Here is a 121,896-nt window from a genome sequence, read left to right as displayed (position 1 = left end):
ACATTTTGCATCCTCAAAAATGAAGGCCAATCATTTTTTGCGCTGACATTGCAATTCATACTGTCATTTGGTGAAAGAAGTGGCCTCTCATGCTTGCGTTTTAGGTTCGTAGCACCCCAATAGCGGCAGTTACCATTAAGGTGATAATGAGATTTATCCAAATATGTATGTTGTTTACAAAATCAAGGCTCCAGCCCGAGAAAAGCTCCATATCGACAGAATTTTCAAGTAGCCAGACTATTCTGTATTCTTTATTGTACACACAGCTAAGACAATAATTGCGAAAGGTCATAAAATTTGCAGTAGGCAGCGGCTTGGTTCTGCCCCTGGCATTGCTGAAGTCCATGGGCGACGGTAACCCCTCACCATCAGGTGGGCCGTATGCTCGTCTGCCTACAAGGGCAATAAAAAAAATGGCGAGCTTAACTCAACAATTGAGTTATCTACCAGCTAACCGTTCTTAAAGAGGGAGAGCTTTACATAAGTGGGACTACATACAAGTATGCCTCCGCGCCTCCCAGATTCGATGCGTTGATGCAGTGAGCTAAACCATTTCATTTTGAGACCCTTTGTATTATTACCCTACTCAGGGCACAATATATAATTTAAGCTAACGTTAACTGATGGTAATGAAAATTAACTACTCCACATGGTCTTTTGTTTCAGTATCTATAAATATCCAACCTCACATAACGTCCGGTTTATATGTGACGTAAACTGAAGTGAAATGGATCACCCTTCGCCTAATAAATTCGTAACTGCGAAATAAAACCGTTTGGAGTTTTGTTACCACGTTTTACGTGTTTCTAGATTGTAGCTAGGTCTGCGAATGCGGCTGTCATTACATTGTTGATTATTCATTGTTATTTGTTAGAAATTTAAGATTCTTTTACCTCAATCAATGAACGAATTCTCTTCGATACGTCAATGTATAGACTGATTTATACTTAGATTAACCTTGACTAAAATCGTGGAGAAGTTAATCCTTTGCGTTCTCCAAGATAAGAATGAAAAGGGTATGCTTATCTAAATACTAAGGATCAGAGAGAGATATGTAGAGAATTTATTCACTTTATTATAGTTACTTTTACCAAAAGACTAAGACTTAAAATTTTAAATTGCTTTTTAATTTTGGGCCGCATTTTACGTAAGTACAGTCGCAAGTTATATAATTATTATTATGTTCATTGTTTTATGACCAAGCTACTTTCTGATGTCAATCGGCTTTGGTAATTGTAGATTTGGGATGTGTTAATGCGCTTAAGTTTTTTTTCTTTAGCATGGACAAACTATCTGGTGGTAGGATCTCTTGTGAGTCCGCAGGTACCACCGGTCCGGTTTCGGTTTGAAGGGTGGGGTAGCCGTTGTAACTATACTAAGATCTTAGAACTTATTTCTCAAGGTGGGTGGCGCATTTACGTTGTAGATGTCCATGGGCTCTAGTAACCACTTAACATCAGGTGGGTTGTGAGCTCGTCCACCCATCTAAGCAATAAAAAAAATATATCCCACGGCCCTCCTGGTGTTGACTGGAACTAATATACATCAACAACATAAATACTACCACCGCCCGTCTTGAGAGGTGAGTTCTAAGTCTGTTCTATTGTACAACGGCCGCCCAAACCTTCAAACCCGTATCTATCCGTGCGCGCTTGTAAGATGCCCCCTGTCCACCAGCAAATTAATTAGCACGTGAAATAAGTTAAGTATGTATTTCATTAGAATAATTTGCAACTGCCTGTTTGATTCGAACACCAGCACAGTTTATCGCTCGATACACCTTCGTACCGGGCTTTGTGTCGTTTAGGGTAAGTGGTAAATAAGAGAAGGACAGTATTACTAATACATTGGAAAATAGCACTGAATATTAATTAAATCTCAAATACTCTTACTGAGCATATTGTGAGATAATTTCATATTAAATATACACTAGATAATGACTTTGAAAATACTGAGCTTTGGTGGTTTTTTTTTTGATAAATTTTTTTTTTAGAATGTATATTTAAATACGAATTACATATTGATATTATATTATATTATTTTCTCTCAATAAAAAAAAAGTTTATGTTGATTATCGATAAAGTTGATTATTGAAAACACGAATAAAACAACATTTTCTGAAAATAAATCGTTCCTAGATCGATTTATCGCCCCCGAAATCCCCTGTATACTAAATTTTATGAAAATTGTTGGAGCCGTTTCCGAGATTCAGATTCTATTATATATATTTACAAGAATCGGTCGTTTAAAGTTATAAGGTATTAAATAAAACAACAATTTTGGGAAACTTTTATTCATATTTTTTTCCATGATACGATACAATATAAAACTGGGGTTATCTTTTTTTAAATCCATAACAGTAAATTTGTAAGTAAATTATTAAATGATCAAATTAAATTAGCCATAACAATATTTATAGTGAACGCGTAAAATAAAATTGTAAATGATGCTGATTAATTATTTATTTGTTTCTAAGATTCTCGCTACAAACTTTTTTAAAGAAAAAAATGTCTCAAATAGACACAAAATAGGTACTTGACTCCGTGACGGTCGTCAAAGAAAAATATAACTTAAATTTTAGCAAAATAAATTTGAAGTGAGAATTTTTAAGGCTCTTAAGTCTAGTGACGGGTTCTTTGATAAGCCATTAAAATTTTCCGTCGAACATTGAAATGCTAAATGCTTTCCAATTACGAAGGGAAGAAAAATATAACGCAAAAGATTTTTTTTAATATGATTTTTTTTATTAGTTCAGTATGCGTTAAGCTTAAGGATTAACATAAAGCATGACAGTGTATTTAAAATTAAATAAACATGAAATTAGACTAGGTATTTTAAAATATTGCTACACAGTGAAATCAAAGTATGTACATCACAAAGTAAATAAAAGGCTTTATGGCAGAAGAAACGCTTTTTCTTAAATGTTTTTCGGACCGAAAAGAAATCTAATAAATGTGAAAAAGTCTGATTCAAATTTAAATCAAATCAAGATTGTCCTTGCTTGAAAACCGGCGACGACGTTTTAAGTAGACGTGATCCGAAACCTTACGACATAAAAATTGTCATTGATCAATAGGATATCGAATGTCGGGTGTAATAGAGCGACATCGGCGGTCTATCAGACATTCACACTAGTCGCGAATTTGACGCTCTGACACTACCACTCGGCTCGCATCTGTCAATCCGATCATTCCGATGTTATTGATGCATTTCAATTTTTATTCGTGAATAAAGGTTTTTTTATCTACCCACCTGGTATATGTTGGGTTTTTCGAAAATAGGTTGTAGAGGACGAGTATTGGCTTAAATTTGGTATTTTGGTAATTGGTAAAAAATAACACAAGAAGTCCATAACAATGGACAATAAAATTGAAAAAAAATATTGCTTATAAAGACTCTGTAACAATTTTACTGTGGTACCAATTGCAGTATGTTTAATAATTATAGCCATCCAGTTTTCGGTTGACGTTTAATGGTTTTGACTTCTTCAATCTTCTTGACTGGACGGAGTGGCTCCGGTGATGCCGGTGGTATGAGTTGCTCGGTGCTTGATGTTGATGTTAGGCGATTCGGTGGTGAAGGCGGGGTCGGTGGTCGCTGTATTAAATAAATTAAACGTAGAAAATATTATTATATCATTTAGGGACTTTTAAAATGTTTTCGCGCGTAATTTGAGCCTTATTTCTTCTAATGTAGTGACATTTAGCAATTTGATTGAAGTTAATGAATCGATACTGTGTGTGGTTGAGCTTTCAATTAAACGCAGTAAATTTTAAAACTCTAAGCATTCTGTAAATTATCTATTATCCTATATATATAAAAATGAATTGGTGTTCGTTAGTCTCGCTAAAACTCGAGAAAGGCTGGACCGATTTGGCTAATTTTGGTCCTGAATTATTTGTGGAAGTCCAGAGCAGGTTTAAAAGATAGATAAATATGAAAATGCTCGGAATTAAATAAAAATAACAATTTTGTTTTTCCTTTGATGTGTCCCCCGTCGGACGGATTACTATTGTTTGTTTTAAGTTTATTTTCTACAAAAGTTTAGGTCTTTTATTTATCGATTGAAGCAATACGAAATCTGCCGGGTTATTAATAAATTTAATGTATGTTGTGATTATTGAATGAATAACGAATTATTGAAAGAATAAATTGAAACTTAATACTGTTATAATTTGGTTAGAAAATAATAATACAGATACAATACAGATTTTAGTGGCATACCGTGGATGTGGAAGTCGATGGCTGTGGGGAAGTGGCTCGCTTTGGAGTAACAGCTTTCGGTGGAGAAGGAGGTTTGGAATCAGTCACTGGAGCTGGGGCGTGTGTTGGAGGAGTACATGGTGTCACTTCCATGCTTGGAGCTAACGGCGCCTGTGAACATTTGTAATTGTTTACTCGCTATGTTTACTAACTATTACGAATCACCGGTCTTTCTATAGATTCGGCACATCAGTCGTTTCCAGTATTCAATATAGGACAGTTGTTATTTAAAAATACTGCTGTTGATAGATCGTGTTTGAAGCAGGTTCATCGCGTGGTCATGTACCAACCAAAAATCAAATACCAACAACCAAAAATAACTTCTTTCTGTGAAGCGATCATGTTTTCTGGTTTGGAGAGCGGTGCGGCCGTCTTACACTGTGAACAAGACTTCGAAGTCGTGTTTTAAGGATTTACTGCTTATCAGGTGGGACGCTACCTGGACCTTAGGGCCTGGTAATACAGCGTCCGGCTATTCATTAGGGTAGATGTAAACACGACCTCATTCACCTTTAGCGTCTACTACATTCATCTAGTTCATTCTAGTATCAGTGTTATTTACTGATTTGCCTTTTACTTTCTGAATTATTTCTTCACTGCCCGTAATGTACCATTGCTAGTAATGGTGGCCGGGCGTTAATGTGAAAGAAAGATAGTACACAGATAGTAACATAATACAATTAAAACTTCTATCTTCTCATCATGATCATTCTCCTGCTCTTCTCCCAGTCACCTGGCGTCGGCGCAACATGTTTTCTCCTTCCATACTCCTCTATCATAAACCATTTCTTCGCTCACGCCCCTCTTACACATATTGTCTTTCACGCAATCCATCCATATCTTCTTAGGTCTACCTCTTCCTCTATGTCCTTCCACATTCATAGTTAAAACTTCTATCTTCTGAGCCCAAATATGTTGACTAAGTTTTGGAAAAATCTAAAACAGAAAAGGTGTTGTTCCTTACCTTTGGTTTGCTTGGCGGCGGTGGAGGAGGCGGTATGGCACCTTCAGTAGGCTTGATCTCCGGGGCTACTGGTCTCGCGACGGCTATATCCTCTGGCGTCTTACCGTCATCTGCAGTTGTTTCTGACGCCTGCTGATATGCAAACTGCTTTGTAAAGGCCACTATCTAATTTGTTTTTGATATTTTAAAGCTGTTTGATTAAGCCGATCATCATCTGAATTTGCGCTCACTTGACCTGACCTGACTTATAGTTTTTACGTAATTTTATAAAACACAAACTGAGAAACGTTTTTTTATTTGAATACCGTTAAAATACTAGGGAAAACCGGATCACCGCTTTGTCTGTTCATATTTTACCATCGCAGCGCAAAATGTCGTATACCTAAATCCAATGAGATCTAGCCGCAAATATTTAAGATTATAAACTTTTTACAAAACACTTTTATTTTATTACCCATATATAATACCTAATTACTTTTACTGGTGGTAGGAGGTCTTATGAGTCCGCACGGGTAGGTACTCTACCTATTTCTGCTGTAAAGCAGTAATGCGTTTCGATCTGAAGGCCGGAGCAGTCGTTACATTGTCAAAACTGGGACTTAAAGCTCATGTCTCAAGGCGGGTGGCGGTATTTACGTTGTAGATGTCTATGGGCTCCAGTAACCACGTAACACCAGGTTTGCCGTGAGTTCGTCCACACATCGAAGCAATAAAAAATATAAAATTACATATATGTCAAGTTACATTAAAGCATATTTCTTCATGTCATACCTGGTGGTCACCTTGTGACGGGGGTCCTGGAGTTTTCCTTTTGATAACCTTCGGAGGTGATTCGCCGGTAACACGTTTTGCCTTCAGTGGGCTTGGTTCTACGAAAGAAACGAACTCGACATAAAATACGCTTGGAAATCATAAGATTTATAAGTATTTTTTGTGGTGGAAGACATCAATTTAACTAAATAGCTAATTTTATTTGAACTTGTACATATGCATATGTGATTGTTTTTGCAAATCGTTCATCAAGCATCAGGGATCGCCTTTTTATTTGGTTTGTAAGTGTAAGTTTTAAAGTGTAAAATGAATGTACCAGGTTGTGGAGAAGTTGCTCCCTCAGGAGTGGGGCTGCTCAGTTTTGGCACCGGACTTGATGACTCGGGTACCGGACTGACTACCTTAGGCACCGGGCTAGGTCCCCGTGATGATGGATCAGGCGAGGCCGCTTTCGCCAGTGGCTGTTAACAATATTCAGTTACAAAGGTTTATTTTTCAACTTTATTTATAATAAAATAACTTCTTTTTACATGTACATTTATCGACATTTTTGCAAAATTTTCAGGAGAGCCATTTAAAGCTTAAAATTTGGACAAAAGATAATTTACTTTAAAAAATATAATCTTCTTCAGCTATTGCAATAGAGTGAACTCAATCGAAGTTCAATTCGAACTGTTCATGCTAATACCAAATGAAACGCACCAACCACCAGGGTTTAAGCAAAATGTCGATTAAACCGCCTTTTGCCCCTAGATATAAAATTGTTGAAAACATCCAAATTTCGCGAGTCACACGAAAAAAATCGAGAAAGGTGATCAATTGATTTAAATACTTGTAATTGTTTTTTTTTTAAAAAATATCGTACCTTGGGAGGCACAGGACTTGGAGTACGTGGCTTGGGAGTGATAGGTCGACTTGCTCCACCAGCAGACAGTAGGAGTCCAGCTGCACCTTCTCCTAAATCAAGTATATCGTATCTTCAACCTCAGTCATGTTTGTATCGCAACTTCTACAAAAGTAAACACTGGGCGAGTAAGTTGACAATCAACTTAATTCTAGGCAATCTCTGAAGTCTGTTACATCTCCCGGAAATAAAAGTCTTATTTATGTTTATTTAGAGGGGCGTTGATTTAGAACAATGCAAAATTGTATTAAAAAGTTATTAGATAAATGTATGAAAATTAAATAATGTCTGATACATTGCTAATGTGAGATGAAAATTTTAAATAATCAACATTGGCCTTTCGGTATGTATACCGTTAAGGTTAATATTGATGATTACGTATCGTCCATGTCAAAAGCTCCACATCTAAATCTTATCTATATTATTAATTTGGAAAGATAACATTGAATCAAAATTGCCTTTTCTTGGGCCGTTAACGAGGTGGATCTGGCTTATAATACCACACCATCACTAAACACCACATACTATATAAGACAATAAAACAAAATATCACCTGAAGGTTTCATAGGGGATTTAGTGGCAGGAGAATTAATGTCGACTGGCTCTCCTACTTCAGTTGAGATATCTTTTATCAGCTCCAGCAGGGTGTGTCCGGGAGTCACTGGCATTTCTATAGGAGTACCGGCGCGAGAACCTGTACAAAATAAAATATAGATAACACGCAGAGTAACTTGTACAATTGTAAATCCTATACTATAGTGTAGTAATCACATCTGTCGCAATTTCGAATCACTAAAAATTCTGTCCACTTTCATATAGTTTGTTAAATTCCTAAGCTTTCTCGTACGAGACCAAATAAGAATAATTTCTATAGTTTACCTCACTTGATTTATACACACGAAACCGCGACATAGTCACGTAATCTTTGATGCTATTGATTATATCATAGCTTCTGTATTGGTTCAGTTCCAGAGACATCTAAAATCTAACTCTCTGTCTATCTTTCAGCCCACAGACATCTGCTACAGGACATAGGCCTCCCCCAAGTCCCATTGATCGGTCCTGCGCTGTTTGCATCCAGCGGATTCCAGCATGGCTTACATCATGATGGGGATCCGCCAGATGTAAACAAATGAAATCCCTCCCCTACCCAATATAGCTTACATCTAAAATGTACAACCCCAAATAAGAAAGAAAGAAAAAACATGTACCTGGTAGGGGAGACCGTAAGACAAGTTTTCTGGCCTCTTCCATAGCGCGCTGTAGATTCTGTTGATTCTTGAAGGATTCCCGACTCCGACAACGTCCAATTTGAGATCTGTTGACAACAAAATTCCTTAAATACCATGGTTGATCTAAAAGTGACTGTAGTGCTAACTATATAGTAGTTGTTTTCTTCGTGTTTTTATTGCTTAGATGTGTGGACGAACTCACGGCCTACTGGCTGTTTACTGGTTATCGGAGCCTATAGAAATCTACTTAAATGCCGCCACCCACCTTCAGATATGAGTTCTAAGGTCTCAGTATAGTTACAACGATTGCCCCAACCTTCAAACCGAAACGCATTACTACTTCACGGCGGAAATAGACAGGTATACAGAGGTTTTCACCACCAGTACAAAAGCGAGTCGATCCTGAACTATTAACTAAATATTTGAAATATTTTACAATAATATAAAAATCACTACATAGTATAAAACAAAGTCGCTTTCTCTGTCCCTATATCTGTCTGTCCCTATGTATGCTTAAATGTTTAAAACTACGCAACGGATTTTGATGCGGTTTTTTAGAGTGATTGAAGAGGAAGGTTTATATGTATAATAACATTCATTAAATAGTGGAGAAATCAATAATAAATTACAGTTTCCGAAACGAAGCGAGGGCGGGTCACTAGTAGAGATATAAGACAGATTAATAGATTTTGTGTATGATTAATTGTAGATTAATTACAAAAATGTATAAGAAACATAGAAGAGACTCAGAACTCGTGTATTAAGATGAATGGCGAGGTTAACGTGTGTCGTTAACTCGTGTCTTAAGATGGATGGCGAGCTTAACGTTGTTGATGTCTAGGGACTCTGGTGATCACGGAGCACCAGATGGACCGTGAGTTCATCCATCCATCTATGCAATTAAAAAAATAGTCAAGATTAGTAATTTATTCTTATACTATAGAGTAACGCCACAAAATTTAGCAATACACATAGACATTTCTGTATTGCATGTTGACTTACGAAATACCCGTTCCCGCCAGGGTCTGGTCCCATTTAGCGTTGGTAGTATTTGCGATCGCCATCTTGGCAATCCTGCGGAACCTAGAGAGTCCGTCTTCATTTGCAGGCTTCTCCTCTTCGACTCCCGCCACGGCAATTTGGAAGTCTTTCATCAGACGTCGCTCCCAAACTTTTTGCTTGCTGCCGAGAACAGCTGTGAAGTAATAAGAATGATATTCAGAAATTCAGATAATCTTTGCTACGTTGAACCTTACTATAATTGAGGCCGTCAGCGCAAAAGTGGCCTAACCCACAATTTTTCATATTCATGCTTATATATTGCAATTTATTTAAAATATAACAAATTTTGATGGAAAACCGGCCTATCCATAGTTTCACCCAGAGATAGCAGATGGCTTTGTAAACATTATTTTTGCGCATATTATTATTGCTTCCGAAGCAGTGTAAAAGTAAATTCAAACCTCATTATCTCCATAGTAGAAATATAATAAGCTTAGGCCGCTTTTGCGCGGACGGCCTCAATTATTATAGTGGCATCAGATAATAATTAAACTATTTACCCCAGCCCAATGTTATTAAAACTGTAAGGTACTACATACTTACTCTTTTCTTTTTTGTCAGTGAAGGATACATCCATTCCGTTCCTATCGAACACTTCGAGGAGTTCATATCGCAACGCTGACACGTCTCCTTTCAGCTCGTTGATATCGTCTTCTGTCACTGGCTCATCATCCATCTTCCTGTGCATGGCGGAGACGTATCGCCAGACCAGCGCACGCATCACTGCCGTGTAACGGACATCGTGTTCTTTTTCTTTTTGTTCCTGGTAGAAGCGATGATAAATGGTTTAAAATTAACATTATTACTGGTGGTAGGACCTCTTGTGAGTCCACGCTTGTAGGTACCACCACCCTGCCTATTTCTACCGTGAAGCAGTAATGCGTTTCGGTTTGAAGAGTGGGGCAGCCGTTTTAACTATACTTGGGACTTTAGAACTTATATCTCAAGGTGGGCGGCGCATTTACGTTGTAGATGTCTATGGGCTCCAGTAACCACTTAACACCAGGCGGGCTGTGAGCTCGTCCACCCATCTAAGCAATAAAAATAAAAAAACGGTTGAAAAAATTTCGCTTTTCTGGATCAAGATAATTTAATTTGATTCGATACGCTCCCGTTTGGTAATCGATGTATTATCATTGTTGACCATTGTCATTTACGCGTTAGATGGATAGCGTATTATGATCCTAAGTGGGAATGTACCCTACATATTATGTACATTTCTCATTAGACCGTAGCAGCTATTGGAATTGTAAGAGAACGTCCATCTTCATCGCCCGCGAGAGAGAGAGAGAGATAGAGAAACGAGCTGTGCCGACAAATACAATATAATATGCTATACACCCGGGTAATCAAATACATCTGCAGCCAGTATAAAAAAAAATTGAAGGATTAGCTGTGTTATCTTAGTTTCCAAAGTTTTATTTAAATTTGTGTGTGTTCCAACTTTATGGTTTTGTTTCAAAATACTTTGTTTCTTTGGTATTAAAGTGTAAAAATAACGATCACAAAATTTTAATGTATTTTGAAAATACCTTTAATTTCATCTTTCTTAATTTATCCTTCTTTCGGAGTCCAAGCACCTTTAGGAACAGTTTCGGAGTTGGCATGATATTAAATGGTGGTGGTAGAGTAGCACTCTCCTCGAAGTAGCTCATCCAAAGGCGGGTCCTGGCAAATTTCCATTCAACATCCGAGTGCTCCTACGGATCCAACACCATGGATTACAAATTTGTAATTGACGGAAGTGGTGTAGCTGTTACCTAGCATTCCTGATATCCAGGGATAGCCGTGGCCACTTTCTATCAAGAGTCAAAAGCTGTTTTACCACTTGAATCTATTAAAAAAAAAAAACTTTAAAAGGGATAATAGGGTTGTTAAATCACCTTTTTTAATTCTTCGTCAGAATTCCAATTCAGAGAGTAAAGTTTACAATTAAAATAGTGATTGCATTTTATTCATGAGTTGAAGCAAATAATAATAGATTTTCATTACGATTGTAGTTATCGTGACCGATACGAATATGCTGTGCCCAAATCACGCTGGCACATACCAATTTTTGTGAAGAGAAATCTACCTAACACGTGTTCAAAGCCGATTGTCATCTATACATATAAATAAAATTAGAGTGTCTGTTTGTAATATTGAAATAACCGCTTTTTAATACATGCATATGAATATATATACGGTACATACACCAAAATAGCATTTTATTACTATTTTTTTGTCTGTCTATCTGTCTGTTTGTTCCGGCTAAGCTCTGGAACGGCTGAACCGATTTTGACGAGACTTTCACTAATAGGTAGCTGATGATATAAGGAGTAACTTAGGCTTACTTTTTTTAGACTAGGTTCGCCTCGCGGTATAACATCGCGTGACTCAGCTATCAATAATAAAATTTAATGTATCCGAAGCGAAGCGAGGGCGGGTCACTAGTGCTTTAATACAGTTTTAATGTCGCCTAGCAAAATTAAACCCATTAAATACAATATTCTTACTGGTACTAGGCCACGGGGTAAGTTTGCAGGCATAAGTACAACCACCAGTTTGGAGAGTCAAATAGCCGTTATATTAAAAAAATAAGGAAATTTAAACCACATTCATTTCACAAAATGAGTGGCGGTATTCAGGATAATCAGTTAATACCAGATGAAAAGTCGTTCACGCATCTAGAACATTCAGGAAAATCTCCACATAACAAAGATAATTTTTCTCTCACTAAGAACAGGTGCAGACAACGAAGCCAGGAAACTGCGTTGTTTCTTATTTCGTTTTAATATTATCAGAAATAATGTTATTACGTGTTGCATTACGCTGTGTTGCAATTTTAAAAGGAGATACAACAATAAATAGAAATTATTGTATTGACCTACGTATCTAGAAAACTATATACACATGTAGGTATGTATGTCGGAGTACAAACGAAGACCATAATGAAGTTTTAATATCTGTTATTCAGGATCTAAGTGTGCCTGTTTGTGGAGCGTGTTTTTTTTCTGGTAACGTTAATTATAGGGAAAAAAAATCCTATATTAGAATGAACGTTCCATTCGTTAGCAAATGTAAATTAAATACATAGCTTTAATCTAAAATAGTCATTGAATGTATATTGAGTTTTATAGCAAACCAACCGGTACGTCACTCCGTATGCCCGCTCGCTATACATAGTATCTATGCCCATCTTTTTAACAGTGTATTATCTATGTTCCGGGCGCTTACGTTTTGAGTGTGAATAGCGTGCGCCCGCGTCTGAATGTAATTATCGTTTAAAATTGAAAATTGTTTGTGTTAAAGAAAGATTAGAATTCGAAATTCGATACTGGTGACTAACCCATAGCTTTAAATACCCCTGAGATCTACCCCTCACTATAGTTTAAATTTATTTGTGGCACCCTGTTTTAGGTATCTTTTGCACACGCGTAGTTCTTTCTTGGAGCGTCAACAGATGGCGTGGATGATGGATTGAGGAAGGAATAAGGAAAAGGAAGTTCCAAATGAATTTATTTCTACATGTATAGTATCATTTGAAATTATTTCTTAGTTCTAATTGGCTTATGCTTATCGGTACAGAATTTCCAGGTAGCAAAGCGTAATTCCACACGACTACCACCGTCGTGCCTAATTCTATCGCGAAACATTTTTGTGCGTTCGAGTTTTAATGAAATATACGTTAAACTGAGATTTCGACTTCACGTCTTCAGGTGGGTGGGTAGGCGGCATTGATATTCTGATATCTATACATATAAATAAAATTAGAGTGTCTGTTTGTAATATTGAAATAACCGCTTTTTACTACATGCATATGAATATACCTAGTCAGGTCATAAGTATTGTCACACAGTAAAAACTTTTCTTTTAGAATGCTGGCCACAAAAAAGTTTATTAAATTCGAATTTCGAATTGTTCATGAAAATAAAAATGTATACTTTTAGAATTTTTACTCATTTTTAAATATGGAGTGGACGTTTAAAGAAGACCGTGTTGCAGTTATTGCATTGCATCGTTGCGGTTACGCGCCAATTCAAATTTTTAACATACTGAAAAATTTCAATATAACCAAAAGATTCGTTTATCGTACCATCAAACGATACTATGAAGACTCTAGTGTAGATGACAGGTCAAGAAGTGGTCTCCCTCGGTCTGTTAGGACTCCAGCAGTGATAAAAGCTGTGAAGGCGCGAATTCAAAGAAATCCCAAACGTAAGCAGAAACTGTTGGCCCTTCAGATGGGGTTAAGCAGAACCACGGTGAAAAGGGTGTTAAATGAAGACTTAGGGCTTCGGGCATATCGAAGAAAAACAGGACATCGTTTGAATGCTCGTCTAATGGACCTGAGACTGAAGAGATGCCGCGCTTTGTTGAAGCGGTACGGGGGAAAAAAATATCGGGAAATTCTTTTTTCGGATGAAAAAATTTTTATCGTAGAAGAGAGCTACAACAAACAAAATGATAAGGTGTACGCACACAGTAGTGAAGAAGCGAGCAACCGTATTCCGCGTGTCCAACAAGGTCATTTTCCATCCTCGCTCATGGTATGGTTGAGAGTTTCTTATTGGGGCTTACCAGAGGTACATTTTTGTGAGAAAGGTGTAAAAACGAATGCAGTTGTGTATCAAAATACAGTCCTGACGAACCTTGTGGAACCTGTTTCTCATACCATGTTCAATAACAGGCACTGGGTATTCCAACAAGATTCGGCGCCAGCTCATAGAGCGAAGAGCACACAAGACTGGCTGGCGGCGCGTGAAATCGACTTCATCCGGCACGAAGACTGGCCCTCCTCCAGTCCAGATTTGAATCCGTTAGATTACAAGATATGGCAACAATTGGAGGAAAAAGCGTGCTTAAAGCCTCATCCCAATTTGGAGTCACTCAAGACATCCTTGATTAAGGCAGCCGCCGATATTGACATGGACCTCGTTCGTGCTGCGATAGACGACTGGCCGCGCAGATTGAAGGCCTGTATTCAAAATCACGGAGATCATTTTGAATAAACTTTAGTGTCATAAAAATCTATGTTTTGTTAAGTTCATTTTGGTATATGAATGGTTACATAATGAATAAACTTGTTTCAATTATTTTACATTAAACATGTGACAGAATTTACGACCTGACTAGGTATATACGGTACATACACCAAAATATTTTTTTTACAGTTTTTGTCTGTCTGTCTGTCTGTTTGTTCCGGCTAATCTCTGGAACGGCTGGACCGATTTTGACGGGAATTTCACTGATAGGTAGCTGATGATATAAGGAGTAACTTAGGCTTACTTTTTTTTAGACAATAACCGCGGGTATCATCGCGGGACTCAACTATCAATAATAAAATTTAATGTTTCCGAAGCGAAGCGAGGGCGAGTCGCTAGTCTTATATATAATGCTATATCATGAGAGGGTTTCATCACCCGCCTCCCGGGTTCTTTATAAAGACAGGTCAATATTACTATATTAATTATCAATGTATTATTGAAATTTATATATCAGTTAAAAGCGGATTAAAAATGAGATTTTATTTAAAGTTGCCTTGTATTTATTGTATTATATTTAGAATACATATATAGATAATAGTCATGTATAATGCGGAGTGTCCTAGGTTTTGTTAAGCACGCTTATATCGTCCAAAATTAATAGAAACTACAAACAAAGCTTCTCTGATAAATTAATTCTGCCATTGCCGGTCCGCAAAAGCAATTTTCAAGGAAAAAGATAAAAACAATCCCATTTCGCAAGTTCATGTTAATAAGCGAATACAAAATGTTATTTAGTGTCAAAATCACTCGTTCATTTCAAGCCAGCAAAGGAGCCTTTTGTACGTAATTAATTTCGCTATTTCCAAGTTCTGACCCGTGAAATGTCTTTAGTATAAAGCAGCTTCTGACTCTATTTACCTTGCATTCAAGGCGGGATCTGCAATTTGTTAATATTTAAATACCTCGGTCTTTCAATGAAAATCAAACAGTTTTTTTATATTAATGTAGTTTGCTTTGAATGGCGTTCATACCATTCATTTTCAAGATTTTTTATTCACGTTCGCAATTAAAATTTTAATCTCGTTCGTTTTTTTCTATCATTGGTATCTATTGTTATATAAATATCAGGGGGCAAGTTAGAACTTTAAGAAGATAGTAAATTATTTTTAAATTCCCATATCAACTGAACCCTGCTCTTGCTAGGGTCAGTGTTAGCAAACTCTCCCAGGCTGAGCCATAGCTGGTCGCAGGCCATGGTTTGAATACCCCCTTAGTCTACCAACGAATAGGTAGGAACACAAACTTTGTTCTGAGCGGACTTAAAGTTAGAAAATATAAAAATGTAGTACTCACATCGATCATAGCATAAGAGTTAGACATCATAGCGATGAGCAGGTTCAATAGGACGATCACGTTGATCACGGAGTATGAACCAAACATCAGGAGACCCCAGAATCGGGTGTAGCTTTTGATGCCAGCTAGCTCGAAGTTCTCAAGCCCGACCATGCCGAAAGACGCCCAAAAAAGAGATTGTGACGCTTCGAAGACGCTGGTGCAAAGACGTACAGTTTATTGTTTAAATATTCCCAACCAGTAGAGGAAATTGTGTCAAAATTTGATGCTAAGAAGTTTTTAGGTTCAATTGAATTTCCTAAAATATTATTAATACAGTAATTAATATAGCTCTATTATTACTAGTATACAGCATTATTAATTGTCCTTCGTATATTATTTACTAACCTAGTTAAACGTTTGTTTGGAAATATGACTTTATTACCATTAAAAAAAGTATATATCAAACATAATAATTTGTGATATGAAAGTGCTTGTGAAAGTAGCCTTTACAAACATTAAAGAATAAAAAGTGATTTTGTGATAAATTTCCCGAGTTTCTTAATTTAATTTAATAAGCGTGGTAATCCATGGTTGCTCTCAGAGTCATGCAGTCCACTTCGTCGATTTTCAACGTGTTCATTTTAACATTTATGTCTTCTTCAAGCTGTATCTGGGTTTGCAGCAAATAGCGTAGAGAAGCCGTTGCTTCCTGCAGCATTTGTTGGAGCTGTTCTGCACTGTGACGCAGCATTTCACATTCATAGTACAAAGCTTGACCGGGTGGATCCCTCACTAACTCAGCTCCTACTCTTTGAGCCCTTTTCCCTAATCTAGTGTGAGCTAAAGCCGTGTTTCCTTCTTTATCAGATAACGCCTTTTGCAATTGAAGTATATTGTTTTGCATTTCAACAATCTTTTGTGTTGTATCGCGGTGCATGTCCTCTAGCTTTGACTTAGTACGTTTTGTATCTTCAATTCTTTCATGAAATGCATGATTACATTTGTTATAAGCTGTCCAAAGATCGTCAATTACTTGTTTCAAGATCGTGTCAACGAACATGCGAATAGGTCTTGCACTTGTTACCTCTCTAGCGGCCATTTGGATATTTTTAGCTGAATAAGCGTTATATTCATCTGCAGATATATTGGCAGGATCAAGATTGGTATACCCTTCATATACAGAAAGGCACAAGTCAGTCGGTTTCAGAGACAAGGAACCCTTATCGATATCGATAGCGGCCTGTTTGTATTGTAAGTCACGATCCAGCAAATATCTTGTAGCTCTGAGTCGACGCATTTGTTCGTTAAGTTGTTCTAATACACGTTTCAAAAGACTTTGACCTCCAACAATTGTAGTGATCTCTTGTTGCAAACATTGTTCAACCTCGTCAACCACTAAATCAATACCAATTCTTCCATCTCTCAGCATGAGACATTTTCGACAAATATTCAAAGCGTTGGCTTGTAAAGAAGCGAGACAATCTTGCAAACGAGTTTTATACACGCCTAGAGCTTCCAATTCGATACATATTTCTTTCCTTTGAATCTGCAATTCATTTTTGTTGAACTCAATATCTCCGATTCGTTCTTCGATTCGTCTATCGCTTGTGGCCTTCATGATTTCCGATCTTTCGCCAGTCTCCTCTCGGACTCTTTTACACTCGCCCAGGATCCTGTCGGCTAGTTGTTGCTGGTCTTCTGCATTTCTGCAGCGCAAATCGTTGCTCACTTTCCATTCGTGTATCGTAAATTTTGGTGCCCTTGGTGGGATACATACTAAAGCCTGCTCTGATAGTCTGGTTGTAGCGATTGGTGCTCCAATTACGTTACGTATGCCGAATTGTGCTTCGCCCATTTTAAATAGCTATTTTAATTGTAATTATGTTGTGGAAATTGGTTATTGTTTAATGAATCAATTCAACGGAATGTTTGTCAAAAATCAAATTGGCTTCAATCGATACAACAGTTAAACTATCACCATGGAAACGATTTGATGCGTTCTACATGATATTAATTTACCAATGCGTTCCATAAATACAACTACGTAAGTTATTTCATTATAGCTAAAATAAGCGATTTCTACAATGTTTTTTTTTAACAAGAAAAATACAGATGAAAACATTCAAAACCCTAATTTAAATGCTGTGTGTAAATTGATACTAATTCGAATAAGCATGACGGTTAATCAAATTAAAATGCTGTTTTTCTGGCTTTTAATTCGAAACACCCAAAAGTCCCTACTTTCCGAAACTTCGCCATTTCATGCAGGAGTCTCCGGCATTGTCCCAATCAGGAAGTCCTCCGGGTAGGACGTAGCATTTTTTTTTCTCCAGATCCGCGAAGTACCAGAGCAGTTGATTTAAACCTGAGTTTCAATTACCAAAGTAATTAAGAGACCTAGACGATTTTCATTTTATGAAAGAACTAAAAGATAATGCTATTAGTGAAAATTATTATCACATAAATGATTTTCTTAGGCACGACATTGAAAATAAATGGATTTCTTAATTATTACTTGAATTATGGATGAATGAATGGTAAATTATATAATATCATAATATCTTGCACTTCACTAAAATTCGCATGTCAAATAATGACGAAGCATACACGCTGCTTTCAACTCACCTATTTTCACTATGCTTAGGGAATAAAAGATTTCATTCTTCTTCTTTATTTTAAAAAGTTTATAAATTTAAAAAAATAAATATGTTCATTAAGTCGCTGACGGGCGTAAATAATATTCGTTTAGTTTGTCAATAATGCTAACTGTGACGCGTGTGAGTACTGCATTAAGCAGTGTGTCATGTGTCAAATCTATATATTAATACGTGAAGCAAAAACTTTGTATCTCTTTTTACGAAAATTGCGCAGACGGACTATGAAATTTTCCACACTTATAGAGAATATAGAGAAGAAGTGCACAATGCTAATTTTTCTTTTAAATAATGCATAAAAGATACATTAAATCAATAAAGAAAATATTACATTCACTACATACCATGTATTTGACGCACACACGCATGCATATTGTCAAACTTTTGTTCTTGACGTCTGTTGTCAAATTGAGAATAAATTAAATATTGTTTGTCTTTGTTAAGATTTTTTATAATGTAGTCTTGGCGAAATTTGTGATTATAGAAGTATAAAATACAATCATAATAGTGTACAAACTTACAATTCCAATTAATTATAGTCGAATTTTGACTACTGCGGGACCTCGAGTCTGTTTTAAATGCTCAGTTCAATTTGTACTCACCGCAAGCAAAAGCGAACAGCACTAAGCTGTAAATGAAGAAGAATTTTACGATGTCTATGACCATTCTACCAAGAGAAATCTGCAGCGGCCCGAGGTGAGGGTTGATAGAGAATAAGTGGACCAGTTTCAGAGCACTGTGGATTAAATTTTGACATATTTAAATTATCTTACATCTACTTTTGTCGTCTTATTAATATTGATGTTTTTAATAAATTACTTGCTAACTTTGACTCCAAGCTTGACAATTGTGAATATAACTAACATGTGACATCACGCGGTAAAACTATTTTTAACCCACATCATTCTTGTTAAACGGAAAAATGCATTAGTGATATTCATAACACAGTGTAAGCAACAACATTGTGAGTCCGCCCGGGTAGGTACCACCACCCTGCCTATTTCTGCCGTGAAGCAGTAATGCGTTTCGGTTTGAAGGGTGGGGTAGCCGTTGTAACTATACTGAGACCTTAGAACTTAAACTTACAAGGTGGGCGGCGCATATACGTTGTAGATGGGCTCCAGTAACCACTTAGCACCAGGTGGGGTGTGAGCTCGTCCACCCACCTAAGCAAAAAAAAATATGTATTATTATAACTGTTCAAACGTTTTAAGTTCATACAAATCATATACCAGGTTAAGGAAAAAATCGTGTTACTTATTACTTTCCCGTATATGTGTGTCCTAACTATGATAATGTCACTTATTAATTCAACACTGTGTCAATGTGTTGCGTTTTCATAAATCTGTCCATAATTTATTTATTTAGTTGCACCAGCATAGTGATCAACAATACAAAACACCCTTCAAACCGAAACGCATTACTGCTTCGCGGCAGAAATAAGCAGGGCGGTGGTACCCACCCGCGCGGACTCACAAGAGGTCCTACCACCAGTAATTACGCAAATTATAATTTTGCGGGTTTGATTTTTATTACACGATGTTATTCCTTCACCGTGGAAGTCAATCGTGAACACTTGTTAAGTACGTATTTCATTAGAAAAATTGGTACTCGCCTCTGGTGTTCGAACACCGGTACATCGCACGATACGAATGCACCGGACGTCTTATCCTTTAGGCCACGACGACTTATTATATTATAATAGTTAATATTTTAAATCGTTTTAACGTACTATATGGAGACTTAAGGTAAATAAATAAAGTGTTCCCGTAAAATTTTACCTGAAGATGTTGGCTGCCGCAAACAAGCCCTCGGCGATAAGTTGCGGGTCGAACGCGTCCCAACTTTCTCTCGGTATGAACTTCGTTTGCTGATCCCTACGTATCTCAGCGGCCTGCTGGAGGTACGCCGCGAAACGCAGCAAAGCCACCGCCACGTATAACGAGTTCCGAGTGAAATCAATAAAGTTCCACATATTACGGAGATATGAACGGATGCCTTCGATGTATATCTCCTGAGTTTCCTCCCAGATGAAGCCTGAAAGGAACGGCTGTTGAAACCGGGAGATTCAAGACGACCTTCTCTTACTTATTAGAAACTAGCGACCCGCCCTCGCTTCGCTTCGGAAACTGTAATTTATTATTGGTTTCTCCACTATTTAATGGATGTAATTATACATATTATTATAAAGCTTCCTCTTCAATCACTCTATCTACTAAAAAAAACCGCATCAAAATCCGTTGCGTAGTTTTAAAGATTTAAGCATACATAAGGACAGACAGATATAGGGACAGAGAAAGCGACTTTGTTTTATACTATGTAGTGATGGCATATAGGTCATTTTACTGGTGGTAGGACCTCTTGTGAGTCCGCACGGGTACGTACCACCACCCTGCCTGTTTTTGCCGGAAGCAGTAATGCGTTTCGGTTTGAAGGGTGGGGCAGCCGTTGTAACTATACGGAGACCTTAGAACTTATATCTCAAGGTGAGTAGCGCATTTACGTTGTAGATGTCTATAGGCTTCAGTAACCACTTAACACCAGGTGGGCTGTGAGCTCGTCCACCCACCTAAGCAATAAAAAAATTATGCGATGCCCGTTACTTTGGCCTATGAACGAGTTGGAGTTTTTATTAAAAAGCTGTGTGCATTTGATTTTCTAATATTTATTGTATTTGCTTCTCATTATAATTTTAAAAGATTTATGCCAGCTTCAGCGATTTAGATAGTACAACGAATATTGAAGAACATAGACGACAATAGAAGTCTAATCTCAGAAAGTAAATGAGTTTCCTAAAAGTGCAAAGACCTGTATGATCTCATCTATTATTAGGACTATTTAAAAATGTTCCGCTTATTATAACTTACCGAGTACATATACAACCACAACAAGTTCCAAGTATGTAGGTCCGTTTCCCCTTTGTTTCAGGAGTTCTTTTTCTAATTCTTTCACCATCCACTCCGGCCCGAAGAGCTGTATAGCTTGTACCTCTGCTCTTTGTGACACCAAGATCAATATTACTATGGAAAGTGTAAAATAGTGTTATTTTTTTGGTAGCGATATAATTAATGCTCTTTTTATTGATTTATTTGGGTGGACTAGCTCACGGCCCACCTGGTGTTAAATGTTAATCGGAGCCCATAGACATTAACAATGTACCACCACACATCTTCAGATATGAGTTCTCAAGTCTCTGTTTTTATACTATAGTACAACAGCTGACCCAACCATTACTGCTTCACGATAGAAACAGGCAGGGTGGTGTTACCTACCCGTGCGGACTTGCGTAATGCCCCATCACTTAATTCAAAGAAATATTTGAGTCATAAAATACAGACACGCAAATTTTAAATTTAGTATTTATTGGTAGTAGATTCTACTGTAAGCTCATACGGCTATCACCATCGTTATTAATTCTGCAAGGGAGCGTCCATGTCTGCTGGTGTGAGGAGTGAGACAACTTTTATATAATAACATTAAGAATTCAACCCCATATTTCAAAATGGGATACATTGATGATGCGAAGTCTCAGGTAACCACTTAACACCAGGTTGGTCTTGAGATAGTTCATCTATATACAGTGCGATAAAAAAGTTAATAGTTTTATTCCTTTGCGTCATGTTAATTTAAAACAAGAATAGACCAATAATTTTCAGGCCAAATTTTTAGTTAATGTATTTACAAATATAGACTTCACGAAGTTTTTAGAAAATTGCAAAAAATGTTGGATCCGTTATAATAACCCTTTGATAACAAAAGTCAGAAGAATTAATAATTAGCAGTGTTGAAAAATAAACATCGCTTTATTATGTATTTTGAAGATTAGTAGTAGTAGTAGATTAGTATGCCGCCAAAATGATGGTAAATAGTTACCACTGCCTATAGACATCAGCCATACTAGGTTGCTATTAACTGTAATCGAAATCTAATCAGGAAAATGAACAGTCTCATTTTAATATTTAGAACAGTTGCATTCTCCATATAATCAATTGGATGAAACTGGTGATTGGTAGCCCAGAGGCTGCAAGTACTAAAATTACTGCAATACTAAAAACTGCATGAAAGAACAAGCCAAATCTCAAATATAGGAGGCCTTTAGCTACTGCTTTGATTTGCAGTGTTATGTTATGACAATAGGACATTTTCTGCTTTTCTATAAACCTGAGTTTTCAATGGGTTTAATTCGAACTAATCAAATATTGACGTTTGTTGCTAATAAACTATTTTCTAGTTGACCTATTTTGCATCTGAAATACATTTAGTGTATTGGAGCAATTATCTTACGCGCTATATTTATTGTTTACTTACACAAAAAGAATAAGTAACTAGAAGCGTGAATTAAGAACTTCATGAAAGGTTTCCTCATTAGTTTTCCGGTGGCGCAGTTTGGAGCTATCATGTACAGAGTGCAGTAGAAAGGGAACAATAAAGCAACGCGGCATATGATCATGATCTTCTCCATTGTAGTCTTACGACGGAATCCAGGGACACCTTCGTACCAGATAGAGGCCAGCAATTGTTGGATGTTAGGGTGAGCTACGAACTGTTAAAATAATGAAACATATAAATTTATAAACGCACAGAAAACGACAACACATTGGTTCAAGAAATTCCCGTGTAAAGTCTATATTACTAAAACTCTTCCTGCAGACCCACGAGAGGAGTATTAGAATAGTAAAAAGTAAATGAAAACGGGAAAGATATAACTGTTAAAAATTCAATTGAAAGTACCGTCCCACAAATTGTATTGTATAGATAGATTTCAGAAAGAAAACAGCAGTGGCTGCAATTATTAAATAAAGTGTCATTGAGTCCTTTTAGAATAGATAATCCTTGTTAGTAGTATTCATTTTGGTATTTTAGTATAAAGTATTTCAGTGTTAAGTATTTTGTAAGAACGTTAAATGCAATTGCCGGGAAAAATCTTCAAGTACCTTTTTCTGCTTAAAATCAATGGCCAATTCCAAACGTGCTAATTTCATGTGCTCTCCGTCAACAAAGGCTGGTTCGTCAGGATCATGATTGAGAATGATGGCCAGCTCTTGGGAGCTTCGGGATTGATCGAGCAGATCTACTGCAAACAGTTGCGCCTGTCTACGTAGTTCTAGGTATTCCGCTTTACTTTCCTAAAAAACAAGTTTATTATTTGTCTACATCCAAGCCAAGAATAGCTCGGCTATAGATGTGATTTTTCACAAATAATTTTGCCTTAGATACCGTTTTTAGTAAAACAAATGCTGTACGTAATTTAATATTTTCATGGAAATCTGGCGAACTGACTGTCCATCTGATGGTGAGTGGTTACCGTCGCTTATGAAAACAGCAATGTCAAAATATAGCCAATATCCTGACTAAGGCGTGAAAATATGATATGAAAAGGCGAAGACACAAACCTGTTCAGCAAAGGCTAAATTCCTTAGTTCCCAAGACAACTCGAAGGCTGTTAATATAGGATCTGTCGAAGACAGAGCAATGAGCGACGGAGATGTCAAAGCTCGGTATTCATTGAGGCGTGCCAGTGAGTGTCGGAGAGAGTCCTCAGTAGATTGTCGGATACAGTCCTCGCAGCCACATCTAATCGAAAACTGTTTTTAATTAAATCAAAATTCATTACTTTTGTCTGTCCACATAAATCTGCCGTGAAGCAGTAATGCGTTTCGGTTTGAAGGGTGGGGCAGCCGTTGTAACTATACTCGAGACCTTTAGAACTTTTATCTCAAGGTGGGTGGCGCATTTAAGTTGTGGATGTCTATGGGCTCCAGTAACCACTGTGTGCTGGGTGCTGTCCCAGCTGGGTGGGAGCTCGTCCACCCATCTAAGCTATAAAAAAAATAAAAATAGAATTCATTTTTATCTAACTTATTTCATACACATAATCTTGAAAATTTGGGATTGATATAAAAGTACAGTTAACACGGTACACACAAAAGCTCGTAATATGGGAGACGAGATACTATTTACAGCAAAACATAAAGAAAATTAAATAGAGAGTAGTCAGAGATGTATATCAATCTTTACAGAACAGAAAGGATAGAAAATATAAAGAATATATAAATATACACTATCAGAGAGCAAAATAACAGATTTGATACATATTTTTCAGTCTTTTTACTTAATTGATACACACCCAGTTAAATCAGAATAGGTCTCGAGGCTACTGGTAAATAGGTAGCCAAAAGAAAAGGGATGACGATAAATTTACCTGACGTCATGAGGGTTAGGCAAAGTGGCACCACGATCTAGAAGTATCTTGATTATTTCATAGTTGTTCTTATGAGCCGCGAGCATCAGAGGTGTTATGTCCGGAGTGAACATTGCTGTGTTTGGATCAACTTTTTGCCAGCTCTATAAATGGATTGATAATGAGTACGTAATAAATGGTAATAATAAGAACCAGTGTTTCAGTGGACGTAGTGATTGCTAGAGCTGCGGTAGATTATGTTGATGATGCAGTACCGGCTTAGTGTGCAAATTAATATTCTACCAGTCAATGGTAAATTATTTCAAACATGAAATCTTTTACGGAGCGGGTGTTTTTGTTCGATAGACCGACTGTTTGTTTAGTTTTACTGAACATTCATATACCACTGGCTCTAGGCAGCGGCTTGGCTAGAGCCAGTGAATTTGCTGAAGTCCATGGGCGACGGTAACCACTCACCATCAGGTGGGCCGTTTGCTCATCTGCCTACAAGGGCAATAAAAAAAAAACCACCGTTTGAACGAGAGGATGACCGTAATTTCATACTGATTATTGTGTAGACACTTCGACCTTCTATTTCAATTTAGGCATGAATCATGTGGTGTTTGAATTCCGGGAATCACTTAAAACTAAATATCACAAATTATTTAAAGCCACGAGTTTTGTAAGCCAGCTCTATTTCAGTAACAACGCAAATGTCCAACTTAAGATACATAATATGTAAGATATTGCGATGACAGTTTCCCCAATTTTTTAGCCGACATTCTAGCTTTGTTGGATCATCAGGAGTTCTTATCACGTCCCTCTATTAGAAAATATTTCAATATTAGAAACTTTGATTGGCAAGATGTAGTTTCTGTTAAAATAATTAAAATTTATTTTGCAGTACTTGTAATTTTAAAAGCAGACTGATTGATTGATTACATATGTAATTTAGCTGTAGCAATTATAACTATGGAAATTTTAAATTTTATTTTTCAGTGCGGGTAACGAGCGACAAAAAAAATTTTTTTTTAAGAAATAATAAAATTCATATGTACAATATATCGGTCTTACGTATGGTTCACCATCTTTGTGAATTAACTCTTCATGCTCTAGTAACAATTCAACTGCTTCAACAAACTCTGCGTTGATTGCTTGCAGCAAAGCGTCTCTTGTTTCTACTCCCATGATGACGAGGAGTTCCACCATCTCTAAGTTCTCCCCGTCAATTGACAAGGTCAAAGCCCCTCGACCGAGAGAGTCTACGCAATTGATGTCGATGTGTTTTTTGCGGTGGCCTTTTTGGAGTAATCTGTGTAAAACAAAATCATTTTAAAGCAATCAAAATACATAATTATATAAAAAATATAATAGTTTGAAATTTATATGCATAATATAATATGTACAATAGAAATATATATGTAAATTAGACGATATCAACATAAAATCAAAAGGCCAGCTACACAGATAATTTTTTTTCTCCTACCTACGCCGAAAGTTCGGTTTTTTCCTCCCGCTGTACAGGGAATAAAGTGTTACTTTTTCTTCCTGGGTACAAGTGCGCATGCGCGTAAGTGTCTACGTCTGCTACGCATCTAAAATTCTCCTTCATTGTTGTGCTCGGGTAATTTGCAACATTGTGTTTAGTATAAAAGTGAAAAGGCAATAAAATTTAATAGTGAAGTATTAAACAAAGATGAGTTCATCGACAGTTCTTATTTAATTATTAGTAGTTTATTTAAAAATTTAAAAACAGTTAAATTGTTTTTTTATGAGTCGGGGGGCTCCGCCCCCCTACCCTTGGCAGGGCTTCGCCCCTGGACCCCGGCTCAGTACTCCACGAACTTTCGGCCTGATAGGAGAAAAAATAGTATGTGCACCAAGAGAGAAAAGTTGGACATTTCCTACCGCGTGTAAAATTGCGACTCGAGCCGAAGGCGAGGGTGGCAAACACGTGTTCATTTTAGGATTCACAGTTAAAAATATAGGCGTTAAAGAAAATACCATTAAAACTTAAGGCCAAAGACGTTTTCTCGAAATATTTTCGTAGAAGGACGATTTAATTAAAAAGAGATCGACGGTAATACACGATTGTTTATTTTTGTCTTTTGAAAGTAATTGAATGACGGTTTCAATCGGCAACGTAAGATTTTTTTTAGAAAATTGCTTTTGCTTTTCTGTTTTTTGTTTGTCCAAGGATTTACTGGCCAATAATAGGGTAGTAGGGTATCTCTTCACGTATACTGTAGAAGCTGAATGAAATCAAACTTATGAACATTTCGTAATATCTTTAGTTAAAATTGTTAGTAGTTAAATTAGTTTATCGATTTTTTTTAAATGGTGACAAAAATATGTCAGTTTCATATATCTCTCTCATCATAATTTAATTACTATGCTATTCAAATCCACTAAGTTTCGTGCCGGATCTTCGGCATGGGTCGCGATTCCGTTTCGCTGGTATATTCTGCGAAGCACTGCTCTTGATAGGGCTAGTGTTACAAATTCTTTCAGTTTGAGCCCGTGAGTTTAACTACTCGTTCGTGAGAAGCTGGAATAGCCCCTTAAGTTACCAGCGAATAGGTAAGAAAAAAAAATCAATTTTCAAAAGTCAACTTATAGTGATGACTTGTGGCTTGGTCGTGACTACGTTAACTGTTTGTTATGTATTCGATAGGTCGAAAATTATTAAATGACAAAAAAAAATACGAGATTAAGCCAACAAAATTAAAATTGTTTTACTTAAGTGTAAAGGTAAGCGAAAGTGTGTTTATTTTTTCTTCTTTCGCATTGAAAGAAGCAAGAGATTGATATGATTTCTAAAAGTGTTAGTTATAAGTCGCGTTAGTGACATAGGCTATTTTTATCCCGAAAAAAAAACATCTAACTCCTACGGGAATCTACACTAACATTTCCCTTGACTACTCGGACGAAACCGCGGGTAGCAGCCAGTTAAATTATATAGTTTCTAGATACACGTTGTTGTTGAACTTTGGCCTTAACATATTAGTTTGGACTAATTTTATTACATTTGATTCAAACAATTGGATTAAAATAATCAGTTAAATCTATTATAGGCTTATTTCTAGAAATAATTTACATTAGTGTTACATTAATTTACATTATTAATGTTAAAATAAAACCAATTTTTAGTGCTTTTGTTTTAGAACTTCTAATACGAGTACTTTTCGTTAATTGAAACAAATATTTGGTCTAAGTCGCATAAAGTAATCAAAACCATAAATGTCTCTCTATTACTACTGATTGAATGAACTAAACAAGTGATATATTGCGATGCGGATATTGTCTGAATAAGGTGACTGAGGTCTTGAAAGATCGCCAAGAAAATGACCACACGTACGTATTTATCAAGAACTACCTTTCTCGAAGATACGCTCCCGTGATTTGTGATTTATGTCGCACGGGTGAGATTCATATTGAACAAGAGAATCATAGGTAGCCTAAATATTCTTTCCCAGAATTATAGCTGTTTCCACACGGAGTTTCATTAAGATCACTTCAACGGTTTGGGCGTGAAAATGTAAAAGACAGGACTATACAATGTTAATATAGAATTTAGGGTTGTCAGAGATAAACAGCGATGGGAGTTTATTTATTTTAGTGTTTTATTTAGTGTAGTTTTAGTGTTCATTTTCTATTTCCAAGAGATTCGTTTCTTTGGGATTCTGATAAATAGTTTCTGAACTAAATAGTTACCACCACATTCAGAGCTGTCACCGTTGAAATGTATATAAAATTAAAACTAAAAATATTGCTTTGACCTAACCTTCTCACATTTGCCATATCTCCTCTCTCGACTGCCAGCAAATACTTCTTTTCTTCCAAAGTAAGTGGTTTAGGGAGCACCGGTAACGGCATTGGTTTCCGGACGCATTCCAATTCAGGGTCGCCCTATCACATATTTCATATTAAAAGCATATTAAGGCGCGTCTAGTTTATTACGGATTATTATAATCCACAACCCTAGTGATTTGAAGTAGAATGTTCTATAAAACTACGATCTCATGAAGTTTTTGGTTGACAATAATTTTTACAAGCCGAAGTCTATTGTTAACCAAAATAGGTACAATAAAAGGAAGGAAAATCGAACTTCATCATTCATCATCATTATCCTGCCCTTCTCCCAGTCACCTGGGGTCGGCGCAACATGTTTTTTCCTTCCATACTCTTCTATCATATATCATTTCTTCGTTCGCTCCCCTCTTACCCATGTCGTCTTTCACACAATCTATCCATTTCTTCTTAGGTCTACCTCTTCCTCTATATCCTTCCACATTCATAGTTAATACTCTTTTACCAACCTCATTTTCATTTTGTCTCATCACATGTCCATATCATCCCAAACGCGCACTCCTCAGCTTCTCTGTCACAGGTGCCACTTTCAGACTTCCTCTAACATATTCATTCCGTATTCTATCCATTCTCGTTACTCCACACATTCATCGCAACATTCGCATCTCTGCTGCATGCAATCGCCTTTCATCGAAATTCAAGGAAATCGAACTTCATGGTGCAGTATTGTTGATGGAGGCTTTTTATTGTTAGATAAACAAATAAGTTCACAGCCAACCTCTTATTAAAAGGTTCCCGGGTACCACAATGTAAAGACCGCATTGAATTGCGACCAACTCTCAATTGTATTGTACAATGTTTGCTTAACGCTTCAAATCGGAACGCATAATAGCTTCGCGGCAGAAATGGGCAGTATTAGCTCTTCTGTAATCAATTAAACTGTGTAAAGTTTGCCGGAACTTGTTCGTAAGCACATTCTAGATGAATATCTTGTTAGAAGAATTGGTATCTTTTTTTTTTATTGCCCTTGTAGGTAGACGAGCATACGACCCACCTGATGGTGAGTGGTTACCGTTGCCTATGGACTTCAGCAATGCCAGGGGCAGAGCTAAGCCGCTGCCTACCGCTTAATACTCTCCACAAGCCTCGTTTGAAGAAGGACATGTCATAGCGCTCGGGAAAACCGTGGAGGGGAGCTCATTCCATAGCCGGATGGTACGTGGCAAAAAAGACCTCTGGAAACGCACTGTGGATGACCGCAGTGGCTCCAGGTAGTACGGATGAACTCTACTCCGGTGGCGGGCGGTGCGATGGTAAAAACGAGATGCCGGTATCATCTCGAACAATTCCTCAGAGCACTCCCCATGGAACATACGGTACAAAATACAGAGGAAACCGAAGTCCCTCCGCAGACCCAGAGGTTCCAAACGATATCTACACAAGCATCGCTCGATAGGAGTACGTCGGGTGTTGTATTGGTTTAAAAAGATATTTGTTTTATTACTCACGGCTTCCAAATCCTTCTTCTCGGCCATCTTGATGGTTTACTTCGAGTGGTCGCCGAAGCAGCGTCCGTCCCCCAGGCGATCTGTCATGTATTTAAGTACTGTTAAATACTATCTCCTTTCTTTTTTATTAATTATTATATTATATTAATATAATATATTACTAGCAAGTACCTTGGACAAAGAATTAGTTTAGCTACTCAAAAGGGCAACGCTGTCAGTATCTTCGGAATCTTGCCTAAAAGAGAGTCCCTTTAGTAATATATTAAATTATTATTATTATTGTTATTTTGTAAGGTTTTTAGTTTTAAGTTCATTGTTAGAGTTGATTGCATATTTTTTTATATTTATTACATTGTATAATTCTTACATGAAATTGTAGAGGTGCGAATGTTGCGCGATTTACGTGTCGAATATAGCTATATATTATTATTAGAATACTAGCTATTATTATTATATATTATTATATAATGTTAAATGTTCAGGGTAGGGTCAACGGAAAAAGATCTCGTGATTAAACCCAATGCACTGGACTTATCAAGTGAAAATCCTTACCAAAACTCCACTTAACGAGTGCGTGCGCCAAGCCTAAACGCGAACTATGGAGAACGGCTGTGAGAAGACTTTAATAAACAAGAATTCCACATGACAACGACTGCTCTGCCAAGAGCAACTGACTATGATGATGATGAATTACTATTAAAGTTCCATACTGTTGGATAAAGGTCTATTAGTTTTCTAGAGGGAAGTGAGGGAAGAGGCATGTCTTATTTTTATTTCGTGGTCAACCAGCTCACGGCCGACCGGTGTTAAATGGTTAAATACCACACCGTGAATTTCACACCTCATTACGAGACATGAGGTTGATTTGTATAATAGCTGTCCCAGCCTTCAAACCCAAATGACTAATTCGCGGCAGAAAAAGATATGATTGTAGTACCTACTCATTTTGACATTTACTTTACCTGAAGTGTATTTTTCGTATTCCCGATGCAACTAATTATTTTTATCCTTCAAATACAACAGCCCTAGAAAGCTTACTTACTTATATTTAATTACAGAATAACCCTGATAAGGCATATAAAATCGTGATAATTACCTAATTGTCATTCTGACTTGGAATTTAAAACAATTTTGCTAGAAACCTACACAGGGAGGCCGTTCGTAAACTGAAGCCTCGCAAAGGCAATAATCCTTTATGACATGCCGATTACCTCACAGTCGTCAGCTTGTAATTTGATTAGGTTATCGAAACTGGTAGTACTAGATGTCTTTGCCCCAGTAATACCCAGTCGTCCTACTTACCTAGCAAACTTTTGCTCAGTGGTCGTTGGCGAGAACCAACTTTCATAGGCTTCAAGAAGAAGAGAAACGCGATTACGATAAAAAGCTAATATAAGGAAAGCCTCCGATTTCCCAATTTTTCATTTTTTCTCCAAACATGGAATTTTAACGTCGTTGAAAAGTAATTGACAAGCGATTTCCCGCTAAAATATTTAAATAGCGTGGAACATTCAATGTCTCCCATGTTTTAGCAAGTAAGATGAATTTTAAATTGAACTCGGTTGTTGAGTTAGCGGAGAATATCGCCGTACCGCGGAGACCGGCGTCGTTGGACGTCGACTATTGCCTCGACGACATGTCGGTCGGGCGTCCTCAGGGTGCCGCCGCGAGTCTGGTTCTAGTGTTGACAGTGGGAACCCCCCTACTCTGACCGGGTTCTGACCCCGGACGGAGATCGGACGTCGGTTGTAAGAGTGTAGGGGAGTCGTTTAGTGCGGTAGGGCCCTAAAATTCTTTGGGCCCGCGGTCTGCTCTCGCCACCTTGCAGATCGTCAAGTTCCACAAACCCCGCGCCCCCCCTAGGCGCGGGGACCTCATATGAGGTTAGGACCCCGGCCCGAAAAAAAAAGCAGAGAATATCAACTTAACACATAAATGCTATCACGAATAATATGCCCATGTTAATATACATAAAGAAATGAAATATTTGAAGTTCAAGGTCAAGGTCAAGAAAATTGATCTTTTATAATTGAAAATAATTCAAATAATGCCATTTTGTATTTTAACATTCTCTTTTTTTTCGCGTTTTATTTGAGTTCACGTTTTACATGAGAGTGAAGACTGACAGTGAAATGAAGCCGTCCTCCTTGAGAAATAAGGAGGAAAGTTTAGATTTTCACCCAGACATATGGAGTTTTACTGAAAGAGATGCATTAAGAGAAGAATCTATTATTAATATTCTCTTAAATAAACGCCACATAACAAAGTCACTAAAGTTTTAATTCAAAACTACCTAAAATCAATATTCATTCTATGTCACCCAACATCTTGTAAGTTTTTGCGTCTCTTCTTGGCTTACAACTTGTTATAATATTTGGATTCCGCAAGTCGTAGACATAATTAAAACTAATTTTCTGTTGAATACCGCAACCGGATATTCAATTAAATTGATTAATTATTTTTTTATCGAATATTCAAATGTCGACGATTAAATAACATCTTAGTCGTCCATGATGACGAAAAAATAAGCTATACCTACGAGTAATATTTAAAAACTAAAATAGTCGAAAAGCCGGATATAATACAATAAAAATAATAAACGCGAGATTAAACAAATAATAAGAATAATAACTTGTTTAAAAAATTGTTTTGATTATAGCATGGTTTAATATTTTATTAGAAAATTCAGCATAGATATTTGGTAAGCGCGGAACGTTCCGAAAAAATCAGATTGAGGAATAATAAAACACATAATATACGTGAAAAACAACAAGAATATATTATAAGAATCCGTAGGTACCACCAATGTTTCTGGCACAAGGTGATCGGTTGTATTCTTATTGTAGTGTATACGGAATACCAATCGCTAAACATCAGATGAGCTGGTAGTCTACATTCATTAAAAAACAACTACTAACTAGCTCAATCCGCCATCTTGCATTGTCTTGTTACTACTACTACTACTACTACTACTACTACTACTACTACTACTACTACTACTACTACTACTACTATACTCAAGCATGAATTTGGATTAAATTTCAGTGGTCAACCTCGGAAAGCAAAGTGTTTTAATGAATTTAACGATCATTCTAGTGCTTTTTACAGTAATCGATATGCTTCTGTTTTTATTTAAATTTAACAAATCGATTAACAGAAAAAAACTACATCATAATTATTTCAAAATACGCCGACACCATGACAATTTTAACAGAATGTAGTGCAATTGAATTTAAATCATTAAGTCTGTAAGCATATGCTCCGCATACATATGATAGCTATTTCATTATAATTACCAACACTATTCCGAAATTTAAACCATTTTTTGTGTTCGTTACGTGTGAAAATAAAAAGTTTTTACTCACAAAAACAATCGCTAAGGCTGACGAGACGCCACTCCTGCGCGATGCCGCCTCACCTCCTTTTTATACCTAGTTTGATCCAATTAAAGAAGGCGACACAAACAAACCCAGTTCATGCAGTTTGCTTGTATGTTGCAAAGTCAAATGCTGATAAAATACTTGTGGTATTTCTTTTAAATGGATTTTTGTTTGATCATGTATTTATTGTGTGAACTAACTATAATAATATTATTTGAATCAATGTTTTTAGGTAGTGACAGACAGATATAATTATTACGTTGAACATGATCTTGTATGCTTGTTTAGTTATTAAAATGTTACAAGTTTTCAATTGTTGATTTAAATCTTGAAATACTGGTATGTAATTAATGTATTTTCGATAGATCTGCAAACGAATCAATGGCTTATCAACATAATGGGTCAAAATATTCCCGTCAAACATTACTAATGCACAATGATGGAGCATTGTTTGAAAATATCCCACAGTTCAAAAGTTTGAATACTATTGTCACGTCTATCTATCTATCTGTCTTTCAGTTCACAAAAGTCCATTGCTAGACATATGCCTTCTCCAAGGTTCGCCACAACGTCCTGCGCTACCGTCATCCAGCGGTTTCCTGGGATTTTCAACAGGTCGTCAGCGTATGGGAGGTCTATCCACGCTGTCCTTCGGTAAGCGTTCGTCATTCGAGAACTTCTCGACTCAACGGCCATCTGTTTCACGAGCAATGTGTCCTGTCTACTACCACTTCAGTCTCAAAATCCTTTGGGCTATATTTAGGTTACCATGGCCTTCCGGCGAATCTGCTCATTCCTGATTTGATCTCGCAAGGTTTTATTTTTATTTTTTATTGCTTAGATGGGTGGACGAGATCACAGCCCATCTGGTGTTGTTAAGTGGTTACTGGAGCCCATAGACATCTACAACGTAAATGCGCCACCCACCTTGAGATATAAGTTCTAAGGTCTCAAGTATAGTTACAACGGCTGCCCCACCCTTCAAACCGAAACCTTCACGGCAGAATATATAGAATAGGCAGCAAGCATAATTACACAAATTATAATTTTGCGGGTTTGATTTTTATTACACGATGTTATTCCTTCACCGTGGAAGTCAATCGTGAGCATTTGTTAAGTACGTATTTCATTAGAAAAATTGGTACCCGCTTACGGGATTCGGACACCACTGCATCGCTACATACGAATGCACCGGACGTCTTAACCGTTAAGCCACGACGACGTCATAATCCTTCCTTCCTAAAAAAACAGATTTGTTGAGTACGTATTTCATTAGAAAAATTGATAGCCGCCTGAGATTCGAACATCGGTGTATCGCACAACACGAATGCACCGGACGTCTTATCCTTTAGGTCACGACGACTTCAATTTAATTCAAATTCCAAGCATAACTCTCTTCACTGCTCTAGGCGTGACCTTGAACCTTCTTATAGGGCATATTCTGAGCGACCACGTCTCAGTGGCTCTATGTATCTTGAGAAATTGTGCTATTGGTGATCAGAAGATTCTGTGTAGGTTTACAAATGCTACGCATCTGAGTTGGATTTGACGATTGACCTATTTTGATAAATTTGACTTACATATCTGGGCAGTTTACCCTAGTTAAATATACTCGTGAAGACAAATTTAGTTTTTTCCGTGTTCATATTAAGCCCACTCGGGTAGAAGCTATACTGAGATCATTGAAATCGGAAGAAAATCGGAGAAATAACATCACTCTGTTTCACGCCACGCAGTGGAAGAATGGATCCTGAAGTCCGGATCTGCCGAGGCCGAACCTCCTACAGGTGCCGTGTCTAGGGGGCGCGCGGGGTATGTGGGACTGGACGGTCCGTAGATGTTAGGAGCGGACCGCGGGCTTAATGGAATTTAGAGCACTACCCATTAAACGACTACTCTGCACTCTCGCTAAGGCGCCGATTTTCCCCGAGGTCAGATCTTGGGTGAGGTAAAGAGGCTACCGCGGTCTACAGTACAACCATATGTGCGGAGGACCATAAGGACACCCGGCTAACGGAACCTTCGAGGCAAATCGAAAGCTCTGGTCGGCCGTCTCGGTATCGCAGCCCATCAGGCCTTGGATACTCTACTGGGTCAGAACCAGGGTCCTGCAATCGGCCGGACATAGACTACATGGACATGGCCGGCCGGCCGGTCAACGACAACAACTTATGTACAAACACTTCAACTTGGAACCGTTGGAGAGACTGCATCACGATCCAGGAAAGGCTATCTCTCTCTCTTTCTCTCTCTGACTCTCTCCCTCTGTGTCTCTCACACATACATACTCACAGACATACACGTGGGCGCACATACATATAAGTATTCTTGTTCTATTCTTTTTGTTTTCATTAATTATTTTACTTGGAATAAAGCATAATATGTTTTTATCCTCATCATGTCTCTCTATGCTACAGATGTCGACTGCTCTACTGCACTACTGCAGTAGTGGGGCGGTGCGATGGTAAAACCGAGATGATGATATCATCTCAGATAATTTCTCAGAGCATTCCCCATACAACTTACGGTACAAAATACAGAGAGAACCGAAGTCCTTCCGCAGATCCAGTGGTTCCAAATGATCGGTGAGAATGGGATCTTCGACAATCCGAACGGCTTCCTTCTGTATGAAGTCAAATGGAAGTAGCTGGTATTTGGGAGCCCCGGCCCAGAGGTGGAAGCAGTGGTCCATGCGAGGCCGGAGTTGTGCTTTGTAAAGCTACTAGGCAGCGGCTTGGAATGGTAGGCAGCGGGGCTCTGCCCTTGGCATTATTGACGTCCATGAGCGACGATAACCGCTTACCATCAGCTGAGCCGTATGCTCGTCTGCTTGCCTGGCAATAAAAAAAAGTATTTATTCGGGTGTGAGTATCGCTTCGCTTTGTTTAGGACTCTCATTATTTTCAAAATGATTATCTATATTAATATTGTAAAGAAGAAAGATTTGTTTGTTTGTATTGAATAGGCTCCGAAACTACTGAACCAGTTTGAAAAATTCTTTTACTATTTGGAAGCTACACTATTCCCAAGTGACTTGGCTATATTCTTTTTTAACAATAATTAGGGATCCTTACTAAAACTCCAATAATGTAAACCAAAGTGTAAAAAAAATACCTAAAATATTCTTTACATCACGTGTGCTGCGAAAACTATTGATGATAGAATAAAATAATTTACTATGACTTTGTAGAATGCATTTTTTACAAAAGTGTCGCGACAACATATGTCTATTATAGTTATGCCACAGATGTTTTATATAAAAAAATAAAACAACGTCAAATATCGTTTATAGGGAAGCTCTGACTCAATAAACTCAATGGCTTTTGTTTTGCATGTATGACCTTTTTACGAAAATGAGGAAAAGAATAATATTCAAACTACATATCTTTTTAATTTTCTTTTTTTAGTAACCTGACGCAAATAGAAAGGTTGATATGCGTGTATTATAAGTTTTTATTTTGAAATTTTTGTTAAAGACCCGAGCGAAGCCGGAGCGGACTGCTAGTATGTTATATATCAACATAATATCCTGTTTGATAGAACCGATGTCATCGCTGATTGCCAGGCAAATTGCTCAAGGTTCTTGTGAAGTACTTACAGTACAGTGTAAAAGAAAACTCGCTTCGTATGTCTAAAGCAAACTTTATTTACTGTAAATATTATATAAATATAATTTTATGTGTAACAATGATAATTTGCTTCTTAAGGCACATGGGTTTCAGGTTTTCAATATGTCTCTTTGATATTTTATAAATACTGGTGTAATGCACTTAAAATATATTTGAAAAAGTAATTGACTAGGCTGTTCTACATTCTGCTGAGACAGATTCATTTGCATAGACAAACATTGGCAGAGTCAATTAATATAATTCTCATATTATAAAGTCTACTATTATGACAAAACTTCCAAATTAATATAATAATAAGGTAGGAGGACAATTCGTGTTCGATTTATATAAGACTAAAATTAAACAATATTTTTTAATTTCATGTTAAAACCATTTAAAGGAAAATGATCGCTGTCATAATATATCTAGTTATTGCTACATACATGTGTCGAGCAACATATCAGTAGCATCTCACTAATAAGTCAATAATTTAAAACTTTAATACCTGTGTCAGGTTTACCGGGCAAGGTAGTTAAAGAAATAAAATAAATACCCCTTTGAAAGTTAAAAAGAAGGTCTTATGTTTCAAATACTCTTTATTCGATTATCGTGAAACTGGTTAAAGCTAGGAAAGAGGTTCAATAGTTAACAAACTGTGTAAAACAATGTTTTAAAAAAAAAACTACATATTGTTTTACTTCAAAGCCACCCAGAAACTATTCGCCCAGTAGCTTTGGATTTTCCTTTACCCGCTGACATTATAGAAGGTGTTGGAGACGAAGGCACAACTCTGGGTGATCTCGGACTCAACGATTTGGGACTTGAAGTTTTAGAACTAGCTAATGATTTATCGGGAGATTTACTTTCGTTGCTCTGAGAAAATCTAGATGGAGCCATTTGTGACTGTAAAGAGGCTGAAACCAATTTAGAATCTTTTCTTGACAGCCTTGATGTGCTAGGTATTGCAGACTCTACATGTTTTGGAGCGTCATTCGTGTATTTCAAACATGATTTATATGGGAGTTTTTCAGTTCCCCCTTTAGTAATTGACGTTCGTGAAGAAGTTGCTTGTGTATATTGAGATTCTAAAGCAGAAGCTGATAATATTTGTTCATTTTGTTTGAAATTAGGAGATTTAGCTGTTGGGTCTTGTAAGTTACGTTCTTCTTCCTTCATATGTAAGAGGTTTTTGGTGGGTGTATCGGGTTCGATTTGTATTACATGATCTTGGGATTCTGGTGATGGGAAATGATGATAGTTTCCATCCATCGATGGCGTGTTCGGTTCTGTATGATCTCCAGAAGATATTTTCAAGGGCTTTGTCTGGATTGAGTCGGTATCTGAAACTAGGAAAAGTGCGTTTAGAAATGAATTGGTTACAGATTGTCTACTTCGACCGCTCTGTAGTCTTTATGGTCATTATATTAATAAAAAATATATTACGAGGATACGTTGTAAGGTTGATGGGGGGCATCATCGTTTACAAGGCTTCAGATTCTATAATCGACCAGCCTAATTTAAGCAAGTAAAAACAGATGGTTATCCTTAGAAATGCATCGTAGGGGTTTATATTGTAGTATCGTGTTAATAAGTGAGAAAGAGACAAAAAATACCAAAAATATGGTTCGCTTAGAATTTGAAACACAATTAAAACTGCTTACACGACTATGAAAACTGTATAGTACTCGAAGCATTGGAAATAATATAAAGACAACAAAAAAATGCGAGATGATATAGTACAATATACACATACGGATACACACACAAACACACACACACACATACACACACACACATATATATTCTTTTTTTATATCGGCAATCTTAAAATGATTAGAAAATAAAAGATGTTAAAATTGGATTGGCAATATACCTTGGTCTTCAACGTCGACTTCGATTGTAATTTCGTTTTCTCTCAGTCCTTCATCGTCTGACATTTCTGGTATGGGTGTTCGGCTACGAAACGATCGAACTGGCGACAAATACGTAGGTATTGAGAATCTATTTTAGATGTATAATATATTATATATATATATATATATATTTTTTTTTTTTTTTGTGTACCTGGTCGCTTTTGGTCATGTCTTTGTGGAGCTTCGAGGACTTCGTCATTGAAATCTTCCCCGTCGAGACTTGATTCATCAGATTTTCGCTTGTTTCGCTCTTTTTCACTAAAATCGGACCTAAGCTTGCTCCTCATAAACTTGGCATATGCCACTCTCGTAGTAGGTGTCAGCTCTGATAGTTTGGGATTGTATTCTGAAAACCAATATTTATATTATAGATATTTTTACTTAAGTATTGAAAGAGGTTTTTTTTATTTAAAATGTTTACATTTTTCAAAGGCCTTTGAATGATCAAAATGTAATTATCTTAGTTTTATTATAATTAATTTGTTCTTATGAAACACTTTCGAGTAAAAATAGCTTCTTCTAAAATAAAATAATAGATTTTCAGTTAAGATCGTTAGAAAGATATGACTCATTTAAATCAGCTATGCTCTTTGTTTTGAATCTAGCAATGGATATATTATGGTACATACGTAGGAGCTTCTGCGGGTCAATGGTACGACTTTGAACATTTTCTAAGATATGAGCTCTTAGGGATTGTCTACTTCTTCGTATTTCAGCTTCAGCGGCGGTACCGATAGGATCCCTGCGTACTGTATTAGTTCGAACCAGAGCGTTCCAATCACGTTTTTTGCTGTAATTTTAATTTGAAAAGTTTGAGCTTTTTGTTTATTTTCCATATAGGCAATTCAACGTGTTGTTTTTCCCATAGGTAATCCACGAAGACAGAGTCGTATGTGACTGAGAACCATCTTCCCACATGTCATGTCAATGTCAATTTAAATCCATAGTCAATAACCCGTGAGCACTCTGACACACACTGTCCGTTTTACATACAGTGGAATTGAAATTGAAAGCTTACAAGTGTGACCTTTCGTGATCATAATGACATCTGGTGTTTGTATTACATAGATAAATTAAATAAATATTTGATAATTGTACCTATCTGTGCTTGACCTTCTGACAATAGCTTTCGCTATCTGACTAAATACATCCTTAGGTTTATTCTCTTTGGATATTACATCTTTGATTATTCCTTCTACGATTCCAATTTGGAAGTCTTTCAGTATTCTTCTTTCCATTACTTTTCCCTTTTTACCCGATACTGTGAAAAAATAATTGATTTTTGATCTTAATTTTGATTAAGCTGAAGCTAAAAAATCAGCGGTAGGCGCATAGTTAATAAAGGCTTTCCATACTAATGGTCTAATCTGCCAATGCCGGTCGCAAGCCCGGATGATAAAGGAGGAGGATTGAGTTGGTGTTCGACCTTTCCACCGTAAAAGAGTCAATGCCAAATGTTGGGTGGCGTTTAATTAGCCGGACCCAAATAAGGCTTCAGCGATTACGAAGAACTAAACCTCTACCAAAAGCACTGCCGTGGAAGGACGCGGGACCCCACCATGTACTTTTTCCCAAAAAAGCCTCATGAGGCCACGACCCTCAGCATTGAGGATTATTGACGCAAGAAGGATGCCAATGGTCATAGCTAAAATCGTCGTGGCCTAAAGGATAAGTCTGGCGCATTCTTGACGCGTGATGCAACTGTGCCGGTGTTCGAATCCCTTTTTTTGTAATGCAATACCTACCCGACGCACGTCCACGAATGACTTGCACGATCAAGAAAGTAACAATACGTAATAAAAAACCCCAAAAATTACAATTTACGTAATTACTGGTGGTGGGGCGGCTTATGGGTCCACATGAGTAGGTAGCGCCACTCTGCTTATTTTTGCCGTGTAGCAAAGCGTTTCACTATGAAGAGTAGGGCTGCCGTTGTACTATAAAAAAATGAGACATAGAATTCAAGTCCCAAGGTGGCTAGTGACATTTGTCAGGTGGATTGTAAACTTAACCATCCAACTGAGTAAAATTAAGATTAGGACTTGTATATATACAATGTACAATAAAAAATAGTTTCATTGAATCTATGAGTCCTTAAAAAATCATCGGGTAGCGTAGATAGTTCAGAAATTTTAAAATCATAATGATTACCGGCGGTATCCTGTAAGCTGACTCTTGGTGTCTTCATTCCATTGTTATGCAATATATCAATGAGCTCATATCTGAGTGTGGATATATCTTGACGGATCTCCATAACGTCATCCTCCGTGACTCCTACTTCATCTCTAGCCCTTTGTTCTGCTGTCACGTATCTTCTGACTAATATCCTCATTACCGCTTCGTGCTCCTGCCTAGCTTTTTCACGAGATTTGTTCTGTGAAAATGTTGTTTTAAGGTTTCATAGATTATTTCACGGCTTCCACTTGGATACCTAATGGAAACGTCTTAAGCTATCTACAAGAGGTTTTCCATTTTTTTTTATCAAATAATTAAAGATGGCCTAGAAGCTTAGAAACTTGATAATTATAAACATTAATAAATAAATAAGAGAGAGAGAGATAGTATGCTTTATTGTACACAAAATAAATAAAAATGCAAAACATATAATACCAAAAAAAAAATTTTATGTACGGTCTTATCGCTAAGAGCGATCTCTTCCAGATAACCATCAGGTGGACAAGACACCACTTTAGGAAACAAATTACACGCGTTGTACCTAACGATTGAAATACACACACACACACACACACAAACACAAACAAACACACACATACACCTACAATATATGTATATATATATTTATCAATACATATATAAATATGAAAAATATGGTAATATTTATTTATTTATTTTATTAATATATAAGTAAGTTTATATAAGTCAAAACAAGTAAACTTAAAATCAAAACACGTGATGTTTTCTCGCCGTTCTGTATCGAAAGGCGGGAAACTAAAGAAAAATATAAAAAGTTTGAAAGTATGTAAATGTTAACAGTGTATTTTAGGTCGAAAAATTAAAAGTAATTACGAGTATTGAACGCCTTTCTCGTTTGTTAAAATAGCTTTTGATCCAGCAAAAGAAATGCTTTGGCGTCGGTATGATGTTGAAGGGCGGCGGGACGGTGTCGCCGTCTTCGAAGTAAGACATCCAAAGATTACTGCGGGCGAATTTCCATTCAGTATCAGCTCGTTCCTAAACAGAAATAACGAAGAGGTGAATTTTGGAAATTTTGGAATCAACCGGACACAATGAATAAGAGCAGTCCGTAATTACGCTATGAAATATGTATATTAATATGTGAAGCAAAAACTTTGTAGCACTTTTTACGAAAATTGCTCGAATGGAGTAGTATGAAATTTCCCACACTTATAGAGAATATAGAGATGGAGTGGAGAACGCTAATAGTTTTTTAAATTTTTTTTTATTGCCTTTGTAGGCAGACGAGCATACGGTCCACGTGATGGTAAGTTGTCACCGTCGCTCATGGACGTCAGCAATACCAGGGGCAGATCCAAGCCGCCGCCTACTATATGCATTAATAATATCTAATAATATATTAAATCAATAAAAAAAATTACACACTACCATGTATTTGACTCACACACACACATATACATATACTTTGTGTATTGTCAAATTTTTGTTATTGCTTAAAGTGTGGTCAAATTGAGAATAAGTTAATATTGTTCATCTTTAATATTATTTGTCTATAGTGTGGTCTTGCTGAAATCTGTCAATAAAAAAATATATTATAATAGTCTTTGACAATAGAACCTTAATAATGTTGAAACTTTTAATTTCAATTAATTATAGTCGAATTTCGACTACTACGGAACCACTAGTACTTTTAAATACACCAGTATATATAAAAAACTGTAATGAGAATCTTAGCTGTTTCCTTATACTTACGGAAATTATTTGATATGAGTTCGACATCATGGCAATCAGCATGTTGAGCAGGACTATTATGTTAATAACGGAATACGATCCAAAAGTCAGAAGAGCCCAAAATCTTGTAAAACTTTTGATACCGGTCAACTCGAACGTCGTCAAATCGACGAGCCCAAAAGAAGCCCAGAACAGCGACTGAGAGGTCTCGAACAAACTGTAAGAAGTAGTGCTATTACTATGACCGTAGTAATATCTTAACTACAAAGCGTTTGATTTATTAAAATAAATTAGATATTAATACTTTTGTGAATTAAAGACGGACTTTGGTTAAATACTATTTAGGTATACTAAAATAATAAGGTTGTTTTTTTTTCCTACATAAATACATGTACGGGAATCAGAGAGGTAATTGCTGTTTGTTATACATTTCATTCCGTGTTACTTTTCTATATTGGAGGCGCTCGGGTAGCTATTAGCAAATCCCGCCCCTTCTGGCTGAGCCCTTGCTCGCCCACGTGTCCTTGTGAAACTGGAAAGGCCTTCGGGCCACCAGTAAACCCGTAATTATAAAATAAAAAATAAAAAATTCTAAAATAAGTTCTAAAATAGTGAAGAGACGATCGAAAGAACACGAGATATTGTACTAACTTAGCATATCTTCTCCAAATTGAACAGGCTCTTTCTTGCCCATCGAAATCTGGCAACCCATTTGGAAGGTGGTAACATTTGTCTTTTTCTAGTTCAGCATAATACCACATTAGCTGATTGAGTCCTGCGAGGTGTACATATACTTTAGTATGGACAGAAATCATCTGAATTTCATAAATAAATGTTTACAAATTAGGTTAATTTACACAATTATAATTATTTGATTTTTTTTGATTATTTTGTTTTAGCAATTTCTTTTTAGAAACTTTGATCGATTACATACAGACTTTATTATTTTAATTAAACTCACCACATCCAAATGCGAATAACACAAGCATGTACACAAAGAAGAACTTTAATATATCCAGTATCATTCGTCCCAGAGATACTTGGAGTGGTCCCAGATAAGGATTTATTGAGAAGATGTGAACAAGCTTCAGAAATGAGAATATCATGCCGGCTGCAAACGCTCCTTCAGATAACAGCATCGGATCGTAGGAGTCCCAACGTTCTCGCGGGTACCAAGGATCCAAACCACTGTGGTGATCTCGCTGAAGAAAAAAACTTCAGTCCGTTACACGCTCACAATATTTCGAAGTTACTTTATAGAAACAATACAACATCTGTGTGCTTAGTGCGAGTTTTTTTTTACGCTCTCGACAGCGTAAATGTTAACTATAATTTCTATGCAATTGGAACAGCGCCCCTAGCGGCAAACGTAGGCGAACGTTCCAACTCCCTTCAAATTTGAGGTAACTTTTACGCTATCGAGAACGTTAAAAAACTCGCACTGAGCACACTGTTCAAATTAATATTTTAAATAAGATATTTATCAATTTTGAATAATATGAGAGACGCTTACTTGAACAATATACCAAGATGATATTCTCAACGAAATCCACGCGATATAGAACATGTTTGTAATGAAATCCACGATATTCCATAGATCGCTGATGTATTCCGTTAGACCTCCTGTCCACAGAGCCCTGATTTCCGCCCAAATCAAACCTAAAATTATTTAAATTTTCTAAGAAATTAATAATTAAGTATTTAATTAATATATTAATTAATTTTCTAAGAAATTTTAAATATAAAAACGAGTGATACATGGACTTAACAACTAATAAAGTACTTTTATAAGCTTTACCGCATTTTTTTAGGATAAGTGAAAGAGCTTACGGTCACTGGTTGTAGGACCTCTTGTGAGTCCGTATGGGTGGGCACCACCATCCTACCTATTTCTGCCGTGAAACAGTAATGCGTTTCGGTTTGAAGGGTGGGGCAGCCGTTGTAACTATACTGAGACCTTAGAACTTATATCTCAAGGTGGGTGGCGCATTTACTTTGTAGATGTTTATGGGCTCCAGCATCAGGTGGGCTTTGCGCTCGTCCAACCATCTAAGCAATTAAAAAAAAAAATTGTTGTGAAGTAGTTATCGGAGCCTATAGAGGTTAGCGATGAAATCCGACACCCACCTTGAGACATGAGGCTTACGTCACGGTTTTATATTACTGCGACTGGCCCACTCTTCAAACCGAAAAGCATTACTGTTTTACTGCAGAAATAGCCAATGTGGTAATACCTACCAAGTGAGCTCACAACTTATGAGGTAATTAATAACTACATAACATAACTTATGATATAAGACATCCTACCACATAGTAATGACGAAAATTATAATTATTGCGAATATAATTTTTTTATTACACGATTTTATTCCTTCATCGTGGAAGTAATTTGTGAACGTATATCGATAGAAAACTTGGTACTTGTATGAGGGATTGAAACACCGGCACAGTCGGTACGAATACACCAGGCATCTTATCATTTAGGCCACAACGACTTTTTTACAATGACTAAAATCAACAGAGACCGATGCATTCCGAGTTAATATTAACCTCTAAGGAATTAACCTGATGATGTTGTATAAGTCAGAGTTTTAATTTAAGAAGCAGACGCGTAAGATCAAGATTTACTATTCGAATAACATTGATATAAAAAGATTGCATGCCAACAAACTCAAATTTACTTGCTATGTAGATAATGACGGCGAACTCAATGACTCCAGGCAGAGATCCTCTTTCGTGGTCCTTCCAGTATCCCACTAATTCCTGTAGCCAGCTGACATTTGACCACTCTAGTACTACATATTCCGCTCTTTGGGATGCTAGTGAGAGCAACGCTGGAAAATATTGTTGATGAACGTTAATTAATCCTTTACGTTACTTAGTGAATAATGGGAAAAAAATTGTAAAAAGAGAAAGTAACATATAAGCCATTCGAAGATATTGATATAAAATAATGAAACAGTTCTAAAATAAATGTTCATCTAATGTAGCAATGAACAGAAACAATTTAGAGTTGAATGCAACTACATCGTTGATAAAATAAAAAGAAATATGCTTGAAATTCATTAAGCTACCTACATGTTTTAAAATAATATGTAATAGCCAATCCTATCATGGGAATAATTGATTGATTGATTTTATTAAGGAGAGAGAGAGAGAAAGAATATACTTTATTGCACACCAAAACATAAGTAACATCAGAAAACAGTCAACAAGCAGATACGTTTCTACAATAGGCGGTCTTATCGCTAAAAGCTATCTCTTCCAGATAACCGTTTAATTACCCGAAATTCTGGACAGATAAAGATATAGCAGGTATGTTGCGGTGTACTACTAAGGAGTTTTTTTTTTAATTTCTCAAATTATCCTAGGCTATTATTTATCAAGATTCCCGTTATTCGTACTATTTCAAAGAACTCACTCAAGAACAGCATGTAAGAAGAACTGTGACAAATAAACTTGACGAATGGCTTTTTCATGAATCTGCCGTACTCTGAGTTTGGGGCCAACATGTAGATTGTGCAGTAAACAGGAAACATCACCCCCAATTTTGCTACCTGAGAAGGAATCTCGAAATAGCAAAAATTAATCAAGTACAAATACAATATAAAATAAATGAAATATAGCTTGTAATTGAATTATTTTTCAGCATTAAAATAACGACTCGTCGATTGTAAATTCAAACTCATATTTAAGAGAGTTGTTCACTTATTAAGTGTTTTGATAATGAAACCAAATATATTTAAATGCAATTAAGCAATTGAATCTTGTACTTGTCTATACTAATATTATAAAGAGGAAAGATTTGTTTGTTTGTTTCGAATAGGCTCCGAAACTACTGGACCGATTTGAAAAATTATTTTTCCATTAGAAGCCGACATTGTCCCTGATGAACATAGGCTACTTTTTTTTGTTTTTTTTTTATTTTTATTTTTTTGTTTCATGTATGTTTTAATGTTTCCGAAGCGAAGCGAGGGCGGGTCGCTAGTACCAAATAAAAGTATATTTTTAAAACCAATCAAATTTAGTATATAGAGATAGTGTACCTGAACGCATTGACCGAAAATGTTTTTCCTTTTAAAGCCCGGCAGCCCTTCATACCAGATAGCTCCCAATAACTGCTGCACATTAGGATGTGCTACAAACTGAAATTAAAATTATATGTTCACTTTGTATCAGGCGTTTCGGTCAACAGTACATACAATCAACATCTATTTTCCATATTTGATATAGGAGTTTATAATCGAAGATAATGTTCGCCATAATGTCTTTACTGGTGGTAGGACGTCGTGTGAGTTCGCACGGGTAAGTACCACCACTCTGCCTATTTCTGACGTGAAGCATTAATGCGTTTCGGTTTTAAGGGTAGGGCAGCCTTTGTAACTATACTGAGTTATTCGAATTCATATCTCAAGGCGGGTGGCGAATTTACGTTGTAGATGTCTATAGGCTTCGGTAACGTAACGTCTACGTAAAATTTGATATAAAAAAAGCAAATTTCATATTAGTGCGCTTTCATCATCACCATCACCAGCCTATAGCAGTCCACTGCTGGACATACGCCTCTCCTCATCTCTCCAACTCATCCAGCTCTTGCCAGCTTGCTAAAGCACTTTAGTTACCGTATAACTTGTTTTAGGACCTTAATCCGTCCATCGCACCAAAATAATCTTTACAACAACTAGATATTACGTCTTGCAACGACCAAAAAACGTGTTGGATGTAAAAATGATCTTGAGAAAACTTTAACTTGTTAAGACGGATTCTTTGTCTTCAAAATTAACATAATACAAATCTGTATCGTAGTAATATATCGAAGGAGCGAAATAAAATATAAAATGAGTTCAGATTTGTTTGAGTATTCTCACTGACAGACCGACGCGTCGACGCCGGGCGGATTAAACGAAATCAATCGTAAACAGACCATTAATTCGAATGTTTGTTTATGAAGATTTAAATTGATCCAGAAGTGAGATCGAACTATTAAAAAATCTCAATAAACAAACACGTCGCTCCGCCGATTTTAGGTCATCGAAAGGAATCTACGAACGATTTTGTGCGTTCTCGATTTTTATATGACTTCATAAAATTGATTTATCTGTTAGCTATTCAATTTTAAGGTTCATTTTTGTCTATTATTAACAGCGATCCTTAAAACTTTTAACGACTGAATAATAATTATAAGATTCTCTATGTTTTTTTTTTATAAAAGAGTATTGAATATAGAATTCGACACGTCTTCCTATAAAAGTGACCATATACATTTTCAATCCCCATTTCTCTATTTTAGTATATTGACCGAGACAATTATTTATTTATTTAAGGATTACCAACACGGTTTACAGTAAGATATAAAATAACATTGACATGTATAGAACGATTGATAGCTGCAACTCTAATTAGAGGCAATCACAGCATGCATTACATTAAAATATCAACAGAGATATAGAGAGAGAGAGAATAATAAAAAAAAAAGACAACAAGGACAGTAATACCCGAGTACTCAGACCAAGGCCAAGGCTGAGGTTCAACAACAAATTTTATAATTTTGTTCCTGAATATTGGAAGGGTATCTATGATGTCACGTCATATCTTAATTTGGGTGGCGGCATTCCAATTGTGATGATTAATATAGGCTTTGGCACACACACACACACAAAGTGGTGCCTCAGTTCGTCCTCCTCCTCTTCGAGCGAATATCCGACCATTATCTGAGCGTTAGTCTTTTTAATACACTTTTATTAGCTTCATACGTATGTTACGTATGTAAAGGAATTTTTGATCATGATTTTGACCCCCTACAAAGCGTCGGATTAACTCGAAATTTAGCATACTCATTAAGGACCGATGACAATTCAATATTTTAAGCAGTTTGATCCGTTATCCTTACTAGGATAATCAGGGTTACTGATTTTTTGTTTTCCTGAGACCCGGAGTATCTGCATCAAGACCAAGAAGGGAAACTAACTACCAGGCACGCCGATCACCTATTTCTCGGATAAGTTACAGACTGATGATTCAGATGAAATTTTTGAAAAATTGAAAAAAAGATATTACCTAGTCAGGTCATAAGTATTGTCACACAGTAAAAACCTTTCTTTTAGAATGCTGGCCACAAAAAAGTTTATTGAATTCGAATTTCGAATTGTTCATGAATGTAAAAATGTATACTTTTAGAATTGTACTCATTTTTTAAATATGGAGTGGACGCTTAAAGAAGACCGTATTGCAGTTATTGCGTTGCATCGTTGCGGTTACGCGCCAATTCAAATTTTTAACATACTGAACATTTTGAATATAACCAAAAGATTCGTTTATCGTACCATCAAACGATACAATGAAGACTCTAGTGTAGATGACAGGTCAAGAAGTGGAAAAACAGGACATCGTTTGAATGCTCGTCTAATGGACCTGAGACTGAAGAGATGCCGCGCTTTGTTGAAGCGGTACGCGGGAAAAAAATATCGGGAAATTCTTTTTTCGGATGAAAAAATTTTTACCGTAGAAGAGAGCTACAACAAACAAAATGATAAGGTGTACGCACACAATAGTGAAGAAGCGAGCAACCGTATTCCGCGTGTCCAACGAGGTCATTTTCCATCCTCGCTCATGGTATGGTTGGGAGTTTCTTATTGGGGCTTAACAGAGGTACATTTTTGTGAGAAAGGTGTAAAAACGAATGCAGTTGTGAATCAAAATACAGTCCTGACGAACCTTGTTGAACCTGTTTCTCATACCATGTTCAATAACAGGCACTGGGTATTCCAACAAGATTCGGCGCCAGCTCATAGAGCGAAGAGCACACAAGACTGGCTGGCGGCGCGTGAAATCGACTTCATCCGGCACGAAGACTGGCCCTTTTCCAGTCCAGATTTGAATTCGTTAGATTACAAGATATGGCAACACTTGGAGGAAAAGGCGTGCTCAAAGCCTCATCCCAATTTGGAGTCACTCAGGACATCCTTGATTAAAGCAGCCGCCGATATTGACATGGACCTCGTTCGTGCTGCGATAGACGACTGGCCGCGCAGATTCAAGGCCTTTATTCAAAATCACGGAGGTCATTTTGAATAAACTTTAGTGTCATAAGAATCTATGTTTTGTTAAGTTCATTTTGGTGTATGAATGGTTACATAATGAATAAACTTGTTTCAATTATTTTACATTAAAGATGTGACAGAATTTATGACCTGACTAGGTATAATTGAAAATATTGAAATTCAACTAAAAAATGGAAAACGAATAATAGCTAAAAAAATACTTTTTTTAATAATAAAATCATTTTTGCTTACACTACTTTTAGTTAGAATTTATGAAGACTTTAAAAACGTTTACTGCTAATTTGCTTTTCATTAATTAACCTAATTTAGGTGTCTGGTTGTCAGGTGACAGTCTAATTAGGCGGGCCATGCCCTCGTCTGTCTATAATGGGAATCAAATGAATAAATATCACTGATTGATGCTTATTATGATTATTGCTATGATCTATTGATGCTGTATATGCTCATAAAACAATTGTGATTAAATTTGGTGTACTAGTCGACTACTAATCGACTACAGTTGATGAATATTTTTTGACTATTGATTAAAAATTCAGACCACGATGTAAATTTTTACTTTATGTCCAAATTGCAACGGGCTAGGTTCGTATTTGTTGTTTCTTGTCAAGAGCAAGTTAAAGCGCTCAAGTATCTGCGTGATGAAAATCAGGTGTAGATTTCAATGGTAATATAAAAATTATACATACTTTTAATTTGTAAAGTAATACCGAGACATCTAGTAAAACCAAGTCGTCGTGGCCTAAAGGATAAGACGTCCGGTGCATTCGTATGTAGCGATGCACCGATGTTCGAATCCCGCAGGCGAGTACCAATTTTTCTAATGAAATACGTACTCAACAAATGTTCACGATTGACTTCCACGGTGAAGGAATAACATCGTGTAATAAAAACCAAACCCGCAAAATTATAATTTGCGTAATCACTGGTGGTAGGACCTCTTGGGAGTCCGCACGGATATGTATCACCACCCTGCCTATTTCTGCCGTGAAGGAGTAATGCGTTTCGGTTCGAAGGGTGGGGTAGCCGTTGTAACTATACTGAGACCTTAGATCTCAAGGTGGGTGGCGCATTTTCGTTGTAGATGTCTATGGGCTCCAGTAACCACTTAACACCAGGTGGGCTGTGAGCTCGTCCATCCATCTAAGCAATAAAAAAATCAAACGAGAAACAAGGTACCCTCTTTTCAACACAAAACAAATTATAACGAGCAAAAGTTAAAGTATCCGCTTTGTTATTGGCTTGTAGCTTACAACTTTAAATAAGTACATTTTGATGCCATTTAAATATCTAGTAAAATATCATTTATATGATGTTTTCCACTTAAATTTGTTTAAAAGTATCAAGGACACCAAAAAAATTTAATGCAGAAATTGGCGTTATCAAAAAATTTACTTTACACAAATCACCATTCGATATGTTTCAGTTTTAATTGATTTACCATTTTCTGCTTGTATTTGATAGCCAATTTGAGACGTCCAAGTGTTTGCCTTTCCCCGGGCTCCCAGCAGTCCAAATCCCATGGGTTGTAGTTGAGCATAATCTCTAACTCCTTTGAGGTTCTGGTGTGATCTAATAGGGAGGTGGCGAATTCTTGGCATTGTTGACGTAAAGCCTGAATTAAAAATCAAAATATGATTCACAAATATTGTGAACGTAAACCCAAAAGCAAAGTAAAGAAACAAATGAATTGTTCCAAAAAATATCATTGCATTAATTCTAGTGGAACTTTAAAACAACTGGTGACAGGACCTCTTGTGAGTCCGCACGGGTAACACCACTCTGCCTATTTCTGCCGTCAAGCAGTAATGCGTTTCGGTTTGAAGGGTGGGGCAGCCGTTGTAACTATACTTGAGACCTTAGACTTTATATTTGAGTCGACTATTATCAAAGCCGGCAATGTGACTTTTGGACAATTATTGGTAAATCAGAAAAACGAATTATTGACTTTGTATTCCATTGGCAGTCACAAAACTCTTCTGAACGACATCTTAGATAAATAACAGGTTAAGTATTAACCTTTATTTAATGCAGGTTTTGAACCGTATTCTTTGAAGGAGACGATTATATTCAAATCAATCTGTATTGACATATCAATAAATTTTTTTTGTCCAAATGCACAGATTGCCACCTTTGATAATAGACGACTCATTTCAAGGTAGGTTTTTTATTGCCCTTGTATACATATACAGCCTACCTGATGGTGAGTGGTTACCGTCGCCCATGGACTTCAGTAATCCCAGGGGCAGAGCCAAACCACTGCCTACGGAATATGCGTGGCGCATTTACGTTGTATATGTCTATGGGATCCAATTACCACTTAACGCCAGGTGGGCTGTAAGCTCGTCCGCCCATCTAAGCAATAAAAAAATATATTTTAAAGATTTAAACAATCAGTAAAATATAATTTCAAACAGTACACATCATCATCATCATCATCATCATCAACAGCCCACAGTCGTCCACTGCTGGACATAGGCCTCTCCCAATCCACACCACTGAGCCCGGTCTGCGGCTCTCCTCATCCACTTCTTGCCGGCCACCGTGCGGAGGTCATCGCACCACCTAGCCAGGGGGCGTCCTACGTTACGTCTTCCGCTACGCGGTCTCCACTCGAGAACCCGTCTGCTCTAGCGATCGTCAGTCCTATGGCATATATGGCCAGCCTTGCTGACTCTTTGAGCTATGTCGATGACTTTAGTTCTCTTTCGAATAATCTCATTCCGGATTTTATCCTTCAGAGAAACTCCGAGCATGGCTCTTTCCATGGCTAGCATAACAGTACACATATGATTGTAATAAAAACTGTGTGAGGATATATTACCGTTATCTTGTAAAGTTGAGACTTAGAACCCATGTCTCAAGGTGGGTGGCGGCATTTGATTTTGTTGATGTCTATGGGCTTCAGTAACCACTTAGCATTAGGTGAACCGTAAGCTCGTCCACCCACCTAAGCAAAAATCGCGAGGCGGGAAAATCACAAAGAACCTATCATAGGCTTACCTTATATTCAACTCTAAACTCAGTTTCCATTCGACTCAGACGTCCCAACTCCCAAGACAGCTGGAAAGCCGTCAGCAGTGGGTCAGCTGACGATAACGCTATGAGTGAAGGCGAAGAAAGCGCGCGATATGCGTTAATCCGAGCTTGAGAATGCCGCAGAGAATCCTCTTGGGAGGACTTCACGCATTCGTCGCAACCGCATCTGATTGAATAGTTTTTAAAAGCTTTAATTAGAAAATCCAGATCACAAATATCCTTGGTTTGTTCAATGAAGTACCGATTGCGTTGAAACAGCAGCTGCATTAATGTATTAATTTTATATTTTATATATATTATATTTTTTTTTTTTTCGAATACATAACGGGACGGTGATGGTTCAAGCTTTTCATAGTCCACGGGAGCTCACAAACAGTCTTATTAAATTAGGGATTTACTTATTACCACCCATCACTCTAGAGCAAAGTTAATTTCTATTACCAAGAATCTATTAATTCGTAATGCTTTTGAAAAAATCATTTTTACCACGTGCAATCTTTTGGAGTTTGTACTCTCCCATCTACGTGCTTCTGAGCGCTTTTTAATGTTCTTAATCGACGAGGTTCGAAAAGGACTGAGTGGACAGCGGCAGTCCAGTAGCGGCGTCTGGTATCAATGATGTCTATGACCAACATTAGCCACTTCCTCCGTGCGTCGTGTTCCTCAGTGCTGAGCATCGTTACCTTTACGGAATACATGCGTAAAGGTTTTCTTGGGAAAATTGCAAGTGGTGGGTTCCCGTGTCCTTCCACAGCAGAATCTCAGAGGCGATTTAGTCCCTCTTACCTTCAGCCTTACGTGATAGGAAATAAGTATTTAACTGTTTTTTTTTTTAAATTACAAACATATTTGGTGATACAGTACGTAGATAGTGAAGGGCATTCGCGGTTGCTCAAGTATATGTGTATCTGGAGACTTAAAAACTAGTTTAACTTCTAGACTTTTTATCGTTGGAAGACGTGATTATTGACAGAAAGACCTGTACCTACTTGACGTCGTGTGGTACCGGCAGCGTCGCTCCTCTGTCTAATAAGATCTTAAGGATCTCGTAGTGGTTCCTGTGCGCTGCCAGTATCAGGGGCGTGATATCCGGAGTGAAGGTGGCACCGTCTGAATCCACTGATTCCCAACTCTATTTAATAAAATTAATACATTAATAGAGTTGTACAGTAATAATGATTGAATCAAGGCAAGCTTTGCCGTTAATATCCTAATATGAATTAGACTTGTTATTGAAAATGATTCGCACGATATAATAATACTATGGTACACTGATCGAAATTACTGATATCTTATTATTTAGGCAACAAATCGCAAAATGTCTTATTTAAAATAAAAAAACATGAGAATACATGAATCTTTATTGAATGGATTGAGATATTAATAGAAGTCATCATTTACAGTTTCCACCCACAAACCATAAATCTTTTGTAAATAGTTTATCTTAGAACAAGCATTGTAAGTAGACCTTGCTTTTAGTAAATCACCGATTTCTAAAATGTGTACGTGTATGTGTATGTATAAAATGTGTGTGTGTGTGTGTATTGCTGGCTTATTTATTGTATGTATTTATATTTTACTCTTTAGTAAATTTCAGTTATTATTCTTATTTTTATTTTATTATTTTTATATTCTTTATTATTAAATTTATGCTGTATTTTTTTTTATTGCTTAGATGGATGGACGAGCACACAGCCCAACTGGTGTTAAGTGGTTACTGGAGCCCATAGACATCTACAACGTAAATGCGCCACCCACCTTGAGATATAAGTTCTAAGATCTCAGTATAGTTACAACGGCTGCCCTACCCTTCAGACCGAAACGCATTACTGCTTCACGGCAGAAATAGGCAGGGCGGTGGTACCTACCCGCGCGGACTCACAAGAGGTCCTACCACCAGTAATATCATCTCTGCAATTATACTAACTCAGTCAAAGTGGTTTACTTTGTGAGACACACGGATATGTACCACCAAACGGCTTATTTAAGCAATAAAGCAGTAATGCGTTATAATTTGAAGGGTTGTAATTATAGAACTGAGACTTAGAAGCTAGAGCTCACTTATATTATAATAAAAAATACCTACTTTCGTAATATAATAGATTATGGTAATTTTGAACATCTTCGAGTTGGAGGAATCTATGTTTTGAGATATCTTTAAGTAAAACACTAATGATAGACATTTGCATTACATGTTTTTTTTAAAGAAATAGTATGTAAATAGTATCTTGCCTAGGCTATTTTGGTAGTTTGTTGTTGTGTGTTGGTAGCGTACTGTTAAAGGGGAACTTAAAAATCCCTTTTTAAAAAATATACATATTTATTTAACCTTAAATTGACACGAGATTTTATTAAGAGAAGGCAACCGCTCTCGACTGGGATGGGAAACAGACTAACTTCCTTAGATTGGAATCGAGTACATTAATCGGCAAGATTGCTGATTTCTCTTGACAGTCTTGCATAGAAGCATTATCCCTTCCTGTGAAGGGGTATAACAGTAAGTATATGTATAGGTACTTAGGGTACGGTACGGTAGGGTACGGTTATAGGTACTTAGGGTACCTAGGGTACTATAATAAGAAGTTATTAAGTTTTTATTTTTATTTTTTTATTGCTTAGATTGGTAGACGAGCTCACAGCCCACCTAGTGTTAAATGGTTACTAGAGCCCATGGACATCTACAACGTAAATGCGCCACCCACCTTGAGATATAAGTTCTACGATCTCAGTATAGTTACAACGGCTGATCCACCTTTCAAACCGAAACGCATTACTGCTTCACGGCAGAAATAGGCAGGGCGGTGGTACCTATCCGCGCGGACTCACAAGAGGTCCTACCACCAGTAAGTTATCGAAAACAGTTTTTTTATCTGATTAAAGCACCGGTTTCTTGTAAAAGTCCTAAGTAAACTCTGTAACCGTTTCCAAGAAGGTCTTACATAAATAAGTCTATGAATTTGTATTGTTTTATCAATGTGTTTTCTATATTAGTTTAATGATTACAATAGAACGAAAATTAATACTTTCATTGCCGTTGATAGATCAAGAAGTTAAAAAATCCGAAATAAGTCTGTATAAAAATCACAGTGCACGAGGTATTGTTTTGAAAATATTACCAAAGTATAGAATAATACATTGGTAATATTTTCATCAAATTAGGCATTTACTTATTACCATCATCAATAGTAGTCTGTATAAAAATCATAGTGCACGAGGAATTGTTTTGAAAATATTACTAATGTATTCTAGTCCAGTCAAGTAACGATTTTTCCATTTACAATTTAAGATAAACATTGTTTAATAAAACTATGATTATGACGACTTATTAATAGCGGTATAAATATAAAACAGCTAATGGATGACTTTCATTTAATTCTAGAAAATTCTCGGATTTAGGGAATACGTTTTTTTTTTTTTAAATATTGCTTAGATGGGTGGATGAGCTCACAGCCCACCTGTTGTTAAGTGGTTACTGGAGCCCATAGACATCTACAACGTAAATGCGCCACCCACCTTGAGATACAAGTTCTATGGTTTCAGTACAGTTAACGGCTGCCCCACCCTTCAAACCGAAACGCATTACTGCTTCACGGCAGATGTTGCAATGTAATGATTTATCTACTCACATAAGGTTCTCCAGGCTCGTAATGTTCCTCTTCCCATTGCAGCAGCAATTCTACAGCTTCCACATATTCTTCTTTGATAGCGTGGAGTAGAGCATCCTAGAATAATAAGAATGTGATAAGGTTGTTTAAGAAGTCATGAGTAAACAGTGAACCACATGTTCCTGTGGATTTTTACGTTATGCTACAATATATTGAAATGAAACTCATCAATTATACCATTAGCACGATATTGTTACTTCGACGATGAAGTTTTCTTTTACTTAATAAGGAATAAGGTATTTAATAAGGAATCAGAGACAGTCTCACTTGTTATTACGAGATACATCGGGCGTCCCAATAGGTCAAACTATTTTAAACTTGAAATAGTTCTTTGATTATTTTATACATTGAATAAAAGCGAATTGAAACAATTATTGAAACACAGCTCTTGATGAAATGTTAAGAAAAGTCTTTCAATATCAAACAATCACTAAATGTTGTGTGGTCGTTTAAAACTAAAGTTTCTCATTAAAATTGTTATTATTTCTTAAGCTACTTTGAGTCTGCGAATGCTTAAAAACTGCGAAGTCATAGATGAACTTTGATATTCAAAGTTTCTTAGATTTCGAATTATGAATGAAAGAACGCCAGTCCATTGTTGTCGTGGCTAGATCAGTTTAGTTGGGAATGTTTTTTCTTCTTATGAGGGCTTCAAATCATCTAATATGTATTTACAATTTAAAACGTTATATATTTTGATCGAAATAATATTGTAAGACATTCAATCATGTTTCTAGAAGGCAAAGCAACCACAGAAGTGTTGATCGCAGACAGGAATAAGTCATAGGGAATGCGAATGAGTTTTACAATATTTTATCAGATTCTATGAACCCGATTCCATGGTTTTGCGGCCGAAATAGGCATCTAAAGCGTTATAACTATCGTTTGAAATTTTATATAACCTTACTGATTTACATTTACGTTTCTATCAAATAGATATATTTTCAATTTAAAGACTTTAAAATTTCGTCAATCATACCATAATAAAAGCAAGATTATAATACAATATAATAAATATTTACTAACAATCACGCCACGTTAACTGGTCCCGTGATAAGTTCGTAAAGAACTTGTGTTACAGGTACCAGATAACGGAAATAAATGTAAAATTTTTATTATACACATATATATATATATATTTAATATACATCCATAACCCTGGAAAATACATTTATATTTATCATACAAATATCTTCCCTTGGAGGGATTCGAACCCGCGACCCCCTTGTGTAGTGACTATGTCACTTACCACTACACCAGACGGCCGTTAACCGTAAACCGTAACCGTTCAATCGAGCCGTGAAATCTCAACAAACAAACTCATTAACGTGTTTGTAATATGGATCTGTAGTATGGATTGTAATATCCAAAAACTTATGAAAAACAATGAAAAGTATTTTTCAAGCACAAGAAAATTGTTATTTGAATTTTGATTTCCACAAGAATTTCATTATAATTTTTTTTTTACAAATAATCGTAGGAAGTTTTCATGGAACTATTTTATGATTTAGTTCCGGCAATATTAGTATTTTACGATTTGCGAAACAGTGTACAGAATCCAATTTCCAACATTCGGATGAATTATGTGTTTTTCGCGGCTGATTGCGTGTATTTGATATTTTCTCTCCTTAATGAAAATTGTTTAACTGGAGAATATAGGTACGTTAATAGTCGGTGACATGAAATTTACAATTTTATTTTTGAATATGTCTTGTACGGTTTTTAAAATTGCTTACATAAAAAAGTAAGTTAAATAATTAAAATTACAATGACTAGCAGTAAATTACACTATTTTATATCAAACGCACTATTTGCTTGCAAAGTGTGTTTATACATATTTAAGTAGAAACGGAACGGAGTGATATGGAGGAATGACAGATATGGAGCATGACTGAGTGAGAAAGATAGATGTCGTGTTAGGAAGTAAGAAAGGAGGCGAATGAATGCGGAACATCTAGTTTATTGCGAAAGCAACACAGGGAGTAGTTTCCGGACGCGACGACACTCAGACGCATTGTAACCCGGAAGACGAAAGACGTAACTTAAGACGATATAATAAGACGAAATAAATAATCGAGTTTTTGTGAAGTGATCGAGCGTTTCACTGGCCCACCCCGAATTTAAAATCGATATCGAATAGTTTTGAAACTAATTATTTTCAAATGCGATGCTTTTATGGGCCATTTCGTAAGCTTTACGATTAGTTTAGACGTATTTATTATACGAAGAAAGTTTATTGTGAATCACAAAATATTCTTACAAATAATGATTTCTTTGAAAAGTTAAAATGTAGGAAAAAAAAATGTAAACTTCTAACTGGCTCAGTTTAGTCACTGGTCCTTAGATGTCTGGCCGGGCCTGGGCTACTGACTAAACCATCCACTTCGGGGAAAGTCTGGTCAATCTTGGCTAAAAGGCTACTAATTACGGAGCAACTGACAGTTACCAATTCTAGTTATAATTGGTTTCTCAGGGCTACGATACGTCATTTATCCTATCATATTAAAGTCGGCAAATGCTCCTTGAAAATATTAAACTCTCCTTCTCGTCAAATATTAAACTCTCAAGCTACAATCAATAGGAAAATTAATGTATTTTTCTTAAAAAATAGAGAACTGAATACATAAACAGTGTCGATGTAGATAGATACTGTTTAGGGTTTTAAATTCATAAGTCTGTCACAGTTTAATGTATGTATGCGTAAAATTTTAAAATAAACCTCAAACATAGGTCAAGAGGTTTCTTACGTTTCATCACTTTCATCGACTAATATGCACATTATCAGTAAAACTTGTAACTTGGTTAAAAGGTAAAAGGCGTGTTGACTATAATTAAAAAAAAAACATTTCAAAGTGTCTCTTATTAAATTTTAAATATTTAATGACATAGTTCAGATGATGACCAAGATTAAAGCGATAAGCGAAAGCGACACTTTTTTGTTGACAGTGAATTTATTTAGGTCTTAAGAATAATAAACTATCAACCGCTTTCATAATGAAATCGTAAAAATAAACATCACTAGCTCCGACACAAATTAACCTAAGGTGGTCCGCATATGTTGAAAATAAAATTAAAACCAGTCCCAGCTTCTCTCTAATCTGATTGTTGAAGGCGCTCAAATAAAAATTCTCTGTCGCCCACGTGTGAGAGAATAACGCCATAAAACGACCTGCGGAAAGGGTGATTTTAGAAATTAAATTCTATTGTATCTTTACCCCAGCTATTCGCTTATGGTAGCTTAAGAGGAAGCTTTGGAGAACTCATGAGCTCAGCCTAAGAGAATTTGCTAACACTAGCCCTAACAAGAGCAGTGCTTCTCAGATTTTACTAACAGATCTGAATCGCGAAAACGAACGATCAAAGATATGATGTTGTTTATTCAAGTCTTTATAGAGGTTATTATGTCATTATTATTTTTCCATTCAATATTATATTTTCGCTAATAAAAAGAATCAGCAAAAATCCTAGCTCCTATACTGATAATCCATGCTTCATAGTTCTCTGTGCTAAATATGAATAAATCTGAGTTACTGTATCGACATCTGTAGCCGTTTATGAAAATATACCGCAGATGTGATCATGCAAACTATCCGAGCAATGATTTCCCGCGGGACAAAGATCTCCGCGAATCGAATACTAAGAAATACGCCTTTTTTGAGACAAAACCGAATGGGCAACGGATTTATAAGTGCTACTTTGTTTGCATAAATATAGAAAAATATGTTTCTGCGTTTATTTTGTTTAACATAACCGACTTTCCCTTGCATATTGTCGAATTATTTTAACTAGAACCACTTTACAGGTTTAATTTCGCGATATTATTTTTTTTTTCATTTTATAACGAAGTTTTTTTTATTGCCCGAGCAGGCAGACGAGCATACGGCCCACCTGATGGTAAGTGGTTATCGTCGCTCATGGACGTCAGCAATGCCAAGAGCAGAGCCAAGCCGCTGCCTACCGCTTCAAGCACGTTTCAAGTTTCAAGCACTTTGCAATTTTCGTGATCACGTGTATGGCTGACCATCCGAAACCGTCATGATGCGCGTGAATGTAAATAGGAGAGCATTTTTAATGATTTTACGAGCCCTGAAATTTAAGGAATATTGAATGTACTTAAACTATTTCCATCATACTTCTAATGCGAAGGATACATTCGTGCCGGCTTGAAGATTGGGACGGGCCTTATACAAATCCATCGAAACCTCGATCTTAAGTCTTAGGATGGGCGAAGGCTTTTTTGTTGTTACATCTGTAACCACATAACATTAGACGGCTCATTAGCGCTCTCATCTACCTAGAGAAATTTAAAAAATTCCAAAATTAATTAACGATTTTCAAGCTAACAACATTTAAAATATTTTGTAATTAAGGACGCGGTGAGATGAAAATAAATTTCATTTAAGTCTATTTGTATGGGAGATTTAAACGTTTTTTTTTTCTGTAAATATTCGAGCAGCTATTTGGAATCTAATAACCAGTGTATAAGACCTTTATAAGCGGTCTCCCGACGGTCGTTAGGGCAGTTTGCTCTGTGTTGGTAGTAAAAGGAAAATTACAGAGTCCAATGAAAAGGGATTTGTTTAAGATATGTATGTGTTTTTTCTCTGTAAGGTTTTAACTCTTGTCTGAGGAGCTTTTTTTTTATTGCCCTTGTAGACAGACGAGCATACGGCCCACCTGTTGGTGAGTGGTTACCGTCGCTCATGGACTACAGCAATGTCAGGGGCAGATCCAAACCGCTGCCTACCGTTAAAAGCTAGTATTGAAATTCCAAATGTAGTTTGTCATCTCTTATGATATGGTTCAGTCAAATACGCCAACTTTGCCACGAGGGTAAACTTTGCCCAAAAAACACTTTCTGAGAAAATCAACTAATATCATAAAAAGTACCAAACTTACTACAGTGTTTATAACATTGGTAGAGAATCAAATATACCTGTGACATCATAGGATAGCGCGTGCGTTCCTAACTTGACACAGTTGCCTGTCGGCGCTTGTCAAAAAAGGGATGAGTTTTTGCGGGCCAATTACTGTGAACTTTTTGAAGTAAATTGTGCATTATAACGAAAACACCGGTAAGTTTAATAAATTATTTGTTATGTAAAACAATGTGCTTAGTATTTTGCTGATAGATTCGTTGCTGTAGCTCAAGTATAACAAAAGTTATGATGACGGGCAAAGTTACACAGAAATGTGCAGCCGCACCATTGTCACCATTGCCCACCGTCAAAAAACATCTAGGGTTGACGCTTTGGTTTTCTTTTACGCAACTGTTAAAAAAAGAGTGTTATATTTTCAGGGTTCATGTACGTATGTCTATAATGTTTATTGAGAATTGAGAATATTACTACTACTGTTGAGAATTTATGTATCCCTATGGATCTTTCAGCCCACAGACATCCACTGCTGGACATAAGCTTCCTCCAAGTCTCACCAAAACGATCGATCCTGCGCTGCTTACATCCAGTAGATCCCCGAGAATCTTATTGGATCGTTAGTGCATCTTGTGAGAGGCCTACCCATGTTACGTCTCCCGGTACGCAGTCGAACTCGAGAACTTTGCGGCCCCAACTACACTTAAAGTCGCAATCCTTTTGGCTATGTACCCCAACTTGAATAGAACAAAAACATCTATTGAAGAAAAAAAAAAAATAATTTATTCATTATTACCTATCATAATTCGCAATTTTGTATTTCAGAAGAAACAAACGTAAATCGCGTATTCGATAAAGAAGGTCGAGACGTGAATTTAGGTCCAGGCAGTACAAAACTTATCAGATTTTAAGTCTCCTGTTATAAAAATGAGTCTTTGATTTTAATTGATCGAAGTCTTTAGTAAACAACTGCACTTTAAAAATTGTTTATGTTACTCACCTATTGCGACACTCTGTGAAGATTACTCAAATGTGACAACCCTAGCACTTTTAAATCGCTACGTACCGTTTGTATGGGAAAGAGAAAAAATGTCAGGATAACATTGCCCTTTCATTTTAGTAAGAAAATATTTATGATATTAAGTAAACATTTTGGGCGATCGCTTATATTGCCAAAATGTTTTTATTGGTTCTTATGGCATTCATCTAAGTGTTATTGTTGTGCTAAAATTCAAGGTGGGCAATGTTGGCCAAAAGTCTAGATAACTTTACCCGCCTTGAAAATTGTTTATACTATCGAGAAAACCATGACTAATGTTAAATTTAAGTAAACACATGCATGCATATGAACTTATTGTTGCCATAGATAAGCAAATATGTATTGGGCTACATACAAAAATCTTGAAATATCTAGTGTTATTTAAAAAATGTGGGCAATGTTGGCTAGTTTGACGGTTATTGGTTTTTCTTAAAAATGTTATTGTGATACTTTTAAATGAACTCTAATTATTCTGATGCTAGTGTGCACATTGCTCCACCTATTTTTTTATCGCTTATATTTGTGGACGAGCTCACTCACGGCTCTGTTTTTTGTTACCGAAGCCCATATACATCAAAATCTGGCAACATTAGTTCTAACTCTCAGTTATTACAGTACAATAGCTGCCGCACCCTTCAAACCGAAACAATTTACTGTTTCGCGGCAGAAATAGGCGGGGTGGTGGTACCTACTACCCGCAGGTAGTACTAGTATTAGTAGGCAGTAGGGGGTCACAAGGCGCCCCCCCCCCCCACACAAGTGTCGGCGGAAGATCATTTGAAGGCTACCGATATTGATATGTTACTGTTTAACATTGCTAAGCCGGTAGACGTTTTCTGAGTCACGATTTTTTGTAGCTTCTAGGTTTTTCTATATATTTGGCATAAGGGTTTGGTATGTATTTTATCTATATTATTATTATACTTATATATTTTTATATATTTTTATACCTTAACTTTGATTCCCGATCCAAGAAGTAGTTTGATGAGTTCAATATTCTCGTTCTCAATTGCAGCGATGAGGGCCGACCTATTGAGTGGATCCACACAGTTGATGTCCAGTACCTCTGGTTTTCCAAGGTTCTGCTCAATCAACCTGCGGGAGAATGTTTTTTGCATAAAAATATCTCTCAGATCATATCAATTTTAAGGCATATTATGTTTTTTAGTGTTTTATATGGTAAAGAGCAAAATCACTACTAGGAGAGAAAGTCCCATTTTAGGTTTCAGAACAATCCGGCGTTTTAGTTTCAACTTTCTGTAAGTATCAAAATTACTTGGTAATTTTTTTTTTATTTTGCATTTATTTTTTCGGTGCACAAAAATAATAATATAATAATAATAATATTTATAAAACCTACGTAAATTAACATTTAACTCAAATATAAAAAATACACTATTAAATTTACCCTTTTTGGATGTAAACACACCATGCATGAGGTCGGTTGTGTTAAAAGTCTTTAGAGACTGATTTTTATTTATTAAATAATCATAAAAGAATATACTATGGCGCAAATAAGTCGCAACTAACTATGCTCTTAGTTACATATAACTGAAAATAAAAACTAACAAAAAGCACTCAACAATTTAAAAAAAAGAACGGAAATTATTTAAAAAAGGAATAATTCAATTTAAATCCGGGCGTTTTTCGCCTACTGAACGGCAATTAGTCTCCTTCGGATAGTCTGCGGACGTATATTTCTATTTTTACACCCTGCTAGGTAAACGTTTTCTAACATAAACACTGATGTCACTCACGAGCATTAGCCGGACTGACGATATTTTTATGGGACAGTTAAATTGATCTTCAATTGAAACATCTCGTTCTATCTATCGCTACCTAACGCGTTCTATACATCGATTACGCGATTTCAGTGGCGCATTCATGATTTGTGTAAGGGCGTCTCTGGAAGGTGAGATTTTTATATAGCGACTAGCCGACCCGGCAGAGTTCGTAGTGCCTAAATCGATAAACAAAAGACCTAAGCTTTTGTATCAAAATAAACTTAAAACAAACAAAAGGAATCCGTCCGGAAAATTGTTATTTTAATTTAATTCCGAGCATTTTCATATTTATCTACCTTTTAAACCTTCTCTGGACTTCCACAAACAATTCAAGACCACAATTAGCCAAATCGGTCCAGCCGTTCTCGAGTTTTAGCGAGATTAACGAACAGCAATTCATTTATATATATACATAGTCAGGTCATAAGTATTGTCACACAGTAAAAACTTTTCTTTTAGAATGCTGGCCACAAAAAAGTTTATTGATCATATTTCTGAATTTCGCAAAAAGCTCAAGTGGCTCCCAGTCCGTTTCCGCAGAAATACTAGAATTTTGTGCTTCCTATTTAATATCCTACATAATCCTAACTACCCACAATATTTACGTGATCGCTTTACCTATGCCCGTCCCTCCATTGCTCCTTGTAGAACCCACATTAAAACTCTCCTCAATTGCCCTGTTCATAAAACACATGCTTACGCAAAATCGTTTTCTGTACAAGCAGTTATACTTTGGAATTCCCTCCCTCCAAGCATACGAGCGTGCAAAACCATAGCAGCATTCAAGAAATCTGTTAAGGAACATTATTTATCCTTACCATCTTAAATAAATTATATATATTTGTATAATGTATTATAATATAAAGTAAGTATATGTGTGTATGTTATATATATGTATGTGTGTGTGTGTGTGTGTATTTGTATGTATATATATTGTTTTGTATCTTGTAATATGTATATATTATTATATGTAATGTTTACTGTATGCACTAGGTTTGTGTTCTTAATTCTTCTTTCCTTTTGCGGGCCTACTGGAAGAGATTTCAGCATGAAATAAGTAGTGCCCTTGTACTCTGTATCCTTATTGACGTTTCTTTTCTAACAGCTGTGTGTACAAAATATATTAAATAAATAAATAAATAAAATAAATTGAATTCGAATTTCGAATTGTTCATGAAAATAAAAATGTATACTTTTAGAATTTTTACTCATTTTTAAATATGGAGTGGACGCTTAAAGAAGACCGTGTTGCAGTTATTTAGTTGCATCGTTGCAGTTACGCGCCAATTAAAATTTTTAACATACTGAAAAATTTTAATATAACCAAAAGATTCGTTTATCGTACCATCAAACGATACAATGAAGACTCTAGTGTAGATGACAGGTCAAGAAGTGGTCGCCCTCGGTCTGTTAGGACTCCAGCAGTGATAAAAACTGTGAAGGCGCGAATTCAAAGAAATCCCAAACGTAAGCAGAAACTGTTGGCCCTTCAGATGGGGTTAAGCAGAACCACGGTGAAAAGGGTGTTAAATGAAGACTTAAGGCTTCGGGCATATCGAAGAAAAACAGGACATCGTTTGAATGCTCGTCTAATGGACCTGAGACTGAAGAGATGCCGCGCTTTGTTGAAGCGGTACGCGGGAAAAAAATATCAGGAAATTTTTTTTTGTTCGGATGGAAAAAATTTTACCGTAGAAGAGAGCTACAACAAACAAAATGATAAGGTGTACGCACACAGTAGTGAAGAAGCGAGCAACCGTATTCCGCGTGTCCAACGAGGTCATTTTCCATCCTCGCTCATGGTATGGTTGGGAGTTTCTTATTGGGGCTTAACAGAGGTACATTTTTGTGAGAAAGGTGTAAAAATGAATGCAGTTGTGTATCAAAATAGAGTCCTGACGAACCTTGTGGAACCTGTTTCTCATACCATGTTCAATAACAGGCACTGGGTATTCCAATAAGATTCGGCGCCAGCTCATAGAGCGAAGAGCACACAAGACTGGCTGGCGGCGCGTGAAATCGACTTCATCCGGCACGAACACTGGCCCTCCTCCAGTCCAGATTTGAATCCATTAGATTACAAGATATGGCAACACTTAGAGGAAAAGGCGTGCTCAAAGCCTCATCCCAATTTGGAGTCACTCAAGACATCTTTGATTAAGGCAGCCGCCGATATTGACATGGACCTCGTTCGTGCTGCGATAGACGACTGGCCGCGCAGATTGAAGGCCTGTACTCAAAATCACGGATTTCATTTTGAATAAACTTTAGTGTCATAAGAATCTATGTTTTGTTAAGTTCATTTTGGTATATGAATGGTTACATAATGAATAAACTTGTTTCAATTATTTTACATTAAACATGTGACAGAATTTATGACCTGACTAGGTATAGATATAGATATTTCCATGTTTTTACTAAAAAATAATTGACGCATTATAACGCATATTAATGGACTGTCACTGCAATATTAATGTAGAGTTTTTTTTAGCTTGAGATGGGTGTTCGGGTTGCGGTTCATTTGATATTTGGTGGTCGCAAAAACACGTAGACTTCACAACGCGAATGTCATCCACATTGAGATACCCACTCAAAGTTTTTTTTACAAGCGCTGAATGCCGATTACAGTAGGCTAGGGGCTGTATCGGCGGCAGACTGGTGACAGGTACTCTTGTGATTACTGGTGGTAGGACCTCTTGTAAGTCCGCGCGGGTAAGTACCACCCTGTAAGTATCTTGCCTATTTGTGCCGTGAAGCAGTAATGCGTTTCGGTTCGAAGGGTGGGGCAGTCGTTGTAACTATACTGAGATCTTAGAACTTATACCTCAAGGTAGGTGGCGCATTTACGTTGTAGATGTCTATGGGCTCCAGTAACCACTTAACACCAAGTGGGCTGTGAGCTCGTCCACCCATCTAAGCAATAAAAAAATAAAAAAATATAGAAGCAAATGTCGTGGAATAATCCGGAATACTCTTGTTGCGAGGAGGTGGTCAACGACCCTCAGTATTGAGGACACCGAAGCGAGAAGAAGGATGCTGTCAGAGGATTATACCCAGCAATGGACTATGTTGGCTGAGCCCACTGAGCTTCGCGCCAGATCTTCTCAGTGGGTCGCGTTTCCGATCCGATGGTAGATTCTGCGAAGCAGTGCTCTTGCTTAGGATAGTGTTAGTAACGTCGTCAGGTTTGAGCCCTGTGAGCTCACTTACGTTGACATAGCTTCTCAAGCCTATCAGGTTAGGTAAAAAAAATTAAAGAAATGTTGGCTGAGATAGATAGTGTCCATTCTCCGAATCATTGTAATGGAGAAAACTGTCAATCCAAAACCTACTATCCTGTTAGTATAGTAGCACTGACTTTTCCAGCACAGACTTCGGATCCTTAACGTGATTTTTAGCAAGTATTTGATATCTTGGTGTATGTATTTATTTGTTCTTTTCTCGAATGTGTATTTTCGTTACACAAAATAAAATACTAGCTTAACACCTGCACTATATGCATATAAAATACATATTATTTCTCAGCGTTTATAACCAAGACAGTGATGGTAAACTAGTAAGTACAGTTATGTCAGTACATTAGGTAGAAGCTAGGGGAAGGACTAGGTGGACAATAATGGAAGGTTCTGCTCTCCCGCTCGACTATTAATGACTAGATAGAGATAAAAGTAATAAATAAATTAAAGATAAATAAATAAAAAATAGATTGATAGCACGAATTTTTATTCGAGTTAAGTAAACAGCGAAAAAAAAATCGATTCCAATCGTACGCACACATCGCTTGTACATAATTGAACACGAAAACCTACAAGTGCTTTCCGAAATTGGAATTATTCTTTGTACAACCGATCAGAATCACTACAAGAGCAGACTAATCCTATTTATCAATTTCATTAAGCGCGTGGATTCCTTTACGTGCTCCAATTCGTCAACCGTTTGGTTTTTGTTCGGAGTTACATGCTTTGTAAGTCTATGGATTGTCCTATAACAGCTCGTTTTAGTCCACTGTTGGACTCAAGTTTCCCCCAAAGCACGCGACGCTTTAGATTAAAACACATCTTAGCGATAAGAGATTACTAAGCAAATTCTCAGTTCAGTTCTGTTAAATTGTTGAGTGAATACCATAACCAATACGACGTATAATTGAAGTCTAAATTGTTTCATATAACGGAACCCTTAAAATTGGATCACGGGATCGTTAATATTAATAAATAGCTACGCGATAAGAGTGGGTAAAACGATGGTATCTGGATTGATTTTAAATTTTTGGAGATATATTTAAAAAAGATAAAATGCTCCTATCATTATTTTCGAATCATCGACTTGATCTGAGCATCGTCATTCAATCAAGTATTACCATTATCTTCTAGATAAAAAAATAATACTATAACTGAGATAAATAAAGAATATTTTTTGATAATTAATTGCACAACATGCTATTCGGTTAAAAACCTTAACTTGTTATTGTAAGAGGTTCGATGTTTTTTTTTTTTTAAAGGAAAATGCTTTCGCTGTTTGAAAACTGCCCGAGGCTGAGTTCAAAATAAGGTTTCGTTTCATGCAGGATGGATATATTTTTTTGTTTTTGTGTAAAATAAAGGTAATTTTCCGTTTTCCGAAATGTTTAATTTAATAATTAATTTTCTTTGTGTACGTAACAACCGTTGAGATATCATTATGTTGTTATAAAATATGTACAACTGACAATTGTGGAATCATTGTTTCTTATATAGCATCTTAATATGATTTTATTGTATAGTTTGCAATGTATATTTTTGTATGTATATGTATAATGTATATGTATAATTTTACGGAAATGTTCAGCTTAATTTTGACTAGTTTCAAGATGTGCGGATACTTGTTTACAAATTTATATTCGAAGAACGAAGACAAGAAAACTTTAATTAAAACTTATTTATACGGTTTAGTCACGCATTTTGTTGTAACACTACTTCCGATGTTTTAAATAGTAGTTATGCAGTTTTCGTGGCCGCGTTTTTCATTGAATAGGTAGTTATTAGTAATTATGACTATCACTCGTGAAAAACAGAAGAAAAAACTGAATGTCCATTTTGATCCAACTCGATTTCTTGCCTTTTTAACACAATTGTTGTTAGTTCAATATCTATCTAAATAAGAGGTTATTTAAGATCTGCGATAAGAAAGACCAAGACACGCTAACTTAGAATTCAGTTGTACCAAGAATGTTTTTTTTAGCGAACGAGTCGTTAGTAATGTCTCGAGCCCTGTGAGCTTACGTACTAGCTCAGAATAATGTAACAGTACATAATTTAGATATTCTTTCGGTTTCGTTTTTTGTAGAACATAAATACAATCACTACATAGTATAAAACAAAGTCGCTTTCTCTGTCCCTATATCTGTTTGTCCCTATGTATGCTTAAATCTTTAAAACTACGCAACGGATTTTGATGCGTTTTTTTTTTAATAGATAGAGTGATTGAAGAGGAAGGTTTATATGTATAATAACATCCATTAAATAGTGGAGAAATACTGTTATTTTTGAGGTTTCTAATGTGATGTCGTAAATAATCAATAATAAAATTTTATGTTTCCGAAGCGAAGCGAGGGCGGGTCGCTAGTAATGTATAAAATAATAAAAAGAGGAGAGCTTACTAGAATCAGTGTAAAAGTACACTACTACCACTAAACAGTTGTGTTTGTCAAATTTATATTAAGTAGGTTCAACCAGAGTTATTTCATTAATATAAGATACGAATTTATAAAATATCCAGCGGAGCAAAAATGTGTATCGATTTGTCAGACAATATTTAGGCAACTTCAATAGATTTGTAGTTTAAATTAAAATTGAAATTTTTTACATAAGATTTCTGTAAAATAATTTAAATTGTTACACAAAAGAGCCTTTGAAGACTCCAAGTTGAAATCACTTTTAATTTTTTTATACCTTTTTACTGTGACGTAGTCCCCTCTGTCAGCATGCAGCAGATATGTCTTCTCGACTCTTGTCAGAGGGCGCTCGCAAGTAAAGCGAAGGTCATGCTGACTGTTCCTCAGGGCTTCCTGGGAGCTACCCAGGAGCTCTTCTCTGGAGCCGCGGTTCATGCTTGTCTGAAAAAGAAAAAAAACGGATAGAAATGATCATGACAGAATCATTTCTTTAACTGTTACGATCGGGGAAGTGATGTACAGACGAACACAGATACTCTTTTTTATTTATTTTTTTATTGCCTACATGGGTGGACGAGCTCACAGTCCACCTGGTGTTAAGTGGTTACTGGAGCCCATAGACATCTACAACGTAAATGCGCCACCCAGCTTGAGTTATAAGTTCTAAGGTCTCAGTATAGTTACAACGACTGCCCCACCTTTCAAACCGAAACGCGTTACTGTTTCATGGCAGAAATAGGTAGGGCGGTGATACCTACTCGTGCGGACTCACAAGAGGTCCTACCACCAATAATTACGCGAATTATAATTTTGCGAGTTTGATTTTATTACACGATTTTATTCCTTCATCGTGGAAGTCAATCGTAAATATTTGTTAAGTACGTATTTCATTAGAAAGATTGGTATCCGCCTGCGGGATTCGAACACTGGTGCATCTGTACATACGAATGCACTGGACGTCTTATCCTTTGTCCTCATACATACGTCTGAAGCTAATAAAAGCGTATTAAAAACACGAATCATTTTGCTAATATCGGTGTAAGAAATATACCAGCTGAACATATCAATATAAAATACTTGTATTTCTCGAGATATAATGTCGTAAAAAAATAAACGTGTACTACTAAAATAACACGACCAAACTTACGGACAGACAAGACAAACACACTCAATGTAATGATATGCAAATATTAAGCATTGTTGACCGAAAACTCGTCCGTTATTTCTTTATAGTATACGAAAAAAAATCACAAGTATTTATGGATGTTCTTTAAGTATCTGTTGCTATTGTCTAACGTGGTTAATTATGTGATTTTTCACTGTTTTTTTTCTTTAGGAAGGACGGATTACTGGTGGCCTGGATGCCTTTCACGTTACACCAGCACATGTGGGCGAACACAGGCTCAGCCAGGAGGGGTGGGTTTTATTAACAGCTGGCGGAGTGCCTCCGAAGGAGACTTAACTGCTCAAGGACAGTTGCTTCACGAATGTATCTACTGCCGAATCGGAAAATCGAAGCAAATCTTTCACTGGTGGTATATAGTGTACCTGTTAAGCCTAAGTATTCTAACTTCTGTATCATTCCCTCACTACTGAGGATCGCGACCACATGTGACGTTCTTCTACTGTGTTCGATCATGGGTGGTATGGACCGCATCGTACAGACTACCACCAAGTGCTTCCTTTACTGGATCTGACTATGTTGCTGGAGTTCTGCCCACGGCACGCTTGCTGCAATGATGAGCTTCCTTATTCATGTCTGAGAGACCGCATGATGTGTCCGAAGAAGCTCATAACACATTCCCGGCAGATGGAAGAGAGCCTTTTTCGGATGTTTAGCTCCCTTAGAATGGACTCGTTAGCTCTCATGGCAGTCCACGGTATTCATAACATCCTAAGTATAAGTACATAGTACCTATTTCTTATACTGATAATATTAGTAAGCCTATTTGTGCCGCGAGATATGCGTTTCAATTCTAATGATGAGACAGCCCATACAATTGATATGCCCATCATATAACTCAAAATAGGTGACGCGTTTTAGTTTTAATGATCATTGACTCCGTTGACAACAAAAAACGAGCTATCAGCTCCAGTCCAAACAAATCAAAATTTTTTTCATATTTAAAATATCATGAAAGCGAACTATTATTTAGTTTATTTCAGCAAACCAAAAACCATCGAGCAAAAACCATCATATTAGTTAAAAGTTTGAAGAAATCTTTCAAATCGATTAAGAGAGACAAAAGTTCACATAAAATTAAAATTATTCTTCCAATTTATTTTACCATCTGAGCAGCGTTATAACATGAAAATAAATGTTCAACTAGTTTCTATTGAATGAAATTTTTTTGCTACAAAATTGCATTCGAAGAGATTTTTTTTCCTAGCTATGCTGGTAGTCTTGAGAGGCTATAACAGCGTTACCCTAGCGTATAGGTGAGCTCACAGGGCTCGAACCGGAGGTGTTGCTAACACTGGCCCTAGCAAGAGCAGTGCTACGCAGAATCTACCACCGGATCGGAACGCGACCCACTGAGAAGATCCGGCAAGAAACTCAGTGGGCTGTCTGTGAGTTAATTTACTCGCCGAACCCGAGGACGGTGACTATTAAGCTCAAATGCGGTTGTTTTTTTTTCCGTGAGATTAGGGCAATAAAATGTTTAATATTTTCGTCATGAAGCATTAATGCGGTTTGGTTTGAAGGGTGGGGCAGCCGTTGTACTGTAAAAACTAAGACTCAGAACTCGTGACTAGTTGGATAGCGGTATTTATGCTCTTCATGTCTACTGGCTCCGGTAACCACATAAAACCAAGTAGGCCATGAAAAAAAATTTGTATTTGAGTATATAAATATAAAATATATATATAAAAATATCTATATACTAGCGACCCGCCCTCGCTTCGCTTCGGAAACATTAAAACACACATGAAACAAAAAATAAAAAAATAAATAAAAAAAGTAGCCTATGTTCATCAGGGACAATGTCGGCTTCTAATGGAAAAAGAATTTTTCAAATCGGTCCAGTAGTTTCGGAGCCTATTCGAAACAAACAAACAAACAAATCTTTCCTCTTTATAATATTAGTATAGATAAAAATCAATTACTGTTCGTTAGTCTCGCTAAAACTCGAGAACTCGAGAACAGCTGGACCGATTTGGCTAATTTTGGTCTTGAATTGTTCGTGGAAGTCCCAAAAACAAACAATTTTGTTTTTCCTTTGATGTGTCCCTGTCGGACGGATTCCTATTGTTTTTTTTAAGTTTATTTTTTACAAAAGTTTAGGTATTTTATTTATCCATTGAGACACTACGAAGTCTGTTGGGTCAGCTAGTATTAAAATAAATATAATATACTTTTTATATTTTGGTATGAACGAAAAATACGAAAGATCTTCAATTTACCGTTTCTGAATGCCTACCTGACATGCAATCATTAAAATTTCATTGTACGATTGTAAACGTTGAATACAATCAAAATTGAATACAAAAACCTCCGTAATTGAAACGAAGGCTTCAATTGCAGCATCAATTGAAGCATTAAAAACGTACAGATTGAAGATAGTCATGTAAATGTTATTTTCAAAAATCAGTTATGCGCTGGTATTCATCATATGGCATGCCACTGAACATTAGACCTTATGTCTTAAGCTGAGTTGCAGTATTTAGGTTGTAGTTTCTAAGGGCTCCGTAAACGGTAGGAATCATTTTCCTATTAAGCCCGGGGAGGTTGCGGGTCACATGATGATTACTGATAGTTACTACCTAATTTAGGTCCCGGAAGCTGGCAACACCAACGGATTTTGTTATTGTTTATAACGCTCTGTTAATTTATAGAAAGAGATCTCATCCGAAAGTATTATAATATAGCTTAAGCTATTATTTAGCTTAAGGCAGAAAAATCTAGAAACGCAGTTTTGGCGAGATTAGCTTTACCCGCTATGGTTATATAATGGAAACTCCATTAACTCTCTGAAAAGTTTACGATCACGATTCTCGTAACAAACAACATAATAGTCAAAGTCAGCGAAATCAAAGCGATAATAATTTTGGATATACAAAATTTAAAAAAGCGTCAGTAATGCCCTCAGTAATGCATTGCTCACAATAATTTGTTACAGTATAAAGGGTGTCGTCTCAGCTTGTATAAGAATCGTCACGTGAAGCCTTCAGATCTCCTTAACGTCATAAACACGACGTAATCCACACTGATTTATGTTAGATTCGTGTAGAATTTTGATCAGGTATAAGTGTCGACTGACTGGTTTTGTGAATTTCGAAAGCATTGTATTAAATATACAGGGTGTTGCGTAAATAATATTTTTATTGCTTATATGGGTAGACGAGATCAAAGACCACCTGGTTTTTAGTAATTACCACAGCCCATAGACATCAACAACGTAAATACCGCCACTCACCTTGAGATATAAGTTCTAAGGTCTCAAGTATAGTTACAGCGGCTGCCCCACCCTTCAAACCGAAACGCATTACTGCTTCACGGCAGAAATAGGTAGGGTGGTGGTACCCACCCGCGCGAACTCACAAGAGGTCCTACCACCAGTAAACCTACCTTGAGATATGATGTTCTTAGTCTTAGTTTTGTAGTATAACGGCTGCCTCAACCTTCAAATCGAGACACAATTCTGCTTCACGCTATGGGCTCACGAGATGTCTTACCTTAAGGCCTTCTTAATTATTTATTCGATTTGAAAAGTTCCAATAAGAAAAAAAGTCATGCATTAACTGTTACCCGCGGCTTCGCCCGCGTGGTCAAGGACGAGTGTCAGTGTAGTTTTCCGTGGGAAAGAGATGTTTTTTCGAGATAAACGGTAGCCATGTCACTGTTTGGACTTAAAACTATCACTTTAAAAATCATGGAAATCCGTTGCTTCCTTTCGATGTGAAAGAAGGGCAAACAAACAAACAAACAAACAGAAATTCACATTTAAAGTATTATTAGCAATAGTATGTAGTGTGAAGTATGTATGCTAGTAAGGGCCATTTAAATTAGTAAAAAAAATTAGCCAAATTAAATACACGTTTTTTGTTTTCTTGTAGCTAATTTTATTTTTACGTCCCAAGAGCTTCCTAAGCGATATTAAAGGGGATGGCCCATTTTCGGCCCAAAGCGGACAATAGATTATAGAAAAAATACTTAGTGCATTAATTTTGTCATAAATAAATATGCATTTACTTTCTTGCAAATAAGCGCCGCTATAGTTTACAATAAGTAGTTTAAAAAAAGTAACTCTATTGAAAAAACAAGGATTTTTATTTTTGCGGGAAAAATATTGCCAGCTTCAAATCCTTTTACGTATGAAGTAAATATTTTGAGTATATAAATAAAACATATAAATAAATCATTTTAAGTATTATCATTAATCAAACGATTTTAATGGATTTTATGCACATAAAATAACATCGAAGACATACCCATTGGACTTTAACTTGTAACTATACTTGAGACCTTAGAACTTATATCTCAAGGTGGGTGGCGCATTTACGTTGTAGATGTATGTGGGCTCGAGTAACCACTTAGCAACACCAGGGTGGCTGTGAGCTCGCCCACCCATCTAAGCAATAAAAAAAACTTTACTAGTATTGTTATTTAAATATGTACAACTAAAACAAAAACATAAAAAATAATGTGTACTCGTAAAAAAAGATTAAGATATAAATCAATTATCGGTTATTTAAAAAAATAATCGATATATGAATTTCATGTAATTATTTTTCTTTATACTGACAACACTGAATTTAATCTGACTGACTGACACTTCGCTTGCTGCTTGTGGTGTTGTGCTTGCGTACAAAATGGATGTGTTTTGATTTTTCTTCGATTTATTTTACTTTTATCAATAACGTTTCATACTACGACTAAAAAACATTGTGTGAATTGTGGTTTTACCCTGACCGAGATTTAAAACCGTGTATATGCTCTCCTTTGCTATTTTTAGATGATACTAATTGTGTATGAAGATGAAGAAAATATAGATATTTAAAGAATTAAGTGTGTTTTTATACCCTATTGGATAAAAATAAATTAGGAACATCTTAAACATTAAGAAAAGAAAAGTTCTTGAAGTATCTCACAATCCGACACTTATTTATATAGAAAATTAACCTCAAAACGAGTTTTTATTTTTATTATATTTTTTATAATAGTGGCGTCAATTTCAATATATTTTTTAGATATCCAATACATTTAAGAATTTGAATCAGTACATTTTTATAGTAATATTTGATGTCCATCTTGGGCCTAGCACACTATGGAGAGTGGGCAATCCCCTTTGCATGTATTTTGCAAAGAGGTCGCTCGCTGTCTTTACCCGTTACATGACTATTTTAAATACATTGTTCGCCTATTTTCTTGTTCGTGAGTTCCTATTGATTTAAACACTCATTCGTCATAATTTGCGAATATGTAGAACGCGCCTGCCATAAAAAAGGCTAATGTTATTCTGAAGCTAATGCTAGTTTACTAGACAATCGTTGAAATAACGTTTAAGAAGTTCTATTTCGAATTTTGACCGAGAAAAAACATTTCTGTTGCGCGAGTCTTGTATCGACGCGGCTATTGTACTTTATATTTGTATGTTTTGTGGATTGCTTCTTGCGTTGTATTTATGTTTAGTTTATACCGTCTTTATTGGCATATAAATTAGTTCAACGTCAATAAAGCTAGTGAAAATTTGATTTAAATCGAGACATGAAGCTCTCATTTCAATATGGGTGGCGGAATTCATGCTGTAATCTTAATGGAGACCGATAATGAAATAATCCAAGGTGGGCTTGGAGTTCGACTACCTATTTTTATTTAGTCTTCTTCTTTTTCTCCACCTTATCCCACTAGATAGGGTCGGCACAGCAAATGTTTCTCTTCCATTCTCTTCTATCAGCCGCTATCTCAACACTCACTCCTCTCTCTCCCTTATCGTCATTCACACACTCCATCCATGTCTTCTTCGGTCTTTTTTACTGGTGGTAGGACCTCTTGTGAGTCCGCGCGGGTGGGTACCACCACCCTGCCTATTTCTGCCGTGAAGCAGTAATGTGTTTCGGTTTGAAGGGTGGGGCAGCCGTTGTAACTATACTTGAGACCTTAGAACTTATATCTCAAGGTGGGTGGCGCATTTACGTCGTAAATATCTATGGGCTCCAGTAACCACTTAACACCAGGTGGGCTGAGAGCTCGTCCACTCATCTAGCAATAAAAAAAAAGCCTCTTCCCTCTCTATCTTGCACTACCATTTCCATACATCTCCTAGTCACATGCATCTTTATTTTTTATTAAGTGGTTACAATAACAAAATAAGGTACTACTTAAAAGACTGGTTTTACAACCAATAGTGATCTAAAATCTATCGTTGTGCTTTTGGGAGATAAATGTCTGCTTATCTCCCAAAAGCTTAACAAGCTAAAGCTTAAGCAAGATAAAATGCTTTCAGTCACGCTTTCGTCTTGCAGTTAACAGTATCGATTTAACTGCCTCCTGCTCTCAAGAAACAATTCGTTTTCCACTAAACCATTCGCTTTTGAAATTCAATGTTCTAAATTTAAAACTCTTTTGAACGAAGGACGTTGAAAGATTAGTCAGAAGTAAACTATAGCTTTTAAAACCAATATAAATACCATTATAATACGCGATCGAATAGTGCGGATATTTTTAAACAAAAAATCGATAATTTAAGTTCATAAATAAAAATTACCGATACTATGCTTCTGAAATGAAAACGTAATATTTGTATGACGTAAATATGTATAGAACATCACTCGTTTGATCATTTTTGTAAACTAAAAATACGTTTCATTGGAATTGTTGAAAACGAAATGTTGCGTTACGGAAATGTAAATCATACTTATATTATCCATCTAAGCAATAAAAAAAAATACCAAAAAAACAACAAATATCACTACAGTAAAGATTATGTGTAGTTTGGATCATTTAAAACAAGGTTCAGTTGATACTTAGTTTTTATTGCTAGATGAGTGGACGAGCTCACAGCCCATCTGGTCTTAAGTGGTTACTGGAGCCCATAGACATTTACGACGTAAATGCGCCACCCAACTTGAGATATAAGTTCTAAGGTCTCAAGTATAATTACAACGGCTGCCCCACCCTTCAAACCGAAACGCATTAATGCTTCACGGCAGAAATAAGCAGGGCGGTGGTACCTACCCGCGCGGACTCACAAGAGGTCCTACCACCAGTAACCAGTTTGGATGATTTATAACAAGATTAAGTTAATACTTAGATTATATTATAAATATATTTGAATTAGCAGAGCAAATGAGTTTGGCCTAAATGGTGAGAAGATATTAGTAGCCAATACTGCAACAATACCTCAGCATACAACAAATAGTAAATTGCCAGTTGTGAGCGTGTGAATTCCTGAACGGTACCAACACCATCTGTGGTGTTGGTATTATAACGCATTTAAAAAATCGATTATAACTTAAAATAATATAGCATCACCGGAATTATTGTTATTGACCGAATTCCCGTCAAACACATCGTCAGAGTTCAATGAATTAACGCATTTTACGATTTCCCGCTGCCATCGATGAGATAAAATGTCTTTTATTACATAAAGCACTTTCAAAGTCATAAATTAGAGCTCGGGCGGCTTGATGTCCAGTTGTCTTATGGAAGCTACTCATGGAACCACTTTTACTGATCAGACGCATACCCAGCAACTCTCTCTCTTCAACCTCGGTCCAGTTATACTTGAGACCTTAGAATTTATATCTCAAGGTGGGTGATGCATTTACGTCGTAGATGTCTATGGGCTCCAGTAACCAATTACCACACAGTGGGCGGTGAGCTCGTCCACACGTGTAAGCAATAAAAAAAAACTCAATGCTCAGTATATGAAATTATTATTATTATTATTATTATTATTATTTAAATTCTATTCTTTTCGGTCAAGAACTTTTCGACAACTAGTTGGTACATAATTCGACTAACTTTTTGGGTCACTCGTTTGCACCTCTTACTACTAAGATAAGGGTCTCCGGTTCGTGGGTTTTTTTGTTTTTTATCTGGCTAATTAATATCTCTATATATGTATATATCTACTTTAATGTAAATAAGTATGGAAATTAGTCACTGGTTCGATAAGTACGTTTCATTAGTACAGTGGGCCCTGATTTAAGGTTGGATGATATTTAAAAAAAATGCGTAATAATTCTCTTTACAGTGTCAAAAATGCAGAATGACGGTAGTTACCAACTGATTATAACTATTTTTTGAAATATCTATGAACTCATATACGCTAGTAAAAAAATATTGCAAAATATCACATCTCCAGAATACGTAGTAATTGTATTTACCAGAGGATGTTATTTATAAGCTACTTACTACCTAATACTCGGGTCCCCGTTTTTAGTTGTAGCCAAATGGCGTAATTCCTTTTTTAGGTAGATATTGATTCCTGAGGCTGATTAGTTCAGTAGGCTTAGTGCGAGTTTCAAAAATCGAATCGAATGACTCGCATCGAGTGTACGCTCTTCACGGTGAAACGTGCGGAGCTCTGAGTGCGAGTTACTCGATTTGCAGGACGTTTATTCATCTTTAGAAGCAATAATTTTTTCTTTTATATTGGTAGCACGCAAGTTTTTTTTTAAGGCGTTTAATTGAAATGCCAAGCTTTCTAACGATATTTATAATTAGTCGGGTAACGGGTAATCTACCTGTGCTTAGTGCGAGTTTTTTTAATTACTCAGTCGATGTTAATGTTATGTTTAATTTGTGTGAGTTTGTATCAGTGCCACCTAGTGGTAAGCTTATGAATCTCATTTTGTGGGAGAGAGAAGGTTTGTTTATGTTGCTGTCTCATGTATCGAATAGCTTTACCGAAGTGAGCCTCTCGATTATTGTATGTGCGAGTGCGAGTTACAAATTAATGGATTTTGAGAGTATTTCTTCACTTTCAAGCAAGTTAAGTAGTCACTAAAAATTTTGCCGTGAAACCAATACAATATCAAGATTTTTTCTTTCGTTTTTAATAATAATGTTGTTTTTTAAGGTTTTATCTATTCTAATGGTTTATACACATATATTTTTTCGGTTAGAAAATTTTATAGACGTCTAGCTAGTTGTAAATACATATTAATTTGCTTTTTCATTTAATTCTTATTAAATCATTGCTTTTTTTTAAAGAGTTGTTTGATGAGAGAGAGAGAGCGAGATAGAGTTTTTTTTTTTTATTGCTTAGATGGATGGACGAACTCACAGCCCACCTGATGTTAAGTGGTTACTGGAGCCCATAGACATCTACAACGTAAATGCGCCACCCACCTCGAGATATAAGTTCTAAGGTCTCAGTATAGTTACAACGGCTACCCCACCCTTCGAACCGAAACGCATTATTGCTTCACGGAGGAAATAGGCGGGGTGGTGGTACCTACTCGTGTGGACTCCCAAGAGGTCCTACCACCAGTGAAAGAGTATTCTTTATTGTACAGAAAATGAATAAATATTGTGAAACATTTTTTCTTGGTCTTATCGCTAAGAGTGATCTCTTCCAGACAACCATTAGATGGGCAAGAATAATTTCGAAATGAATTGCACTTCTATTATAGAAATATATACACACACGCACATACACACGCGCACACACACACACACACACACACACGCGCGCAATATACATATTTACAGGTACATACGTACAGATTTATATTTATAAATTATATAGAAATTTGAACAATGTAATAATAATTTTGCTTCTTTACACATTTATAAATAAGGATGGATGCTCGTAATAATTTTAGTATATTTGGGCCACCTAATGAAGATCATCAACACTATTACCGTAAATACAATAATTTTATAAACGTTCAACGGGTAAAAGATTAAACCTATGTAAAACATAATTTCTTTAATAAAAAAAAGCTGAAATAATTACCTATTCCAAGATTAATTATGTTAAGTATGTCTAAATATGTAATTACAATTAAATAAATTCTATAATAAACTTCTAATTCTAATACTTCTATTAAAGTTACTAAAAAAATATGTTTATGCTGGGCAGTTTTCGTGTATTTTAAAGGTTACGCCATTACGGCAAAGTTTGTTTACGAAATTGCACCCTTAGAATGGAAGTGGTATAACTAAAAAAATTAAGATTAGTTTTATATTTCAAAACACTTATGTATTATTATTAAGAACCTACATTTTAAGTAGGTAATACGTGCAGCAAAAATGTTGGACTCCTTTTTACGAAAATTGCGCGGACGGAGAAGTACGAAATTTCCCACACTCATAGAGAATATAGAGAAGTAGTGCAGATTGCTAATTATTTTTTTTTAATTGTGCATAAACAATAAAAAAATAAACTAAATGAATAAAAAAACCTTACACACATTACCATGTATTTGACACACACACACACACATGCATTTATACTTTTTTTGTTTATTGATTTATCAATCTGTGGTCAAATTGAGAATAGATTAATATTTTTTGTCTTTAATATTATTTTTCTATAATGTAGCCTTGGCGACATAGAGCAATGATTATTATAGAAATGATGATAATAGAAAGGTGACAATAGAACTATAATAATGTTCAAACTTAAAATTTAAATAAATTATGGTCAAATTTCGACCACTGGACTACCATTAGTAGATAATAATAAAATCATTTATTGCCTTTCACACAGATTTAGATTATTACAGGCAGCCTACAAGGAAACAACAAAAAAACAAAACACTATTATATCATTTCTGGCAAGCAGCTCAACATTTGCACTTGTATATTATTAATAGGAATTTTATTAAGAATATTGACAATTTATGAGGAATTTGACAAGTACGGATTAGTTATAGATATATGTAGTTACATATTGTAAATTAAATTAGTTTTATAAGTGCAATAAAAAATAATTTAAATGATAAAATGATAAAGCCATACCTTTTTCCAATGTGACGATTAGAGGGTATCCTATTATTCTTTTCTATATTATTCTATCAGCTTATAAAATTAAACAGTCTCTTTTAGTCTAGAAAAGGACAAAGTACTCTTTCTGTCTTTTTCAAATAAAATGGCATGCCTTAAAGTGTTTAAACCGAAAAACTAAAAAAATACAATTATTGTATTACAATATTGAAGTTTACCAGAAACTAAGAATTTTGGGTTGAGCCACTTTAATTCTAAAGGTACAAAATAGTATTGAACACGTGACATTACCCGAATAATTTTGAAAGTCGTCGGTTCCCATTAAAATGCTGTTAAAATGCGTTGTATTTCATTTAGACGGTCTAATGCCAAAACATCACGTGCTACCAATATACGAGAAATATTAATATATTATTGCTGCTCTCGGTGAATAAACGCCCTGCGAAGCGAGTAGCATATCTCAACTCACACTCACAATTCTTCATTTTTCACCGTATAGAACGTAAACTCGATTTGATTTTGATTTATTCATTTATAATTGAACAACTAGGAAAAAAAGGTGAAAAGACATTTTGGAGGGACCGCGAGGAGCTAAATTGTGTGAATTGTTTTATTTTGTCTATTTAATGTTTCTTAGTTAATGCGTATTTAATATTTCTTCGTGTATAAGTGTAATTTTGTGACCGTCCTGGCTTAAAGGTTAAGGCGTCCGGTGTATTCGTATCTTGCAATGCACCGGTGTTCTAATCCCGCCGGCGGGTATCAATTTTTCTAATGAAATATGTACTTATCAAATGTTTACGATTGACTTTCACTGTAAAGGAATAGCATCATGTAATAAAAATCAAACCCGCAAAATTAATTTTTGTAATTACTGGTGGTAGGACGTCTTGTGAGTCCGCACGGGTAGGTATCACCACCCTGCCTATTTTTGCCGTGAAGCAGTAATGCGTTTCGGTTTGAAGGGTGGGACAACCGTTGTAACTATACTGAGACCTTAGAACTAATATCTCAAGGTGGGAGGCGGCATTTGCGTTGTAGATGTCTATGGGCTCCGGTAACCACTTAAGATTAGGTGGGCCGGGAGCTCGTCCACCCATCTGTGCAATAACAAAGTAACGTGGGTTTATTAACTGTTTAGTATCTGTGAAAGTGCGCAAATTTAAAAAAATTAAACAAAACCGCTGGACGTAGCTTCTCGAAGTCTTCGAAAAGGTCCACTGAAAAAAATCTCAGTATATAATCAGCATTTTGCAGAGATTATATTTTATCCCATATTATCTGATCTCATTTCATTTCATTCCATGCCAATTGATTAATGCTTCAAATTAATCAAATCCATTTCACTCCATATTATCATTTGTCATTAAAAAAAATTAGGTTCTATGGCATGATATTTTTGCCTCTCTAGTTGGAAAAATAAAACTACTAAAGAAATACTCGATCGAAACGTTAAAATCCACTAATTTGTAACACGCACTCGCACAAATGTCATTCGTAGTACTCATTTCGGTAAAATTACTCGGTTACGAGATCACAACGTTAATATGAACTCGCACTCACAAAATAACACCGAGTACGTTTGCCGCTAGGGGCGCTGTTCCAATTGCATACAAATTTGAGCAAACTGGCTCGCTAGTGAGAACGTTACAAAACTCGCACTAAGCACACAGATCACCTGAAGACCCAATCGTTCGCGACCACAAAAACTATAGAGTAATCGAAGCGGGAAATAATCGAATGACAGTAAAAAGAACGCGAAATTAAATCGTAAGATTGATTCGGCGGTGCAGTAATTAGCGCCCCTGACTGTTGCGCCGAGGGTCGTGGGTTCGATTCCCATATCGGACAAACATTTTATGATGAACCAGTTTGTTTGCTCTTTGTCTGGGTGTTTATTATCTCTCTTTTCTTCTTCATAGTTCCTTCACTGCTGAAGATCGCGATCACATGTGACTTTTCCCCACAGTGTTCGGTCATCGGTGGCATGGACTTTATAGATTACTTTTTTTTCCTACCTAAGCTGAGAGCTTTCAGAGGCTATTTCACTTAACCTTAATTAGTAGGTGAGCTCACAGGGGTCAAACCTGACGACCTTGCTAACACGAACCCTAGCAAGAGCCGTGCTTCGCAGAATCTTCCACCGGATCGGAAACGCGATCCACTGAGAAGATCCGGCAAGAAACTCAGTGGGCTGTATCTGAAGGTTAATTTACTCGTCGAGCCCTTCGTCGCAAGCGACGGGTTCGACGAAAACGATGACCGGCAGATTATCACCAACCGCTTCCTTAACTAGATCTGACCATCCTGGTGTTCTGTCCACGGCGCGCTTATATCTATACTAATATATAAATCTACAGTGGTTTTTATGGATGTTCCGTTATAACTACTGAACCACGCATCCGATTGACTTGAAACTTGGTATCCATGTAGAAAATATATGTACTTAATGGATAGGCTAATATTTATATGAGTTTTTAACTCCCTAATAATAATGTTAACTTTAAAGGCCCAGCAAAGCCGGCGAGTACGGCTAGTATGTATATATTTCCGTGTATACTTATATAATTATGTATGTTAGTCTCTAGTAACGATTACACAGGGATTGGGACCGCACGTGATTTTTCCCAGTAAAAGCGAAAAAGCAAAATTTTTTTTTATTGTTTAGATGGGAGGACGAGCTCACAACCCACCTGGTGTTAAGTGGTTACTGGAGCCCATAGACATCTACAACGTAAATGCGCCACCCACCTTGAGATATAAGTTCTAAAGTCCCAAGTATAGTTACAACGGCCGCCCCACCCTTCAAACCGAAACGCATTACTGCTTCACGGCAGAAATAGGCAGGGTGGTGGTACCTACCCGCGCGGACTCACAAGAGGTCCTACCACCAGTAAAAAAGTAATAACTAGCTTTAGTAAGTGCCTATAACTCACAAAGTCTATCACCTGAATAATTTTACTTAATAAAATTTACTCACGATATGGCTGATGTTGAAACGAACGTGAACATTGTTCTCTTTTTTCGTCTCTTCATTGTGTTTATTTATTATTGGAAAACAACGTTAAATCACTATACACTTTGCACTTTACGAATATGCCCGAAAAAGTTTATTATTATATCGAGGGCTGAAAAGCTGTTAGGATTAAGCGACACTTTTGTAACTTTACAGGAGAGCCATTTAAAGTTTAAAATTCGGAAAAAGTTGGTTGAAGTTCAATTAAACATATTAAAATGTTGATATTAATCTTTATCAAGGTGGGTGGCGCATTTACGTTGTAGATGTCTATGGGCTCCAGTAACCACTTAACACCAGGTGGGCTGTGAGACCGTCCACCCATCTAGCAATAAAAAAAATATATATATTTATATAAAAATGAATTGCTGTTCGTTAGTCTCGCTAAAACTCGGCAGCGGCTGGATCGATTTGGCTAATTTCGGTCTTGAATTATTCGTGGAAGTCCAGGAAAGGTTTAAAAGGTAATAAGAAAATATAAAAAAGCTCGGAATATTATATAAATACAAACAATTTTGTTTTTCTTTTCATGTGTCCCCTTGATGTGTCTTTTATTTATCGATTGAGGCACTACGAAGTCTGCCGGGTCAGCTAGTATCAAATAAAACGGACCTTTAATTACAAAGATAAATGTGGCGTATTAAGCGAAACGTCGTTTAAACCAAATAACATTTCATCCCTCGATATGTGTGATGAAAAAAAACGTTATTTCGTTTTCATAACTTTGCAACACATATGTTTCAATACGTCATTTTATCTATATTTCCTATATCTTTCACGTATTTCCCCTTTTTTATTCATAGCAAGTTTTTGAATACGATAAAATGCACACATGCATAATTGTCACTTATAGTTTACGAATTTATAGTTTTTTTTTAAATAACAAATCACTTCAGGTTCGTTTTAAGCACTTTCGCATATAAAAGATGTATTTGCTCGGAGCGTGGTGCAAGAGAGACGATCTAAACTTGTGTCTGAAATGGAGAACTCTCTGGGGCGAATCTCCGAGTGGGATGAGTCGAACTTAGTTCAATTCGACCCGTTGAAGACACAGTTTTACGCATTCACTGCGAAGAAGGACACCTTTGTCGTGGTGCCACAATATGTCTGATAATACACACTCTCACCATGACACTGCGCTAAAACATCGCGAACGCTGTTAGCGTAAACATTGACCGATTGAAAATCTTTCGACGGATATTCCTTTGAAACTTGTTTTTTCTATCGAAGATCGGACAATACTAATCCCAGAGCACGATGCTCTGTTCGCGCGTTCAATCTATTTTTATATTTATACGTCTGTCGTAAATGCATATGCCGAACGTGAATTATTAGAGATTAATTGAAAGCTGGTTTTTTTTTGTTGAATAGGGATTGTTAAGTTGTATAGTGTACACTATGATGTCGATATTTAGAATTGAATGATCGTTAATGTAAACATATAAATTAATTTATTACTCGTAGAGACTTTTTTTATTCTTTTCATTTTTGGTGAGATATAGTTACCGAGAGTGAAATAATGATAAATTATACATACCAAAACCAAAATATTTTTTAGGTTTTTTGTGGCACCTCCAGATCACGTAGGAAAGTGAAAATATATAATATTTTTATTATAAACTAACTGACCCGGCAAACTTCATAGTGCCTCAATCGATAAATATAAAGGCCTAAACTTTTGTATAAAATAAACTTAAAACAAACAATAGGGAATCCGTCCGACGGGGGACACATCAAAGGAAAAACAAAATTGTAATTTTTATTTAATTCCGAGCATTTTCATATTTATCTATATTTTAAACCTTCTCTGGAATTCCACAAATAATTCAAGACCAACATTAGCCAAATCGATCCAACCGTTCTCGAGTTTTAGCAAGACTAACGAACAGCAATTCATTTTTATATATAAAGATAATAAAATATGTAGTTATATATTTTTTTCTTTCACTATTGTTACTGAAATATATCTGCAGTAACTACATACCAACTTTATTAGCATTTTATGATTCGTTTAACTATTTTCAAAATATATCATATACGTAATTATCATTCTTTCGAAGAAGACTACATTTTTTGGACAGTTCTGTAAATAATGTGCTCTGTAATTTGTTACCACCAATTATTATTAATGTTTTCGTTGAATAGTTTAGACTTTTTAACGAGTGGTTGTTTTTTAATTAATTAATCGTATTGCGAACCAGGAAAAGGGTTGATAATTACTAACACAAAGAAGAGGCGGAGAAACAACCTAATGCATTTGTATTTAGGCCGTATTTTTTTCGCCGAATTGTGTCCTACAACGTCTATCTAAACTAATAAAGTTGCTTTTATTATTGCCTTTATAATAAAGTTCACGAGGTTAATGTGACATCCATAAATTTAACTATTTTATGAACAGAGCGATATAAAAAACTATGGACGACAACATTTGTAAAATTTAATTGCGAATAAGTTTGATGTTTAAAGTTTTATTATACAAAATAAAATTGGATTGTTGACTGAACCCGTATTTTTTTTATATTATGTTGAAACATGGTTTAAGTGGAAATAAGTTTATTATTTTATATTATGATGGGAATGCAACTGCTTTTTTTTGCCTACCCAAGCTGATAGTCCTGAGAGGCTATTTCAGCGTAACCTAACTAGTGGGTGAGCTCACGGGACTCAAACCTGACGACGTTGCTAACACGAACCCTAGCAAGAGTCGTGCTTCGCAAAATCTACTACCGGATCGGAAACGCGACTCACTGAGAAGATCCGGCGAGAAACTCAGTGGGCTGTGTCTGAGGGTTAATTTTTCGTCGCAAGCGACGGGTTCGACGAGAACGATGACCGGACCACTGCGTGCAACTGCTTAGATTACATGGATTTAAGCAGGTGGCTGCATCTGTGTATGATCACCAGTAACAAACATCTTAACACGGCTGTGCTATTTGAGTACAGCTAATATTAGCCATAGGTCCGTTCTCGCGTGGAGTACTGCTCCCACCTCTGGGCCGGGGCTCCCAAATACCAGCTACTTCCATTTGTCTCCATACAGAAGAGAACCGTTCGGTTTGTCGATAATCCCATTCTCACGGATCGTTTGGAACTTATGGGTCTGCGAAAGGACTTCGGTTCCCTCTGTATTTTGTACCGTATGTTCCATAGGGAGTGCTCTGAAAATTTGATTGAGATGATACCATCATATCGTTTTTACCATCGCCCCGTCCGCCACCGGAGTAGAGTTCATCAATACTACCTGGAGCCGCTACGTTCATCTACAGTGCGTTTCCAGAGGTCTTTTTTGCCACGTAACGTTTGGCTTTGGAACGAGCTTCCATTTACGGTGTTTCCCGAACGCTATGACATGTCTTTCTTCAAACGAAGCTTGTGGAGAGTATTAAACGGTAGGCAGCGGCTTGACTCTTCCCCTGGCATTGCTGACGTCCATTGGCGACGGTAAGACGGTAACCACTCACCATCAGGTGGGTCGTACGCTCGTCTGCCAATACGGCTATTAAAAAAAAACAACAAAAATGTTTTTTTGTAGGATTTTTGGTCTAGAATGTTCATCAGATAGCGGATGTTGATTTTATTTTTATTTTGCCTCAATAAATCGCAAAATTCTGAATTCGAATGTATGTTATAGCAACATGCGGTATGCGAATGCGGGCTAACGACATTACAACAAAAATGCAAAATCTTCCTTAGTGACCATTAGTAATGCAGATTGGAGCTCTTCTGTGACTGGCTTTATATTCCAATCAGAAAAATTATTCATGACGCATTAACCAAAATTACGTTACTTGGCTGTCTTCCATACGGTCTGTTACGGTTTTTCTGCAATCCTTGACTCTTCAAAGATATTTTTTTTTATATGACGTTTATAATAATATTAATAGTACAGAAGAACAAAATATAGATATTTTTAATTGCTAAATTCTAGTGCCTCTCTAGCTCCCAAATAGAGCGCGTAATGAACGATATTCATCAAACGATTCATATCGCAAGAGTATTAGGCTGCACTAAAAGTATCGGGAATGGAATATTTCCATTGTTCCTGTCATATTAAAATCTTTTTAATTGAAAACTCCTTGGTTTTAAAAATCGAATACCATTTATTTATTTAAAAAAAGATTCTCGGTCTTGTCACGAGGTTTTGTCAAACTTGTTTAGTCGTTGAGAAAATGGAATTGACTCGAGAAAATTCAAGAGCGATGATTTATTATGACTTTCGAAGTGGTTTAACACAAAAACAGTGTGTTGACCGGATGATTTCTGCATTTGGTGATGAAGCCCCATCCAAAACCACAATTTATCGCTGGTTTGCTGAGTTTCAACGTGAACGTGTCAAGATCAGTGATGATCCCCGTCAAGGTCGTCCAAAAACTGCAGTCACCCAAGAAAACGTTGATGCTGTGCGTAAGCTGATTGAGGAAGATCGACATGTGACATACCGCGAAATTCAGGCAACTTTAGACATTGGCATGAGTCAAATACAAATAATCTTGCATGAACAATTAGGTGTAAAAAATTTGTTTTCCCGATGGATACCGCATTCGCTCTGTGAAGAGCAAAAAGCGGCTCGCGTTACTTGGTGCGTCAGAACTCTCGAAAGATTCCACGCAGGATCCTCAAATGCTGTATACAACATTGTATCAGGTGACGAATCCTGGATATACGCGTACGAACCCGAAACAAAAAACCAGTCACGAGTTTGGGTGTTCGAAAATGAGTTAAAGCCAACAAAAATTGTTCGTTCACGGAGTGATGCAAAAAAATGGTGGCCACGTTTGTCTCCAAAACCGGCCATGTTACGACAATTTCTCTTGAAGGACAAAGAACGGTTAATGCAGAATGGTATGCTAGCATTTGTTTGCCACAGGTCGTTTCTGAACTCCGTAAAGAGAACTGCAACCGCTGCATCATCCTCCATCACGACAATGCGAGTTCTCACACCGCGCACAGAACAAAAGATTTTTTAGAGCAAGAAAACATAGAATTATTAGACCATCCGCCGTACAGCCCCGACCTAAGCCCTAATGATTTCTATACTTTCCCTAAAATAAAGAATAAATTGCGTGGACAGAGATTTTCATCACCTGAAGAAGCTGTGGACGCCTACAAAACGGCCATTTTGGAGACCCCAACTTCCGAATGGAATGGTTGCTTCAATGATTGGTTCCATCGTATGGAAAAATGTGTCAAATTTCGCGGAGAATACTTCGAAAAGCAATAAATACATTTTTAAATAGTAATGTTGTGTCACTTCGTTAATTCCCGAAATTTTCAGTGCCGCCCTCTCGTAACTGTAGACCAGACTGGGAACATCTAAGTAAAAAAGTCAAAATGAATAAATAGTTATAAATATTTGGTTCTCTTCCAAAGTAAGGAATATATAATAATGTTGGAAACTCTAAGCTTTTTGTCATCGGTGTTTTAAAAAGGATAAACATTAAAATTAAACAATATAGGGTATAGTGTAATTTTTTTTAGTCTAGCATAAGTATCCATGTCGAAAAGAACGGAAAACATTTGTACCTATATTAAATGGCAATAAGCGGAGATCGCATTTGTTCCTAATTTTTTATTTATTTCATTCCCTCCCTATGCTGCTATCAGCAAATAGCCTCTCAAGGCTATCCTTGAGAGGCTATTTCATTTTTACCCTAGCGTGTAGGTGAGCTCTCGGGGCTCAAACCAGAAGTATACCTAACACTGGCCCTTAGCAAGAGCAGTGCTTCGGAGAATCTACCACCGGGTCGGAAACGCGACCCACTGAGAAGCGATCCGGCGAGAAACTCAGTGGCAGTTTTAAATGTTTAATGACAATGTTTAACGACATTTAAAATTCATCATCTGATGTTTCAAATAAAAAGACTAACCTTCCGCTGCACTTATAACTTCTAGATATGTACTCGTATAAAATTGTTTTGAATTCGCGCACCGACCTCATCCTATAGTAGAAAATGCTAATTATGAGCTTCTTCCAAATAATCGAAATACACAAAGAAACTGAAAGAATGAAACGTGAAGTATTTTTTTTGGTGCAAATTGATCAAAAACGGTTTATTGAATTTTAAAAAAATGGCTACTTTAATACAACAATCTTATTGTGTGCTTTGTTTATTACAATATCGTCAATAGCAATTTTGATTTCTTTTTTAAGAAATTATTGTACAATATAGACTGGAAGGACTGGACTGGGTATTTATTATAAGTATTTTTTAATAAAGTTAATACCCCTCATTTAAACGGTTATACAAATCGTCACGCTGTTTATGAACCAGACAGAACCCTGCCTATTTCTGCCCTGAAGCAGTAATGCGTTTCGGTTTGAAGGGTGGGGCAGCCGTCGTAACTATACTTGAGACCTTAGAACTTGTGTCTCAAGGTGGGTGGCCCATTTACGTTGTGGATGTCTATGGGCTCCAGTAACCACTTAACACCAGGTGGGCTGTGAGCTCGTCCACCCATCTAAGCAATAAAAAAAAAAACATAAGCAACAATTTATCTCCGGAAAAGTAGAAACGTATGCTTAATTATTTCAAAATTACAAAGCGCCAGTGAGACCACGTGACACCTAATCCCACCGTGGCCTAGTTAAGTACTAAATCCAATAGATAGATCCAAGATACGTATATCCAAGGATATAAAATAATGTTTGGGTTTTTAACTGAACACGCTCTAAGTTCTTCTATAAATTTAACTACAGAACCAGAATACAGACTTTATCTTAAATGATGCAACAAAATGCTGTTGAAAATTTTTGACAGTATACGTAACTTTCCGGCAGACATAAATATGGGAAATTACTTCCATTTACATCAACAGACCCGATGCGAAAATAAAACTGTTACGCGCGAATAGCGTAAATATCATAAAATATACGCAGTCAGCAATGTTAGCGATTTTTATGTTTATTACTTATGAATTTTTGAGATTCAGTAAATAAATTTATTTGTACTTGTAGCTCATAAAATGTAAACGCAACGAAATAAATAAAACAAAATGGTGTATATGGCGTCATGAAATTGTAAAAATGTGCTGCTGAGTTAACAAATTTAGGGGGCTTGCATACGGTAATAATATTATAAATACAATTAATAACAATAATACAATATTACTTAGGGTGTATTATTATTATTAATTTTTTGTGCCTTATTGAATTATTATCTAATGCTTACTTTTTTTCTCGGTTTGTATTGACTAAATTCTTTATTTAGTAATAAAAATGTTCAATTAGTGCATACGTCGTTTTATTCAATAGTCTGTACATATCGACGCTTGAAAGGCAAACGTGACTAAGCGACAATGCGTGAACTTTACAGTATACTAATTTAAAGTTGAAATACCTGAAAACAATATTTAATTTAAAGAATCTAGCTGTAGTAGAATCTAGCTAGCAGCTGTAGGATTCAAATTATTATAATAGACCTAGAAAAATATTTTTTTTGCGCATCGAATATGGTTATTGCCTATCATTAATGTACAAAGCAGTTATTGTCGCTTAGTCATGTTTGCCTTTCAAGAGTCGATATGTATTACTAATTTCACATAAAATAAGGTTAGATATCGTATGCTGAATATTAAAAAGAATAGCAAACATTTGAAATACCATTCACGAATTTACGCAGTAATAAAAATCGATCAGTCGTATCGAAATCGTATCGGCATATTTAAAAGTTTTGGCACATTACCAAATATTTTATATCTTAACTTGTAGAACCGACAGAAGTCCTGCGAATATAAAAGCTTTGTGTTGTTAAATTGTTTGCTTTGATTATATTTCTAGGTAAATATAATTGTTGGTGTTTCCTTCATCGCTTTCATATTACAAATGCTTATACTAAGGACGGAACTGATCCATCGTGGTCCGATTATACTATAGAAAACAAATACAATATGAAAAGTTCATTTTTACTGGTGGTAGGACCTCTTGTGAGTCCGCACGGGTAGGTACCACCGCCCTGCCTATTTCTGTCGTGAAGCAGTAATGCGTTTCGGTTTGAAGGGTGGGGCAGCCGTCGTGACTATACTGAGACCTTAGAACTTATATCTCAAGGTGTGTGACGCATTTACGTTGTAGATCTATGGGCTCCAGTAACCACTTAACACCAGGTGGGCTGTGAGCTCGTCCACACGTCTAAGCAATAAAAAAAAAAATGTTTGCTTTGTCATTAGATAATTTTTGTAAATCCACAACTGATCTTCGTCGCCACCTAGGAGTTGTGATATTGTCAACAGCTATGAAGACTCTTTTCAGTGGAAGGAGCGTTTTGGATGAGCCTCTGGTATTGCTGATGCCCATGATCGACGGTAACGACTCTCCATTCGGTAGGCCGTATGTTTGTCAACGTACTAGGCTGATAAAAATGACGTCACGCTGTTTACGTATATATATATATTATTGCTTTGATAGGTGGACCAGCTCACAGCTCACCTGGTGTTAAGTGGTTACTGGAGCCCATAGACATCCATAACGTAAATGCGCCATCCACCTTGAGATATAAGTTCTAAGGTCTCAAGTATAGTTACAACGGCTGCCCCGCCCTACAAACCGAATCGCATTACTGCTTCACGGCCGAAATAGGCAGGGTGGTGGTACCCACCCGCGCGGACTCACAAGAGGTCCTACCACCAGTAATTACGCAAATTATAATTTTGCAGGTTTCATTTTTATTACACGATGTTATTCCTTCACCGTGGAAATCAATCGTGAACATTTGTTGAGTACGTATTTCATTAGAAAAATTGGTACCCGCCTGAGATTCGAACACCGGTGCATCACTCAACACGAATGCACTGGACATCTTATCCGTTAGGCCACGACAACTTCTCGAATATTAAAGAAAGTCCAAATTAAACCACAACCAGCATGCCTTTAATTCCTGTATGGAGTCTAATGCGAAGCCTTGATTATTATATTCTCTCGGGAAGTATGTCGTGTATATCAATAATTCGCTATTATTGTAATAGATTGTACCATGCGGTCGTATGTGTGTACGTACGGCAGTAACGAGATGGATATTCCCTGGGGACGTGTAATAACGGTACTCATAAAATATAACGTGCGCTCTACTTAATTTGTGAGTACGCTAATTAAAATAAAATGTTCAGTTTATGACGAACTTAGATATTCTTTACGCACACTATCATTAATCGCGTTCTCATTAGGATTTAAATAGAGAACGATTTTCCAATATTTTAGATACTTTTTGTTTTGTTTTTCTCCATGACCATGGATTCGAAATTACGGAAGTCGTAAAATGAAAATAGCAAATCTTAGATTAAGCTGTTAGTTTTGTCTGGTCTGCGGCTCGTATATATACGAGAGAAAATAATAGGTTGGGGAAAAGTCTTTTCGCATTATAGTATGTATAAACTTGTAATAAAATCTCTTTGGCTATACTATTTGTATCTGGCTGGTTTTGGTATCATTAAAAGTTTAAATTTTTAAAGAAGATAATTCCAAATTCAGATTAGGAAAATGTGTGATTTTTATTTATTTTTCGTACTGTCAAGATGAGTGAATCTAATGAAGAAATTCGATTCATTTTAAAATTTTACTACAAAAAAGGTAAATATAATATTAATAAAAATTAAAAAAATGCAACGCAAGCCGCGAAAAAAATTTGCGATGTTTATGGACCTAGTGCAGTGTCTGTGAGAGTAGCAAAAATTTGGTATAAGTGCTTTCAATTAGGAAATTTTGATGTCAAAGATGCACGTCGCTCTGGTCGCCCTATTACGGATAAAATGGATGCCATTTTTTAAAAAGTGGAGCAAGGTCGGCATATTAGTAGTTACGACGTAGCTGAAGAACTGGGAATTGACCACGAAACAGTTTTGGCGCATTTCAAAAAACTGGGTATACAAAAAAGCTCGATATTTGGGTACCTCACGAGCTCACCACTGAAAGAAACCTAATCAACCGTGTACTCATTTGTGATTCTTTATTACGACGTAATGAAACCGAACCATTTTTGAAGAAGCTGATAACTGGTGATGAAAAGTGGATCACGTACGACAAGTAGGTGCGAAAAAGGTCGTGGTCAAAGGCCGGTCAGGCTTCACAGACTGTGGTGAAACCAGGGTTAACTCGCAACAAGGTGATGCTGTGTGTGTGGTGGGATTGGAAGGGCATTATTCATTATGAGCTGTTACCACCAAGCAGGACCATCGATTCTGAACTCTTCTGCGAACAACTGATAAGATTAAAGCAAGAACTTGAGAGAAAGCGGCCGGAATTAATCAACAGAAGGGGTTTTTCATCATGATAACGCTAGACTTCACACATTTTTAGCCACTCAGCAAAAATTAAGAGAGCTTGGCTGGGAGGTGTTAATGCATCCGCCGTATAGTCCTGACCTTGCACCTTCAGATTTCCACCTGTTTCGGTCTCTTCAGAATTATTTAGGCAGCGTCAGGTTAACATCACGAGAGGACTGTCAAAACCAATTGTCGCGGTATTTTGATCAGAAGCCCCAAAACCTCTATAGCAATGGGATCATGTCCCTGCCTATAAGATGGCAAAATGTTATCGAATAAAATAGTACCTACATACTTTAGTTAAATGAAAATAAACTATATTAAAAAAATGTTGTGAATTTTCTTAAAAAGTGCGAATAAACTTTTTCTCCAACCGATTACTTAATTGAATATTGCCGTATTGATTGTTGATAGACGAAATAAATTGGTACCTTGAGTACTTTTTACTCATTTTTATAACTACTGATTTACGCGACTATGAAAAGTATTTTAAAAAAGTAAATACATAAGTAATCCACGATTTTCTATTCTGTTCTACCTTTAATAAAAATAAGCACTCCACGTTTTTCTGTTCTACACAACCTTTAATAAAACCTTGTAAATAAATCTGGACATCTTTTAACTGTAAGATGATTTTATGTAAGGCAGTTTAATTTTAGTATACTAAAGTAAAACCACGCAAAAAGCCTTCACAAATTGTGTGAATAATATTCACGAACCCACAAAAAACAAACTTACCTTTTAATTACCAGTTGTCACATCTCGAAGCCGAAGGAACGGACACAATCTTTATTAGACAGAGGAATGACTATCTTGTGTACCGACAGGTGTAGTGTTCACGACCCCACGGAACACTGCCTGACAATACCGTAAGTGTTCACCACGTTAATCGAACACACAAGAGGGTTTGTCGGGTAGGGGACAGGGCTGTGTCGATAAAATTATTTTTTATCGATATAGTATTTTATATTTTTTTTTTTTTGGCTATCTCTGCATTTATGAAGTAGTCGTTATAGTGAGAATTTATAAAGAATATCCCACATTTTAAGTCGCCTATTCGTAGCACAATAAGTAGAACGTACATACCCGTGCGTGCCGTGCATTACCCCGTAACACGACTACTTAAAGTATGTAGACAAATATATCTAAATGTAACTGTATCTGTATATGTATGTGAGTATGTATACAAATGTAGAAATTATTTTATATTCTGCAAATATATACTATATATAATATATGCTAAAGATTGTCACATTGCATTCACTTTTCATTCCGGGTGACAATTTGATGTAAAAATAATATATAACTATAGTTATACATAATGGCAAAACCACTAGGCGTCAACTATGCACCTATAAGACGCCTTATATTATTACCCGATATATAACCTATATGTAGAGCATGATATCTGTCAAGTACGCATTTCATTAGAAATATTGATAGATGTTTGCGACAAATAAAGTCCACCAGTAACAATGTAACTGGAGCCTAAATGCTAACGTAACACTTTGGGATACCAGTGAATAGGCAGAAAAAATAAAATAAAAAACACCAGGATCATCACATCGCTTAAGATGATTATACAAGACGCCTTATCAACACATAATTGACGCGTATTAAGAAGTTTTGGTCTTATCTACATATAAATGTTTTTCACATCAAAATTGTCAGCGGCAATGAAAACTGAATACATCTCAACCATACATCAAATGTATATATTTGGTTTCAATAAAAATACATTTAAAAAAAAAATCAAACTACAAAATGAATTATTTCCAATACTTTATGTACGTGTGTTTGTTTTTTTATCGTTTGACTATCGTTCACATTTTTTCCGTGGACGAGCTCACAGCCCACCTGGTGTTAAGTGGTTACTGGAGCCCATAGACATCTACAATGTAAATGTGCCACCCACCTTGAGATATAAGTTCTAAGGTCTCAAGTATAGTTACAACGGCTGCCCCACCCTTCAAACCGAAACGCATTACTGCTTCACGGCAGAAATAGGCGGGGTGGTGGTACCTACCCGTGCGGACTCACAAGAGGTCCTACCACCGGTGATAAAATATAAAATGATTCTAACATGGTGCAACGATAGACTGTTGTATTAACATGACACATGACACATATCATAGTCATAATAGAGAGAGAGAGAGAAATCGCGGGAGTTGCGTTTTCTTATTTTTGAATAGCAATTAAATACATACAGTTTTCCCATTGTTTCCGCTAAATACTATTATATTAGGCATTTTTATTGGCTATATGTTTTTTTTTCCTTTTTGGAGCAGTCGATAAAATAAATGTTAAAAAAAAAGACGTATGCCTATAAAGAATGTCTCGTCTCTAGTTGATGGTCCCACGTTAATGTCATTAAATGTCCACCATTCGCCAATACGTCGATATGTTTAAACTTAACGCACACGTGTAGATACATTCGCTAATTAATTAATATAATGTAATGTTGTTAGATATAAATGTAATGAACAGATTTGCCAAACACACCCTTGGAGACCGGTTATGGTATATTCGTATCGCTGACAACTGCGATTATATGTAGTAAAAGATTAAGAAATATCACACGACTATCTACAGAATATTCTAGAGTATTTGTTTTAAATATCGAAGTATTTTTTTAGTTTACGTTTTAACAAATAAAAATATTTTTTTGTATATTTTTTTGCTGTTTTACGTATTCGCAAGTTGCTTGAGTTTCCGATTAAGTTGGATCTTTTTGATATTATCGGTTTGCGATTATTTTTCGTACTGTCAAGATGAATGAATCTAAAATTTTACTAAAAAAATGGTAAATATAATATGAATAAAATAAAAAAAATGCCGCGAAAAAAATTTGCGATGTTTATGGACCTAGTGCAGTGTCTGTGAGAGTGGATTTATAGAACAGTACGATAGACAGCGTGATTTTTTAAAAATAATATGTGTATATAATGGCATAAGTATTAAAGTATTAAGCGATAATTAGAGTTAAGCGTGAATAGATTTTCATCATCATCATCTTTAAAGATATGAAATAAATAAACTAAGAATTATTTTTAGTTTTTTTAAATACTGTTATAAGTAAGGTAAGGAACATAAGGTAAGGTAGTAGCATAAGGCCCGCCTGATGGTTGAAATAGCAGTTAGCGTCCGTACGCTGGGCCTGGACGTCAGCAATGTCAGGGCACAAACAAGGCGCTTATTTGTTCCCTCTTTGGTGAATACTGAACAGCTTACATTAAACACCAATACTTATTAAAATAAAAAAATGGTGATAAGAATCCGTTAAATAAGAGTACCAAATTGTAAAGTAGACTTGTAAATTTATTATTATTATTTTTTATATTACACCACACTATTTATTGTTTCTATTATTATATTTGTCAGCAGCGAACTATTACATAGTAGACGTGGAATTAGGTAGAGCCGGATCTCTCTAATGTATAAGGCTTCGTACTAATCAAAGGTCAAGTCACATGGTCAGTGACAATAAGGGGATTGAAAACTAAATTTATTCTTAGTTTTTCTTGCATTTGTGCTCATTATTTGACTCATCGGTTATTTGAAAGCGATATTGAAATTCGAAATATAATCTTATACCTTTAAACGAGCAATTCTTGTATACTAATATATATATAATCTGAATCTCGGAAGCGGCTCCAACGATTTTCATAAAATTTTGTATACAGGGGATTTCGGGGGCAATAAATCGATCTAGCTATGATTTATTTTCAGAAAATGTTGTTTTATTCGTGTTTTCAATAATCAACTCTTCCCGACATCTATTGGCGAATAATAATACTATTTTTCTTAATTGAGGGCAACTAACCGCTTTAAAGATACAACAAGATGGCGTTATTAAAAAAAAAACCGAGCAAAGCTCGGTCATCATCTAGTTATTTTTAAAATAATCACTTTGGTTAAAATTTTGTTTTCAATAAATGTTTATACGATGCAAATGTTCCAGAATGTGATGACGTTGTATTGTGTACCAGACACACGGACTTTCTGTTTTTTTATGTAGTTTTAATTAAGTAAGAGTCCGACCTCGGACTCTTACTTAATTAAACCAACTTCTCTGTGTTCGCACCCTTTGGCGCTGATGTCAGTACTATAAGCCGTAACGTAATAGTACAAGTGTTATGTCTAAATTATATGTAGTTGCATTGTCAATCTTTAAATTTTGTTTTTCGTATATAAACTATGTTTTCCAAAATCCAAAACTACATTAAAGAATAATAGTATACTAGGTATGAGCGTTAAGATATTTAATAAACTACCAAAGAAACTAAGAGACTTAGACGATTTTCTTTTTAAGAAAAAACTAAAAGATAATCTTATTAGTGAAAATTATTATCATATAAATGATTTTCTTAGGGACGTCATGGAAAAAATGGATTTTTTAATTATTAGTTGAATTATGGATGAATGAATGGTAAATTATATAATATTATAATATCTTGCACTGCACTAAAATTCGCATGTCAAATAATGACAAAGCATACACGCTGCTTTTAACTTATGTAATAACTCATATTCACTATGCTTGGCGAATAAATGATTTCTTTCTTTCTTTCTTTCGTCTCCAAATACGTCTCTATTACAGGAGGGTGGTTATCAATACCTTAACTTCTTTGCATGTCAACAAGCACGAACAGTGTTCGATCGACTTGGTACCAGTTCATATTTTTAGTACTTCAGATTCTTAAGATCTTTTCAATTCTCTACGATTCTTATACAAACAGGACAAAAATAAATATAAATAGAAAATTATTTTCTCGAACAAAATACTACGTTTTGTATTCGTACCAAACTATGTCTATTTAAATAAATATAAAAACGGGATTCTGTTCTTAAGAGAGACATAACGGTCCAAAGTCTAACTGGACTAATGGCCTAATGTTATTGCGAGTAAGGCGACTCTGCCAAGATTCAAATGCTGGTCATTGTCAATGTTAATTTATACGTTTTAAGATAACTAAGCTAAATTTTCACTTAAGTACGAGGATTTGGACACTCGTTGCTACTGAAGTTATATGTTAAACTCTATATAATAAAATTTGTGTTGTGGATTGGATGCTGATGATGATTTATCCCAGGTTGGTGTGCAATGTGCCTAAGCGTCAATATAAACATGCAAATATTGATAAAGAATACAAATACCAGTTATTTTTTTAAAACAGTCTGTCGAACTTCAGACTTGAGTGATTTGCTGTGATAATTGGAAAGGAAAGAGCAGAGACAAAGAGAATTAATAATAGCTTTAATAGATTAGAATGTACTTCTGTTAATATTAGACTTTGCCGCGACTGCAACTTAATATGTTTTGATTTATTACCATCGCTTAAAATTTTATGAAATCATGCTGAGATAATAATTTAGGAGTATAATAATTAAATTTTAACTTCACCCATAGAAAGTTAGGGTGACGTTTGAAATTGATAATTCTGATATACTGCACCCTCGTGGGCTATGTGTAAATTAAATTAAAAAATTAAATAATTAGTATAGATTTATAAAGTTAGGGCCTAATGGTTTTTTTAATTGTTCAAACGGGTGAATGAGGTCATCATCTTCCTGGTGTTAAGTTACCGGATCTTATAGAAATCCAGAAACTAAATACCGCCACCCACCTTAAGATATCCATCCGGCTATGGAATGAGCTCCTCTCCACGGTGTTTCCTGAGCGCTATGACATGTCCTTCTTTAAAATCGGCTTGTGGAAAGTATTAAGCGGCTTGGCTCTGCCCCTGGCATTGCTGAAGTCCATGGGCGACGGTAACCACTCACCATCAGGTGGGCTGTAAGCTCGTATGCCTACAAGGGCAATAAAAAAAAATATGAGTTTTAATTCTCAGATCTGTGTTACAATCATATCGGAACGCAGTACTGTTTGACAGCTGATATAGGTAGGACCACTGGTGACTCACGATAAACTTACCACTGACCAGTATCTCTGTATCTAGATCCATCAAAATAAATTAAATAAAATCTCTATATGTCTATTATAGACCAGCATTTCAGTATGTGGTTCGATTTGTGAGGAGTGAAATCCTGGCGTATTAGTGAAACTTGGATTGGTGAAACCTGACTTTGCTGTAACTGTCTCCAAATATAAGCCGAAACACACACACATGTTTGTTGAAACTATGTGTCCAAGATGAGAATTCTCAATTACGATAAGTCAGCTTTGTCAAAAGAAATACTAAGATAGCTGATGCTCAAGCGATGATGAATTAAAATACACGTCATAACGATGTAATGATAAAATTTAAATATTATCTAAATTTTAGAGAAACGTTTTAATGATTGTTGTTGTTTAATTTTTATTTATACTTACACTACTAATAAGCATTTTGATTGATTCAGTTGTTTAGCAACAAATTAGCTAATCGTTTAAAATTATAAGCACGTTAAACATTAAGCCACTGCTGCCGAGAATCTTTGAGAAATGTTGTTATTCATTATTTTCTTTATATTATAAACACCTTTTCAGAACTTTCTTAATTTACTCAAGGATTACTACGGTAGCGAATTAAGTTAATACGTTTTTCTACAGAAATAATATTACAAAATATCTGTGTGTTTGGTTTCCGAGAATCCTTTCATTAATTAGGATGAAAATGCCGTGCTTTCATTAGGAGAGTCCCTTTTATCATTCAAAGGAGTACTCATGCTCACTCACTCAAATAAGATAGAAAATGTTAGTTCTTTTGCCAGAAATAAAGATTAATTTGCGAAAGAGCCTGCTAAGTTAAAATTACAATTTATATAGATAGACAGCTCTAAATGATAATAGTTCAATAATGGTGTAGGTATAGTTCAAGTCACTGTCATAGTCTGGATATTGTCCGGAAGACACGAAAATATGTTCTACGGAGACTACTCTGATGAATCATTCAAGATGATTGTTATTCTAAGATTCGCATCGCCCGCCTGTAGAGTAGATTCTAATATTTATCACCTCAACAGTTCATCTCAATAAAAGTATTATGGCCCCATCTTCCTCAATCGATAGAAGTATACTCACACTCATATTTTTATATCTGCTTCTTCCTTTAATTTATGTCTTGATGTGGGCAGTAGCCAGCGTTATGAGCTCCTTTAGGTTACTGACAACTGACACCTATGTATTTTTGTTGCAGACAATCATTGGTATTAAAATGAAGTGAATTGGGAACACTACCTCATGTCTTATAAGGTTAAGGCTCTTACTGGTTGTTTTTTATGATCTCTCGTGATCCCTTAGTGTTTATGGCATCTGCTATATTCATCTATCTATATACCTATATATAAAAATGAAATGCTGTTCGTTAGTCTCGTTAAAACTCGAGAACGGCTGGACCGATTTGGCTAATTTTGGTCTTGAATTATTCGTGGAAGTCCAGAGAAAGTTTAAAAGGTAGATAGATATGAAAATGCTCGGAATGAAATAAAAATATCAATTTTGTTTTTCCTTTGATGTGTCCCCCGTCGGACGCATTCCTTTTGTTTGTTTTTTTATTTTTTAGGTTTAGGTCTTTTATTTATCGATTGAGGCACTACGAAGTCTGCTGGGTCAGCTAGTATATAAATATAATTTCCAGTTCACGGCTCATTAGCAAATTACATTTAGTAATTTCTATACGCTGGGTTGAGAAACTAAAAGTGTTCCGGAAGACGATTTGCCTGTTTTTCCCAATCTTGTTTGTAAATGGGTAGATCGACTCAGAAAATGGATTGTAAAATAAAAATATGACTTTTTTTTTTTTTTTATTGCTTAGATGTGTGGTCGAGCTCACAGCCCTCCTGGTGTTAAGTGGTTACTGGAGCCCATATACATCTACAACGTAAATGCGCCACACACCTTGAGATATAGTTCTAAGGTCTCAGTATAGTCACAACGGCTGCCCCACCCTTCAAACCGAAACGCATTATGCTTCACGGCAGAAATAGGCGGGGCGGTGGTACCTACCCGTGCGGAGTCACAAGAGGTCCTACCACCAGTAAAAAACTTGACTTCTCGGTACTAATGATCATGAAAGCGGGGCTACGAATAGACGATCAAACATCACAAAACATGACTCTACTAACTGTATCTTACCACATTAATGTCGGAGCGACGTTAGTTTCTTCTGGTGTTACTAAATCAAAAAGCTTAATAACTTATTGTTTCTAATTATTGTTATTTTTTATTGCTTAGATGGGTGGACGAGCTCACAGCCCACCTGGTGTTAAGTGGTTACTGGAGCCCATAGACATCCACAACGTAAATGCGCCACCCACCCTGAGATATAAGTTCTAAGGTCTCAGTATAGTTACAACGGCTGCCCCACCCTTCAAACCGAAACGCATTAGTACTTCACGGCAGAAATAGGCAGGGCGGTGGTACCCACCCGCGCGGACTCACAAGAGGTCCTACCACCAGTAATTTGGCTTTCATCGAAGTAAAATGGGTTTAGCGTTTTTAGAAACGATTTAGATATTTCAAAGTTAGTTTTTCGTTTACGTTATAGATCGTAGAAATGTACTTTAGTAAAGATCCCGTGGGTCAAGGCGAATACTGCGAGTGTATCCATCGGTTATAACAGTGCGTCTGTCTTATCAATTGATACATTATTAAAAATATTCCAGATATTGCTCGAATAATAATAATAATATAAACTGAACATGATCTAAGCCTAGGTGATGTTTTACAGAAACTATATTTGTATCCACAATCTTTATTGTTACTTTGTGCTGACAAATTATAATCGTTAAGATACGGAGTGCCTTTAAATAATGTTGCTAAATACTAATTTATCATCGTGTTATAAAATGAAATCCGCAAAAATTATAATTTGCGTAATTATTGGTGGTAGGGAATATAGTGAACACGGATATGTACTTACTGGTGGTGGGACCTCTTATGAGTCTGCGCGGGTAGATACCACCCTGTGAGTACCCTGCCTATTTCAGCCGTGAAGCAGTAATGCGTTTCGGTTTGAAGGGTGGGGCAGCCGTTGTAACTATACCTGTGACCTTAGAACTTATATCTCAAGGTGGGTTGCGCATTTACGTTGTAGATGTCTATGAGCTCCAGTAACCACTTAACACCAGGTAGGCTGTGAGCTCGTCCACCTATCTAACTAATAAAAAAAAACCACCATCCTGCCTATCTGCCTTGAAACAGTAACGCATTTTCGTTTGAAGGGTGGGTCAGACATTGCACTGTAAAAACTGAGATCTAAAACTCATGTCTCAAGGTGGGTGGTAGCATTTACATTCGTTTTAACTCCCAGTAAAAAGTAAAACGAAGAATTAAAATCAAGCATTGTGACTTTTAATTGTTCTTAAATAAAAACGAAAGCTCGTTTATTCAAAATTTATGTGCGCTATACTGTTTTCCCGGTTGCAATCCAACTTTTGTCAGCTCCTCGCATAGTGACGTCACATCCACGTACAATAGATAGCACACGTGTAGTTTCAGACGAACGGGTGCTCCTCATTCATTCAGCACAGAAATAAAACGTGGCAAACCAAGTTCAGTTTTAAGTAAAGAGTGTCAATACGCAAAATCATTTTAAAGTATGCTAAGCCCTTTACTCATTCTATTAGTCACTCTAACCGGCGCCATCTAGGCGGGCTTCGGATAGCCTGCCAACCTAGAGGACTAGTGGTCGTGGCGCCGACGACTGCCAGTCTGGCGTCCCGAGGGGGACGGTGACGGGAGAGATGTGCTCAGCACTAAACACTTTACTTTCCCCCCTTAGCCTTTTCATGAGCTCTGACTCATGCGAGGTTCGGACGTGGGTTGTTGAGCGACAGGAGGTTTTAGTCAGTTCGACTCCGACATGCCCCGCCCTGTATCCCCAGTGGAGGGTGGAAGTCCGGCGATTTCCTCCTGACCCAAAAAAAAACCCTTAATATTATGATTGAAATATAAAAACGTCCGCGTATTTAAGCTAGATTATATTTTTTTGACATTTCCAACTAGGTACGTACAAGCGGCGAGAAAACTTAGAATAACATTACTCATTCTGTTTGAATAGGATAGGGGGCTCAACACGAAAGTATCCAAAGGGACTTAAGTCGCGACCAGAATTGATTTGCTCACTTCGAATCGTATTTTTATTTCGGGGAAATATTAAATCAGCATAATGCCTCGGTCGGTATTCGCGAACGTCGCTCAAATAATTGAAAATCGAACATTTATTTTGAGGCATTGCTAACCTTATTTTAGTGTTTGGGCGTGGCTGTGAAACTTATGGTCTGACTTTGATCATTGACTTTTATGAGAGAATTCGCTCGTGATTTATAATAAAAAAAGAATGTACTTTTAAAGGTCAAATTAGAATAAGATGGCCTATTTGTTCTTCTGATTGATAACAATGAAAGACTTGGACGTCATGTCGGAAACCATTATAAAGTCGTCGTGGCCTAAAGGATAAGACGTCCGGTGCATTCGTATGTAGAGATGCACCGATGTTCGAATCCAGCAGGCGGGACCCATTTTTCTAATGAAATACGTACTCAACAAATGTTCACGATTGACTTCCATGGTGAAGGAATAACATCGTGTAATAAAAACCAAACCCGCAAAATTATAATTTGCGTCATCACTGGTGGTAGGACCTCTTGGGAGTCCGCACGGGTAGGTATCACCACCCTGCATATTTCTGCCGTGAAGCAGTAATGCGTTTCGGTTCGAAGGGTGGGGTAGCCGTTGTAACTATACTGAGACCTTAGAACTTATATCTCGAGGTGGGTGGCGCATTTACGTTGTAGATGTCTATGTACCTAACCTATGTCCAGTAAACACTTAACACCAGGTGGGCTGTGAGCTCGTCCATCCATCTAAGCAATAAAAAAAAAAAAGGTGACGGCTTCAGGTTGAAACATCTTATGACATCATTTATTTACCATGAGTAATTTTGTGCGTGAAACGATTACGTCGTAGTCGAAGGTGCACTGTGATCTTATACATTCGAAGTCAGTCGAAAAAGTAATTTTACTTGAGCATTAACGACTTCAGAACTGGTTTTGTGGCAACCCTGAATTGGTAAGCTCTGACAAATATCCTTCTTGCTTTTGCCGCAAACCCTCGACATTGTAAACTAAGCTTTTTAACTAGTGAAATTCAACGGTATTTAAAATTTTCGCCAATGATCTTTTCAATTGCCTGCTTTGCCACGGCATTACGTCATCTAATTTTCTCTTCAAGCCTTTTATCGTAAAAAAGTAGAGTCGAATTAGAGGCAGTTTATAGGACCTCTATTTTGCTAGACACATTATTCGGGTTTGCTTTGTTGGACGTGGTCTACAGTCATTATTTACGTAAGATCGTATTGCTAATAAATAATAGTTTAAAAAAACTAAAACTAAAACGAAATACGCTTTTATAGAAAATGTAACTAAAAAATAGAAAATAAATTTTAATAAATTTGAATTAAAAATAGTGTAAGAAAAAATTATTTTATCGTAAAAAAAAAGCGTGGGATGCATGGTATCAGTAGTTATAAATAATTTATCAACAGATATGAGTAGAAGGGTTATTTTGATAATATCCTGAAAAGCACCCCACGCTTTTTTACAATAAAATATTTTTTTCTTACATTATCTTTAATTCAAATTTATTAAAATTTATTTTCTATTTTTTAGTTGGATTTTCTATAAAAGCGTATTTTGTAATTTTTTGTTTTTCTTCTTCTTCTTTTTCTCCACCTTATCCCACTAGATGGGGTCGGCACAGCTAATTTTTCTCTTCCATTCTCTTCTATCAGCCGTCATCTCAACACTCACTCCTCTCTCTCTCATATCGTCATTCACACACTCCATCCATGTCTTCTTCGGTCGACCTCTTCCCCCTCTACCTTGCACTACCATTTCCATACATCTCCTAGTCACATGCATCCTCTCTCTACGCATCACATGTCCATACCACGCTAACCGTCCGCTCCTTAATTTGTTGTTTACCGGGGCCACTTTCACACTTCCTCTGATATACTCATTCATTTATAATTCGTAATTTTTTGTTTTTAATTTTCAATTTTTTCAATATTTTTTTTAATATTGAATTGTCATCGGTCCTTAATAAGTATACCAAATTTCGAGTTAATCCGACGTTCCGAATGGGGTCAAAATCATGTTCAAAGATTCCGTTACAAACATACATACATACATACATACAGTACAGTACAGTCTGAAGCTAATAAAAGCGTATTAAAAAAAAAGGAAACTGTTAGCAATTATCACAGCAGAACTTCACCGGTTGGCATTAGATGAAAATTGTTATTTTATTTCGTTTGATTGATTGCTCGGTTACATGTTCCATCCATGTTTCGATTGAATGCTCAGTGGCCGGCAATGACTGATAGCTGTGAATAGTGACGTCTAGGCTGATTGATGTAACCTCTTAAACGTTTAGTAATAAAATATTACTATTGCAATAGAAATCTGGAATGAACAGGGAATAGGATCGGTGACCTTGTCTTCATTGTACCTGTGACCCTCATTTACAGGTCGTTTATGTATTTTATGATTTTTGAGGTCAAAGAAACTTACATGAAGATCATCTATTCATCAGAAAGGAAGGATTTTTGGTCTCCACCTTCGTATAGTTCGAGGAGACTCCATAACAAAAGCCTGACTGTGTTATTAACGTTGCTAATGATACGAGGAACTGTGACCAATTAAGTTAAGCAAAGCAATTAAGTTACTGGTAGGACCTCTTGTGAGTCCGCACGGGTAGGTACCACTACCCCGCCAATTTCTGCCGTGAAGCAGAAATGAGTTTCGGTTTGAAGGGTGGGGCAGCCGTTGTAAGTATACTGAGACCTTAGAACTTATATCTCAAGGTGGGTGGCGCATTTTCGTTGTAGATGTCTATGGGCTCCAGTAACCACTCAACACCAGGTGGGCTGTGAGCTCGTCCATCCATATAAGCAATAAAAAAAAAACTCAAGTGAGCCATTAATTTGGCATATCATAAAACATTTATTTATTTATTGCTTAGATGGATGGACGAGCTCACAGCCCACCTGGTGTTAAGTGGTTACTGGAGCCCATAGACATCTACAACGTAAATGCACCACCCGCCTCGCAAATATAAAAATATACCAAAAACGAATGTTTTTATTTAGGTTTTGTTAGGTTATTTATTTTTATTTTATTTTATTTTTTATTAATTTTATTAGGCTCACAATACACATCACAAGCTAAAGATACATAAAAACACAAATAAAAAGAAACAAAATCTGGCTTGCAACATAAGTTATGTGCGCACGACAAAACAAAACATATAGGGCTGAATTTGTATAACAATGTTCCTTACAATTATGACAAAACAACACAATAACAAAAACTAATCTAACGAATAATGTAAGGAAAAAAAAATATTCACAATATAATACATTAAACAATTACATTAACCTACCTATTATTATTAATGTTTTGGTATTATAACGTTAACATTATTTAAGTTATTATAACGTTATAATTTGCACTTTCTCATCGGGATTGTTCACTGCAAATATTTATAGTGTGGTCACTTGATATTGTCGTCCTCGTTAGTACTAACGCTAATAGCTGTTACTATCTCGAGAAAGCAAGGATCCGTTATGTAATATATAATTTATATATTGCATACACAAAGGACTTTGAACGCGAATTATCATGAATAGTAGTGATGTGGTATTTTGTCGACAAATTTTTGTTGCTGAATTATAATGTACAGAATATACCGACATACCAAATATACGATTTGAAGTAGTCGTGGTCTAAAGGTTAAGACGTCCGGTGGTTTCGTATCGAGCGATGTGACTGTGTCGGTGTTCGAATCCTGCAAAGTACCAATTTTTCTAATGTTAAACTTAATCAACAAAAATGTTCGCAAATGAGTTCCACGCAAAAGGAATTACTGGTGCTAGATTTGTAGGGCGAGGGCCAGCCGTTTTATTGCAAAAATTGAGACAGAATGTGGTTAGCGGCATTTACGTTGTAGATGTGTATGGGCTCCGAAACGAACTATTGAACAACAATTAATTAATTATAATTTGCAACCGTTCGACATAGTTATTAGCAATGTGGTTGACGTAATTTATTTATTTATTACACTTCATGTAAAATTTACATTAGCGGACATAATGCCTAAGGCATTCTCTACCAGTCAACCAAAGGCAGTGCAGAGTAAGTAGTGGTAGGTGCAATGAAATTTATACTAAGTTACAAATACATACATATATAAATATACATACATACAATAATACATATATATTTACATATACATACACATATACATGCATAAGTACATACAACGTAATGAGTATTATTTTCTATTCAATTATTATTCAATAATTCATTCAGTTATTTCATTTAATACTTTACGGAGAAGCGACATTAAGAATTGCCTTACGGTATACATAATTCTAGAATGTCAATAAACATTGCGGCTTAATCTCCTTTTTAATGTCCTCTGTGCCATAATTTCCAGGAAAACACATTCGCTGCAATGCGGTAAGTAATGGTCGTGTCTGTTTTCACTTGTGTGGCGTCTAGAAGTCTTTACAGTACCACATCCGTTTTTTTTTAAATTTAATATCCAATAAATCTAAAAAGGAATAGTGGAATTTTCGATATACTTACATGAAAATGCTTACCGACACCAGTAAACAAGTAAATTGCCTGAAAAAGTTAAGTGGTAACCGCATAGAAAAATTCAATCTTTGAAAGTTAGTTAGATCGCGAGATTGCTACTATATCGCACGGTTTGATATCATAATACGGAATAACCCGCAAAGATATCCTATTTGTTTAGTAAAGCAAAACAGTAAAGCTTATTCATAGGACCCGTTGGAGTAAATTTGATAATTAGTGTAGCTCTTTCATGACGGTACTGCATCTAATCTAGACGGCAGAACACCCAAACATAAATTATTTGATCAAACATGCATTCATTATAATTATTTTAATCATATTTTTCGTTTCAAGAAAATCTGTCAGAATAACCAGAGTTATCGCTTAAGGATAACTTTGGTTCGAGACTTCTTAATACATATCAGGCACGGTTTATTGTTTCTTAATGTGTAAATCATTAAAAGCTAGGATCGTTTTGTGTATCATTATGATATCGGGGTGGATTTGACTATCGATATAGCACGCTAAAGGTACATCATTACAAGTGTAGGATAACCGATATAAATCTCTTTTAAACCTACACTTAAACAGTAAAAAGATATGTTATTATTAATGAAATAAACAGGGCAATGTTTGAGCGAAAAGTGAATCGATGAAAGAGTATTCTATATTATTTATTATTTATTTATTATTGGAGTTTACTCCTTTAGAATCGATTTACATATATAGGCCCGGGGTATGAAAATTATGGGGACCAAAATCGTACTAGCATGTCACACGAAATGCGTTATGCGCCTGATTGGCTCCTGATTGCGTGATGCGTGCGCGCGCCAATCAAAATCGTACTAGCATGTCACACGAAATGCGTTATGCGCCTGATTGGCTCCTGATTGCGTGATGCGTGCGCGCGCCAATCAAAATCGTACTAGCATGTCACACGAAATGCGTTATGCGCCTGATTGGCTCCTGATTGCGTGATGCGTGCGCGCGCCAATCAGGAGCCAACGCGCGGCCGCGTTATCGCAGGTGACGCCGGGCTGCTGCGCCGGCAGTCCGCCACAAAGCCTCGTACTGATCGCGCGTTTCTCTCATTATTGTATTTTCATATATTTGTTAGTCGTTTGTTTTGTGTCTCGTTAATTTGTTAATAATCTGTAGTGTATCGTGTTGTCGTAATATAGAACTATTTCTCGTATTGTTTCGTTTAATTTTTTATATCCAGTAAACTCCAGTCGTGCGTCGGAGCGGACACACACACTTTTTTTATTTATTAAGTTGCACCAACAAAGTGATCATCAATACAAAACATTAACAAATTGACAAAAGTTCATGGCAGATGTCACCTCAACTATAGGTGCAATCGACAAAGCATTAACATCAAAAAAAATAATAATAATAAAAAGTGTGTGTGTCCGCTCCGACGCACGACTGGAGTTTACTGGATATAAAAAATTAAACGAAACAATACGAGAAATAGTTCTATATTACGACAACACGATACACTACAGATTATTAACAAATTAACGAGACACAAAACAAACGACTAACAAATATATGAAAATACAATAATGAGAGAAACGCGCGATCAGTACGAGGCTTTGTGGCGGACTGCCGGCGCAGCAGCCCGGCGTCACCTGCAATAACGCGGCCGCGCGTTGGCTCCTGATTGGCGCGCGCACGCATCACGCAATCAGGAGCCAATCAGGCGCATAACGCATTTCGTGTGACATGCTAGTACGATTTTGATTGGCGCGCGCACGCATCACGCAATCAGGAGCCAATCAGGCGCATAACGCATTTCGTGTGACATGCTAGTACGATTTTGGTCCCCATAATTTTCATACCCCGGGCCTATATATGTAAATCGATTCTAAAGGAGTAAACTCCAATAAAAAATAGTTTGATTATCCGCAAAGACAGATGCTTGCTTTCAGGGATCTTTTTCAGTGTGTTCCCAGAAATGAGTCACGGTGTTTCCCGAGCGCTATGGCATGTTCTCCTTCTGAAATGAGTTTTGAGAAGAGTACCTGTAATCAAACTTCTCCCGACGCCCAAGTATTTGATTTGATAGATGCGTTGCTGGGACGCGAATGTGTTTACTGTCCTTGAAATAACTCTGATCAGAATGGTGAACTTCGATAAGTTATTTTATCATAGTACCTTTAAAGTTGAAATATATACGATAACATTAATCTGTTGATGTGTTTAACAATAGGGGCGAAACAAACTAACTGACGTATTCGAAAATACCGAGCATCTAGTCATGCGAATGCATAAATAAGTGTAGGGTAGGGTGTCATTTATGGCGGGCGTAACAGCACGATGAATTTTTTTCGCTGATTTATTTCAATATAATTTTAATATTGTTGATTGTTCTACTACCGAAGCCGTGAAGTATAGCGTTTACTTTGACAAGAGTACTTATTTAGGCCGTACCGTATGTACCATGGGGATTGGTCTGAGGAATTGTTTGATGTGTTTGATATTGTTCCGACGTGTCGTTTTTACCATCGCACCACCGGCCAGTGGACAAGAGTTCATTTATACTAAGTCATGGCGTTCCTGACGTTTCATACATACATGTCGACGTACGCGAGAGACGGTAACCACTGCACTATGTGCTCATCTGGTGGTCTACAAACACAATAAAGAAGAGGATTCTTTAAGGATTGCATTTTCTATTTCTGGTATTTTTACTGGTGATAATACCCCTTCTGAGTCCGCACGGGTAGGTACCACCGCCCTGCTTATTTCTGCCGTGAAGCAGTAATGCATTTCGGTTTGAAGGGTGGGGCAGCCGTTGTAACTATACTGAGACCTTAGAACTCATATCTCAAGTTGGGTGGCGGCATTTACATTGTAGATATCTATGGGCTTCGATTTCTGCAACCTTTACTTTAATTTCCCTGCGAAGCGAGATATAATAGCTTCTGTTTTTAACTCTGATTTTAGATTTAATTAGATTTCCGTACAGCTGACTATCCAATCATTACATATATGTAGGTGATAGCAGAAACGGAATGTATTATTTTATCAATCACACTGGGACCACACTTGGATTGACACAGACAAAGTTCGTCACAAACGATGCATTTTGCATGATGATCATCCATCGGGACTGCTTGATTAAGCCGCACATTCAATGACGCGGTTTTTCTGTTTAAAAAAAAAACAATATGCCAATACTTTTTGGTTTAACCTTGTATTGTGAAGTCGCCTGTATTAAAGATAGAGTTCTAGATCTGCGTATTAGAAAAAAAATGGTGAAATGTCATTCACATCTTTTGAAAAAAATTGCAAGAGCACGATGGAAATAGGTTGCTATAATTGTATCAATCACGTTTTCGGAGGTTCGATGAAGATTTGATTAACTAATAAGTATCAAAAATAATGTGATTGGTTTATTTCATTTTGACAGTGAAGCGTTGAAGTCGTTTTTTAAAATAAGCTTGTTATTATATGACGCTCAAAGTTCACACAGTTTTTATATAGGTATACACTAGTGGTCCCGCAGTAGTCGAAATTCGACTATAATTAATTGATATTATAAGTTTGAACATTATTAAGGATCTATTGTCAAAGATTATTATACTTCTATAATCACAAATTTCGACTACACTATAGACAAATAAATATGATAAACAATACCTATTAACCTATTCTCAATTTGTACCGCAGGCTTGAAGCAATAACAAGTTTGACAATAAACAAAGAATATATATATATATATATATATATGTGTGTGTGTGTGTGTATGTCAAATACATGGTATTGTGTGTAATGTTTTTTTTTATTGATTTAATGTATTATTAATGCATCATTTTAAAAAAATATTAGCATTCTGCACTCCTTCTCTATATTCTCTATAAGTGTGGGAAATTTTATACTTCTCCGTTGGCGCAATTTTTGTAAAAAGGGGCACAAAGTTTTTGCTTCATGTATTAATATTTAGATATCTCAACAATAAAAACATATTTTATTTCTGTTGCAAAACCCTTCAAATTTCACAACTAAAAAGAACTGAAATTACCCGTGTTAAGTCGTTCAAAGCTCGGCGAATATTTTACAAACCGTTTGTTCTACAACTTAGTTTAAAGATTAAAATTAACATTCGTTCCGTGAAAGAATAATTTCACTTTTGCAAACCCAAAGCACTTACGAAAAAGCGTCCCCTTCAAACACGTGTCTCGACAATAACGCTTATATTCAAACTTTGATTACACATTCATTCCGGTAGACGAATATGTTTTATGTTAAATCACATAATCGTAATTCCCGTTTTGGGTTATTAATATTATACGGAAATAATTTATTTTGTAAAGAGAGAGAGAGAACATCCAACCCTGTCCCTTAGAAGTGGCTTGAAGGGTATTTCAGAACTTCAGATCGGTCGACTCGAAATAGATCGCTTTGAAGCGAGTTTTTTGTTTTTTAATCTAATCCTAAATGGCTATTGCGACTATGCTTAATAATAATAATAACAATAATAATAGCCTTTATTCAGACAGTATTTCATTTACATATCTTAATTTTATTTTTGTTAACAATTTTATTTTTATATATGTACTTTATATATTGAAGTCTTAACTCTATCTAGCATCGATAACCCCGTCTGTATGTCATTTATTGACAAAGGCGTCCTCCAACCTTTTCCATTCCTCTCTGTCTTTGGCAGTTCTTGTCCATGCGACTATGCTTAGAAGTAGGAAAAGCTCAACAGGAAAAGATGGTAAATATAATTACTGACTGCTGGTGGAAAGTGATAGCAATAGCCGAAGGACGGTAAAATTGTTAATACAAAGCTTTATTTTTATACCAGTGAAAGAGCTCACAGTCTACCGAATGCCAATGACGAATACCCACCCAATTGAGACCTAAGGTGGAATCCTTCTTTTTTATTGCATCGATTGGCGAGCGAGGCCACGGTCCAACCGGTTTCTATTTTTCGCAATCCGTAGACAAAACAATACTAATGCGTCAACTACCACCCACAAACCTGAAGTCTATGTCTCGGTCATATAACATAATCTTCTAATTAAGAACCGGATACACTAAGAAATACCGGCTGTATCCAGAATACTCGAAGTGCTTATTATCTGATTCATCATTACCCAGAGATTTTCCTCGTTGAACCACCGTAATTTTCTGAACAGAAAGAACGACCCAGATTGGGTTTGTTTTAATTTATTATTTAAATATAGATGATCTCACGGCTCACAAGTATCGCAACTCATAGACAACGTGAATGTCAATAACCACTTGGCGAGATTACATCTGAATTCTCTTGTACATCAGCTATCCCACCCTTCAAGTAAGAACCATCGAATGCTTCGTGGCAGAAATAGGCGGGATTATGGTAACTGCACGCACGCCCCCACTGACCACACGAAACTTAATTTACGTGTGCCAAAATGAGATGAAAACGTTACTCTAAAATGTAAAACGCGTTAAAAAAACAAAAGCCCGGCTTCAACAACGAAGCTCAGAGTATCCGGTGCACGGTGTTCGGTTGTTAACCTGTTAATGGCGGTGTAACTCGATCCTTATTCGAGCAAATGACCAATTAAACCGGATAAGATACTCGTAACGCCGCTACTCGGCCGGATCACGGCCAAATGCTGTCATGTGAAGCTACACCTCGATAAAACGAATTTGTTGCTAAGAAATAATACTAAACTTTAATTTTTAAAATAACATCTGATTTTAATGGTTAATATAATTTTGATGTCAATTAAGTTTTTAGCACTCAGCGTTTTTGGTCTCTTTCTGTCTATCGTTTTTGACCGGGAATATCAATGCAAGGCAGTATTGAAACTGAACCCGAATAAAAGTGTACAAGTGTTGACTGACTCATCATAATCTTAGGCTTTACAGCCCAGGATGGACCTTAGCCTGGTCCAGTATGTCTCTCCAGACTGCTCTCTCTGTTCAGGACTTGACACCGATAACTTTGGGGTCGTGCTCTACGCCATTTAACCATCCGATTTTGGGCCTTCCACGACTTCTGCGGCCCTTTGGTATGCCATATAGTAGTTATCTTGGCATTCCGGTCTCCTCTATTAAAACTACATGTCCTGCCCATCGTAGGCGTCCAACTTTTTGTTGTTGTTATTATTAACTTTGTAAATATCATACAACTCGTGGGGATACGACGGAAGGGGAGTAACGATAGTTTCGGACTTGAGGGTCCTAGCCAGTCACCAGTATGCTTGATAAGTGGGCGCGTGTTCTTCTAAATAACTATCCCATTTCTCATTTCGGCGTCGTTTAGGCGGGATTTGACTTCCCGCTGTAGATGACGTACCCAAATCGGGTTTGATTCCGTGGGATATCGATCGTAGGCCCGGATTGCCGCGTTTCTAACTCTTAAGAGATTACTAAGTTCGGGGCAGAGACTGATACGGTCGAAGCAGTCATCCACATTGACTTCTTTGGAAGATCTTATGATCGCAGAAAATATGTGTTCTGTTAGGATGTTTATGGATTCGACGGTGTCATCGGGGGATAGATTAGACGGGTCGTAGGGGAGGATTGGTGGAGCGGTTTCAGCTAAGTTGGTGCTCGGCTTCTTCCAATCCGCCATAGTCCTTGTGACTGGGTCTGGGTTGTGGGGGCGACCGAGCTGCATAGCGACAGATCGGTGGTCTGAGTCGAGTTCTGACAATGCCTCGAAGGAGCGCAAGCGCAGACCAACTCCATACAAATTTGAGTAAACTTTTATTCTATCCAGAACGTTAAAAATCTCGCACGAAGCACATATTACATTTAGTCATTAAATCTGCAATACTGTGATCTGAGGTACCGATTTTCTTTATTCCATCTTGAGAAATTGTGAATAAGTCAATTTGACCAAAATAACCAAAGTAATTTTGTGTTGAATAATGCTTAAGTAGTTTGAGAATTGCTTTAATTATGTTTCTCGAACTAAAAACCAACGTAAGACGATTTCCTTAAACCAATATTTCAACAGCTAGGCAACTAGTTCTTTTAGTTTAAACATACCACAAATTTCAGAGAAAATACACATTATAACTCTAAAGAGCGTATTTCGCAATAAAACAGTTACTTAAGTTCGTAATGCCACGTTATATTTAACTTTATACCAAATTATTTGACTTCATAATTAATTAGGTTTTCTTCTGTAAATTCCTGAAACTTTATAAAACGAATAGAATCTACAAAGAATTTGTGGAATCAGTTACGATTTCACAGATTCTAGCCTGAAGTAAATTTGGGCAAGCGTTTGCCTTAATTGTTATTTCACGCCAAAGCTGGACGTTCAATTATTTTAAAGTGATCCTTCGAAAGATTTGCGCAGCTATTAATTAGTGAAAGATAATCATAAACATCATTACGGGTATTTAAGAACAAATTAAAAAAGAAAGAAAAAACACACCTTAACTTTAATCGATAATCATTTGTTGTTTTATAACTGACTTGTTGTTGCTTGATATTACCTATATATTGACATTTCTTCTTTTCTTTTTGATATGACATGACACTTATTAGACATTCATATTAATATTTCAAGTGTATTTCAACAATTACTACTGTTTTACTTGTTAAATTTGAATTTTAAATTATTTTTTCATTAGGTATTCTTTTTATTTTTATTATTGTATTCCATCTTCGGGCCGATGAATTGCCAATGTTATGTACGCCATTATTGTCACATGCATCAGGCCATAAATTAAATAGTTTAAGTTATTTTCAATGTTATAAATGTTTGTGATGTGGCAGTACTTTTTTAAATAAATAAAATTGGATTTTTAACTTACCTAATATATTTTATGATTTTTTTAAATATTAATAACGGTGATAAGGCGATAAATTGCAATAATAATTTTATGATCCCGTTCATATCAGTTTTAGAATTAAGCTTTTATTTCTATGTTTTACATTTATCAAATCCAAAGTCACTGAAAAAGCTTTTGAATTTCAAGGTAAGCCCGAGTCTAATAGTTTCAAACTTTTAAAAGTTTAATTACTTATCCTAATGGGCATAAATTAAGTGAGGGAAAATTTAAACGATAAATTATTCGCACCTCATTTAACTCAATTAGTAAAATTTTTGCGTGAAGAATTAGTTAATAATCATAAAGTTTTTTGATGATTGAAGACATTTAGTAGTTTTAGTGTTATACGGACCGTATACTTTTGCATTAACAGATAGTCGCGCGCAGAACGTTGAACTACGTCTGAGGCTCAGACACGGCAATGCTTTTTTGATTTTGAATCTTTACATATCTACGTTTGAAAGGCAAACGTGACTAAGCGACGATGCGTGAACTTTACAGTAGACTAATTTAAAGTTGAAATTAATTTAAAATATACTTGCGAGATAGCTGAAAAAAGTTATATTTTAACGAATCTAACTGTAGGATTTAAATGATCTTAATAGACCTAGAAATATATTTTTTTTGCGCATCGAATATGGTTATTGCCTATAATTTATGTTCAAAGCAGTTATTGTCACTTAGTCACGTTTGCCTTTCAAGCGTCGATATATTTTTGAGTATTTATTTTAATCAGTTTTGCAAGTCTATGTATTTGTAAAAATATAATATGTAATTGTATATTCCGATTTAATCTAAAAAATATTGAACGCGACAAAATAATCTATTTATGTTCTCATTATTCGTCGTCTATAAGAGCCTTAGCTTCGTTGGCTGAAGTACTTTTTCTGCCTTGCCTGAGAATGATTTGTTTGTTTCAAATCTTCGAAAAACAATCCAGATTCGGATAACTTTGACGATCGCAAGTTTCTAGAGAAAAGTATAAAAAAAGACGAAATTTCTAATGTCCCGGTAGACCAATTGAAATTAATAGCAGTTTAAAATGGTAAGTAGCGTAGTTCAGATCTCCACTCGAATAAAACTTATATTTTTTTGTTATTCTAAGTAATAGATTGTCATAGATTACTTTCACAGAAGCCTCGTTCCGGCTCTTATCGTGAGGACTGAAGATAAGGCGTTTTGTGAACATGATTAGTACCTACTGACATGAGAAATAGGCATACTGAGTGTTGAGTTCCTGTAATGGCACGCATGTACAAGTATGTTTTTTTTTTTAATGCTTAGATGGATGGACGAGCTCACAGCCCACCTGATGTTAAGTGGTTACTTAGACATCTACAACGTAAATGCGCCACCCACCTCGAGATATAAGTTCTAAGGTCTTAGTATAGTTACAACGGCTACCCCACCCTTCGAACCGAAACGCATTACTGCTTCACGGCGGAAATAGGCGGGGTGGTGGTACCTACCCGTGTGGACTCCTAAGAGGTTCTACCACCAGTAATTACGCAAATTATAATTTTGCGGGTTTCATTTTTATTACACGATGTTATTCCTTCACCGTGGAAGTCAATCGTTAGCATTTGTTGAGTACGTATTTCATTAGAGAAATCTCTTTTTAGTGTCACTTTTGCGTTTTATCAAGTGTTCAATCACAAGTGCTAAAGAAGTTTTTACTGAAATAATTACAATCTTACTCTTCAAAACAGAACTCTTCAAGAAATGCTTAGCAGCAGACAAATTGGGTTAAGGGAATCTTATAGGTTTACTACCACATTTTTTTATCATATTTATGTTTGTATATTCTCGTATAGTAAATGACGCCAATTCAGTTCTGGAACATAAATTTTATTTTCATATCCAAATAAATAGTGTCTTTTACACAATAAATGCTCTTTATTCAGTGATCTTTTAACAATTCGTACACTACATCTTATAATATCGAGATTTTATAAATATACATATTTTAAGTATAATCTTTAATTATTATATTATTAAACATAGTATAAGCGTCTTAAGTCCTCTTGGAACCCAGCCTTCGACTTGAGATGCTGACACTAGAGAAATTAACAGCGACGTTTAAATAAAAGTGAAGTTATATAAGAATTTATAATAATTATTTAGACATAACGAATTATGTTTATTCAGCAAAAAAACCTTAATAAAAACCTAAACAAACGTTTTCGGTGAGTTTTAAGCATGTTCTGCTTCATGATGAAAATCATCTAGTTATAAAGGTAAAAATTAATTGTCTTATATTAAAATTAATACTGAGTTCTTGAATACATTTGAAATCATCAATAGTTACACAACTCCTAACATAGTTGTAGGATTTATCTATCTACCAGACGTTTTTTGTACCTACATATTTCACATTTAGTAATAATGTAATAGAAACATATGACATGCTAACTTTTAATTGGTTCTGTCGAATAAAATTTTAAGCGCAATCATTGCATGGGTCAACAACGGATCTTTTTGGTCTTTCGCTTTCGACTTCATATCTGTCTTCATCGTTGGATTCGCTGAGCTCATTGTCCCTTCCGAGCCTGATGAAGTGATTGCGAGCTCTGTGTCTCCGTTGGGGGTAAGTGTTGGTTTCAGCTTGATAACCAGAGTTTTCTTCATCGACGGACCTGCCGAACCGGATAAAGCTAGGGTCGCGACCAAATCGCACGAAACTAGCCGACTTTTTGGACACGGGACTGCTGTAGTCTTCTTCGTAGGCTCGGAGGAAGGTCATAAGGTCATCTGCAGTAAGGGCCGCTGGCTGAGACGCGCTGTATCTTTGCAGAAAGCTGGGCTGCGCTGGAGGTACGACGGGCAGAGTTGATCTTCCGAATCTTTTACAAAAAAAAGGGTCATGAGTACTAAGCAGGCCGTATGTGAAAGGGGGGTTGGCGACACTCAGGTTGCTATGTCTAAGGGTAACCACTTTATAGCAGTTGGGCCGTAATCTAGTTCACCCATTAACGCAATAAAAAAACAAAAAAAAAGATGAGTGGTGTCGTGGGACACCGGATAGGAACGAAGTTCGTTATTATAAAAATATTAATTTAAAGTTCTATTCGAGGTATAAAGAAAATAAAACTGGAGGTTTCGCAACAACCCACGGTCATGCGGTAACGTGTGAATTTATTGTCGTACACTTCATTCACGGTTGTTTGCATAAGAGTTAGTGTATTGCGCAAACGAACGCTCTGAGATCGTGGTCAATAAATGTTAAAAAAATATGTTATTTTTTATACGTTATTACAAAGTTATATCGTACACTGTGTGCGTTACTAATAAAAATCTTACGTTACGGACGTTTTTTCCCGGTTAGGGTACTGCATCGTCCCATAAAAAAATTCATTCCAAAAAAAACATTAATCATCCCTTTAAAATTCATAAACCGAAGAACCTTCAATGCTCGATCTCCAAACGTCGGACCCTGCGTTGTTTCTTAGAGTGTTACATATAGATTACCTGATCATGCTGCGGTCGATGGCACTGCGACGACGAGCTTCAAGGTCAGGCGAACGGCGGACAGGAGTGGAAGTGACACTAACCACCAGCCACAGCGCAGCGAGCATTGCTATGGATCGAGGGTGATTCATTGTTGCGTAGCTGATGAAAAAAAGAAACTACCTTCATTATATGGCTTAAATTTTTGAATCTCTAAAGACTAATTTTACTAATCTCCTACAATTAGTCCGCAGCCACCGTTGGGTAAATTATCTGCAAAGTTGATGTCACAATGTACTGGTGGTAGGACCTCTTGTGAGTCCGCGCGGGTAGGTACCACCGCCCTTTCTGTTTCTGCCGTGAAGAAGTAATGCGTTTCGGTTCGAAGGGTATAGGGCAGCCGTTGTAACTATACTGAGATCTTAGAACTTATATCTCAAGGTGGGTGGCGCATTTACGTTGTAGATGTCTATGGCCTCCAGTAACCACTTAACACTAGGTGGGGTGTGAGCTAATCCACCCATCTAAGAATTAATAAAAAATCTGACCCTTTACCTCTTTGGTCCATACCTAAAGTACTGGCTGTATGGCTTATTGCAAAGTTAGCATATTTTCTGTTCTTTATTCTGACATTAAAATAAGTCCAGCTGGAATATCGTGGAATTTGTGTTGTGTTATTTGTGACTTTAAGTAGAGGTCATAAAATCATACGACCCTAACCTAAATCGTAAAGAAAAATATCGTAGGTACATGGCATAATCGTTTATGAGCTCACCGATGGCATTCGAGAATCTCTCTGTGTAAGCCAGCCTTTATTCAATTCTGATCACTCAGAGCTTAAAGGCATCGGCTTATTGACCGATAATGACATTACTTTAAGTAATCTAGAATAGGGTTAAAGCAGAGATTGGAGATGTTTGATAGCTTTATTGTGTACTACAAATCACGACAAATACTAAGTGAACGGTTAATAAGCTTCCATCCCCCGTAAAGCTGAAGTTTACAAACAATAGGTACAAGTTAGTGTGAATTTAGTAATCATATTTAGTAAATGAATGGCCACTTAGACTTTGATACAAAAATGGTAGTTTGGGTGGAAAATTTAAAGCAAAATTATGTTTTACTATTACTACGCTAAAAGTTCACATTAACGACTAGAACGTAATATAAATAAATAGTTAGTAGTTAATAGATAGTAGGTACATATGTAGTTACACTATATCATCATATGACTTTACATATCCACGTACACTATGTTTTATTGTACTTTTATTGGTTGATTCAAATGATCGGAATTGGTGATTCGTATTATATCATAGAAACAGCCTCTCACAGACGCTCACCTA

At 36.3% G+C, this 121,896-nt stretch overlaps 3 protein-coding genes across 5 annotated transcripts in view; all 3 read right to left on the bottom strand.

Moving 5' to 3' along the window:
• Nucleotides 1-2,277: 2,277 nt before the first annotated feature.
• Nucleotides 2,278-33,078, bottom strand: trpl (transient receptor potential-like). 2 transcript variants are annotated; one of them, XM_089739536.1, is made up of 24 exons: nucleotides 33,017-33,078; nucleotides 29,652-29,731; nucleotides 28,118-28,242; nucleotides 25,408-25,645; nucleotides 24,355-24,497; nucleotides 23,546-23,726; nucleotides 23,087-23,278; nucleotides 22,461-22,695; nucleotides 21,020-21,172; nucleotides 19,934-20,189; nucleotides 18,755-18,888; nucleotides 17,740-17,863; nucleotides 15,517-15,712; nucleotides 10,729-10,896; nucleotides 9,740-9,959; nucleotides 9,137-9,329; nucleotides 8,114-8,220; nucleotides 7,456-7,596; nucleotides 6,864-6,955; nucleotides 6,315-6,459; nucleotides 5,999-6,096; nucleotides 5,228-5,356; nucleotides 4,225-4,374; nucleotides 2,278-3,597 (listed from the first exon to the last, which is right to left on the bottom strand). In XM_089739536.1, the coding sequence occupies exons 2-24, from the start codon at nucleotides 29,676-29,678 to the stop codon at nucleotides 3,442-3,444; spliced, it is 3,603 nt and encodes a 1,200-aa protein (XP_089595662.1). In that variant the 5' UTR covers nucleotides 29,679-29,731; nucleotides 33,017-33,078; the 3' UTR covers nucleotides 2,278-3,441. The 2 variants fall into 2 exon arrangements, with proteins under 2 accessions (XP_089595662.1, XP_028025357.2); XM_028169556.2 differs by having other exon boundaries at nucleotides 5,228-5,359; nucleotides 33,017-33,077.
• Nucleotides 33,079-37,151: 4,073 nt separating this feature from the next.
• Nucleotides 37,152-95,591, bottom strand: trp (transient receptor potential). Of its 2 annotated transcripts, none has more exons than XM_089739534.1 (21): nucleotides 95,460-95,591; nucleotides 69,827-69,990; nucleotides 63,066-63,210; nucleotides 56,164-56,259; nucleotides 53,527-53,669; nucleotides 52,502-52,703; nucleotides 50,940-51,113; nucleotides 46,487-46,585; nucleotides 45,862-45,997; nucleotides 45,122-45,274; nucleotides 43,954-44,099; nucleotides 43,402-43,642; nucleotides 43,092-43,215; nucleotides 42,462-42,657; nucleotides 41,580-41,744; nucleotides 40,704-40,926; nucleotides 39,651-39,813; nucleotides 39,182-39,342; nucleotides 38,704-38,898; nucleotides 38,513-38,611; nucleotides 37,152-37,985 (listed from the first exon to the last, which is right to left on the bottom strand). In XM_089739534.1, exons 2-21 carry the CDS (start codon nucleotides 69,982-69,984, stop codon nucleotides 37,339-37,341), a joined length of 3,666 nt encoding a protein of 1,221 aa, XP_089595660.1. In that variant the 5' UTR covers nucleotides 69,985-69,990; nucleotides 95,460-95,591; the 3' UTR covers nucleotides 37,152-37,338. The 2 variants fall into 2 exon arrangements, with proteins under 2 accessions (XP_089595660.1, XP_089595661.1); XM_089739535.1 differs by lacking the exon at nucleotides 95,460-95,591 and adding an exon at nucleotides 84,432-84,549.
• Nucleotides 95,592-118,930: 23,339 nt separating this feature from the next.
• The window catches only part of Fa (FMRFamide), a 16,934-nt gene continuing 13,968 nt past the window's right edge, over nucleotides 118,931-121,896 (bottom strand). The window contains exons 2-3 of the mRNA XM_028171435.2: nucleotides 120,572-120,712; nucleotides 118,931-119,946 (exon numbers count right to left, since the gene is read on the bottom strand). Of these exons, the coding sequence (XP_028027236.2) occupies nucleotides 119,544-119,946; nucleotides 120,572-120,702 (534 nt within the window). The 5' untranslated portion in view covers nucleotides 120,703-120,712 and the 3' untranslated portion in view covers nucleotides 118,931-119,543. The remainder of the gene's footprint in view (nucleotides 119,947-120,571; nucleotides 120,713-121,896) is intronic.

The sequence above is a fragment of the Bombyx mandarina genome, chromosome A1 (genome assembly GCF_030267445.1).
Source record: "Bombyx mandarina strain Sakado chromosome A1, ASM3026744v2".
NCBI classification, from domain to species: domain Eukaryota; kingdom Metazoa; phylum Arthropoda; class Insecta; order Lepidoptera; family Bombycidae; genus Bombyx; species Bombyx mandarina.
This window is presented reverse-complemented; position numbering and strand designations above follow the sequence as displayed.

Bases quoted from the DNA above. Each gene is read 5' to 3' on its own strand.
- trpl (XM_028169556.2), bottom strand. From the start codon at position 29,678: ATGGCCGAGAAGAAGGATTTGGAAGCC. The intron at 20,190-21,019 runs GTAAGTTATAAT...CGTTCCTTTCAG, and splicing joins TGTGGTTGTATATGTACTCG to GCTTCATCTGGGAGGAAACT. The intron at 7,597-8,113 runs GTACATGTTTTT...TATTTTGTACAG, and splicing joins CTTACGGTCTCCCCTACCAG to GTTCTCGCGCCGGTACTCCT.
- trp (XM_089739534.1), bottom strand. From the start codon at position 69,984: ATGAACCGCGGCTCCAGAGAAGAGCTCCTGGGTAGCTCCCAGGAAGCC. The intron at 45,275-45,861 runs GTGAGTTCTTTG...AATATTTTCCAG, and splicing joins TTCTTACATGCTGTTCTTGA to CGTTGCTCTCACTAGCATCC. The intron at 39,814-40,703 runs GTAATCATTATG...ATTTTTTCACAG, and splicing joins CAGCTTACAGGATACCGCCG to TATCGGGTAAAAAGGGAAAA.